Source organism: Oryzias latipes, chromosome 6, assembly GCF_002234675.1.
Source record: "Oryzias latipes chromosome 6, ASM223467v1".
NCBI lineage: Eukaryota > Metazoa > Chordata > Actinopteri > Beloniformes > Adrianichthyidae > Oryzias > Oryzias latipes.
The window spans coordinates 6,356,248-6,500,426 of NC_019864.2; the positions used below are offsets into that span (position 1 = coordinate 6,356,248).

The window sequence follows — 144,179 nt, forward strand, 5'->3', positions numbered from 1 at the left end:
GTACGCTTACAACCAGATCTTATGCAGAACAAGGGAAAGGTACTTCTCTGAAATCATTGGAAGTTGCAGCAGCAACTCTCGTGTCCTGTTCACAACAGTAAACAGATTAACTAACCCTCCAACCCAGCTACCAATAGAACTGGTTTGCACACCTAAATGTAATGAGTTTGCTGTATTTTTTAATGACAAGGTTCAGGGCATTAAAAAAGCCATCAACTCCACAACACATATAACTATCGAACGGCCACCTACTCACTCTAAGCTGACTCACTTTGTACCTGTCACTGACCAAACTGTCCAAGAGACCATCACCCGTCTGAGCTCGTCTACATGCTGCCTTGATGTGTTACCCACTAGATTTCTAAAGTCTGTCCTGAACAGTGTGTTGCCATCAATTACTCAAATAGTTAACATGTCTCTTCAATCTGGAATATTTCCAGAGGCATTAAAAACTGCAGTCATTAAACCTCTCCTGAAGAAAAACGGTCTTGATCCCACTGTACTGAATAATTACAGACCTATCTCTAATCTGCCATTTTTAGGAAAAGTCCTTGAAAAAGTTGTCTACCAACAGCTCACTGATTTTCTCTTATTAAACAATTCATTTGATGTTTTCCAGTCAGGTTTTAGACCCCATCATAGCACAGAAACTGCTCTTATCAAGGTAACCAACGACATCCGCCTGAACACTGATGATGGCAAAGTCTCTGTCTTAATCCTGCTAGACCTGAGTGCTGCCTTTGATACTGTTGATCATGGGATCCTTTTGCACAGACTCCAAGACTGGGTTGGCATCTCTGGATCTGCCCTAAGTTGGCTCAAGTCTTATCTAGAAGACAGGAAATATTTTGTTGAAATTGGGAGTTGTGTCTCAGACTACATGGCCTTGACTTGTGGTGTGCCCCAGGGATCGATCCTGGGACCCCTTCTGTTCAACCTCTACATGCTGCCACTAGGGCAGTTAATACGCAGTAATAACATATCTTATCACAACTATGCAGATGATACTCAGATCTATGTGTCACTGACAACAGGTGAATATGGGCCGGTGGATTCACTCAGCCACTGCCTCCAACAGATCAGTGCGTGGATGCAGAACAACTTTCTCCAGCTAAACTCAAACAAGACCGAAGTTGTTATTTTTGGCCCACAGAAACAAAGAGAAAGTCTCAGCAGCTACCTTCATTCTCTGTCTCTTAAACCCTCAAATCAAGTCAGAAATCTAGGGGTAATCATGGACTCTGACCTGAACTTTAACAGCCATATCAAGTCAGTAACATCAGCGGCATTTTACCATCTGAAAAACATTGCCAAAATCAAAAACATAGTGTCAAAGCCAGACCTGGAGATACTTATTCATGCATTTGTCTCCAGTAGGTTAGACTACTGTAACGGCCTGCTCACCGGCCTCTCCAAACGAGCTGTAAAACAGCTTCAGTACATCCAGAATGCTGCTGCTCGAGTCCTGACCAGAACCAGGAAGTATGATCACATTAGTCCTGTGCTCAGGTCTCTGCACTGGCTCCCTGTACCTGAAAGAATAGACTTCAAAGCAGCTCTGCTTGTGTACAAGTCTCTCCATGGCCGAGCACCAAAGTACATCTCTGACATGTTAGTGCCATATGAACCATCTCGTACTCTGAGGACCTCAGGGGCCGGCCTCCTGTTGATTCCCAGAGTCAGAACTAAACAAGGGGAATCAGCGTTTCAATATTCTGCAGCTAAAATCTGGAACAGCCTCCCTGAAGTCGTAAGACAGGCCTCTTCTGTGTTCATGTTCAAATCTAGACTTAAAACATTTTTGTTTAGCCGTGTATATGACTGAAAGGTCCTATCTGCACTTTTCTTTCCTTTCCTTCCTTTATTTTTAAATCAGTTTTCAAAATTTTTTTTTTCTTTTCTTTTAAAGTAAATTTTATGTTGATTATTTCTATGATGTATTGTGATTTTAATGCATTTTTCTGTTTTGTGAAGCACCTTGAATTACTTTGTGTATGAATTGTGCTATACAAATAAACTTGCCTTGCCTTGCCTTTAGATCCAGAAATGGATAGGCTAAGTAACACAGGAAATCTTAGAACCTGGCAGTCACAAACACTGCTAAACAGTACATGGAGGATTTTGGTCTTTGTGATATTTGGCGATTATTCCACCCTTCAACGAGAGCCTGCACTTTTTGTTACACAGTTCCTCAATCATACTCCAGGATAGATTATCTCCTGATCAATGGCTCCTTGATGAGTATAACTACGGAAGCACAGATCCACCCCATTACTGTTAGTGATCACGCACCGGTATCCCTGACTCTAAAAAACAAAACATCACCATCTTCATTAAGGAGCTGGAGGTTCAATACATCGTTGCTCAGAGACCCTGACTTTATTGACTACTTTGATAAGAATGGTCCTTATATTTACAAAGTAGCGACCACCCAGGAATTTTCCTATGCCTTCTATGGTAAGCAGTCACGAGAGACAAAATAATCGCCACTAATCAATTTTAACAAGGAAACACAAACAAGTTACTTCATATTTTTAATAAATAACACTATGATTCTTTCAAAACAGCTAAATATAGGTAATTAAATTCATCATAACTAGGTTATTTTAAAAGCATCGGTTCAAGAACAATAGGCTTGTTATACTGCCAACTTTGCACATGTTCAGTGTAGAAATATTTTCTCCTGCCTTTCAGATAGGTTAGAAAGAAGTATGACTTCCTTTCTCGTCAGGGGAATGGATTGAATCTGTTTCCATCCACTCATAATGTGTTTTTAAAATGTCTGGTAAATGTTATACTAGCTTACTGTAAGTCACACATGGTAGAAAGTGTAAAACATTTAACACATGAACAATATTATTACATCATGAAATACCATTGGGACCACTTACAATTTATTTTAAGATGACAAAATATTTTATGTCTTTTAAAGTGGGCAAATGTTGGCCTTATTGTAGCATCCCTTTCCACACTGAGACATAATCTCTCAGCCGCGTACACCATGTGGGTCCAGTAAAAATTACCCCAGGTGACCCAGAGGCATCAGGAGGAATGGGGCATGTCGCTCCCGTGGGGGAATTTTGCACAATGGGTCTGTTTGAATGTTTCAATGACACTTTGGCACTTGTTGTAGTCTCCTGCGTCTCCACTGCGGGTGTTTCCAACCTTGCAGCACCTCTGTATAGAGCAGGGCTGCTCATCCCTGGTCCTGGAGATCTACCTCCCTGCTTGTTTTCCAGCTCTCCCTGCACTGCTTGCTGCTGATTACCTGGACCAGGTGTGCTCATTCAGTCAGAATGTGGAGACATCTGATTGAGCTCATCAGCAGCTAGCAGGACCTGGAGATCTGGAAAACAGTTAGGGTATAGATCTCCAGGACCAGGAATGAGCAGCCCTGGTATAGAGCCAGCCTATCTCAATGTAGTGCCACTTTCCAGCCCCTAGGGGGTAGTTGAACCCGGTAAACCACCTCACCAAGCCTCTCCAATATCTCATAAGGGCTTACACAGTCACTGTCCTGTTTTGGACACCTGGTTTTCATCCTTTGGGGGACTGTAGAGACACAACAACTCTCCCACCTGAAAGTGGCGCCCCCTAGTGTGCACATCTTAATTCCTTTTTTGTCTCTGTTCAGCACTCAACAGCTTGTTCCTTGTAAAGTTGTGAGCAAACTTCAGCAGGTCCTGCAGCTTGGTGGCATAGTCTCACCCCAGGGGGTCCCTGGGCACGTCTGGGGGCCTCCCAATTTCCATCTCTGGCTGTGTATGCATCTCCCCGTCCAGCATCAGTAAGGCAGGAGAACAGGAAGTTGAGTCTTGGACTGCTGACCTGTAAGCCATGAGCAGCAGGGGAAAATGGCATCCCAGTCCCGCTGATGTTTATCTGCCACGATGACCAGCCGTTTAGCCAATGTGTGGATGTGTGTGTGTGTAGGGGGGGGGGTACGGTGTAGGTACCAAAAGTATTCGGCTTGCAATAACTGTTCAGGGTCCTGTTGGTGGTCCTGCTACTAATGATGACGTCATACTACGGTAACACTGCTTGGACAAACTACATAGCTACGTAGTGTTGAGCTGTTCTTTTCCCTCATAACTAATAATGCCTTCCCCCAGTACTAACAAAAAAGCAATTAAAACGTGTCATTTTGCTCAGCTTTATAATTTAATATAAGTTTATTTGTGTTTGTATCCCTCATGGCGTTTACATGGAACTTTGTTTATTGTTTTTTTTTTTTTTTTTTTGCTGTATGTCACCAGTGTTCTAAAATAAAATAAAAATGTAATAGCTACTAATCCCATTTTGAATTTTAATTGTCATAATTGTTTGTTACACCAAATGTAGGGAGACACATTGGCAATATAAACTTATTTTTCCGACTTGAATAAATGAATGACTGTATGAGTAACAAAGTTTATTTATGGTGCGCAGTCTGGTATTGGGCTTAATGGCAATTTTTAACAGTTATTATTGCAAAGTTTTTATTTCCTTCTTAAAACACGTTGAAAGCATTAATATACTAATTACAAAAAAATAAACACACACCTTATTTTTTGTTCAATTTTTATGTATTATTCTAACATTGAAACAAAAACCAACCCAAAAAAACAAGAAATTAGCACTAAAACAAATGCCGAATGTCTTGAATCCAATTTTCTGCTCTTTTCCACAGCTGGCCACAGATGATTTGCTGAAAGGGGAGTTAAAATAAGTCCCTTGTGATATATAGTGGGAAATTTCGATGTACAAGACATCCATGTTTCTCACAAAGCACTGTATTCGCTCTCACGAAGAACGGTGTTGGCATGTAAACTTGCGGACCAATCACTATCTTAAACGTCATCAGACCAACGTACAGCCAATCACATAATGTGACGTCATCATTAGTCGCAGAACCCCAAAGGACCCCGAACAGTTATTGCAGGCGGAATACTTTTGGTACCTACACCGGATTTGGTGGGCGCCCAGTTTTGCACACATAGCTGCAAAAACTTTGGACTCAAAGTTTCTTCCGTGATCTGTGTGAACTACCGCCAGCATCCGAAGCCTACTAATGTGCATGTATATATGCATGTACAAACCAGTTATCATGCATCCAAAGCCCCTCCGAGTATTCTCTCTTTTACTTAATTTAATTTAATTTTACGCATAAAATATGTTATGTCGTAACAGTGTATCTAAGTGTAGATTCTGCTTGTTGTTAAATGTCATTACTTTTGCATTTTTGCACATTTAAAAATACCCTTTCGCTCTTTTTGCACCTTGCTGTTGTTCTTCTTTTTTCTCTATTTTGCACTGAACTGCTGTAACAATTGAATTTCCCCAATGTGGGATCAATATAGAATATCTTATCTTATCTTATCTTAAAAGCCCATCCAACAGAGCATCCACCAAAGTTTTTGCTTCTTAGTCAGGAAGGCAGTATGCCTCAGGCCACTTGGTGAAATAGAACATCAATCGCCACTCTCTCCATGGGACAGCCTGCAGGAAACATGGAGGGGAACATGTGACTGACCCACTGGGCTCTTGCTTGCTGTGCAGGAGTCACACTTTCTGCAGAATCCGAGCCTGGATCCGAGCCCACTAAGGGAGCAGGGCCCACTGTTCTATCAGTCAGGGTTAAGCCAGCCGCGCTTTAGAAATGTTATGTCCCCCTTTAACCCTTGTTCTATCCTATGACCCCACCCCTTACATTGACGTGTTCTTCCTACCATGACAAAGGTGGATAAAGGTGGAAAGATTTCATGTAATCCATGGACACCAGTGAAGATCACAAATCATTGAAGAAAAAAGGTTCAGAGAACTGTCTAGTGGGTCTAGATGACCCAACTTCCAATGTTAAAGTGCCTAGGACAGCACAAGGGTTACCATGGTTCACAGCAGGGCATGAAACTCGATTGTCGCAGTTTTCAGAATAGAATAGAATAGAATAGAATAGAATATCTTTATTTATTAAGTTCTTGTCCCAGAAGTTCCTCGTGTGGGCTGCATGTTGGCGCAGTGCTTAGCGCTCTTGCCTCACAGCAAGAAGGCCCCTGGTTCAAGTTCCAGCTGGGGGACAGGAACCAGAATATCAATGGGGGGCCTTTCTGTGTGGAGTTAGCATGTTCTCCCCATGCAGGCATGGGTTTACTCCTGGGTCTCCAGCTTCCTCCCACCGTCCAAAGACATGCTTCAGGTTAATTGGTTAATCTAAATTGTCCCTAGGTGTGAATGTGAGTATGTGATTGTGGACACGCTACCCTGTGACAGAGTGCCCCCCCCCCTTCGCCCATAAGTGGCTGGGATAGGCTCCAGCAGCCCTGTGACCCCGAAAGGGATCAAACGGAAAAAGAAGATGAATGAATGAACTTTTCCCAGAATGAATCACTAAGTGCTTTACAAAAGCAGCATAAAATCGTATCAAACACCAAGAAGTAATAAAATACACTATCTATAATAAAACAAAACACAGTAAAAAGTAGTAAAGCAAGGAATAAAATCAACTAAAGCTCATCTGAATAAAAACGCTTTGACCTGAGATATAATACAACACCTAATCTCTTCTAATTACGTGTTACTTCAAAATAATATAAATACACACGAAAAAGATTTGTGTAATAGGTTTGAGTTATTATTATAGTACACATTCTTTACATATTATTGACTGAATTTGTCAACTTTGAAGTTCAATAAAGTGACTTTGGTGCATTATTCCAGGCCATGACTTGGGTTAGTATTTTATTTTCTAAAAATACTCTATAAGTTGTTACCTTGAAGTTGAATTTAAAGTGACCTTGTGGCACATATTGGGCGGCAGTGGTTGAGCAGGTTGTCCAATGATCAAAGGGTTGCCAGTTTGATCCCCGCTCCTCCCCAGTAAACTGTCGTTGTGTCCTTTGGTAAGACAGTTCATGCTGCCTGCCTCCAGTGTGGCTCCACTGGTCTGTGAATGTGTATGAATGTCCTGGTGATGGTCAGAGGGGCCGTAGGCACATATATGTGTGTATATCCCTTGTGCTGTCCTATGAACCCACCCTTACATTGACGTGTTCTCCCTACCATGACAAAGGAGGATAAAGGTGGAGAGATTTCATGTAATCCATGGACACCAGTGAAGATCACAAATCATTGAAGAAAAAAGGTTCAGAGCACTGTCTTGTGGGGTCTAAATGACCCCACTACCAATATTTAAGTGCCTAGGATAGCACAAGGGTTACACAGTACAGACCAAAAGTTTGTACACACCTTCTCATTCAAAGAGTTTTCTTTAAGTTCATGACTATGAAAATTGTAGAGTCACACTGAATGCATCAAAACCGTGAATTAACACATGTGAAATTATATTAATAACAAAAAAGTGTGAAACAACTGAAAACATGTCATATTGTAGGTTCTTCATAGAAGCCACCTCTTGATTACTGCTTTGCACACTCTTGGCATTCTCTTGATGAGCCTCAAGAGGTAGTCACCTGAAATGGTCTTCCAACAGTCTTCCCAGAGATGCTTAGCACTTGTTGGCCCAAACCATCTCCATTGGGTTCAGGTCCGGTGACTGTGGAGGCCAGGTCATCTGGCGCAGCACCCCATCACTCTTCGTCTTGGTCAAATAGCCCTTACACAGCCTGGAGGTGTGTTTGGGGTCATTGTCCTGTTGAAAAATAAATGATGGTCCAGTTATACCCAAACAAGATGGAATAGCATGCTGCTGCAAGATGCTGTGGTAGCCATGCTGGTTCAGTATGCCTTCCATTTTGAATAAATCCCCAACAGTGCCACCAGCAAAACACCCCCACACCTCCTCCTTGCTTCACGTGGTACATATATCAGCGCTGGTGGCTACCTGGGAAGCGCGTGCTACAGGAAAACATTGCTTCCCTTAGTGGGCTGGGATCTATCGGGCGGGAACTGTGGAGGCACACGGGGCGATCCGGGCCTCAATAAACACTCCAGTTGTCTGGAGTGGTCTTCTGCAGGGGACTTGACGTGCCGCGGGGCAAGTAGCGACTTTCTGATGACAGACAGAGTTTGCCCTCAGTGTATTTAAACACGCATGTGCAGTGATGTATGTACCAGAGGATCCTCGATTGGCCGTTCTGCATGTCAATCAAGTCCCGTACTTCTCGGTGAGGATTTTGATTCGCTGACGGATTTTTTAGAAAAATATTTTTATTTTTTTGGTCATTTATCTTTGCTAGCCTGCAATCTACCCTCATGTCCTTGAAGATTGACTGGTCAATCGCAATCGACGTAATGCGCATCCCTGATGTAGATGATAACGTATTACCTTTGGCACACAAAAGAATCATTTTTTAAATAAAATATTGGTTATTTTCCTGAGATCTTAAGATGACTCGATCTCTGACATACCGCCCCTTCACTCCTTGTGGGTGCCGGCCATTTCCTGGCCTTCTTTGGCAGCGTGTCTGCGTTTCACTCACAAAAACAAACAGCATCCAAACTTTTGCAAAGATGGATGTGCATATTGTGCATTTACAAGGAAAGCGTTTAGCGGATCATCCCTAGCTCAGTGGATAAAGTGGATGTGTGTGTTAGCCTGGGGGCGGGACTGGCAGTGTAGACTCTTTCTGGAAGGGGCTGTTCTCACTGGTCTATGTCAGCTCGTGAGAACCCTCTTGCTTTGGTGGGTTGGGATGGGCTGGTGCTCAGAGCGCAGGTTTTTAGAGGAATCCTCAGAAATGAGTGACTGAATCAAAATACCACTTTGGGGTTTCTTTTTGTGTGAATGAACATTACAATACAGTAAACCCTTGTTTTTCGCAGGGGTTACGTTCCAAAAAGAACCCGTGATAGGCAAAATCCGTGAAGTAGAAAACTTATTTTTTTTAAATTATTATACAATTAAATACTCTTTTATACATTGAAAAGAAAGAACAAACCATTTTACAGGCTCAAGCATTTGTTTCACAAATAAAAGTACTTTAGAAACGTTTTTTTCAACAAATAACTTCTGTAGTGTAACTGTCAAATAATAATTGTAATCATCAATGTGAACAGAAGGCTTCAAATTGCGGAGATTAGCCCCGCCCACCGCGACCCGAGTAATTGGATTAAGCGAGAGAAAATTTAAAATAATCATGAAAAAAATACAAAGTACAGTCGTACAAATAGTGACTCAGGTGTATTTCACTGCTCTTCAGACTGAGCCGCTGCATCCTGACTCCGCTCTGCAGTGTTTTCTTCTTTTGAAGCCCGCGGTGCAGCTGTGTTTGTTCAGGAGAAGAACATAGTGAGTGATGGCCAGTTGTTGTCGCTCTTTTTCTATGGGTTTTAGAGAAACTCGAAATTGCAAGATGATTTGCACGTACGTGTTGTAAATTTGGCAAACTGTTTTACGTACGTGTGCATATTAAACTGCAACGTTATTGACGCACAGGTAGAGAAGACTTTTTAGCCAATCAGAATGCAGAACACAATGCACGATGCAAATCCGTGAAGTAGCAAAACCGTGAAAAGTAAACCGCGTTATAGCAAGGGATCACTGTATTACTTTTTAACGCCGATTAAAGGGATTTTCCATGATACAGTATGGGCCCTTCAATGAATGCTGCAACATTTCTGACTTAGGTAGAAGTCATTCCAACATGAGATGGGACTTAAGTCTGGCATCATGTTACCATGGCAACAGCCAAAACATCTTTCAGAGGAAAGGCCATTAGTCTCATTTGTCATCAAACAATCAGTAAGAAGTCAAGTTTGATGGAGCACCAGATGGGTCTGTACTTCAGTTAGTCACTGCCAAACAAAAGTTATTTCAAGAATACAAGTGACAGAAGAGTTGTCTTTGTTGTTGTTTGTTCTCTGAAAATTGATTACCTCTTACTGGTAGGGTAACACATTTGTACAATGGCTTCAGATAGATTAGCCACTATGAGCAGCTGAAGAAACCAATGTGTTTGGAGCTCTGCATTGTCACTGTATCAGGGATGTCTCCTTCATTCCCATCTTTTCTTTTGGTGAATGATGGGAGGAGCCCAGACCCAGTCAGAAGTAGATTTTCTTTTTCCTTTTTTTCTATTTTGAGAATAAAACATTGTCTTTTGTACCCTCCCACTATCTACAGAAACAGACGCACACACCAACACACAAGGCAGATCACATGACCAGGGATAACGAAGGAAAAACAGCAACGAAAAAAAGAAACGAGATTTGGGCCTCAGTGCTCTGAGCTCTTCAATGGAAACCACATGTAGCGCAGTGGGAGGGGGCAGAGGTGTGTGTCTGGATGTGTGTGTGTGTGGGGGGGGGAGTGCTGTGGTGACTAAAACTCCAGCCTCAGAGTGAGAGAGGAGGTAGTCCCTCCAAGCTTTGCTGACATTCCCGAGCGCTGCAGGGGATTGAACAGTGTGAAGAACAGTAGATTAACTGTGAGGGGGTTCCTTCAACCCGCGCTCTGTCACACACTTCTTTACAGCACGGCACGGCTTCTGGACAGAAAGCAAACCTCTGTGTTCACTTGGGGTGGAAGAGAAAAAGAAGAAAGCTGATCAAGAAAGCAAGAAGAGGATCTGCTAGAAGAAAGCAACAAACATGTCCAACGCTCTGCTTAGGAGAAACTCCAGCAAACAGGGTCTGCAGAACCTCATGAGGTGTGTGATCGGGTTTCTCCTCTTTCTGCTGCTGTCTCTGTTTGTTCTGTCCTGTCACCCAAAAAAGCAAATCTGGTTAATATTTAAACGGCACAGTTCAGGCTCAGACTGAGGTGCTTCAAAGCAGTTTGTTTTCCTTTTCTTAAATGACTTTTTAAAATGTGTGTGTGGAAAACTTTTTGTCTCACCGGCAGGAAACTGGGAAGGTTTTCAGTTTAGACAGTCATTGTTTGTGGCGTAAACACCGCTGTCTAAATGGGGCAAAAAGGATTACTGGAAACATTTTGGGTCATGTGAGGATTTAGGCTTTTCCAATGACCTCAGTTTATCTCTCATTGTTTCTTTATAACAAAGAAATAATCCACTGATCAGTATCTTCCTTTTGAAAGACAGAACTTACCAAATTCGAGGTGGCAAAGGTTTTTTTTTTTTTTGTCATTTTTGGTGGAGGCAGAGCAGCAGTAAAGAAAAAGGCATGGCCAATGCTGAGACTCCTCTGTTAAGCTGCAGAGGAAAGAACTGTTTTTGCCTGGTGTCAGAGGTGAAAGGCTCACTCCGTCCACCCTTTGTTTCCTGGACATCCTGGAGGGAGTCTCTTCAACACAGAACCCAGCCAACTGTTACTATTACTGCTATGAAATCATAGGATAGCATGGGACAAATGCTAATGGTGTGCATCATTTGAGCCAGTTGTCTTTGGTAATTCTTTAGCAATGTCCTCACTTCAAGCTTGCTCTCTTGTTTTTTCTTGTACTTTGCTTTTACATAGTTTTAGGACCTCTCAAGAAGTTCTTCACTGACCCCCCATTCTGGTATTTAATAAATACATTTTCAGTGCGGCTGCACATGCATAAAGATAATAAAGATGACCAATTGTGAAGTTTTTAGGATCTTGGTGGTAGAAAACATTGAAAAAAACAAAGAAAAGTTCCTGAATAAAGTTACACGGGTTCGGATAGCCAGATTGATAAATATAGAAAATTATTTGGAACTATGAATTTCAAGAGACCAATGTTTCATCAAAACAAACAGTTCTTCTCATGACTTTTCATGAAGTAATTGTTATCTGACGGTTTTAAATGCATGCACAGCAGGCAGGGCAACAGTTTGAAAAAAAGAGTATTTAAAAGGAAAGAATTTAAGCATTTTTGAGTATGTTTCTAATATTTGGAAGATATCTTTGGTTAACCTCTTAATTAATATCAAGAGGTGAGAGTTATTTGTGGTTAGTTTGACTTTGTAAGCCCTGTTAGTTTGCACTCAGCCCATGGACTTCTGGCTGGTGGTGTATTTGACTGAATCATGAACATTTCCAGGTTCATTGTGGTTTTAAAAAGTGTGACTGACCAGCAAAAACCACAGCGGTATTTAAGTTTACAAGAAGTGTAGCAGTTAAAAAATATACATTTAAAATAAAATGAAACAATTCTCTTTGGAATTTTTGTATTTCTTTTTTTATTTTCGAACAAGAACCAAAAACAAAAGCAAGATATCCCAAAATGAGAACGGTTAAAGTTAACAAAAAGCCTTTAGATGGAGCTAAAAGCTGATCAACTCCAAGCCCCCCTTTTTATTTAGCCTAAAATAAATAGACATAGAGGTCTTTAGATCTATATCCACAGTAATACAGGACAGTTAAATAAGATATTTGTACATATCCACACAAAGTACATGCAAAAGTATTTTTATCTATAACATCTTATTTTACTAGTTTCTCCATATTTATTCATTTTATCGCCCTATAAGTGCTTTTAATGTATGTATGGTTTAACAATTTTTGATGTCTTCCCTACAATTATTTCATAACTACCCCCCCCCCCCCGTGTGGAGACGCATTGGAGTTTAGTGTTTGTTCCAACAGGTGGTGTGATGAATATGTTTGCTCCTATTTGATATTTGGATCATTTGAAAGTAATCTGAAAAGTTTCACATGAGGAAATCTCGTAGCCTGTGTCTGTCTGAAGAACTCAATGAGGTAAAAATGTATTGCATAGACTTTTTCCAAGAAAGAAAACGACATTTTGTCACACGATAAGCTGCAGGTTTTTCAAAAAAGAAAAAAAAAGGAAGTGAACAGCTGGTTGGGAGAATGGAAGCATTGTATCACAAAGCATGTGGGACCATTATAAAACCTATCAGAATATCTTCCTCAATCGACTGAGTTCAGTCTATCGGGTCTATTTCAGGTGTGACAAACAATGATGCTTCTTGTGCTTAACATAATGCTACCAGGAGACCTGGTTCCCCTTTTTGAAAAATGTCTTGCGCCCCCCCTGCCAAGTACACTGGTCTGGTACAATATGTTATCAGAGTTGTCAAGTCCCCACGGTTCAGTGCAGTTTGGCCCAAATTCAGCTTAAAATTTGCTTCTCATCCATCATTGTCACTTTGTGAAAATGTTAAACTCCTTGGGTGTTCTGGAACCCCCCCCCCCCCCCCAACATTGCTGCAGTTAAGATGAAGCTCCTCCTCCTCCTCAGGACAACAGTTTGAATGCTTGTGGTCTTAGATGGACAGTGCTCTTCCTCGCAGTGTGCCTGGGGATTTTCCCTTAACATAGTGTTTCACTAAACAGTGATGCATGAATTTGTCAGAGGTGAAGGTTGCACACAGATTTATGAGCTTGGGGGGTGTTCAGGTGCCTCTGAATGTGGTTACTACACATCCTGGACCTGGATAACAGCTGGAGGAGGTGGCATGTCTCTGGGACTCAGCTCGCTCACCAGACATCTCCAGCCTGACGGGGCAGACGGCATGAATGACATCACACCAGGTGTTTACCCAAGCTGCTCCACATCTATGTCGAAATCTTGGATGCATACAAGGGTTCAGGCTCTAGCGGAAACAGCTCTTCTTCTTTTGGGGGGATTTCTCGTCTATCTTTCTGTGGACATTAAATATTTCCACGTTTCTGACCTCATTTGGAATTTTCTTGTCATGGGAGAAAGCTGCAGCAGCTGCTCTGACAGCACACACACTTTTCAGGTTCAGACTGCACTAAAACAGTTCTGGTGTTTTCTGATTTCTCGGCATTCCAGCCCTCCGCATGGATTTGGACACGTGACTGCAGACAGAAGAGACTCAACCTTTTGTTTTTGAGAGGGGGTGCAGTTGATCTGGGGGTCAGAGCAAGCATGCAACAGTTCCAATCTGTTTTTGATCACATCCATGTGGGAGACAAATACCCCCTTAAGATGGCCTGGTTGGCCCCTTGACAGGGATATCAGCCAGGAGCCAAACCTGCCCCAAGATGGCTGTGACCTCCGACCCCTGAATCCCCCACAGAGGGAGGGGTTACCCTAGTGTTTACAATACAGAAAGATAAGAGATGCAAGAATGTTTCTGGGGAGGTAGGGCAGGCTTAGCTGTTAGGTGACGAGCCTCCGACCCCCAATCCTTCACTCAAGAGATCGCCGTCATCTATAAGATGGAGAGAAGGTAAACAATTGGGGTTTCATGTTTCCAGGGGCCACATTTCTAATATCTTTGATCTCTCTGACCAACATGTGAAGTTCTAAGCAGTCAAGCAGAGCATCAGGAAGGTTCTTTTGAAGGAAACACCAGACGCTTCAAGCCTTGAAAAGGCTGCATCCCTCTGGTTGAACCCCCCCACCTGCACCCTAAGGTGGTTGGGATAAGCTCCAGCAACTGTGACCTTGGAATAGGCAGGAAGAGAAGATGAATGGAAAAATGATCAAACTGCAGTGACTGAAAGCAGTGTGACGAGTAGATGTGGGTGCTGCGAGAAACAATCTTCTTTCTCTTTCGGCTTTTCCCATCAGGGGTCGCCACAGCGAATCATCCTTTTCCACCTCACTCTATCATGAACATCTTCTACCCTAACGTTAGCCAACTTCATGTCCTCTGTTAAGACATCCATATATCTCCTCTTTGGCCGTCCTCTTGCCCTCCGGCCAGGCAGCTCCATCTCCAACATCCTTCTACCAATATATCCACTATCCCTCCTCTGAACATGTCCAAACCATCTCAGTCTGGCTTCTCTGACTTTGTCGCTAACACAGGCAACGTGAGCCGTCCCTCTGATGTACTCGTTCCTTATCCTGTCTAACCTGGTCACTCCTAAGGAGAACCTCAACATCTTCATCTCCGCTACCTCCATCTCAGCCTCTTGTCTCTGTCTCACTGCTACCGTCTGTAACCCATAGAGCAGAGCTGGTCTCACCACTGTCTTGTACACCTTTCCTTTGAGTCTTGCTGGCACTCTTCTGTCACACAACACTCCTGACACTTTCCTCCAACCGCTCCAACCTGCCTGCACTCGCCTCTTCACCTCTTTTCCACAATCCCCATCACACTGAACTGTTGACCCCAAGTACTTAAACTCCTGCACCTTCTTCACCTCAGTCCCCTGTAACCTAACGCTTCTACCTTGATCCCTCTCGTTCAGACACATGTATTCTGTCTTACTACGACTGACCTTCATACCTCTTCTTTCCAGAGCAAACCTCCACCTCTCTAGCTGTTCCTCCACCTGCTCTCTACTCTCACTGCAAGTTACAATGTCATCCGCAAACATCATTGTCCAGGGAGATTCCTGTCTTACCTCGTCTGTCAGCCTGTCCATCAGCATAGCAAACAAAAAAGGACTCAAAGCTGATCCTTGGTGTAGTCCCACCTCCACCTTGAACTCCTCTGTCTGACCTACAGCACATCTCACCACCGTCATACTTCTCTCATACATGTCCTGAACTACTCTGACATACTTCTCTGCCACTCCAGACGACCTCATACAGTACCACAGCTCCTCCCTCGGCACCCTGTCATACGCCTTCTCTAAATCTACGAACACACAATGCAGCTCCTTCTGACCTTCTCTGTACTTTTCCATCAACATTCTCAAAGCAAAAATGGCATCAGTGGTGCTCTTACGGGGCATGAAACCATACTGCTGCTCACAAATCTCCACCTTCTTCCTAAGCCTGGCTTCCACTACTCTTTCCCACAGCTTCATTGTGTGGCTCATCAACTTTATTCCTCTATAGTTGCTGCAGTTCTGCGTGTCACCCTTGTTCTTAAAGATCGGGACCAGAACGCTTCTCCTCCATTCCTCAGGCATCTTCTCACTCTCTAAAATCCTATTGAACAACCTTGTTAGAAATTCCACTGCTGTCTCTCCTAAGCACTTCCATACCTCCACAGGTACGTCATCAGGACCAACGGCCTTTCCGCTCTTCATCCTTTTCAGAGCCTTCCTAACCTCATCCTTTCCAATCTCTGCTACTTCCTGCTCCACAACAACCACATCTTCCTCCCTTCTTTCCCTGTCATTTTCCTCGTTCATCAGCTCCTCAAAATACTCCTTCCATCTTTTCTGTACACTCTCTTGGGTTGTTAGCACCTTTCCATCTCTGTCCTTAATCGCCCTTATCTGTTGCACGTCCTTCCCATCCCTGTCTCTCTGTCTGGCTAGCCTGTACAAGTCCTTCTCTCCTTCCTTTGTGTCTAACCTGTCATAAAGCTCATCGTAAGCTTTCTGTTTGGCCTTTGCCACCTCTCTCTTCACTCTACGCTGCGCTTCCTTGTACTCCTGTCTACCTTCCTCAGTCCTTTCTACATCCCACTTCCTTTTAGCCAACCTCTTCCTCTGGACGCATTCCTGTACTTCCTCATTCCACCACCAAGTCTCTTTACCGTCTTTCCTCTTTCCAGATGACACACCTAGCACCTTCCTACCTGTTTCCCTGATAATCTCTGCTGTAGTTTCCCAGTCATCTGGAAGTTCATCCTGACCACCCAGGACCTGCCTCAACTTCTGCCTAAATTCCTCACAAGTTTTTTTCATTCTGTAGCTTCCACCACTTGGTCTTCTTTTCTGTTTTCCCTATCTTCTTCTTCCTGACCTCCAGAGTCATCTTACACACCACCATGCGGTGCTGTCTGGCTACACTCTCTCCTACCACCACTTTGCAGTCATTAACCTCTCTCAAATGACCTCGTCTACATAGGATGTAGTCCACCTGAGTACTCCTACCTCCACTTCTGTATGTCACTCTATGTTCCTCTCTCTTCTGGAAGTAAGTGTTGACTACAGCCATTTCCATCCTCTTCGCAAAGTCCACCACCATCTGTCCCTCCAGATTCCTTTCCTTCACACCAAACCTGCCCATCACCTCCTCATCACCTCTGTTGCCCTCACCAACATGCCCATTAAAGTCTGCTCCAATAACAACTCTCTCTCCTCTGGGGATACTCTCTATGACCTCATCCAACTCATTCCAGAATCTCTCCTTCACTTCTAACTCACAGCCAACCTGTGGCGCATACCCACTGACTACATTCACCATCACCCCTTCAATTTCTAACTTTAGGCTCATCATCCTGTCTGAGACTCTTTTCACCTCTAGAACACTGTTTACAAACTCCCCCTTCAGAATCACTCCTACCCCGTTTCTCTTCCCAACACCATGATAGAATAGTTTGTATCCTCCTCCAATACTACGTGCCTTGCTGCCCTTCCACCTTGTCTCCTGCACACACAGTACATCTACCTTCCTTCTCTCCATCATGTCTGCCAGCTCTCTGCCTTTCCCTGTCATTGTGCCAACGTTAAGAGTCCCTATTCTCAAACCTATGTTCCTGCCTTTTCCCTTCTCTCTCTGGCAACGGACCCTTCTGCCTCCCCTCTTTCTTCGACCAACAGTAGTGAAATTTCCACCGACACCCTGTAGGTTAACAGCATCGGTGGCGGTCGTTGTTAACCCGGGCCTCGACCGATCCGGTATGTCTAAAGTGTTGCGAGAAACAATGTGAGTCCCATTTGTTACCAAAATAAGAGACTGAGCTTGTTTTACTTTGAACTGAGACTCGTGACGTCCGCTGAGCAGCCGCTCATGCACTGTCTGTCCTCACAGAGACCATGGAAAGCGTTCTAGCCGAAGCCTTTTCACCGGACTGTAACTGTTCTTGGCCGACATTTGTTCACACCACAGTTGGGATTCTTCTCTGTGCCGAAAGGCCCCATCAGGTTTGTGTGTGGAGTTCTGATTCAAACTGCTATATCATCCCGTCTACAATTTGATTTTCTGCCAGTATGAAGAAACAGAAGGGACATCACAATGAAAACATATTACAGTGGGACTTCCTGATCTGTGCTGGAGGGAGGTGCTGAGTGGCTCGTCACAGCGCTCAGATGATGGAATAATCACTTTCTGGGAAGTCTTGTTTTGTGTGTCAGCATGACTCAGTGCCCTTCACCGTCTTGACTTGTTCAAGCAAAACAGTGACTTCACCTCTCAAGTGTCTTCCCACCTTCCCCTTCTGCACCGCAGAGGCTGGCAGGCTTTCAGGCTGAAAATGAACCATGTTATCATTTGTCATTCAGCTCAATCACCCCTGGCTGACAGCATGTGTGCTCACCAAAGAGCAGCTGGGGATTTAGGACTTTTAACTCTTCCTCCTGATGACAAATCCTTCTCTCATTCTTGTTCCGGTTAAATATTCCAGGACAACAAACTCAAACCTGAACAAGTGGAGACAGAGAGACTAACAATATATGAGGCTCAGTGGTTCTGTTGAAAGGCGCCACAGGCTTTATTAGTGAGAGAGAGATTGATGCTGTGTTGCTGGTTGAATGCGATACTGGAGAGCACTGATATCTTTGTGTCACAGGTCTGCTAGAGACCACTTCTGACTCCAAAACAAAAACACCTAACAGACAGACCAGGGTTTGAATGCAGATACAATTTTTACCCAATGGATTACTCTGGATGAGTTTTAGGTTTTATTGTAAGAAAAAATGACTTGTTTATTCTATGTGTTGATGAAAAATTAATTAGGGCTTTGTTTCTTGACCTTCCTTCAATGATTTGTTGTAATTTTAGACAAAGCAGATTTTGTAGTAAAGGCCCTAAAAGAAGAAAAAAAATATCATGAAGTTGTAACAAATAAGTAAATATCAGAATGAGTGACAGCAGTAAAAATAATAAAACACGGATGTGAAAAAATGGCATAAAAGCGCAAGACTTTTTTAGTTCAAACAAAAAAAGCACTGTCATGTCAATCTCGCCTCTTGAACTTTTCACTTTGGCACAATCTCTTGATCAAAAGACGATAAAAAACAAAATGAAATCGCTAAAGATATGAACAAAAATATGTTTGTGAAGAAACTTTGAGGCATGTAAAGAGATTTATCAAAATATTCATAACTTCATTAGGACTTCTCAGTGCATCAGATTTTCATGGGTGTCAGAACTCCAGTGATTGACATTTTGAGATCAAAAAGTGTCTACAAAATTCAATTTTGACACTGAAAGAATTGCGCTCTGCTAAGCATCTAGCTTCACTGCAGTATCCATCATTAACTGAGTCAGAACTAAAGCAAGATTAGAGACAGAAATGAATGTCAGTCTGCAGCAGTGAAACTTTGAAGTGGGGATTTCCTGTGTCAGTCTCTTACGCAGGAATTTTGCCCCCCTCGCCTCCTCAGCAAGGCTTCAGTTTACTGATATATCTCCTTTTGCAGCTTTGGGAAAAGCTATGGTGGACACTGGAATTGGGTTGAACACTGGGTTTTGACCAGCAGAGTGTTTTTTCAGCTTCACTGCCATTGTTTGGCTGCTTTGTTTCAGCTGGTTGTCCTGCTGCAGGACTCAGTTTGGACAGAGCCTTAGCTGTAAGACATCACATCTGACTGAAAAACTGCAATCCAACAGCCCATATCATAACCCTTCCTTTACCATGCTTTTGAGCTGAGGAGTTTTGGGGTTATTAATCAATCTGCTTTATTAGGGGCCAAGATCACAAGAATATCATGCGTAATTCAAAAGGTCTCTGATGTTATTTAAATCCAACCATGAATGAGCTGGTTCTGTCCAGCCTGTAGGAGGTAAAAGCCGGAAGCAGTTCTCTGAAATAAGACCTCTGTCATTAGTCGTGGTTACATGGGCAAAATATCCTGATCGGATCAATGGTCGGATTAAAATCCAACCGTGCACATGGGCCCAGAAAACCTTTTTCCGATTAGAACAAACGTTCACACGGTCACACTTTCGGTCGGAATAAATCATTTGGCCATGCGCAGTAGTGTTGAAAATACCGGAAAAAGGAAATGAGTCCCACAGTAAACAAACCTTTGCTGTCATATAAATTTATGCAGCAGCTCGGTAATATACGAGACGATCTTCTAAACTTTTTTTTATTAATGTTATGAACATTATGAAGCGCCTGTTCGCTCATCATTTTATATTTAATCCGTGTGTTTGGTGCTTTTTTTTGTGGAAGAACGGAGCTCTCAGGAGAGGGAGGCTAACATGCGCTAACAACATTAGCCTTGTTTGATAAATCCATGCGGGAAATGCCGCAATCTGCATCTTGGCTGCACGTAAATATGTGGGAATAACATCAGCATTTATTTTGCCGGGACACGACTATAAACACAAATCCACGTGATTGTTTGAACGGTTTCTAAGGACTGAGCGGCATTCTGCTTCGAAAATTTTGCACACCGCCCCAAAGCCGCTGTGGGTGAGCTGGAAGTCTGAACTCTGCTCAGAGACACACGGTTCTCCTGACAGCAGCTAACCCAGACCGGCAGGACAGATTGGAGTCACACAAACAACAAAACGCACACGTAACAAAGCATCCTCCCCTCCCTTTGCCCCTCCGCAGAGCAGCTGGTCGGTCCGGCATGCGCTCCAAAGCTTTCTCTGGAGCGAAACACCATCTATGCTTGACGTAAAACCAGAGCAGTAGTGACACACGATTGGAATGAACAACGATCGGTATAACCCACCTATCTCGATCGGAAAGAAATTTTGATCCAAACAAGTCTGATCGGGGCAGACTATTCCGAACGGCGTGTTTACATGACATCTTCCTTCCGATCAGGCGTTCATTCCGATTACTTTTGTCCATGTAAACGCAGCTAATGTGATTGAGATGGTAAGTAGATGGCTTTTGTTCTGGGCTCTGAGTCTTTCAAACTCTTCTCCGAGTCTAAATGTGATTTTTTTTTTTTTTGGTCAAGTTCTCTAGAGCTGAATTCTCCAGTACCTTTTCTTCTGGTTACCAATGTCTTCATCATTTAACTGAAGGGAGTCTGACTATGGGAGCATTTACATGTTGAACAGCAGAGGTCAAGGAATCAAACCTTGAGGCGCTATGTGACGTTTTTTTTTAAGCATTGCTTTAATGGCAACTGAATGAATGTTTGTGTGAAAAAGAAATGACATGGTGACAACCTAAGTACTCACAAAATGTAAGTAAAGTAAAGTAAGCAAATGTTTGTTTCCATAGCACCTTCCTCAGACAAAAATCAAAAAGTGCTACACAACAGTAAAAAAAACAAAAAATTACAGCCAGGGGTGTTTAACATTTCCAGTTAATTCTTAATAAATATAAAAGCTTGTTCTTCTGTTTCGGATTTTCATTTAACATGAATGCCAGTTACAGTAGCAAAAAAAAAAAAAAAAGAAACAAAAGAGTTTAAAAGGTCCAGCAGAGTTAGTGTGGGAGTCCTGATACTGAGGTGTGTGAACCCCCACCCACACCCCCCAGCTTCTGTTACAATGGCCCATCTCTCTAAACTGGGAAACTGCATTTGTGACAGTTTCATGAGCTGCAGCTCGTCTGTGTCAACTAAATACATTTACTTTTCACACCTGAACACGTACATGTTTGCCCCTAATGTTGATTTATCACCTCATGAGACTCTTTGTGACTGCTTTTGCTCAAGGGCACTTTGTCAGCCGTTAAAAAAGGACACATTCAACTAGACAGCCTGTTCAGTCTTGAAACAAATTTCAATTTTCTGAAAAAACTTCCTTTGCTCTGCCACGAAGAGAAGAATTTGTCATTTTATCGGTAACCTTTTCTTGGCAAAGTCCAGACAGTTTCTTTGGCAAAATAAAAAAAACACGGAGGAGGAGGAGACTTGATGTAATCTCAGTTTTTCCGAATCTCTCTACTGGAGAAGAATCATTCAGCCAAAGCAGATGTTTGAGCTGCTGCCAAGTATGACGGAATCCTGCTGTGTAATGAAAGGGCAGAGCAGTTCAGCTCCGACCGTCCACACGTCAACACCTGACCAACCCACACTACGGCAACCCCAACAGCTTTTATAAACTCATACAAGGTTTGTGGTGTCAGTCATAATTACAGTTTTACTGCAACACAGGAATCCATTCCCACCTGCATTACCTCAGATGTTTTGGGTAAAAAGCCACAGCTGTAGGCATGTTTGGTTACCTGTGCACACTTAGATCTCAGTTTGGTAACTCTTAGCTGAGGGATTAGAAAATGAGGATTCGGTTGTTTGACGTCACACTCGTCAGCTGGAGTCAAGTTTGTACCAGAGCCCAGCTTTCATCTGAATGCAGACATTCGGTGACCTTTAGGGTCTCAAGGGAACATGAAGGACAACACCAGTGATCCTCCTCACAATTGCTGCCTTGGATCACATAAATATTGACTGTATGAGTTGTTCAGGTACTGCGTCTGAAATATAGAATTAGAGATGATCTCTGTTACCCTTGTAATCAGAGCTTTCTTTCTTTCTTTCTTTCTTTGTGGTGCTCACATCATTTGTTTTCTTTGGTTTGCTTCCAGTTTTTGTTCTCTGGGCCATCCAATTCCATTCTGACTGAACCAACTCTGGTGCATATGAATCAAAACAACCAGTGGAAATGCTCCCTGACCGTACAAGCGTTTCAACCCATTCAAGATCACAGAACTTTACATCGGTCAAGATCAGGAATGGTCAGGGCCTGAATACTGACCGCTGCTAATCTCCTGCTCTCACGGCTTCAGGAACAGAGTCTCCTCACCTTCAGTTCCTTTTTTTTCCAGCCTGAGTTTGGTGGCACACCGAGCAGATGTGCATCCAGGTGTGCTCAGGCTCACAACCACCATCTTTCCTCTCATTTCATTTAACTTTTTCTCTTGTGTCTCTGGCTTTGACAGAGAAATGAAACTGTGCACAAAGAGAGGATGCTGGTCAATATGAAGCAGTTTTTCTGTCGACTGGTTGCTTTCAGACCCATGACTCCTTGTTTGTAATGTACAGGTACAGGTGGATCTGTGGCTGGTGGTAGCTTCCACTTCTATGTCAGCTCACGCCTTCTGAATAAATTAACGTTTAGAGAAAGACTACAGGTCCTTGGAAAGGCAGAGACAACACTCCCTCCCTTTCTTCTTCTTGGGTGACTTTCTTCCCCTAACACAAAAACTAAAGGGCACAAGGTTTTCAGTTGAAGGAGCTAATGCTGTATGAGTGAATTTAAAGAACCCAGAATTGAAAGTTGAGAAGATAGAAGACCTTCAACCCAATAAACACTTAGAGGGTTGCTGCATCTGTCTTCTTTTTATACTGCTTTTCAAGATCAGTACAGCAGGAGGAACAGATGGAGTCTAAGCAGGGTTAGTGATAAATCTGAGGCCAAATCTTAGTAACTCAATACTTCAGTAGACCTTTGAGTTTATTGACCCGCTGGCCTATGAGATGCCCCTTTGAGACAGGAATGAGATGAGCACTAACTCAATTTAAAGAAGACAAAGAGGGGATCTGTGCTGCCTTCATAGCCGTCAGAATACTTGCTCTAGAGGAGAAGAACAGGTACACAGACCAGGTGCAGTGTTTGAATTATGAGCAGAGCAAAATTTTAGTATGTATACAACAATCTATAGAATAAGTTTAAATATAAGTAATAACAAAAAGAAAGAACCAGCATTAAGGTGAAGTGTCCAACAGACACAATTAAACTAACCTAGTTTTGAATCTATTGTTTAGAACTGACAGGAATGATGTCAGAGAACCAAATCATCTGAGTCAGCTGTTTTTCTGCTCATTCGGATTACTCCTCTGTCTAGCATTAGAGCATTCGGTGATTCATGATTCAGCACGAAGACTAGATCTGTTTGAGTGATTCAGGAGTCTGCCTGCTCCCACAGCAATTAATCAAGATCCCATAAAAGTACATGACAACGATGTCACCCATCTCATTCAACTGTCAGGAGTCTCACTTTAGAAATTCCCCATGTTCTTCGCAGCAGCAGTAGTTAGAAAAGTGCAAATATGGCTCACTTTCTGTTCTTTGGCTTCACCAAAGAGCTTTGGATCCTCAAGAAAGATACATCAACAACAGCAATGACTTGTTTTAGAAGAAAGGGGTTCCCGCATTCCACGCCCCAGTTTTATGCTCAGAGGGGTCAAAAACCCAGATCATGACAGAGGAAGCTCCCTGCAAGGATTTCCAATGGTCTGTCACAGGAAATAGTAGTAGTTTTTTGAACCCATCTGGTATATGAAAACAACATGAAACAACATTTACAGCCAGCAAAAAAACTGAGATCGCAGCCCTAAAATGAGAGATTTGAGTAATAAAGAAACCAAAAGTTTGTCTGGAGTTTGAAAGAATTAAGAAGTTACATTCTATAGTGTATATTTCACCACTGCTGTAAATAAGTCTGATCAGTCATTTTTATTCCTCCCACACAAAAACATCAAAGTTAAAATACTAATGAAGCAGTCTTTAAAAAGACGATTGGGTGAGATAACTGAAGCCTCACATTACATGGTTGATGCTCACCTGTTTCCTTCTCTCTCATTTCAATAACTGTTCAAAATCAGATGATCATGACCAAACCTTCCTGATCCACTGAGGAACAGCAGACTAAATAAGCTTTATCTTTGTTACTTCCATGCAGCTTTGACAGCTGCTGTCTCTCTGTGATCAACAGGTTTGTGCACCTCAGATCTAACGTTTGTCTTTGTCTCCTCGGTCATAACTTTGTGATTCTCACAAGAGGCCCGAGCGTGCGGCTCAACGGCTTCTCCAACAGCTGTCAGTGTTTCTCCACTGATGCTGATGTTCCTCAACATCTGTACGTCTGAGAGATGGCTGTAAGCACAGAGGATGTGTCCTCTGTGGCTGTTAGTGGATTATTGAAGCTTGTGGGATAAAGCCTGCATGATTTTCTTCTGCTTTAAGAGGGAGGTTGGATGTGAAGTCTCCTTATTTAGGCTTTTGGTCCTCTAAACTTTGTATTAGTGACAGAATAAAGTCGCAGTGAACTTTGTGCACCTGCCCTCCTTCAGTGAGATCTGTCCTGTCTTATCCAGACTGACTGCTCAGAGGAGCATCGAGGACGCTGAAGAGGTGGAGAGAGAGCGCCGTCGAAGAGCCCGGGAGGCTTTACACCGAAGAAGCAGTGGCTCCACCCCTGGAGAATCATCCCCCGACAGCGAGGTGTTAGCAGGAGAGAACAGGTGATTGATGAAAGACAGAAAAGATTGAGTTTGGTTTTTTTGTCACACTGCCAATAATTACAATTTGCGCATTGTCCAAGTAAAAAGTTTCAGTCTTTCGTGATGCATGACTGATATAAGTAAATACAGGTTTTAGCCTTCATTCATCATTGTGCTCAGATGCCCGTCTTGGCTGACGGGTCTTTACCTAAATTTGGTTTTGAGCTGTTTGGAATTTTTGGTCAGTTGAGACTCACACAGTTCATGCATTTTTATAGTTAATATGCAATTATAAAGTCTTGTGAGATGTAGATGCAAATTTGTGCTTTTCCATGACATGTCATGCATGTACCACAGATATATAACTTTTATATATAATCAGGTTAAAATTCTGTAATTGATGGATGTGTCACTAATGAATAGCATAAACTGTGCAATAATCATGCACGGTTCATGGTTGGCGTATTGTGTGATGGGTATATAAATCGGCCGATCTTTCACTCATCCAGCAATCTATACCAAGTGGGAGTCTCCTGCTTCCCCTGTATGGCTTGTCCAGGCGGTGGGGCGGTGTCCCGCACCGTGAGGAACGCGGCCGGGTTCGACTCTGGACGCACGCCGGGCCCTTCTTGCTCTCTTTTCAAATAAAAAAACAAAACAGCGCGAGGGCCCGTGGCAGGTGCTGACCATGGCGATGTGATTTCTGCTCAGTGCTCTGAATGTCAAAGTGAAGAAAATCAATGAAGCGTGGGTTTGCATGTTCTTTGCCTGGTTTATTTTTACTTCTTCCATGGTCTTAACATGGTTCATTTTTGATACATCTATGAAAATGTAATGTAAAGACCACATCTTTTTTCACTTTTTCATATGTAACCAGTATTCATCTGTGCAATAAGCACACATTGTACGTAATGGCTGTGTGACACGGCCTTTAGTCAGCATATTCACCCTCCATCTAATTTAGGACTTGAATGCCTCCATAGCTCCAGCACAGGCTGATAACCAAACACAGCAAAACAGTCGACAAATGTTCCTTAGAAAAAACGAGACTTTCTGTCAACATCTTATTTATCCTCTTGTTTGTCCCAAAATGTTACAATTTGAAGAAATTTCAGAAAAGGTCAACTCACTCCATCAGTGCTTTCTTGCTTCAACAGCAGCTTTTCTCCGCTTTACTGTTGGGTTAGATTCCTGTTTTTATCTAAACTGCTTGTGAAAGATGAATAGGGTCAGAAGCTTAGCTGCATGCGTCACAGGTCAGAACACACTGGAGGTTATCCTTCAGACATGTAGGAGTAAAATACTAAAAAAAAAAAAAACATATAGAGACCTGGAAGTTGTGCTTGTTATCTAAACAAAATCCTGATGTGAAATGCTAACTCTGCACCATTGTTGTCTAATCTCTGCTAAACAAAGAAATTGAAATGTGTGTCTGTCTGTTTTAAGACTGTAAAATAGACAGGTTGCTGTATCAAGATTAGAGGGAAAGTTCATCCTGCTGTCGTCTTGAACAATTGTGAAAATAAGGTAAAACCTTTCAGGGGACTACACAAAAAATAAATAAAACTTTTGTTGGTGGCTTAACTAGGTAACAGAAAAATGTAACCATTACAAAACAACGACCAGACCATAAACCTCATGCAGCTGTAAAAACAACACCACGCATTTTTCAAAAGCTGGGTCCAATGTCTGAGAAGCTTTTCCTGTTCTAATTATTGATATTTCAGAAACACTGACAATGAATAAAACTCTGAGGAACTGTCAACTGCTTGGTTGAAACAGCTGAAAGCAAGATCCAGGAGAGGATCTCCACCGCATGGAAGCTATTCAGCTAAACATGTGGAAATCAGTTTTGGACCCCCCCCGATCCTTAAAACCCAACACCCGAATGTGGGTAAATTCCCTCTGCATGAAACACTTGGAATGTGGATTAATCACTGTGAGAGCGATCACGTCATTGACTAAATGCTCTGAAGGTCGCTGACTTCATGTGCAGACAATCTGTTTTACTAAGGATAGCAACCATGTTTCTGGCCCCCCCACACACACCCTTCCTACCTCACCATATGCTTGTGGATTTCTGCATTTACTAACTATTTCACGAGGGGGGGGCAGCTATCCTCTGCCTCCTTATTACACAATGTTCAAAGAATGTGAAAAGGGAGACACTGGAACAAATCCAAGTCTGCTACATCTCAAATGTGTTTCACTGCACCCTTTCACTAAAACTAAAAGAAACAAAACATAAATGCCTTCTTCCTTCCTGAGCAGATGCTTAATTGCAAAGATTTCCACAGACAGAGTCACAGCTGTGACCCCAAATTCTCTCAGAATGATCATTTGAAGACAGTCCAGGCAGGGTAACCATCTAGTTAACCAGGATTGTTCCTTTTTGTTAGCTTTCAGAGAAGCCAAACTAACTTTAATTACTTTGGATCAGAGGGGCAATTGGCAGGAGAGACAGGTGGATTTGTTCGTGTGAGACAGAGAAACAGAGATGTGCAGCAGGTTAGGATGGTCAAGGACATAGATGGAAATGTGTTGACAGGTTGTACAAATGGGATGGAAAAATGGAAGGAGAACTTTGAAGATCTGATGAGTATAGAAAATGTTGGAGATAACAGATAACTGTTGAGTAGTGAGAAGTAGCAAAGATCAGTAAGGATGAAGTGAGGAAGGGTTATGGGTCTAAAGGAAGTCCAAAGAGGAGGTTCTTGGATGTAGAGAAGTAGGACATGACAGCGGTTGGTGTGAGGAGGATGCAGGAGGTGACGCTCAGAGTTGTTTTTTTGCCATTTTGTCCAACAACCGGTTGTGATTCCTATTTCACATCAGCATTATTTCCATGCACTTCCTTGCATTTTGGGCCAAGGACGAATTTAAAATGTATAGTGGTTTAGCGTGGCTCCCAGACAGACTGACACAAGAGACACAACCAACACAATGGCACATGCTTTTTTTCTTTCACACACAGTTAATTCACGCACTCTTCTCACCTTTACGTGTAAATTAACTCTGCATGTCCTATTCTAGACAAATGCTCTGTGACTTTAGTGTCAAAGTTATCTTCTTTTAGTTTTAGGCCCTAAGGTGAAAACTTTACCATGTCATCATGTTCCTAAATAGAGGAAATATAAAACTTTTGTTCAGTTACAAAGATTTCGAATCTAAAATTTTAAAGTTCTCCATTTATTATCCTGCAGTATTTTTTCAGCAGATGTTATTTGCACATACACTATATTGCCAAAAGTATTGGCTCCCCCATCCAAACAATCAGAATAAGGTGTCCTAATCACTTGGTCTGGCCCTTTAAAATCAAGCCCTCAGGCATGCAGACTGTTTTCACAAACATTTGTGAAAGAATGGGCTGCTCTCAGGAGCTCAGTGGACTGTGGATGGTTGCTGAAGGTGAGACTCTAGTTATTGCCCAGAGCCTTACACATTTCACACAACACACATGAGGTGAACTGGGGGCCACGGTCTGACACAATGTCCTCCAGAAAGCCATAGTGTCGGAACACGTGGTTGATCAGTTGATCCGCCGTTTCCTGAGCTGTGGGCAACTTAGGCAGAGGAATCAACCGGTATGACTTGGAAAAGCAATCAATAACTGAGAGGATGGTAATGTTACCTCGTGAACAAGATAGATCAGTGATGAAATCCATGTGTGACCAGGGCTGTCGTGGTATGAGCAGTGGATGCAGGAGGCGGCCGGAAGCTGTCAAGACGACTTAGCCATTTGGCAGGATGCACATCGGGTTTCGTACTGGGCTATGTCAGCCTGCAGCATGGGCCACTTGAAGGAATTTGCAATTAAGGCTTGTGTGTTGGCCATACCTGGGTGTCTGGCTGCAGGTAAGTTGTGCACAAGTTGGAGAACCCGTTGCCTGTGAGACTGGGGAATGTACACCCTATCGGCCGGACAGGATGGTGGTGGAGCCTCTGTGGCATTGATTTCAGACAACTCCGTCATTATGTACCACTATACAGGAGCTAACATCAGTGATAAGGGCACATCGGGTTCAAGTCCGAGAGCAGACGTGTTATATAAACGAGACAGCGCATCAGCCTTTCTGTTCTTGAACCCTAGGTGATATGTGATCTGGAAGTGAAAGTGTCTGCCGTGGGTTCAAGCAAACCTTATGTACTCCAGGTTCTTGTGGTCAGTTTAGAACCAGGAGGGGTTGAGCCGACCCTTTGAGCCAATAACTACACTCGGAGAAAGCCTCCTTCAGGACCAGCAGTTCCCGGACGCCCACGTCATAGTTCCGTTCCGTGTTGTTAAGTTTCCGGGAAAAGTAGGCGCATGGGAAAATCTCAGCTGGTTGACCATGATGCTGTGAGAGCACGGCTCCAACCCCTGTGTTATAGGCGTCCACTTCCATGATAAAATGCATGGCTGGGTCCAGGTGATGGAGGATGGGCGCCTGGGTAGAGCACTGTTTCAGCGTCCGGAATGCCTCACCAGCTGCCACCCTGCAGAAGAGAGATGAGAGGAGCCCCCACTGTGCTGAAGCCGTGAATGCTGGCAAAACTTGGTGAGCCAGAGGAATGGCTGCAGCTATTTCACTGCGGTCGGTTAGGATCATTGCAGCACCCCCTCCACCTTGACCTGGTCCATTGCCAAGCCCCCCGCACTGATCACAAAGCCCACAAATGCGGAAGATGTTTTAAGGAACTCACATTTCTCCCCTTTGGCATACAGATGGTGTTGAATCAGCCGCTGTAACACCTGCTGGACATGCGCAACGTGCTCCTCAAACGTGTCAGAGTAAACCAAGATGTCGTTGATGTAAACAACAACGAAGCGTTGCAGCATGTCACGGAAGATGTTGTTAACGAAAGACAGGAATACAGAGGGGATGTTACAGAGACCAAAGGCCATGACCAGGTGGTTATGGTGATGAGTTGGTCGAAAGATAATCCCCCGTCTCAACACGCCAGATCCAGCTGCAGCTCGTGTAGCGAGCACGCTGCTGCGGTCTGCCACCCCTTCTTAATAACTTAAACTGTACGGGTCTTTACCTGTACGGGTCTTTACCGTCTGCTGGATGGATCAGATCCAGGTAAAACGCTTGGTGATGCAGGCAGAGTGGCCCCAAACAATATTTCGCAATGAGTGAGGCTCAGTACAGTGTTTAGGTATGCTGCGATTGATTAAGTAAATGAAAGTCAGGTGTGTGGCATCCAGGAAGTGTGCACTGAGGTTGCTGGGAGATGTAGTGCAGTTTTGGTCAAAGTACTTAAATACTGTAGTGACAACATCATTTCAACATCATTTTTTTAGTAAATGTCTAATGTCTCTTACCTTTTTGTGTTCATTTAAAAGCAAGCAGACTCTTTGATACAGCGTTCCTTCATCTTCCATCCTCAGATTTGACATGAGCTTCAAACCAACCAGTTCCCTGGAGGAAGATGAGGGTTTCAGTGACTGGACTCAACGCAGAGAGAGACGGAGGCAGCAGTGTCTGCAGGAGCTCAATTTGGGAGGCCAGGAAGTGCAGGATGAGAAGGAAGAAGTCTTCTTCAACAAACTTCAGCCTACAAAAACCACTGACATCCATGCTGCTTCTGCAAGCCGACTCCCAAGAAAAGAAGAGGGAGAGATCCTGAATAACAGAGTTGAGACTGAGAAGAGGATGGAAGATGATGTGGAAGGGAGGATGGAGAAGAAGGAAAAGAACAGAGAAGTGCTGAGTCCAAGCAGACAGGAAGAGATTCAGAAGCCAAAATCTGAGGTACGGTTTGTACAACAATCAAATTTGAATTATTAGAAAATGTACTAACTGAAAATAAAACTAAACACAGTTTAAACATGACTGCAGCTCAACTGAACTGGGATCGACTTTGCGTGCTTAATGTTTCTTGAAATTGTTTGCTCAGTCAGCAGTGACACAAGATGTCACTACATCCCGTGCTAACCCCACAGAAAGGAAGTTTAAAAGTACAAGCTTAACAATAGCAGTTTAGCTCCACCTCAAGAACTTAATCAAAATGTGCCTGAGTCAACACTTTCATTGAAATTCAGATCATTTCAAGGTCCAACTCCACTGTTCCAACATTAACCCTTGTGCTATCTTAGATGACCCCACCCTTACTTTGACGTGTTCTCCCTGCCATGACAAAGGTGGATAAAGGTGGAAAGATTTCATGTAATCCATGGACACCAGTGAAGATCACAAATCAATGAAGAAAAAAGGTTCAGAGCACTGTCTAGTGGGTCTAGATGACCCAACTCCCAATGTTAAAGTGCCTAGGATAGCACAAGGGTTAAAAAAATGTAGAGAAATGATTGATTTGGCCAACTTTTAAGACATCAAATTAATTTCTGCTCTCTCAGCTACTCTGAGAGAGCAGAAAAGGAACTAAAGGAACAAATCCCACCTACGTTCAAGCTGATTAATCTTGATTCCCTCTGGTTCGGATTTCAGAGGGAATCATATTCTTTTCTTTTGATTTGGCAGCTAAGATAAAATGTAGGAGAAACTATCACCCTAAAACATTAAGTAATTAAATTATTTTTACCACAGTAATTCTATTCAGTTCAAAAATTGCAAATCAGAGACAACTTTCACAAGAAAGTGCTTTGTTGAATCTCTTCAGAATATCTAAAGACAGACTGAAACAACAATAATTAGATAATATATTTCCTTTAATTTGAATACACTAATGGGAGCACTAGACAGATCATAACTTCTTGGAATACTACTAGCTAATATGTTAGCAAAGTGTATGTTTACTTACTGAGGAGTTTCAAACACCGCAGAGACACTATATGGCACTGTTATTCATGTGCATCAGACGTTATGAACACTGCTTTTTGCAAATGTGGCAGAAAGAAGTGGAACAAAAATCAAACAAAATTGAAGTTGGTTGTTGACCCAACCTTTATTTTCTTATTTATTACTCAGCATTTGCCAAAAATTGCATTAACCAAAGCAACAAATTATATGAAAGGGCCTATATCATGTATAAATTAATGTTTTGAGCTTTAAAGTGTGTTGTAGTGTTCATTCCTCACCAAAAAAAAAAAACCAAAGCTGCGTTCTGATCCAGTCACGCATTTCTGAGTATTCCTGGAAAGCACCAGCCCCTCCCAACCCACCAAAACAAGCTGGTTCTCACACGCTGACATAGATATTCTCCACCGAGCGAGCGCTGATCGGCTAAACACTTTCATTTCTGTGCACAATCTGCACATCCATCTTCGCAAAAGTTTGGATGTCGTTTGATTTGGTGGGAGAAACGCAGACACACTGCCGAGGCTAGCTCTAGGTTGACGTCATGAAATGGGCGGCACCCACAAGGAGAGAAAGGGTGGGGCCTCCGAGATCAAGTCACTTCACTTCTGGGTTGAAAAAGAACTCAAGCAAATAACGAATATTTAATTTAAAAAAAAATTTTTTAGAGTGCCAAAGGTAATATTATCAATGTATGCATCTTGTTTTCTATAAAAGGCTTACAAAATATAGACCATTTATTTCCATTATTGATTCTGAGAAAGATTCAATGCAGCCCAAAATGTGACATATAATTTTTCACATCATCAAAGTAGTAGACTTCTTCACATATAAGAGATTTGAGTCAGACCATATTTATTAAATTAGACCTTGGAGAGAAAGTGTGTCAGCCAGAAGCTTAGATCCTTCCCGTTAAGATATTGAAAAGTGTTTTTTTTCAAAAGTTTCTAATTGTAGGGACCAAAAGTAAGTAAAGATGACTTTTGCTGAAAAGATCCTTTTATCTTCACTTGAATAGACAGAGAAAAGACTGCAAATGACAGACCCCTTCACCTCAAAGGCTTTCCTTCGTCAGGATTTAAAACACGGCATCTTCAACGGGCACGGCCCCACCAATGAAGTCATGTCACACCTCAAGAAAGCAAACAGATCAAGCAGGTTGGTGTTGTGCTTTTTTTCCGTTTATACCACTTACCAGTTGTTTTTTATTTTCCACCACTGTTGTCTTGGTGGATTTGCTGAAGGCACCTGATCCTTGTTAGAGTACAGCTGTCATATCGGAAAATCAGGGAGGACGATGCCCTTTGTTTGTGTTATCCCTGTTGCTGTTCAAATATAAGAAGAATCAGCTCTCTTCAGAATTGACCTTTTTCACAGAACAGCATGAAGTCATGAGGCTTTTTTCCTAGAAAGCCCAGAGCTCTAATCTGCCTGTCAGTAGGATTTCTGGCCTTTGGTGGTGACCTCAGGAGTGTTGCCGACATCTTTAAACTTGTGTGGTTGTTATTTACCTCAAGCTAATTTTAGAGAGCATTTCCTTTAAACTAAAATTCCTATCAACCTGGTCAGCTACACCAGTGGTATTATGTTCCAGTGAACAATACATTATTGTTTTTATTTTTTGCTGGAGCTGATTCTGAAGTTATAGGTCTTTCCTTGCTCCCAAAATACGTTAAATAAATTGTCTCCTCTATTGGACCAGTTTAATGTCAGATCAAATTTTCACATACTGGCCTGCACGGCAGATAGACATAACTAATGTTATGAAATCATCACAAAACTGGTATTTTTTAAAAACACAGTAACAAATGAGAATCCACCTTGTATGCAACTTTATTAGCAGCTTCCCTGTAATCTCACCGTTGGTCACCACATATTGTGCAGTTTGGGATTGGTAAGCGGGAACAACCGTTGCAAACGATCCATATTTTCAGTGCAACTCCTGGTTTTGTCTGTGAAATGCTGATTATTTTATTCAGCTGAAGTTGAAGGCTATTTTTCTGTTTCTTCATTGGCTTTTTTTCTGAACAAAGAAACTTTCCAAATACGTTTCATGGTGGGTTTCTGTGTTAAGTTTGCCTAGCTTGGGGGTTTCATTGTAGCGGTCACAGTTTTTGAAGGTAACAGACCAAGGCGAGCCACTTGACATGCATGAGTCATAGACGGATGTGGTGGAGAAAAGCTGATAGTTAAAATATAACTGTCTTCTGAATTAGATAACAAATAAAAAGGAAATTATAATAGTTGTGTTTTTTTTTCTTTGCGGTCTGGTACCAAGTGACTCATGGACCACTCCTGGTCTGCAGCCCCTGGGGTTGGGGCCCCCCTCCTTTGAAATCACTAAAGTACTTTTTTAGCTACTTCTCTCGGAAATGCTAATAGAGCACAGTCAATTAACACTGTTCTAAAGGCCACAGATTGCATGTGAACACTTGCATTATTATATAATTGGGTATGAATACAGCAGGAACGTGGAGCCAGAGGAGGCTGAGGCTATCCAGGAGGTGGAACAGCGACTGGAGAGGATCCGCCACAGCTTCCAAGAAAAAGAGAGCCAAGAACTGGAACAACTGAAACTGAGACAAGCTGAGGCTGAACAGGAGCTGGAGGAGATGAAGAAGAGGAGAGAGGAGAGGCAGAAACTCCGAAAGGTAGAGGAGCGCTTTAAAGAAGAGGAGGAACAGCAGCGGCTAGCCAAGGAAGAGGTGAGCATAGATTCTTATCTGGCCAATCAAATCCAGATTTGATAAGTTTTCCCAGATGAAACTTTACGTATGAATGACAAATGCTTTTTGAATAAACTTATAGGACGAAAGGAAACGGATGAAGGAAGAGATTGAGAAGAGGAGGATGGAGGCAGCTGAAAGGATGAAGACCCTGAGCACTTCCAGCATTGATGGGGAAGAAATATTCAGTCCAATTAGCCCCAAAGTTTCAACTCAAAGGGTACCAGCTTCTGCTGCTGTCTCATTGTGGTGCTTGCACTACAGAACACTTACACTGGACTCAGACTGTTGCCTTTTTTCTGACAAAATACAGAAAACCTTTAAGTATGGGGAGGTGATTTAGGCCGAATCTGAACTCTTCCCCTACCCCTCCGGCTTCTCTCTACCCTCTACATTTTTCCCTCTGTACGGAGAGTTATAGAAAAACAGTGTCTTCCGATTTGGATCATCTTTCCAACTCGATGACGTCATCAATTTTCGCCAGTCAGCTACGTTATAGCATGGAGCTACTAGCGTTCAGAAAATGCATAACAGCATCGGTTCATAACTTTAAAAAGGTAATGCTTAAAGAAAAAGTCCCTTCGTACTTTTACATGTAAACTTTTGTGCTTCAGAGCACATCCATGTGAAGAAATATGTTATTTCTCTGCAGCACAGCTCGACACAGAACACCTTCAACGGCGAAGGGCTTGGAGCGTTAGCCCCTAAAAAACTATTTCAGACAACCCTACCCCTCCAGATGCCCCTACAGTTGGAGGGAAAGGGAAAAACCATAGGGATAGAGGAAGAATTCAAATTCAGCTTTAGTGTGTGATTAAGATGAGAAAAAGCTGAAGTTCTTACCTTCATCTTGCTCCTGGGCCAATAGTTTTACCCAGTTATGACATCAAGATTTGCTCCCTATAGAACAAAGTTCCACAGTAACTTTCCTTTCAGTTTCCAAAGCTAAAGACTTCCGCCATTGTTGAACTGAATGGAATGACTGCTTCCAAGAGTTGAGCTGCTCTATCAGTAGAAGCACAGTATGATACTTAGAACTGTTGCTAATTGTAGTGTCTGTTGTTTTACAGCTGATGGCTTCGGTCTCTGCCTGAAAGTGTTTGAGTTTCAAGAAGCAGCTGGGTGTAGGACTGTCACGCAGGAAAACAGGGTTTGCTTTCCGGGATTTGCAATGAGCTAATTCCAGAGTGGATTGTTAGGGTTAGGGGCTGTGGGTTGTTAGGGCTAATCCTTGGGCAAGACCCTTTGCACTAATGCTGATCTGGGTCTCTCTGTGCCTTGAAAATTCAGGGTTGTGTCTGGCATGAAAACTCTCTGCCAAACCACCTGTGATGACAGCTGACAGGATAAGCCGAAAGGTGTGAGTTTGTAGCCAGCATGTCCTGGCTTCACTGTGTTTACTGTGAGTTTCTACCACAATGCATGTTCTTGCCGTGTTCTGGCTTTGGCGTGCTCTCTGCTGTAGAGCTCCTCTTCACTGTTTTCTGTGTTTGGGGTGATGACCTTACCAGAGAAACTTGAACAGGAGGTTTGCTCTGGTTCATTTTTCTGAGTGCATGACACTGCATGTGTTTTTAAACATTTGCACATTTTTGCAAATGTTCTCTGTTTTAAAGTCAAACTTATTCAGGCAGAACTAACCAGAAGAAAAAAAATCCTGACAAATCTGTAGTACAGCTTGTTGAATTGACGAAAATACAATTATATAAACTGATATGGCCTTAGTCGAAACCTTTGCGATGCTGCCTATCTGGGTATTCCTGTACCTTAAACTACAGGGTTGTTTCAGGAAGGGCATCCGGCATAAAAGTTCTCTGCCAAAATCAGTGCAAGCTGAGTCACTATGGCAACCCCTGATGGGATGTACCGCAAGGTCAACAACAACAACAACAACATAATGAATAAGCTTGAGATTATGTATTTCTTGGAAGTTTACTCTACAGTTTTACGTTGTACATTTTGGCTTTGCTATTCCAGAACAAAAACAAAATTTGTGTTGTCATTCCGTTTGCCCTGTGTTGACTGTTGACAAACCAACTGCCCACACAGGATGAACTTCTTAACATGGCTTTCACATTTGGACAGTCCTGTTCATATAGCGTGTTTCCTTTCACACACACCATTCCCAGGAAAGAACCAAAATCTGCAGTGGATCAAACGCGACATCCTTCACCCGATCAATACACTCATCAATATTTCAACTGAAACAAAAACTAAAAACACAACGTCAGTTTGTTCCACCCACACTGGGAACACTCCAAAGACCCACAAACAGTGATTGACAGGTTTGCCTTCTGACAATTAAGCTGATGCAGGCAAAGCCAAAGTTCAATGACTCAACATCATCTGTGACCTTTTTTTCAGATCACAGAGAAGACAGAATCCCTGAACCGATCGCTGAGGAAAAGGTGAACAGCACACGCCTTCAACACTTTTCCTGTCTATTCATCTGCACTAACGATAGACCTCCTGATGGTGAAAACTGTAGGACAGTTTCTCCAGACTCAAAACAAGATCATTCCAGCAGTGCTGGTCTCCAAAAAAGTTCCATCAGAAGCCCATGTTTACATCAGAGGATGAAAACATCTGACTGCAGGATCAACAGAGGGATCCAGAGATTACTTCATGCTGGCCATTTTTTTCAATATTTTGCAATGTTTCTGACTAAAACTATAAAACATTGGAGCAGTGAGTCATTCTCAGGAGTGGAATCCATTGAAAGGACTCTTAGCCAGATGTACATAATGACCCTTTTCTGCGTTAGGATGCATAATGTCATCAGAACAATATTAGAAGATAATTTCTTAAAACAATACATCTCAGTGTCAGATGACACAAACATTTCTGCTGTTCTGTAGATGTAATTCCTCGCACTGACTGACAACCATGTTGTGGTCAAATCTTCACACATTTGATGTTTGCAATGGTTATAAAGCAGCAGCATTGTGTGCCAGCATGAAACCACCTTTGTTGAACACCACAAATGTTATTTGATGATAACATATGGACCTGGTGTTATACTGTGATGAATGAGAAAAATATGAAATCTGATTTTGAATTTTGAATGCTGGTCTTGGCCAACACGCTAAAAAAAGGTCAGCATAAGGGATGGTAGTAAAGATTCAGCTGGGTGCATTTATCAAATACTGTAAAAGATGAATTCCATCCTTTCAATCCTGATCTTTGTGGGAACTGAAGCAGGGTCCCATTCATTAACAAACCATTAAAGTCTAAACTAAAAGGCAACTATAACAGAGGGACTTGGAAGAGATGTCAGAGAACTATTTGAAAAAACATGTCCAAGTGAAAGAAATCGGAAATTAACATTGGTGGTTTGAATAAACATTAACCCTGCAGATTTCATTAAGTGCTAAAGGAATTTTTTAGTCTACATCTTTGGGATGAAAACTTTAAAAACTAATATTTTCAGTTTTCATGAACTCTCCAGTACCTCTGCTTTCCTGAAGCTCGTTAGGACGCAGCCGTCTGAAGAGAAGCACAATGGAGAAGGTCATGAGAGAGCACATTTTTCTTGCGTTTCCCACTCCACAGCTGTGATTTATGGCTTTGCTTAACTCTGTCCAGATGCCAGTAGTTGTATCTCAATGAGGTAAGGAGGCTCCAGGGAGTCTGCCACAGCACCAGCTCAGCTCTGGGGAGGAGGGGTTCTGCTGTGAGGATGTCACAGACATGTTTCAAATGTCTATGATGGACAGTTTGTAGTGTAAGGACCATCATGAGCAAGTTGACTGTTGTGATGTGCTAGGTATCAATTTCATAATAATAATAATAATAAACTTTATTTGTATAGCATCTTTCAAGATAAAATCACAAAGGGCTTCACGCTAAAACATGGTAAATTGCAGTAAAACACTCCAAGACACTAAATATAAAAAGAATTATGAAAAGCAATTTTAAAAAGATAGGTTTTTAGCTGCTTTTCAAAACACTGAGTCTGCAGATCTGAGGCTGAGAGGAAGGGAGTTCCAGAGGGATGGAGCCACTGCAGCAAAGGCTCTGTCTCCTTTAGTCTTTAAACGGGTTCTCTTAACAACCAGCAGACCCTGGTCACATGACCTCAGGGACCTGCTGGGAGTGGACGGCTGCACAAGGTGTTTTCTATTGACCGGTGCCTGATTATTAGGGCTGTGTATGTTAAAACCAGGATTTTAAAATGCACTCGGTAACAGATGGGGACCCAGTGCAGCTGGATTAATAACTGGGTGACGTGTGAAAACTTGGATGAATTGGTTAAAAGCCACGCAGCAGCATTCTGGACAACCTGGAGCGGTTCTAGAGAATGTAGCTCAGATGTATGTATGCCCCGAATTGTATTTATGAGTATTTCTTTATTCCAATTGTGGTGAGGAAGAAGCAGATGAAAAAATGCAATTTAAAAAAAGCTTTCAGTTGTTACATCAAAACTGAAATAGGAGGACCAAAGTTACACTGCTTCGCTCCGCTCCTTCTCCCCCCTGCGTTCACCCTGGAACACTCACACTTTGGTGTGTGAGAAATAATTAACGTTCAACATCCATGTGCAGCAATCCATCACCAGCCCACAGCAGCATAGAGGAGGACGCTTGCCACCACAGACTGAGAAAGCATGTGTGGAAGTTTGGAGCAGAGGTAAATGAATCAGTCTATGGAAAAAATACAGCCTGGACTGGTTCTTCTTGTAAAGGTGATCTGTATTGGTGGTCCAGTTTAGCTTGTTGTCCAACACAACCCCCAACTGTACCATCTCCACGCTGTCTCCCTAAATACTGTATGAATGGGCTGAGGTGTAGCAGGGTTTCTTCTGAAGTCAAGAACAATTTCCTTGGTCTCCTGGACATTCAGCTGCAGGTGATTGTTCCTGTTGCAGGCTACAAAGTCTTCCACCAGCCGCCTGTGCAGTCAACACTTTATTGAAGAAAGAAAAAATGCACTATGCTGGCAAGCCTGATGCCTTTCATCAAGACACTGTCAAGTGTATTTCTACCGCTAATGTTGGGCTAAGGCCGAAGAGTAGCGGCAGAGCGTGATACAAATAGAGCTCTCTGTGACAAGAAGGAACGGGGGGGCGGGGTTGCTTCATGCCAACAGTCCTGCCCACAAAAAAAGGCAAATTTCTAATGAACTGTCACTGCAGTCTTTCAGGTTTTGGCTAAAAACGGCATATTTCAAATCAGCAGCTGTTTGATGGCAGGTTGGTCACGTCAAACCGAAACTTACGGTAACTTAGCAAAGATAGGAAAAAAGTGAGATGACACACAACGCATGCGAATTTCTTTTTGGCGATGACAGTGGCAGTCACATCACGCTAAGTCGCGCTCAAAGTAGTCAGCAAAATCAAAGATAAGACAAAAGCGAGATTTGACACAACGCACATAAAAAAATGTGTTTTGCAAACGCAAAAAATGTTTTTGAAAGCAAAAAAAAAAATTTTGAGCAAAAAACTTAGAAAGTTTTGTGTGTTCAACTTAGAAAGTTTTGTGTGCAACATGGTGGCAGAAATATCACTCCATATTTTAGAAATATCTCAGGGAAACAAATGCATAAAGATGGCTTTTCTTCACTTTGAAGATATTGCTGCATACTGTCTGTTCTATTCTATTCTTTACTTCCTTTGGGCCTTGTAGGGTTGGATCATAAATGAATCCTCAGAAGTATGCTACTGTATTTTTAAAACAATGACTTGAAGCAAGGAGACTGTTTTGGCACTCTGCCTGTCACATTTTAAATGGTGGCTTGGGTCACATAGAATCTCAAAGTCTTTTAAGAAATGACTGTAATTCCATTCTGTTTTTATGTGAAATAGTAACAGCTTTAAGAAGATGCAGCCTCTCATCCTTTTGCCCAAGATTGATGACAAACTGGAGCAGTATACCAGTGCTGTGGAGGTGAGCCGTCCTGTCACTTTTGTAACACATAAGACGGCAGAGCAAACATGATTTTGTCGGTCAGTTTCTGCAAGTTGTCCCAGTTTAAAAGCTGAGTTTGGTCTGTAATGTTCAACCCTTTAACTTTGAGAAACAGAGTGGAAATAAAAGAATCCAGGAAATCTCATAGTTTGATTTTTACCAACTTGCAGAATCTATGACTGCTATTTACTTTTTTGCGCCTGCATACAAAGTTGATGAATTTTTATTTAAGACATAATGGAACTCAAAGGAAAAATATATTACTTACATAAATCTTATAAAAGCCTCTATGTTCTCTTTGTGGAAACTGCACAGCATTTATTTATTCTATTGTTGAAATTGTACTGTGGAACAGTGTGATAAAACTCTTGGTGGCTTTGTGTTTCTTGTTCCTCTGGGAAGATTAGTAGCTAATCAAATTTTAAGTGTTAGGCACATTAAAGTTTTCAAATAATGCATATCATGGTATGATATCGAGGCTTTAAACTCTAACACTAATGAAACCGACCGGAGTGGAGTTGAAAAAACTGTTGTTTTGAATTTGATAGATTTATTTTCTGCTGAGAGTATATTTTAAACTTGAAAAAGTTTTACTAAGTGGTTTAAAAGGTCACTGACAGCAGAGCCAATGTTACAGTATTGAAATGTTGTCTTTTAGTGTCGCCATTGTTAAGGAATGTTTGCTTAAGTCTTTCCTCGTGTAAAAACATAAACATGACGAACCCTTTGGGCTTGTCTTCCTGCAGAACTCTCAGGACGCACGGGCAGTGAAGGCATCATTGACTGATATACCCATGTCCCCAGAAGTTGTTGCCTCCAAGAAAAGTCTTTTTGAGGCTGGGGAGGCCTGGAGCCAGAGTCCCAGCAAAGGAGCCTCCTGCAAGGTGAAATGAATCTGTTCATGACGCCGTTGTGTTTGTTTTGGAGATTTGGATTTGGAATAAGGCAATCAAAAACAAAAAGGAAGCTAAACAAGAAAACAACAGATATATAGTATCTCACCAAAGTGAAACACCTTTCACATTTCTGTGGCCATTTATGTATCTCCTGTCATGGGACAACACTGCGGGAATCACACAATGAAAAGTATTCAGTGTTCATCTTGTTCAAAAGTGAAGACACCCCCAAGTGGAAATGCTCGGTGTCATACTTTGTCTGTCCATCATGGTTGTCCAGCACTGCCTTAACTCTCCTGGGCATAGAGTTCACCAGAGGCTTACAGGTTGCTACTGGAGTCCTCTTCCATTCCTCCATGATGACATCACAGAGCTGGCGGACATTTGAGATGTTGTGTTCCTGCACCTTCCATTTTAGGATGCCCCAAAGATAGGGTTTAGGGTTTAGATCTGGATACCTGCTAGACCAGTCCATCACCTTTACACCTCAGTCTCTTAAGCAAAGGAGTAGTCATCTTGGAGGTGTCTTGAAGGTCATTATCATGCGGGAATACTGTCCTGCGGCCCAGACCGCAGGGAATCATCCTCTGCTTCAATATGTTGCAGTAAATATTAGCGTTCATGTTTCCCTCAGTGACTTGTAGCTCCCCAATGCTGGCAGCATTCATGCAGTCTCAGACCATGACTCCCCACCACCATGCTTGACTGTAGGCAAGACACACTTGTCTTTGTGCCCCTCACCTGTTTTAACACCACGCACGCGTGACACCATCTGAACCAAATAGGTTTACCTTGGTCTCATCAGACCACAGGACATGTTTCCAGCAATCCATGTCCTTAGTCTGCTTGTCTTCAGTATCTGGAGGTTTTCTTGTGCATCAACTTTAGAAAGTCTTGCTTCTGGGACGACAGACTAATTTGATCCAGTGTGTGATATGGTCTGAGCGCTGATAGACTGACCCCCCATTCCTTCAACCTCTGCAGCAAAGCTTGAAGCACTTGAATACATTTATGTTTCAAAGCCCGCTTTTGAAAGTGATGCTGAGAACATGCACCCAACTTCTTTGGTGATCATGGATGGTTGGTCTTGGTCGCTGTACCAGCAGCACAGTTTTAGGGTGTGGGCAATCTTCTAACAATGCAACAATGCAGGTCATTAAAAAAAATTGAAAATAAATCAAATCAAATGACAAATATGAAGAACATGTTACATATTTTAGAATACATTAATTGATTTCAGAAATCATTAAGTATCCAGATGAAGCATTAAAAATAACGAGTCATATTTTAAAATAATATGGAATCCCCATTGAACATTTAATTTACAATTTGGCCATGAAATGTAAAATTACATTTTGCTATTTAGAATTCAATATATTCTGTCGTACAAATTTATAATTAATATTCTAAATAAAAGCAAAATCAGTTGCATTTTAACTTGTCGTGAGTTCTTGGTGTTATAATTCAAATAAATTATAATTCAATTTGCAATTCAATGCTGACTTTGACCGTTTAAAAAAAAAATCAAGTTTGCAGGTTGCAATTCAATATTAAAAATATGACATTTCAACACATTGTTTGCTTTAAAGTAATTTTAAAGTAACTTAAAATCTATTGCATTTTAAACACCATGGAGTTTTTGTGTCAAAATTTAAACTGTTGGATCCATACAGTTCGATACCTGATCTGCATGTATCCTTCCACATATCTATTCAACATAATAAATGACGCGCAAACAAGGAAGGTGATAATGAGCATCTGACATCTAGCATTTCAATTTGACTGTTGACGCAGGTTTTGCAAATGAAAATACATGGGGGGGTCGTAATTTCAGTTGAATTTTTACACAAAGACACCATATCAAAGTAAAATACAAAAGATTTGAAGTTACTTTAAAATAAATTTAAATGTTATTTTTAATATTGTATAGGAAATTGCAAAATACATTTGCACAATGAATGGAGAAATTGCATATTAAATTAAAAATTGCAAAATGCAATGTCATTTCAATTATGACAACAAAGAACCATGACGATTTAAAATAAATTTGACTTTTTTTTATTGTCATTGAATTGTAAGTCTTTAGATTGAATTCTAAATTGAAAAATGTATTTTTATATTCCAAGGTCGAGTTACATTTGAACATCAAATTGAAAATTGCATATTACATGGTATTATGACTTAAAAGAACTTCCATAAAAAATAACTGCTTTTAGTTTATAAACCTGAGACCACCATTCCTATTAAGAGATTATAAAAATGGTGGTCTCAGGTTTATTCTTCCATCCATCTACGGCACTGTTCTGAAACCCAAACAAACCAAACCAGTTCCACCAGGGTCGTTAAGAATTGAAAGAGATGACCAGTTTGGTGAGGGAGTCAATGGCTCCCCAACCCCCAGCTGAGGACAAAGGACTCTCAACGACCCTAAACCATGTAGGTTAAGTTGACAGTACCATCCAGTTGGATTTTATTTAATTTTTTATTAATTATTTTTTATTTGGTCAAAATCTGTGTCACAGCTAAACCAAATTACAGATTTAAAAAAAAGATCCATATTCTGTCAAGAGTCCAAGGTTCTGTTCCTGCTTTTGGTGTCAGATTGACAGCTGTCCTGAGATTTTGAAGTTCTGCCGACAGGGTCCTTGTCTTTCAACAGCTGTTATCAGAGTTACTGAGTTAGTTGAGGTTGTCGTCTGCAGGTCAGACCTCAGCTGAAAAAAAATTACAGATAGTGAAGATCTTAGTTGCCACAGTGGTTTTCTTCAAATGTTATTTAACTTATTTCTGTGTTAATTAGGGCGGCCGTGGTGCAGCGGTAGGGCGGTCGACCCATGATCGTAGTATTCCAGGTTTGATTCCCGCCTTGCACACCCATTAGTCGAAGTGTCCTTGGGCAAGACACTGAACCCCACCTTGCATCTGGTGGTAGGCGGGCGTCTGTGTTTGGCAGCAGAGCCACCAGTGTGTGAATGTGTGAGTGACTGTGTGTGTGACTGGGTGAATGGGTCTGTGACTGTTCTTGTAGGAAGTAAGGCGCTATATAAGTATACGCCATTTAATTATAACTTGGATGTCTGATCAAACTCTTCTCAAAGTCTTCCATGTTGTTGACAACCAACTGGTCCGGTGGTCCAAGAGGTTTAAAGTTTTTGATGATTCTTAAGAGTCTGGGCGGTTTTCTTGGCAACTTTAGCATTCAGCCTGGTCAGATGGTCACTCTGATAAATAGTAGCTCCCTTGAGCTTTTTCCTTCATTAGAGGAAGTTTGTGTTTTTGAAACCTGAGGATGGTCGCTGGTTTTTCCGTCTCCTTTCTCGTGGGGAGCCGATGGCAGGTCTCCATGGTGTTTACATCCAGGGAAATCCCTTTAGACTTGAGAAAAACTTCAACCTGTTGCTCCACAGAGATGCCGTCCTTCTCACCGGAATCAGAAGTGTTGTGACATTTAGCATTGATAGCTTTAGCTGTGTTAGCCATTGACCGAAATTTGATCTGTGATCCAGAAAAATCACGTTGTTCATATTGGAGTGTTGTTCCAAGTTGTCCGCTCGTTTCTCCAGTATATCGATCTTGTTGTCTCGATGTTCATTCTGGGCTCAAAGACCTCTGCATGATCTCAAGCAGCCAGTTTTTAATGTGGATGACTTTCAGTTACGACATTTTCTAACATAGAAACCAACCCTTGCGAGATAAAGAGCAGGGAAATATAAACAATGTATTTCTTTGCATTATCCATGGTAAAGGAAATTTTTTTCAAGTTCAGGCAATGAACTCATCAATGTTAAACAAAATTTGTAATAAGTGAAAGATGAGTAATGTTGAAGTGTTTTCTAGACTTTCTGCTGTTTCCAATCAGGATGCTGAGGGTCTGAAGGTGGGCGTGGCCAGTCTGATCAACCAGTGGGTGAGAGGCCAGTCAGACAGCAGTGGCAGGCCGTCAGCCTGCAGAGCAGCAGTAAGTCACTGCAAACATGACATATGGTTTTCCTGCACTCACGCCAAGCACTCTCTCCAATTGTTTGTCTGAAGGATGCTTTGCTCCTGCACTCTTTTTTTGGCTCTGAATAAGCAAAAACAAATGAAATAGATTTCAATGTAAATACATTTTTTAACAGTAGTTATTTCTGTAATCACTCAAGTGACCTTTCTGTGTGGAGTTAGCATGTTCTCCCCGTGCATGCGTGGGTTTTCTCCGGGGACTCCGGCTGCCTCCCACTGTCCAAAACATGCTTCATAGGTTAATTGGTCTCTAAATTGACCCTATGGTGTGAATGTGAGAGTGCATGGGTGTGTGATTGTGACCCTGCGACAGACTGGCGACCTGTCCAGGGTTTCCCCTGCCTGGACAGGGGGATACCTGGGATAGGCTCCAGCAGCCCCGTGACCCCGAAAGGGATAAGTGAATGAATGAAAAGGGCAGACAGACAAAGTACGAAACGAGAGCCTGAGTCCATCCATGTGCAGCTGGTCAGCTCAGAGCAGCTGCAGTGCGGTGTGCAGCAGCAATCAAAACACGGTTGCAAGAGGGTTCCCTCATGTGGGCCCATCAGATACAACAGCCTTTTTTATATGGGTTGTGTTTTTGCAAAGCCAAAGGAATTATTTGCTCATTGTTGAAATCAGTTTTTTATATCGATGGCAGAGGCTGAATGATTGTGTGTCGAGTAAGCTAATAATGTTTGCCTGTTCAACCAAGTTTCCTGAATCCTATTTGGTCAGGATGTGAAGCCTGGAGATGTGATGCAGAAGAAGAACATGTGGGAGGTTATGGGAGACTCAGGGAGGCAGGAACAAAGACTAAAGGTCAGTAGTGACTGTGACAACTTTAAAGTCTTGCTATTTTTCACCTCAGGTGTTCAATTTTTGTAGCAATGATAAAAGCTTCTTAAACTGACCTCATTCAACGCAATGAAAATGTCTTTTTCAGCAGTTTACACCTACATGCTTTCAGTTATAATTTTAAAAACTGCTTTAGAATTTATTTAAGGAAATAAATAAATAAAAATAGCTAAGGCTTTGAATTGTCTCTCCTCAGGGTTCAGCAGCTGAAAAAAAGTTCAAGTTTGTTGTGACCGGCCATGGCAAATACGAGAAGATTCCAGCAAAAGACCAGAGTGGAGGACAATCCAAGTCTGGTGAGAATTGTAACAGGGACTGTGGGTTTAGTGGAGGAGCCACTTTACTCTCTCCTCTTGGGTTCCTTCTTTTGTACGTAACAAAGGTGTTTTTGCACTTCTGTAGAAAATGGGCCAAGGTTTATTCATCTGCTTTCCTCTTGTCCCAGCGGTGTTGCAGAGAGAACTTGAGGTTTTATGTGAGGTTTGCTGTTTCTTATGAGACTGAAATCTGAGAACATAAGTCTGAACTACACTAACATTTAAATGGCAATGCAGCTTCAGCAGTGGTGTGAAACTGTGCTCCAGAAAAGAAGCAACAGACCATAAGGTTGATGGATTCACACAGTAAAAGCAAAGTTTTTCAAAACAGTCATTTTTAATGACACAATTCAAAGAGCAACATCATCATGTTAAGCAAATGTACCCAAATGCAAGAAAAATCTGAATTACATTAAAAAATGAAGTATTTGAGTGTTGAGTGAACTGGAAAAAGTTAAATTTTAAATCTAGAAAATCTTACAACTGCATGTAAGGGTTTCCACAAAAACAAGAAAGAAATAACTCAACATAAGGCAGAAGGCTGCTTGATTACAGCATGTAAGCAAGCTCTGATTATCTGGAGAAATTAACCAAAGCTTCATTAGTATCACTTAACAGTAAACTAAAAAAATAAATTAAAAAACATTTGTTCTGTGTCCCAGCAATTTAACAGTGCCTGCATAACTGACTGCAGTAAAATGAAACAAAACCAATGCAACAACCCTTCTTCACAGCAGACCGCCTTCCCAGCTGATTCAGCTTCACTGACCGGCACAGTGATGTCCGGCTCTCTGTTCTGACCAACATCCTCATGCTCCCACCTCGTCTCCCCTCTAACCTGGATCAAACTTTTGATCATACCTGAGTGGACATTCACAGTGTGTATGAGATAATCTCATAAACCATTTGAACACAGTTTTATTTTATTACTGTATTGTTTTGATAGACTATTTCACAAACAATACTCTGTGTGTTCATTATTAGGATAAATGTTAGAGAAGATCTTTAGTTCAGTGTTTTTCAACCTTTTATGAGCCACGGCACATTTTAACCTTGACAAAAATCCCACGGGACACCAGCACCCAAAAATAAAATAAAAAAGGAGAAACTCATAGTCTGTATTGATCTACAGCCCCTCTGCAATCTCACATGCATTTTTGTGATAATTGTGGCAGAAAAAGCTGGAAGTTGCAGCTGTTTTTTTCTAAAAGATGTAATGAAAGTTAAGTTAGAAGATTCAAAAACTGTTTGTGTGTTCGTTGTTGTTTCAAGACGTTAAGAGGAGAGGTTCATTGTGCGCTGAGATGCTCACTTTAACCCAATGCATCATGGGAGATGTAGTGCATCAGCCGCTGAACGCAAACAGACTTGCGTCTCTGAGCTTCATTGTTTTGTTCACTAATTCCACGGTCTGATACCGGATTCTGTGGAAAGCTACACCGCTAAAGACGAGCTTTAGCTGGTATTTTTGTTGGAACTGAGAGACTTTTTGAGCTAGATAGGAACAAGGACGTTAAGACTTTAACCACTTCTGATTGGTCAGACTGATGACATGTGATTAAGCCTCCAAGAATGAGTGGTGGAGAAAGTTAAAGGGGCGGGACATTTCCGAAAACAGCTGAAGCTACGGCTAAATCGCGGTACCATCATTCTTATAAAAATGTCTTTAATTTAATCAAAGAAACACAAAGAACAAAGTTTTTAAAGATCTTTCATATTCCTAACTCCTCAGCAGCACACTGGTTGAAAAACACTGTTTTAGTTCACCTTTAACAGTTGTGCTACACCCTAGTCTGCACACTATGCACTTGGATAGCACAGGGCCCCAAGTCTTCAAAATACTCCACAAGACTTCAAATCCTTTTGTTCATACCATTTTATAGTTTGGTATTCTTAATGTTTATGCACATCTCATTGAAAGAACAAAGGGTTGTAATTACCAGCAAAATCAAGACAAAACAATTAAAACAAGACAGCACTCTGTGTATAAATACCCAGTGATCTAATAATACCTTTTTATTGAGAATGTATGATGACAAAGACAAAAGTGAACTATGTAGATTAGATAAACACTTCAACGATCATTTAAGACAGATTCAGCTCCTTTTTTTTAAGCCATCTTCAGCTACAAACCTAATATGTAATTGTCAAGTACAAAGGTCTGGTGGGATTTTCCCACAGCAATCTGACAAACAATATTTCCTTACACAGAGACTACATCTAGACCTGTACATTATTTCTGCTGATGATGGCTCTTCGTCTCTGCCAAACACATTTTCTGATTCAGAATTGGGCACTTTACACAAAGCTAAGTTGACGTAAACCCTCTTGCTGTTCTGTTAAAGTCTTTTGGTTCCTCATCTTTACTTTTCCTCCCAATCAAACCCATTTCAAACACTGTTGATATTTTTGTCACAGGCCGTGATGCTGCCTCCTTCAGCTTTTTAGCATCAAACTTTGGACTAAAAAGCAACACAGGCAGTCGGTATGCAAACGAAGGTATCTCTTTCAGCTCATTGTTTTCTTCCTCGTTTTTGTCCTCCTCACTTTGGTTCAGCTCAATCTGGTGCATGATGTTCTCTTTGGAAGAGAACATTTGGAAGAGGACAGCGTCCCACATTTTTGTTGCCATCTCCTTAGGTTGGTTCTCATCCTGGAGTCGGGGCTCATTCTTATGCGTGTCCTCTACAATTCTTTCTTGATCTTGGTCCTGCTCAGTGACCTCTTTCTGAGAACCTTTTTCTGGAAATTTGGGTTCTTCCTGTTCCACTACCATGTGTTTCTTGAGTCGAGACCAACCACTTCCTTTAGATTTTGCACTTTTAAGCTTTTGCATTACTTTTACGGGAGGCTCAGAGGGTAAGAGATTCTCAGTTTCCTTTTTCTCTTCTGATACTTTTTCTGGTGTCTCTTCTCGTTGTTTGTCTCCTCCGTCTGATTCTATGGTGGTCGTCTTCTGATCCAGTGCTTTGAGACTTGGCTTTGGACCTTCAGGTTTGATCGTGGTGACAGACGTTTGAGCCTCTTGTTCTTGCTGTGCATAAATGTTGGCTTTAGACCCAGTTTTGACTTCTGCGTCAGCTGTAAATTCTTTGTTTTTGCCAAGAAGCCTTTTCACTGCTTTTAGGGGATCTTGGCTACTTTCTTCAGGTTTGGTTTCAGCACCATTTGTCTTGGTGTGTTGAGTTAAAAATCCTTCCCCGTGGCTTTCCGAAGTGTTACATGTGGGTGTTGGATATTTTTCCACTGTTTGAACCAAAGCTACATCTTGCTTTGCCACAGAATCAACAGATACGGTTTCTGTCCCTTCTGGCAGAGTTGTTTCACAGGAATCCGCTGCTTGAGAAACTACAATGACAGGGGTTGAAGGCATAGCAGAAAGTTTATGATGAACCAAGACTAATTCTTTTAGATCTTCAGGGTTTTCTTTAGTCTTAACAACCTCACTGGTTGTTTGTTGTTTCAATTTTGGCTCTTGACTGCTCTCTCCTGGTATTTCTTTTTCAGCTTTTACTTCATCTGTCGTTGCCATCTCAAAACTTGATATCCCAAAGGCTGGGGAATATGTTTTGATTCCACCATAAGCAGCATATTCAGCTGGTGTGAGTCCACGATAGGCAGACTTTTGTTTTTGAGAAAGCGGGGCTGGGAGTTTCTGGATGGCTGTTCCAGACACATTGGGAGCTGAAATGCCGTATGTCGGTGTCTTTGGTCTTTTATAGCCAGGTGAAATAGTCATGAGTCGAGACGCTTCATAAGTTGGAGTCTTTGGCCTCTGAAAGACAGCAGCTTCTCGTATTAATGGTCCAGGTGAAGGAGTTTCAGCTTTTTGAACGCCATCTGCTGGAGTTGAGATCCTTCCTTTTGTTAGGTCATGACATGGCTTTGGCTCTGTAATACTTTGCTGTACTGTTTTAACATCAGGCTTCTCCACAGATGAAATGTCCCCGTTTGCTAATCTTTTATGGAGTTCTGCAGACTTACCACTTAAATGAGTAGACAAACTACTGACTTCAGAAAGTGTTTCATCAGTTTTTGGCCTCTCTGACTCTACTGTGATTGGTGACACCGCAAACAAAAGAGGGTTGGGTCTTGAGACTTCAAAGATGGGTGTTGTGGGCCGAGTCACATAATATGCTGGGGTCCTAGGGCGTCCCACCAAGTTTCTTGATGTTTGAAACTCATAAGTGGAGGTTTTAACTCTTTCAGCTTCAAATGACGGATGTTTGATGTCAGATGTTGGAGTTGCTCTTTGGACATCAGATGTTGGAGTTGCTCTTTGGACGTCAGATGTTGGAGTTGCTCTTTGGACGACAGATGTTGGAGTTGCTCTTTGGACGTCAGATGTTGGAGTTGCTCTTTGGACGACAGATGTTGGAGTTGCTCTTTGGACAACAGATGTTGGAGTTGCTCTTTGGACGTCAGATGTTGGAATTGCTCTTTGGACAACAGATGTTGGAGTTGCTCTTTGGACAACAGATGTTGCAGTTGCTTTTTGGACGTCAGATGTTGGAGTTGCTTTTTGGATGTCAAATGTTGGAGTTGCTTTTTGGACATCAGATGTTGGAGTTGCTCTTTGGACGACAGATGTTGGAGTTGCTCTTTGGACGTCAGATGTTGGAGTTGCTCTTTGGACAACAGATGTTGGAGTTGCTCTTTGGACGTCAGATGTTGGAATTGCTCTTTGGACAACAGATGTTGGAGTTGCTTTTTGGATGTCAAATGTTGGAGTTGCTTTTTGGACATCAGATGTTGGAGTTGCTTTTTGGACAACAGATGTTGGAGTTGCTCTTTGGACAACATATGTTGCAGTTGCTTTTTGGACGTCAGATGTTGGAGTTGCTTTTTGGATGTCAAATGTTGGAGTTGCTTTTTGGACGTCAGATGTTGGAGTTGCTCTTTGGACGTCAGATGTTGGAATTGCTCTTTGGACGTAAGATGTTGGAGTTGCTCTTTGGACAACAGATGTTGGAGTTGCTCTTTGGACAACAGATGTTGGAGTTGCTTTTTGGATGTCAAATGTTGGAGTTGCTTTTTGGACATCAGATGTTGGAGTTGCTATTTGGACAACAGATGTTGGAGTTGCTCTTTGGACAACATATGTTGCAGTTGCTTTTTGGACGTCAGATGTTGGAGTTGCTTTTTGGATGTCAAATGTTGGAGTTGCTTTTTGGACGTCAGATGTTGGAGTTGCTCTTTGGACGTCAGATGTTGGAATTGCTCTTTGGACGTAAGATGTTGGAGTTGCTCTTTGGACAACAGATGTTGGAGTTGCTCTTTGGACAACAGATGTTGGAGTTGCTCTATGGACGTCAGATGTTGGAGTTGCTCTTTGGACGTCAAATGTTGGAGTTGCTCTTTGGACGTCAAATGTTGGAGTTGCTCTTTGGATTTCAGGCACAGGGGATCTTCTTTGGAATATGGGTATTAAAGTTGATCCATTGGTTTTAAGCCCTGAAGTGGCTATTTTGCTTTCTGCTGCATCATTTTTAAAAGTGTCAACACCTAAAAATGGTGAAGAACCCATTTTGCCCGTCAAAGTTGTATGTCTCTGAGGATCTGTTTTTAATGAAGGAGTCTGAGCTGTTGGGGTCCCCCCTCCTCTGACTTCAGATGCTTCTGTGATTTTTTGTTTGATCTCTGTTGACGTTTTACTTTGAGAGACTGTGCTGCCGATGGCTGTTAATCCAGCGGAGTCATATACTGGTGGTGTCCTGGTTGTCTCATAATACGATGTGCTTGCTGTGTACATCCTAATTTGAGGGACTTCAAACATTGGCTTTGGAGATTTAGAAGGCTCTGTTGCTTTAAACGTGGGTCGTGGACTTCTTGATTTGACAATTGTGGTCAAAACAGTGAGAGGTCGAATAACAGCATGACCTTCTGATGGTATATATGACGACGGGCCTGGAGTTGGTAGAATCACATCAGGCATAATGGAATATAACTGAGATATTTTAGCTACCACTGGCTGGCTGCCATGCTCCATCAAGGTTGGTACTTCAGAATGATGAGCTGATGTAGAATGTGACAGAATTGTTGCAGCATGCTGTGAGGATGAGTATGAAGGGAGGGCCACTGTTGGAGGGGACATTTTAGCTGCTCTACCAAAAGCTGCTCGCTGTGGATAAGGGGAAGGAACATGTTGATACAGTGGCCTTACAGTGAACCGTGGAGGCTGCTGAATACCAAAGAGGCTGGGAGATGTTTCTGGTGTTCTGGGAGGGGTAAAATGGTCACTACGCTCGAGATCCGGGCTTGCTTCATTTACAGGGGATAAGCTGGAGCGGAAAGGTGCAGTTGACTGTGATGCCTGAGCAGAGGCTTTCTTCTTCGCAGTCCTCTTAAGTAGTTTCTGGAGTCGGGCATTGTCCTTTCCTGGCTTGGGAAGCAGGGGTGGACCGTATTGCTGGGAAAGCAGGCCTGGACGGCCGATGGTTCCATAAGCAACAGCCATTAATATTTTAGCACCCTGTGAAAAACAAAAAAACACTTTAAATTCATGTGGCACCAAATGTTTTGTAGTGCAGATAGTTTTTAGTTATCTTTGGTGCAGTGACAAACAGAACAACAGCCTACATGTTGTTTTTTTCTTATTTACGTACTGCAGAAACTAGTACTTGATTGCAGGCGCACAAAAAAAAAGTCTGCTGGATTACAAGCAAACCTCCAAACTGCACTTTGCTTCATTCACCAAGTAACCTGTCCATTTCCGGCTGGTTCTTGGTGAGAAGTCACAGAGAAGTGCACTGAGAAACAGTACATCACTGCAAACAAGAGATTAAAATGATCAAAAAAAGAGTCCTTTAAAATTGTGGAAGTAGTTTTTCCGCTATTGAACCTTACAAATGTCTCTCCTCAATCAAGTGGACAAAATTACATAAAAAAATAACATCTTGATGACACTAATCATAAATGATAATGTTTGCTTATCACAAACTCATGTAAAAAGTTGAAAGTGTGTTTAACGGATGGTTTTGAGGTATTAAAAAAGAATCATTTTTTAATCATCAAGATGTTTAGTCATTAAAAATATACTTATACTGGAGATCAGTGTATTGAATGTTTTACTTGGTGGTGCTTTTGCATGCAGTTCAGCTTTAACAAGGAGAGTGTGAAACTTGTTTGGCACAGACCAAAGTCTTACAGTCAGGTAGGGCTTTGTCTTTCCAGATGATAGCTGAAAATAAAGTTACATTTCAAGTAAAACAAAGATCTCCCGCCTCTAAACAGAAGCCAATCAACCGAGAGCCTGCCCATGACCCATTATAAAAAATAACCAATCAGGAAAAAGCTAAGTTTAGTGTGCTTTAAACTAATTTAAATTAAATGTGAAAATGTAAGACCACTAAACAGGGCTCTTATCAGGACCCTCTGAGCCACACACTACAATTTCTACTTTGGGGTGGTGGTGTGTTTTGGACCCTACTCCTTTCTTCAGCGTCAAATCTGTAATATCCCTTATTCTCTGTAAACTTAAATTCAGGCCTGAAGTGTACACATACAACACTTCATATTGTATTTGACATTTCTAAACATTTTTTGCCTTTCTCTTTTACAGATTCCTATCATATCAGCTGCTGAGGTGGTGCCATGTCTGCATCTGATCTCAGCACAGCCAAGCATCTCTACAGCCTCACTTCTCTCTGCCACATCCTAAGGATTGTCAGAGGGGTTGCTGGAGTTTCTCCCAGCTATTGAAAAGTGAAAGCAGGGTTCACTTTAAGGTCACTGTGATATTGTCCAGAATATTCAACAAAAGTATGTTTTTGCCTAGCTGTCAATTTTTTTATTTTTATAATAGGATTGTGTTGTCTTTTGTTTTGCATTTTCTGAATTTTTAAATATCCTATTTTTTCACCTTCACATAGTTCCAGAGTGGATTCTTGATATCAGTTTGAGCGTTATATGATTTTGGGGAAACTGTTTAGAGATGGCATAAATAAATAATGTCTGGCTTCTTGTGCATCCTGAATCTGACCAGGTTCACACGGATCTTTTGACTGCAAAACAATCTGGGAAAATTGAGCTGCATATAAAAAACCTGCAAAAGAGACAAACTGATGAAACAAGAGACAGCTAAAAGACACTTGGTGCATCTTGCCAATGCTCACTGGATGAGGTTTTTCCCCCTACATTTGATTAAAATGATTCACTTGTCAGAAGCTTTATTAGACACAGACAAATATATTCTTACAGAAATTTGTTTTAGTTAACCTGCTGATGCCTTTCTCGTTCCTTCATGGTAGACACATTTTTTATTCTTCTTTGCTAAGATTCCTGCCTGTTAATGGGTGTGACCTTTTTTTTTAAATAAAACTGGAGGAGTTTTGTTACCCCTCATTTTGTTTGTAATATCAAGCAGCACAGCATTTTGTCCATCTATCCTTTTCTAACGGGTCAAAGGGCTGGATCTTTGGTGGGACGCAGCAGTCTGAGCAGAGATGCCCAGATTCCTCCCACCACAGACTCTGTAACCCTTGTGCTATCCTAGGCACTTTAACATTGGGAGTTGGGTCATCTAGACCCACTAGACAGTGCTCTGAACCTTTTTTCTTCAGTGATTTGTGATCTTCACTGGTGTCCATGGATTACATGAAATCTTTCCACCTTTATCCACCTTTGTCAGGGTAGGGAGAACACGTCAATGTAAGGGTGGGGTCATCTAAGGTAGTAAAAGGGTTAAAACAAAAAAAATGAGTAAAACTGATCATAACAGAAACTTGTCTTGTTTATTTTTACTCCAACTCTCCTCGTAAGATTCCATGTTGACTGAGATTTATTGGTACTTCATTATACATATCAGGTCCCTCTCAGGACTGCACAAACAAGTGTGCACGCTCATGTGGTCAGTTTGAAGATCACCTGTTTTTCTGATGTCTTATGCATGGAAATGTTTTGGGACTTCCTTCTTTTAATTTGCTATCAGTTACAATTTTGCAAGCATTATAAGAATTATTAAGCTTTGACACTGTGCAGTGATTCTGAAATAAAAGTAGCCGTCGCATGAGGTTATTCACAGAATGTCCTGAAGCTTGGAGCTACACACACACGATACCTGAAATTTTGAAGTCTGTGTGTAAACAAGTGTGAGAGAATCAGTTCACACTTAAATGTCACCTCAGTGAAATGTAGGCTTGCATTGTTGTGGGGTGGGGTGGGGTGGGGTGGGGGCAGGGGGTGGTGGCTTGAGACTCATCCAACTCCTCCTTCCTGAACTCTCTGCCTGACTGACACATGAGATGCTCAGTCTTCCTTTTAAGGCTTTGCTAGGTTTGGTATTTGGAGCGCCTTCACGACCAAGTTCAAAAGAGGAAAGAGTAATAATAGCTGTGTAATGAAAACATTATGCAGATTCCAAATATTGGACTCTTTAAGTAAATGCTTCCAGCTCCAAAGTGCGTTGTACTTCTACCTTCAGTGACATTATGAGGATCTACACAAAAATGGCAGACAGTTAGCTGAATTGAGCACTTGTTGGACTTACCCGGTAAGAGCTTTTTAGCCGTTTTCCAAAGCACTCCAGGCTGGATCCCCTTAAAGAACAAGATGTAATACTCTTTAAAAAATATCAAACTAAACAACTTTTTTCTGTAAAACTATGCTACACTAAAATCGAAGTTCCAATCTATATTGGGATCTGTGTTGGGCATGCCTCATTGCAACTAGAGCATAGAAACTGCGCTGTGCTTTGAGGCCACTGAGAATTGCAAACATTGCCCGGCTAACATTTAGCTCAGCCCTGCCTGTGTTTAGGTCAGTAAACACAGCTTAAACACAGCAGACTCTGCAGCTGATTCCTCTTTAGCTCTCTGGACTATGGTTTTCAGTCTGTCTGGACTACAAAGGGTGGAATGGTATGGACTGCTTACCTGAAGGGTAGTTGCTTCAGGGGCCACCCGGCTGCTGCCTACTCGTCCCAGCCTAGAGTGTCAGGATGGCAGGTTCATTTCGAGCACAACTTGACCCCCCTTCCTACAAATGGAAGGACCCGGCGCCATGGGCATCCAAAAATAAATCCTTAGCCCTGGAGCTACTCAGTGACAGCAACGAGAGTGAAGTGACTGGGACATCTCCGGCCCAACACCAGCCCACACGTCCAAAAGTGAGGTCTGAGGGCCACCCAGGGGTTCCTAAAGGGTCTAACAAGCACCCCTCACTTACTTTTTGGAAAGTCAGGTCAGTGAAGTGAAAGACAATTGGATTGCAATATTATTTAAATCAAACGGAAAGGTTCCAGATTTCTCAGAATGACCTTAAGCTGTCAAATGTTTTTTTTTCCACATTTTTGGATGTTTCAAACTTTTTCTGACACTTTGTGCTCCATACATTAACTTTCTGCATGGTAACATAAGAGGAGTCAGGTCAAATCCTCATAATCCTCATGATTTTTTTTAAAAAATCATAGGTGCATGGGGTTCTATATATATGCTTTACGTCACTTCATGGCAAATGGTCGGCTATAGTATTTTAGTCCAGTACATCAAACACTGAAATCCTACCAACTGACTTTTCCTCTGTGATGCTGAGTGACCTCAGATCCTCAAGAGGGTGTGTGCTACAACTGATGGGTTTTTCTGTCATCAAACTATAATCTATTGATCTGCAACCGATGCTTTCCTGATTGAGGTCAGAGTAGTCAGGAAAGCATAATCCATCTGTTTTCAGACTACGACATGATGCATCATGCACAGGTCACCACTCAATCACAAGGGTCACGCACAACACACACACTTACACTCAGTTCTGACTTTGGAACCCTCTATAGCAGAAGTACAAGTACAAGACGTTTAGTCACATGTTTTTGGGTTGTCTGGGCCTGTGGAGGGTTGCAGAGAGGAGTGGCTGCATCCTAACCCTTTAACTACTGAACCAAGCCTAAATGAATTACAAAATGTTTTCTTTCTGCTTGCTTTTTGCCTTCTTTCTCTTTCGGCTTGTACCATCAGGGGTCGCCACGGTGAAACAACCTCTCATTCGAGGATGAGTTGCATGGTTAACTTGGCAATGTTTTACGCCGGATGCCCTTCCTGACGCAATCCTCTCAATTCATCCAGGCTTGGGACCGGCACAGAAGGGAATAGGGAGCAGCCCGGATTCGAACACTGGTTTCACGGACGGAAGGCGCCGCAAACCAGCACGAGCTATCTTGCCTTTTGGGAGTAATACACGCAAGTGCATAAACACACATAGATTGTCCACACAAACTAAACTCTGATTGTCTTATTTTCTCATTTCTAACAGTTAGGCTTTGCACAAGGAGCTTGCTTAACACATGAACAGTCCTCACAGGCTGGTTGCAGGATTTGGGGAGTGTTAAAAAACTGAAAACTTCGTATGACATGCCTGCAGCTAACCCACTTTAACCTCATTTTAGCCTTACATGTCGGATAACTATCACTCGCAGCATTCCCGTAGAAAAATATGTGCATGAGCATTTTTGGTCCACAGGTTGACGGAGCATTCTACAACCCTCTGTGTGCCTCTTACAAGTTTGACTTATTCATCAGTAAGGGCAGTTGGGAGTCAGGCTTTATCTGAGGAAACTACAGGAAGACTACACACAAGCACTGAACAGGCAGCCCTCAGACTGTAATGAAGACTTAACCCTTGTGCTATCTTAGATGACCCCACCCTTACATTGACGTGTTCTCCCTACCATGACAAAGTAGGATAAAGGTGGAAAGATTTCATGTAGTCCATGGACACCAGTGAAAATCACAAATCATTGAAGAAAAAAGTTCAGCGCACTGTCTAGTGGGTCTACATGACCCAACTCTCAATGTTAAAGTGCCTGGGATAGCACAAGGGTTACAGTAGAGTCTGTGCAGTTGTGTGGTGATGGTTGTCTCTGTGTGTGATGGATTGGAGACCTGTCATGCCTGTCTGCCACCTGATGACATAAGGAATAGGCTCCACTCGTGAAAACAGACTAAAGGAGCTTCATAAGAGGATCCATGGATCCATAATGCTTAGACTAGTTTGTGATAAATAGTCCTTGGATGAGTAGGCTTTTGTAGAGCATGTAAGAAAAGATGTACAGCAGTCAGACTGTATTCAACACATGGAGCTGCCTAGTGAGCGGTGGTGACTTGGATTTAGTCAGTGAACTAAGCACAGTGTGTTTCAGGTTAGGAAAAAAAGCCCCAAATAAGCAGCTGCTTAACTCTGTGATGTGTCCAGGCCCTACCAGTGAGACAACAAGCTAAAGAAATGAAAGTATAAACATTTTTAGTCATCTCTCACCCAGTCAAACCAAGCCGTGGCTTCAGTCTCATCATCTAGCAAACTGGAGCAGCTGTGAAGCTCTCTAGATGATTCATCCTGCTTTTTCTGCAAAAATACATCTGCCTGCCGTTCATGCTACATAATGAGAAAACAAACAAGACAAAGTTCTCTAGAAGCTTAAACGGTTTCATTTGCATTTTTCTGCTCCAGTGAACATGATGTGTTTGCAGACATCCTCTGTGAATGCTCAGAAACAACACCTGCCATGCTTCACTGATATCCAACTCTCAGCTAACTCTCAGAGGAAATGTGCTTGCCTAATGCAGTGGCCCCAGAATAGAATCCCGTGTCCATCTTGGCTGCAGCCTTTCCCAAACTTGAGTCTCCTTCCAAAGCACTCAGCCCTTCCATCTCCTTTTGGAGCTCCATCAGAGGGTGGGGGGGGGGGGGGTTGCAGACGTGACTCCTGCCCCATGACATGGACGACTTCACATCAGAGCCCATCTTCAGCCAATGAGGAGGTCCACTGGATTGGGTGTCACTATAACAGAAGGACATAATCAGCGTGGTAAGTTTGCAGAACCCTACAGCCTGTCTTGGCCAGCAGGGAGCTCACTTCTGTCAGCGTTTCTGAGGTAAGGAGGTGGGGAGAGAATGAAAGCATGAATAGTAGAATGTTCCCAAACATCAACAAACTTCAGCTGCTGAGACTGCATGTTTTAGAGAGGAAACAGCTGGGTTCAAACTGTGGCCAAGAAAAAAAGACAGATCATAGAGAAAACGGCCTCATATCAATATGTTAGAGTCCTGACACTGGACACAGAGAAGATGAACTCATCAGCACTGGGTTTGGCTCTTGGCCATGTTTAACTGTGGAGTTTTAGAGGCGTAGAGCAGATGAGGATGTTAGCTTGTTTTTGTTTGGTGGCCCAGGGATGTTGGAAAGGGTCATACCTGGGGGATTTACAGATGGCTTAAAGCCTTTGAAGCAGCTTTCCACCCCAGCAGACATCCAATGTCAACTGTGACATGATGAGAAGAGAAGGGACAAACCCAATGGTTGATTTTTGTCATTTAGGCATGGGCATTCAAATGTTAATGTTAGCCTGTTAGTTGGTGAGGCTGTGAACGTATGTACCCAATGCTTTCATGCTCTGACAACGACCACTTTAGAATCTGGAACACATTGAAGAAAATCTCTCAGTGTCAATTGTTTCTTCTGGAGACTTTCATTTTGGACTTTAGGAGACCCAACAAAGAAATTTGGAAGCTAGATCTGTCCCAAACTACCACCTGTTAGACTTGTACTATATTCTGAAGCAAAGACCGGCCTCCATAGACAGGCAGCCTCAGCTGGATGATTGAAAGAACCATGTGACAGCAGAACGGCCCAAAAAGGGAATGAAGGTGGATTTATGGGTTATGGTCCAGAGAATGGAACCCAATCCTCAAAATCATGGCTGCTAAAACTGGATCTGAGCTGTGAACAGCTGTTTGTTGGCAACACCTCTGACTTTGGGGCACCTTCATGAAGTCTTTTCTGATTATGAGGTTAATGTAGGATAAGCCGAAATCAGATGCAGATTCATTTCTGAGTAAATTCAGGTCAGGTTTGTTTGTCTTCAACGGCTTCCTGTGCTACATTCTATACAGTCAGATGAATTCTTGCAGGATCTTGAGTTGAGAAAAATCTGGGGTTTTGGGAAAAGCGATACCACAAATGCATCTGCAGCACCTTTGATGGAGAGGACAGGAAAAGAAGGACCTTTGACACTTGCTCATTGGTATACTGTTTTGCTCAACTGCCACATTAGTCTTCTTGTTTGGCAGCTGAATACTGACCATTGCTAGAAATCTATGTTTGGACTCCTTCTCATTTATCACAAGTGAAGCAGATTTGAGCTGAGGCTCACATTTCAGTCAGACATAACTCATAATTATAAACCGAGACAGATGGGACAAACTTCACAACAAATAGAAGCTCCTTGTAAAGGTTTTATCTAAAAAAAATTCTTCAGATGAATCTGCACTCATCCAAACTGAATTTTGTGTGTGTGCTGGGAGAAAAAGGTGTCCTGGGTAGAGACGCCTTGATCAGGGCGGGGTCGGCAGCACATGTTGAAGACATCTGAAACATAACCCGGAGCTAAAAATACAACATGGTGGCCTAAAATGCTTTCTAACAGACTTCAAGTTCATTTCTTTTCTCGGATTTTCAGGTTTCAAAGTCCACTGTCACCATGTCTGACACAGAAGAAGTGTAAGTCAACTCGCTTTTATCCAGCACTTCCAAATCTGTAACTATTGGACAACTGTCAGACACCACAGTTCTGGTCTCGCTCCTGTTTTTCAGGAGTATATTTTAATCATTCCTTGTGTGGAGATTCTGAGTTGGGGTTTTTAAGTTCAATGCATTGTTTCTCTTAAAGAGAATAAATGTGAAACTCTACCTCTAATCACTGCTTTTGTCTTCTGTCTTGCAGAGAACAGGTTGAGGGTAAGTAGCATCCCCCTCCCCTCTTTAAAAAGATCAAAACATCATTCATTTGATTTAGGCGCAGTCAGGAACTCGATGTTAAATCCCACCAAAACCTCTGAAACGTCCCTAACTACATTTTCATTTTCCATAAGTATTTGCATTGAGGAACAGAATATGTTTGCCAGTTTGGCTTGACTCCTCCAGATTTGCGCCGTGCAGCCAGCACATATTGTGGTCTTGCTGAAGCATGACTGCAGGCAGCAGCACCAACAACAGGACAGTGTCGTGTGTGTCGAAACAACATCTGTCTTCCTCAGACACAGTGTTATGCTTACCTGTTGGCAAAGAATCCTGCAGCTCTGCATGACTGTCTGAAATTTTGCAGTCCTCCAAAGCTGATCAGTGAGATGAAAAAACTGCTTTTTTTCTCCTCAATGTGAAGCTTCATTCTAAGAGCTCCAATCAGCCCAGAAGGACTGCTTAATGAATGCTTAGCATGGATCCTCAGTGTACCCACATTGTACTTGAGTATTCTGTCTGAGTGGGTATATATGGGATCTTTTGATGTTGTTCTTCTGCTCCTTTCTTTCTTCCAATGGACATGAAGAATATGATGGTAAGACAGTCGGCAGATCTGATACTAATTTGTCATTCACTCTTGAAGGTTGTGTTTCTTGCTCCACGGTTACCTTTGGTGGCATGCTGATCAACACTAACAGAACCCAAAAGTCGGAAAATACATAAATTGAAGCATCCGGTCAAAATCTGTCTCAGGCTGTCCTTGAATAGCTGTGCTGGTTTCCCAAAGGCGATCTCAGGCCATGTTCAGTGACACCTTCTTCGCCCCTGTAACTGTTTGCAACCTGGTGGCATTGCCCAAAAACGTCACCCTTCATGAACCTCCTCATTTCTCACATCTTCCTTTCCATCTACTCACCCCATCCGCCTCTTTTCCTCCACCCTCTTCCCTTCCTGCCTCCGTTAACCCTCTCACTGGCCTCCTCCTCATCCTGGCTGCATGACGTTTAGCTGTAGAAGAGGAGGTAGTAGTGGAAGTAGAGGTGGCCCCAGAGGCAGCCCCAGAGGCAGCCGCAGAGCCAGAACCAGAGCCAGAACCAGTGGTAGAGCCAGAACCAGAGCCAGAGCCAGAGCCAGAACCAGAAGCAGAGCCTGAGCCTGAGCCTGAAGGTATGTGTGCCAAGATGGGGAAGAGGTCTTTTCTATCAGGCATCAGGTGTGCTCCACTGCTTAAAGCCAGACAGGCAGACCCCACTATTCGGTTCCCTGACCCAGTCAGGCCCATAACATCCTCTGAGCTTGGGAACAGCATGAAATGATAAAAGTTAGACACATTTCACCTTCCTCTCAACTCTAGACACATGTTTTGCTTTCGCTATTAACTTATAGTGCAGAACTTTCTACTAAAGCCAAGCTGTTAAATTGATCCCCCATAAAGTTAGTCTTGTGGCTGATAAAAGAGGCCTCAAAAATCCTCCTGTGAGTGTTTGCTGATGTTAAAAAATATATTTTGTAATTTGTAAGTCATTTGTATCACAACTTTATTTTTTCAATTTTCCTGGTTTACTACTCTGGCTGGGAGGCTGAGACTTTCTTGTGGATTTTCTGTCTAAAAACCAGCAGCATAGTACTATCAAACACTATTAAAATGATCAAACTTTTAGCAGCTCATCACTTCAACTAACATATCAGCAAAAGAAGCCTAAGTCAGAATAGCTGCTAAAGGGACTCTGACTTTGTTATGCAAAGATAGGAAGAACCATTAGCTTCAGATTCAAAGTGACTTCAGCCTTTAAGTCACATCTGACTAAAGTCTAATTTAACCCATGATTCTTTTAAGTAACTGCAAGGATCAGTTTCTTCTCGTTTTACAAGCAGGTTTTTCTGCTTTGTTTATTCTTGTATTTGTTTATTAATGAACTGAAAATCTTCCGATCAGCCGCATAATCTTTAAAGGTACCAATTTCAGCAAAGAACCAAAAATGAAGGCCACCCATGCTTTTTTAAGAAACTGATGCTCATTGTGTGCTGGACTGACTGCACTTATGAAACATTCACTCTAAAGTTTGTAAGCATGCATATTTGACCTCTTTTCCATTTGAACCTCCTTGCTGTATCTCTGAATGTTAATCCCAGGACGTCATTTGACAGTAAGACTCAGGAAATGTGCGATCATCACCGTTTTTTTCCTCCTTTCATTCAGCATGCAGCTAAATCTTAGTAACTTCTTAGATGGTCACCATCACTCTTCACTGGTCTTCCTCTGCTGTTGCGCTCATTGGGCCCCTGTGGATTCTGCTACATTCAGCAGGATCTCGGGTTGAAAATGTTAGCCTTACACACTGAACAAGCTGGATCTGACACACCTTATGTTTTTAGGATCCATTTACAGCAATCAACCTACTCTCCTTTCATCTCAATAGGAAATGTAGTTTTTATCTAAAATGAAGGTGAAACCAGGAACTCAGTTTGTTTAAGAAAAAAAATGTACACATGGATAATCGGTACAACAGCAACATATATCTGTGAGATATTTTTATGGTGGTCCATAAATGCTTTAAACAATGGTTTTACTTTCCCTGATATATAACTACCTAATTCTGGTTTACTTTTTTGAATAATTATTGTGGTCAACTCATAGGAAACTTGTTTTAAAAATGTAACGTCTGCTCTGTCTCTCACACTAACACTTTGGACTTTCTTCCATGCTTGATGCATGCAGTCTTTAAAGAGGAAGTATGTCCATCTAAAATCCTCTGGTGGACCTGAAATCCGTTTCTCTTGTGGTGGAGCTGCGCCACCTTTCTGTCAAACTTGAGGAGTGCTCCCCATGTGGCACTGACCCTTTTCACTGAGTTTAGAAAGGAAATGAAGAATATGCTAACCTTGGCTTCAGTGTGCAGCAAACCTACAGTTTGAGACATGCCACCTGCATGGTGTGGAGCTGCTAGAACCAGAAGGAACAAGGACAATTAAGTGCCATGCTTGTAAAAGAATCCTCATGGGGTCAAGCCAAAAAAGACATGCAAAGGTGTTGAAAGTGACACCAATAAAACGTTCAAAAAGCAGTACAAAAGAATTGAAATTGTTAGGAAACAGCATACAACACTAACTATTCAGACTGGAGTGTAATCAAAGAAAGGTTGTTACCACATAGTGCCCTAACACACTGTTTGAACGCCTCTGTTTGAATCCCCGATGTAAATAATTTGCTCTCATTTACCTGTTCTAATCACAATTTTAAAACCTTGGATGCTTTCTTAATTAATCTTTCTTGTAACAGAATAAAAACTACAAACTTTGATTGATGTGATGCCTGTGGAAACTGAAATAATGTGTCTTGTTTCTAACCATGTACTCATCCCTTCTTTTCCTAAACTACAGAGGAGAAGCCAAAGTTCAAGTAAGTTTGCTTTTCGTGGATTTTAATTTTAATTGATTTCTGAAGAAGTTCTGGTTGGAGCCAACCAATAAATCAGCAGGTGATTTTTGACACTGATATTGAAGGGCCAAACTATCTCCCACAGGCCCACGGCCCCAAAGATCCCAGATGGTGAGAAAGTGGACTTTGATGTGAGTATATCAAAAACTGATGACGGAACGTGTGTGTCTCTCCCCCTAAGTCTGGATCTGTTCTTTCCACATGCAGGACATCCAGAAGAAACGTCAGAACAAGGATCTGGTGGAGCTGCAGGGCCTGATCGATGCTCACTTCGAGTGCAGGAAGAAGGAGGAGGAAGAGCTGATTGCACTGAAGGAGAGGATTGTGAGTTCTAACTTTAAAGATGAACTTCACCAGTTGAAATTACACACAGAGGTGCGTGTGGAAAGAGTCTGAGCTGTGACCCAGAATCTTCTGGCCTTCAGGAAAAGCGTCGCGCTGAGAGGGCGGAGCAGCAGAGGATCCGTGCTGAGAAGGACAAGGAGCGCCAGGCCAGACGTGAGGTCTGCTGTTGTCACACAGCCCTTTAGCTTTTCTGCTAACTCTGCTATCCCTGATGTTTCATTTTGATGCTCTAAGTTGTAAGATCAGTCTCATCCATGATCCAGCCTGTCAGAGTTTGACCACATGGATCACAGTCTCGGTTTGTGTTGAATGCAGGAGGAGAGGCGTATCAAGGAGGAGTCGGATGCCAAGAAGAAGGCTGAGGAGGATGCCAAGAAGAAGTCTGCTATGACCAGCTCCACCTACAGCAGCCACCTGCAGAAGGTCTGTCAAAAACACTCCCACATCAGTGTTGGGGGACATTCACCGTGAACATGATTAACCTGTCTGTGTGAAACAGGCTGACCAGAAGAGAGGAGGAAAGAAAGAGACTGAGAGAGAGAAGAAGAAGAAGATCCTCGCTGCCAGACGCAAGCAGCTCAACATCGACCATCTGAGTGAAGACAAGCTGAAGTAAAAGTCTCACACACACACACTCCTGTATTCCATTTACCCAGTTCCCCACTCATCTACTACCTGAATAAGCAGAAACGCGTTGTTAATGTTAAAGTCCCTTTCCTTCCAGTTTCCTCAGCCTTACAATGCTATGAAATCGTTTTATTTTTATTTCATGGGTTTTTATTTTACACTTACTGATGGTGTTTAAAGGTGGATCTGTAGCATCACTTCTTCTGCTCTGCAGGGATAAGATTACTGAGCTGTATGAATGGATGCGCCAGCTGGAGTCTGAGAAGTTCGAGCACATGGAGAGACTGAAGAGGCAGAAGTATGAGGTGAGAGCTCGGCTCCACACCAAAGCAACCCCCTCCAGCCCTGAGCTTCCCCGGCTCGACTCGGTCTTACTGTACTGACTCGAGTCATACAGGGAGGTCTCACAGACCACTGATCCACAGACCATGAAGGACATACCCACCAGGCTCCCTTGATTCCATTTTATTTATCTTCAAAAAATGTCAAAACAGACGGACTCAAAATTTCTCTGGGCATTGCGGAAGTATCTTCATGTATCTGGTGACGTTTAGTTTGTTCAAATAACATGTTCATCAATCTGTGTTGTGCCCACACAAAAGCACACTCTCTGAAGTGCTCTGGTGAACCAGGAAAAGAGTCATAAAGAGCCACCCATCTCAAAAAACAGACAATGACTTTGGATAAATTCTTGCTAAAGAACATTATAGAATTATCAGTGAAAGAAAACAATCTTCTTGATCACTTTCCATCACGTGAAAGATGTGAACCACCCTGAACTCTGATTCCCTTCAGGTTACAACTCTGCGTAAGAGAGTGGAGGAACTCAGTAAATTGTAAGTAGAGTAGCTGAGCACAGCTGCTGCCAGCTTCAAGCTCGCTGCATGACAGCATGAAGGAAGATTGAAAAGTCAGAGCATTGCTGCTGGTCGGGAGAGGATGCAGCAGCTTCTGAGCCCGCCTGAATCCAGAGGTGTACTGATGCTTTTTAGGGCTAAAGGAAGCTCCAGCTCAAGTAGGCTGTTTAAACTAATTAGGAATGAGTTTTTTCAGCTTTTGAAACAAAAACAAATTGTAATTTACAAATCCCAAACAAAACAGAGTGTAGGAATTTAGGACAACTTCTTTCTTTTGGCCTTTTTTTCTTTAAGCAAACAGCTACACTCTCATTTGTTTGTGGTCCAGAGGCTTTCTTCAAGTAAATCTTGGCTAATATTTAATCAAAGTAGTAATTGCTGTAGAACAGGATCACATTTTTTTAATGTCACAGAGTCTTTGTCAGGTGTGTGTGCTCAGTCAGGTAAGTTAACGGTCCGTCACTGTCTTGGTTTCCCATAATGCATCTCCTCAGACGTACCGCAGCCTGTGGTAAAGCAGGAGCAGCGGCCGTTGTCCCCTCACAGGTAAAGGTGACCTGCTGAATGTTAAAGATGCGTGTTGTTTCCAGGTGCTCACCCTCAGAAACCGCATCGATGTACTGCAGAAGCAGTAAGTACTGTAGCTGATATGTTTCGCCCACTGCTCTCTGGGTGGAAACATGCTTTAACCAGAAATAACAGAAATTATTGATTAAACAGGAAATGGTTAACAGACTAAGAATAGCAAAAATAAATAACCAAATAAAGATTGAAATCTAAAGTATGATTATGCTGAAGAGGATTAGATGATCACAACATTAGGGCTGAATTCGAATTGCGTCCTGACCTCTCTGACTTCTTCCTACCTCTACATTTAGTCCTCCAAGAGGAGTTATAGAAATTCCTACGTCACTAACACTACATGACTTCATCGGTAGTCGCCGGTGAGCTAAGTCAGCTGCCTGCGCTCGGACCTAACAACAATGGGTTTATAACTGTAAAAAGTCATGCAGAAACAAAGACACCCACATAAAGAAATGCATTTCTGGTCACGGCAAAGCGCAATGCGAAACACCCTACCAGTGGATGGCTACCCAGCCGTAAGTTTCTACGGCCACCGCTTAAAAATAACTTTCGGGCACCACTAACTTCAAATGCCCCTACAATTGGTGCCATAGGGAGGAGCCAGAGGGGTAGGGGAGAAAGTCCCATTCAGCCAAAGTCTCACCTGCGTTGGATGCTGATCCAGCTGTAGCCTCTAAGCCATGACCACAAACGGTGCTTTTTGCTGTGCTTCCACGAGCACCATGTTCATGTTTTCACTCTTCAACTCTCACTGTGAGAAGTACTACAGCAACTATGTGGTTGCTGTGTGAAAACGGAGGCTGTTGGACACCAGTAATCCAGGTACGTGCAGCATGGCGTGGTTTTTTTTGGACAAGCTTGTCAACTGCATCAGCTACATTCCTTCTCTTATCTGAATCCAAATGAAAAGGTATCATATCAAACTCCTCACAGTTCTGAAACAGACAAAGAACCTGCACTCCTTTTTAACAAAATCTGATATTATTCCTAATGACCTACAAAAGCCACGTAAAGGTGGGCTAGTCAGGTTTGTCGATTAGCAATGCCTTGCACAACTTTGTTATCAGTTATTGTAAAATATGTTACTGTACATCCAACCCATCTCATTTAAAGTGCACATGCCCATTAGTGAAGAGTTAGGGTGATTTTGAAACTATTATATGACCTAACAATTTTCTATAACATTGAATGATTTAAAATTCAAATGCATTGTGTTTGTAAAGCACCTCTCATACAAAGAAAAAGCTCAAGGTGCTGTACACATCACAAGAAATGAACAAAAACACCATTCCCCACATATGTAATATAAGAATAAGATAAATCCCTCATATGGTAATATGGTACACAAAAAACATACACAAAGGAAGGAGAAATGATTATGACAAAAGAGAAGCTAAATAAAGGAGAACCCTGCGTACAACACTAACCTGCGTCCTGTGAGGGGTTGAAAGTGATGAGAACTTTTTGCACAGCTTGGCCCTTTGCTTTTACTTTGCTACCATTGCAGACCCTGAGGCTGTCATCAAGCTCAGTTTTAACGTTCCTTCTGTTTTCCTGTTTCACATTACAGCAGCAAGAAGGGAGCTGCTGCCCGCCGCAGGAAGTAGACTGGCTCAGACTGCCTCTGCACGAAAACCAAACGATGATCAACACACGCCAGATGAAGCACAGCATGCTGTGGCGAAGATCATTGCACCAAAGAAACTATTGTCTCTGAGATCTGCGCCGCAGTTACCAAGCCAAATGGAGAAAAGCCAACCAAATGCCTTTAGCTGCTGTTCAATAGCAATTAAAAGAAGGAAAATTTTTGTCATGCTTCCTCTCCCTCCATTGCTGGTTCTCAGTATTTTTGTAAATAAAGTGTGACTCTTCAAGGCATGTCTGTAGATCTGTTGTTATTCAAAATCAATAAAATTCCGTATTTTTAGATTTGCTATTTTAAGGTCGTTTGTTCAACACAATTTTCCTTTGCAAACTAATTTAATACATTTGAAATGACAAACAGAAAAACTCAAATCAGTCTAGTAAAAAAAAAACAGAAAGAGCTTGCTTATTTTTGTGCCTTTTTTTTTAATTTGGCAAAACAAATGAATGAAAAAAAAAAATCGCTTAAAAGACTTTGATTTGTTTTGACCTTTTTTCATTAATCCAATTTTTTATTTTATGGCAAATTTTATAAAAATGCACTTTTTCTACATTCCTGCACAAAAACAAATAAAAATATGTGCACACAATAGCATAAAAATACAAAGTATGAAAGACAACTGAGGAAGCTGAAAGCATTTGATCACTTTAACTACAAGAAGTTGTTGTCTGCAGAGAAAAAAAAAGGTGAAAATTTACATGTTTAATTGGTTTTGGACTGTTTACCCTAAGAACCTCCTTCACCTTCTCTGCTCCCTAACTTTACCGTTCCTCTTAGGTTCCTCTCATTCAAAAACAGATTCTCTGTCCTGACAAAGCTGACCTTCATTCCTCTCCTTTCCAGAACAAACCTCCGCCTGCTTCCTGCTTCCTGCTCGCAGTAAAGATCAATGTCATCTGCAAACGTTCTGGTCTGCAGAGATTCCTGTATAACCTTCTCCTTCCATCTTTCCCTCACACTTTTGGAATCTGTCAACACATTTCCATCTTTGTCCTTCATCACCCCAACATGCTCAACATCCTTCCATCTCTGTATGTCTGTCTCATCTGCACAGATCCACCAACCCCCAAGATTCTTTCCCCCAACTGTCATGATTATTTTAGCTGTAGCTGTCCAGTCACATGATTTCTATGGCGACCATAAGCAGATGAAGCTAAGCCATACTACGTGAACTCTGAATGGGACCTAAAGACCATTTGCAGACAAAGAAGATCCACGCACGTCACTGTTTTTCTCATCTGAGCCAACATCTGACTGTGTGCCTGAATAGCTCCGATATAGCTTGCCATTTCTGTTGCACGGGCAGGGCCGTTTCTAGCTTTGTGGGGGCCCCAGGCAAGATTCTGTTTGTGGGCCTCCATTTTGTAAACTGTAATGGAGAAATTCCTAACCCTCTAATTCTACTGATACAGCCCAATGTAAGACACATCATGAGCACAACAGGCTACTTTCAAATTGACCCACTCAGACAAGTTAAACTGATTTAAAGTCCCCCTCCAAAAAAAAATCCATTTTTTTTTGTTTTTGACACGCAGGTTTGGCATTTTTCTTATGAGAGAGAAATAATTTAAGTAGGAAGTCTGCATTTAATGCAGAAATGTGTTTGATTGCGTAATTGCTAAAGGTGGTTGCTTTAATTGCACAACTTTTAGCAGAAGAAGCAGAGGTTTATTGAAATGAAAAACTTGGAAAAATTCCTGAAGTTGTGTGTCGAAACTTTGCTGAATTTTTAGGGCTGTAAGTGTAAAGCTGCAGAAAAGCTTTTCTATTGTAATGTTGCAATTATATTACATTGCAGAAAATCACAAGTTGCATGAAAAAATTGCAGAAGTAAGCAAAATTGTTAATTAATGGCGAAAAAGGATACTGAAAGAGGAAATGCAAGGATAGAGATTTTGTTGTTTCTTAAGAAACCATGTACAATTTGAGCTAAATGCCAAATTAGCTTAAAAAAAACCTTAGTAGATGCCAAATTAAACAAAAAAAACTATATAGCATATTACCACAATTTTAGCAAAATAAGCTTAAAGACATCAGTAGATGCCAAATTAGCTAAATGAGCTACCATAAAGTGAGCGACCTTGAGAGCATTTCAGGCAGACTACTCAAGCAGTACGTTTACTCCTCCCTAGGAAGGTTCAATTTAATCTACTCACCTGTTCAGCATCCTATTTAAGTCCAGGTGTGCAAGTTTTTCCTTCTCTTCCTTTACCGCAAGCGCTGCGTTCGTCGCCCCACCCTTCTCCCCGGCTTCCACCTATAAGCTCCGTTAGGGGTAGTTTATTACCCAAAAGTTTTACGGAGATCTTGTCTTATGTAATTGAACGGAGCCTTATGCCAAACTAAAAGAATGTGAAAATACATTTATTTACCGCATGAGTTGCCTGACTTAAGTAAATATAATGGTTACATAACAAATTAGCAATTAGCAAATTGTCCAAGTCTGTGGTGGACCGAGCAGTAGAAGGCAAGGACAGCAAACAATTTAATCAAAAATATTTAAATTTATTCTTCAAAATGTGTAAATGGGCAAAAATGGGCCCTTAAAAGAGGTCAAAGCAACAAAGTTAACTCAAGTTTTTAAATGTAACAGAGGACAACTGAACAGACAAAGCAACATAATTAAACTGACCTCCCTAATTGCAAACACAAGGGAACATATATAGTGGCTGATCAAACCAACTAGACACACAAGGGGGAACTTAAAAAGACTAAGACAAAATACAGAGAACAAACTAAACTAAAGTCCATCCTATAGTAAATTAACATACACAATGAATGAAACTAAGGACCATCAAAATGGAAACTAAAGTAAAGAAACACAAAAAGAGTTCCTTGTCCACTGGGCGATGGTTCAGTCCAATTAGCTGCCTGCTGAATATAAGGCCTCTGCTGACTGGCAAGCATTCTTGTGTCAGGCCTGACTTGATTGTTCCAGCAGCAGATGGCAGCAGCAGCAGCAGCAATAGCAATGGTTCCCTTTAGCACTGGTAACTCAAAGCATAACATCAAATTAATAAAGCAAATTATAATAAAGTAAACTGAAACATCTTAATAAATTTTATGATCAAATGTGTGTTACTTTTGAAAAAGAAATCTAAAAGTATATGCAAACAAATAAAGTGAACAGATATATGTAGGGTGTGGTGCAGGAGGTTACTGCCCTGATGGTGTGGCAGCGTAGGCAGCCATCACAAAGTCCTTCACCTATACTAGCATGATGGTAACATAAAGGTTTAATAATAATCTAGTTAAACAATACTCATACAAACTGAATATAGTCCAACCACGCGTAACAAAGTGTTTTGGTTTTGGCTTTACAGCAAACAGTGAATAAATCAAATGGAAAGCGTCAAAGGTCCCCTGGAATTCTGCAAAGCCTGTATCATCATTGTGTTTGTGTCTGAAATCCTTCACTACTCACTACATCTTTTCTACCAGGACTTGCTGGCTTGGTCTGTGGTTGTTGCCGTGGTTGTTTAGTGAAAACAGGCTGATGACCATGTAAATCAGCAGATGATGCTTTTACATAAGAGGGAGGTCCAGGTCCTGAGGTCCCTGATGGTCCTGGAGCTCATTGGTCAGGAGGCTGGGGAGATCCCTCTGGCTCAATGTCTGGATCTCCATAACATTACAGAATTGCTCTTGCAAAGACAAAGCTCATGACATCAACAAGCATGGTGGTAAGCACCACAGCACATTTATTAACACTATGAATTTTCCAGTGCAGACACCAAGTTCTTGTATGTGGACGTGAAAATGCGCAAACGGCATGCGAAGTGACACCCTTTGCGGTACCGACACATAAGGGGTGTAAGTAACACAGGAGATGGTTAAAAAAAGGACATTTTAATCCTCCTCATAAGAGAATAGGCATGTAGCTTGCAGCGGTAGCCTAGTTTGCCTGTAATAAGAAACGGCATGAGCACCGGTAATATTAGCTTGGGGTTGTGAAGGGCTGTAAGCTAGTGAAAGAGAGTATAAATAAAAAAGATGATAGGAAATTAGGGCAGGCTTACTCCACGCCAACAGTTCCACAACTCGGAGGTGAATTTCTAATGAACTCCTGCAGAAACTACAGTCTAATTTATCTTTATTTTCTTTGGAAATTACAAAAATTATGGCTTCCTTCCATGCAGGTGGCATAGTTTTCCTTTCAATTATACAATTGAATCTTTTACTGGGAGTAGCTGGGGTTGCATTATTTAAAACCATTCAGAATTATATCCAACTGCCCCTTTAGCTTTACCATTCTTCAATCTCATAATTGCTAGAATAACTTCCTCTTTAGTTATTTATAATTACATTCATTTTTGTGTTCTAATTATCTGTAATTTGAGGTAAATCTAGTGGTGGTAAAAATGTACCAGTATCTGCCCCGTTGCTACTCACTCCAGGTTGAGAAGACAGTTGTTGATAGTTTTTACAAAAACACTTGTATTTTTGTGGAATTGGTTTCTATTGTGTTTGCTACAGGGTGTTTAATTTTATGGGTAGATCTTTCTGCCAGCTGTTTTCTTAGTCTGTATCATTATTTTTTTTGGACCTCTTCTGTATTCATTGCATTTATCTCTTTTTTTACTTTTATTTTTAATTTAACTGAACAGAATTGGGGGACGGCTGGGGGCGTGACATGAGCCAGAGGCAAGGTCCACGGCCAAGTACAGGGGCACAGACCAGCCAATTGGAATCTGGAATCACTCCCGCTCTCCAGGGGGGGAAAGAGGGACCATACACTGCACCAAACAGGGGCATGTGAACTAAACAATAAATGATCGATGAGTAGATTAGATTAAGTAGAAAATGAAAAAGAATTATGAAGTATTGTTTTTTCATTTTAATTTTGAGTCATTTGATGCAGTTACATTTTGAAAATGAAAAAGCATTTCTGGTTTTGACCATTATTTTTAATAATGCTACAGAATCGCTTCCATCTTGGAGAAATAAACTTAAACAGGACAAAAACCGTGGAGAAACAAAAAGCAGATGACCTGACAATGCAGACCTGAAAACCAGACAATGAACAGAAAAGAGGAAAGCTGTGGATGAATAACATAAGATGAGATAAGATATACTTTTATTGTCACTGTCTGGACAATGAAACTGAAGGACCCGGAGTGACTGACAGAGGACAGAACATGACCAAAAACACTGAAAACCTGAACTAAACTGCAGAATCCTCGCTGCAACAGTATGATATCATTAAATTATTAGTAATGATTCCAGCATTCTGGGGGTGAAAATTGTAGGATGTTTGTGTTTAAAGCATTACTGTTTGTAGTGCACTGATTCATGCTGATTGTGCCTGCAGCACATTGCCAACATAAACAGCCTTCAGGGTTTTACTGCTTTCTATGTCTTCCAAGTCTATGATAAAGTGAACAAACTTTTTGACAATAATTTGTTTACATAAAAGAAATGACAAGTGCAATACTTTTACCTACAGTAGCCGAGAAGGTTCCTTATTTAAAACTTTTTATCAATTTCTGTATTGTTTAAAGGATGAAAAGGGGGGTGGGGGTGCTCTTTTCCGACTTTGAGCCCCTCCCCCTCTGAAATCCTGTGCATGTCCATGCTGACCACAGAGTGAACCCCCAGTGGTGGAAGAAGCGCTCAGTGATGTGAATCAGTGATGTGTGTTTTTTGCTGACTTAAGGCCCGTACACACCGGGACGAATATTCGCCAGGCGTTATTCGCCAGCGTTCTTCGCCACGTTTTTTGTGTTCACACCCAGGCGATTCTCGCTGACGATGAGTGGAGTGAACATGCAATTTCCTTCCCTGACATTAGATGGCGCTTAATGTAAAACAGAAATACTCCTGTACACAAGGTGGCGCTGCCCAACTTTACGCTTCTTAAAGTCGCTTTTCACTCAGAAGAAGAGAGCAAGTATTTACACGCTTGTCAGAATCAAACAAAGAAAACATGAATATTTCAAGCACCAGTAGCTCCAACTGGTGCTTGGTTCGGGGATATTTTAGAATGTCCGTCATTATTGCTTCGCGGCAGTGTAGACGCTACTTGGCGTCTATCTTCTTCGCTGGTATGTGTGCTCAGCAAGGCAGTTTTGTGTTTGAGCGCCCCCAATTTGTGTTTTACTGTAACTTCAGAAGCTCCAGACACGTGAGCAAAAGCGCCGTTCTCATTGGTCGAGTAGATTTCGACGCGACGCGTCGAAAAAAAAAAACGAACCCGAGGCGTTTTTTTTTTTGACGCTTTAACGCTTGGCGTTTTTTCGCGTCGGTGTGCACACTCTCGTTGGTGCCCTTTGTTTAGTCACGAGGCGTTAAACGTCGGCGAAAATCGCCGGCGAAATTCGTCCCGGTGTGAACAGGCCTTTAGTTGTGTTGGAGTTGTTTCTAATTGATCTTTTAAAGATTTTTTAAATATGAGGACAAGAATTTTTTTGCATCACTGATGAGATCCCAATGTTAACCCTTGTGCTATCTTAGATGACCCCACCCTTACATTGACGTGTTATTCCTACCATGACAAAGGTGGATAAAGGTGGAAAGATTTCACCAGTGTGGTTCACAAATCATTGAAGAAAAAAGGTTCAGCGCACTGTCGAGTGCCCCTTAGTTTACACACGCCAGCCTTTGACAGACTTGAACTTTTTACTCTGACCATAGGGTGGCGCTGTTTTCCTGTGATTAGTTTTTCCATCAGAGGGTCATGTATGAAGGTGGGGGGCGGGCGGCTGAGTTACATGAAGTGGTATTGGGTTCATCTATTTTCAAGGCACCACAAAATGAATAAAAATGAAGAAAAATGTTAATACAGACATTTTCTAAGGTCAGTAAAAATATCCGTATTTCTTGCTACATTCCAACTAACTGAACAAAAATGGGCAGTCACATCCATCGTATAAATAAGGCCATTTATTTATTGGTTTCCACACAGTTTTCAGGTGTATAAATATAAACATTTCACAACAAACAAAAGTACATGTGAGCAAAACAATAAATAGGATACATAATACTTTCAGTTGGAACAAATCAGCTCTTATTTACATTATATGTACAGAATCATGGTCCTCAGAGGCTGAAAATGAAAGACTAAAGGCTGGTGGAGGTTTCATCTTCTGAACCAGCACTCTCATTACTGGTTTTTCTTTTCTTTTATTGTGCACATGAATGCACAACAATATTGTGGTGTTGCTGCTTGATGATTTTTTTTAGAGAGAAGAAACCTGCAGGCCTGAAGGACTCTGAAGCGTCACCGGCTTCCATTTGGCCTCCATTTTCAAATGAATACAGAAAACAAGACTTAAATATTTTTGCATAACTTAAAATAAAAATTCAACAAAAACGGAAACCGCCTGTTTTCAGGTGAATTCCTCTGTATTACCAGCATTACAGTTTTTACTCTGAATTCTTTCACATGTTTTTAAGCAGGAAAACAGAAGCTCATTTCTGCTGGAAAATATGCCTGTCTGGGAATGGTAAAATCCACCTGCAATAAACTTATTTCATATTTTATCTCCAGATATTCTGGTTTAGATGATCTGTTTTCAATTATTTCATTTAAAAAAACTGAGACTTTTGTTCCCCTTTTAACTCCCTTTTTAAAATAAAGACTTCATTAAGACATTTTTCATTTTTTACAAATCCACATTTCATGTTTTTCATCAGTGCGTGTTGTTTGAAACTGATAAGATATCAATTCAGGAAAAAAGAAGACTGAACAAAAAAACGAACAAAAAACAAATACTATTTTCCTGGCAGGAATGAGCCTCTAAAGGTTAAGAAGACCACAGAAGTTTTGAAAATGTTAAAAAGAATCTGCAGAGCCAAACTAATTAAACAGTTTCCATGTCTGTGAGCTCATTTCCACACGGTGCCACAGCATTGCTGTTCATCAAGGGTGTCAGGGTCTATAGATCCTGATAGATCAGGTTCGGGTCTTGGCTGGAGGCCGGAGAAGAGGTCGGAGCGGCCCGAGGGCCGCGCTCTGTCTCACTGAGCGCAGCGGCGGCCGGGGAGGCAGGAGCATCGGCCGTGGCTGGGAGGCAGCTGCTGTCGGTGGAGATCCGCTCCACAATGCTGGACAGGCAGTCCAGACTGGAGACGACGGAGCTGCGGTCATTCCTGTGGCCTCCTACGGCAGAAAACACCGTCAGTCAAACATGATTCAAACTAGACTGTGAGGTCACTCCTCTATGTGTGAATAAAACCTGTAAACAGCTGTGTGCAGACTATTTATTGGTGTGTGTGTGTGTGGGTGTGTGTGTGTGTGTGTGAGAACCAAGTCATGCAGTTTACTTATGACACTCTTGACTCTGTATTATCCACTGCTCCCCCACCCCCCATCTCTAACATCCACTCTCTCTCTTCTTGTTTTCCGTCCGGTCCAACAAAGAATGCATATAAACATAATTATTATGAATAAAGCCTAACCTCAAATACATAAGGGGTTTACACCAATTGATACCATTGTCCAGGGAAATACTCGATTCTGATTGGCTGCTGGGTGTGGATAAAAATGTGTTAATGTACATCTAAAAAGCAGTTCCGGTCACATATCTTAAATGTTCTGTATCAGAATCTTTAGCTTCATCATCTGGACAAAAATGATCAGTGACAGGAGAACTTTCTCTCTGAACTGATGCTTTATTCAACCCATCGTGATCATCAGCATAGATATCACTTTCCTTTGCCGCACCACTCGAGGTTGGCTAAGTGGCATGTTACTGTGACAACAGGCTGCACCGCATGACAAATAGTTCGCTTTTGTGAAAAAGCAATCTAAACCGTAAAAATGACCAGAATAAAGTACTGGTTGACTATTTATTTATTTTGAAAGTCACCATGGTATAAGTGAGTAGATTTACTTCAAAGTGTTCATATTTTTAATGCACTTTGCAGTTCAACGCAGGCTTACACGGCAAGCGTTAATAATGCACCCTTTGAAGGATATTAACCCCTAAATAAATTGTGTTTGTCTAAAGATCCATAAAGTCCTGTTGTAAAAGTAAAATTTGTCCAACACAAGAGGCCTTCAGCTCTGACATACTTGCTCAGCTGTAAATATAGATATAGATATATATCTATATATATATCCTTTTTCTCATTTATAGAATTTATAGAGAATGTCATTGTTTTCTTTAACCTCATGAAAACTAAATTTATTTAGCAAAAATAAAAGCACATCTTTGGCTTCATGAACAGATTTAGTTAGATTGCAAACGCTTTATCATTTCAGATGAGCAATGCTGTCGGCTGGTTAAAGCGCAAATCGGATCTTTCCTGTGTAAAATGTTGGCGCGTGACGCGGCCCCCTCTGGCCCGCGCGCAGCTCACCGTTCAGAGCCTCGGAGAAGTAGGAGCCGCCGTCATAACTCCCCTTTTGCGTCGTCTGACACCTCGGTCCATTAAAGTCAGTCTGGAATAAAACACAATGCTTTTTTTAGAGCACGCCAAAAGAGTAAATAAAACACAATTTACACAATGTCACATTTTTGAAATATCAACACAAGGGATATTTTCCGATAGTAAACACTCGTGTATTTTTAAACTGGAATATATATATATATATATATGGGCTTTCTTTGAACAAACAAGCACAAAACAGCAGCAACAATATTATTATTTCATCTTCCTGAGTGTTTCGCACGCGTTATAAAAGGAAATTTGTCAAATAATAGAAATCCTAATGACGGGACTCGTATGTTTTATGAAGGAAATTCGTTTGAATAAATCCGGATGTTTGGTGCAAATTATAACCGATTTTTATTCAAGCAGCGAACTGCTCCAAACGACGCTGTCAGTCTATTCAAGAAATACGTAAAAAAGATTTTCACGATTAAAAAAAAAAAAGAAAAGGTTTTACGTTTAAAAATCTTATTTTCGGGAGAGGTAGTAACTGGTAATCCTCTGAATTAACTGAGTAACGCGCCTGTATAATCGAATCTAAAACGGTGAAAGTTGCCTTTCCTTTTTCTTTTCTTTTTTACTGAAGTTTTGTAAAAACTTGTGCCGTCATGAAACGACTAACTAAGTCAAGACTCCATGCGTAAAGACGCGCTGTAGCTCCAGCCTTCGCAGCTTGTCCGAACAGCGGACTCACCATTCCGTCAGAGCAGTTGGAGCGGGGGCTGGACGCGTCCGAGTCCCCGCTGTAGTGCTCCAACACCGGGTAGAAGCCATCCTCCTGGCCGGCGCGCAGCAGCGCCTGCAGGGACTCGATGTAGCTGATGGCGTTGCGCAGGATCTCCACCTTGGGCAGCCTCTGGTTGGGGTTGGCTGACGTGCAGCGCTTCAGCGTTTCGAAGGCGTCATTGACCTTGCTGAGGCGCCGGCGCTCGCGCAGCGTCGCTGCCTTGCGTCTGTCTGCGTTGGTGGTTTTCCGCTTGCAGGCTTTGCAGGCCCACAGCAGGCAGCGGCCCGCCTGGTGGTGGCCACTGGGCGCACGGACGTGCTCATCGTCCTCCACCTCCGCGCGCTGGTGCACATGGAGGACGGAGGACGGGGAGGAGGAGGACGAGCAAGGAGAGGATGAGGGGGAAGAAGAGGAGTCATCCGGCTTCAGCAGACCGCCATGGACTAGCCGTGGGTCTAGGTCCTCGAAGAAGTGCATGTCACTTGTGTTAAAACAGGGGTCATCATAGAAATCATCAGCAGCCGGGATGGGGAAAGGAATATCCGACAGCTCCATGACCCGGTCCAAAACAGGCCCGCAGAAAAGAAATACTGAGATCAACGGGCCGAGCCGAGCTATCCAGCAAACCGAAGAGAGACTCGCGATCCGCGGGTCCGGTAATGTGGGTCCTGTCAGGAGTTTTGAACTGGACTACTGCTGACCTGAAGCCTCTTATACCTGGCACATCAGCAGCAGGCAGGGGGGCCAAGGGGTCAGAGGAGTGTGACCAATCGGTGGGCAGCTGCAGGGGTGTGCGTGTGTGTAAGTGGAGGGGTTACAACTGCACGGTAATTAGAGGCCTGCAGTTAACGGAACAGCTAAAGGAAGGCCGCACACGCATTTCCGCCTTACACACCCGTGTTCAAGCGCCTCTTTGAATGCGCACACACCAGAATTTGGGGCTGTGGCGTCTGGAAGGCTAGCGGTCGCACATCACCAGCAGGTTTTTAAGTTGGGTGCGGAGCCTACAAACAAATCAAGCGTTCGTTGGTCGCGCGCTGAAAGTTCAACCGGTTGAACTTTTTCACGCTGAATCTCAGCAACGCAGCGCTGTGACCAATCAGAAATTAGGATTTGATAGTGTTTGTAGCGTCTTTTCAAGAAACAGTTATCAACCGTTGTAAACATGATCACTAAGGAGAAATGAATAATTGCGGTTTGTTTTTGGCCGGAATAAAATGACACCAAGATGGACATTTATAGGAACAGATCTGTGAAAACAAAAAGGCTGGAGCAAGATTTGAGGGAATTGAACCGCTTTGATTTTGCAGATCGAACCTCTTCCAATAAGTTGATTTAATTACAATAAATATATTGTAGGTGGCGGAGGAGCGCTGATGAAAAGAAGAACCGCCCCTGCAGGTACCTGCGTGTCTGGCGCTGGTCCGTCCGGTCTGTACACCGAATGAGTGTTCATGAAACTGCGTGGAGCGCGCTCTGGAACGCACCTTCACATGCGCACACACCACTCTTTTTTTTGTTTTCATTGTAAGTAGGAAAAATGAGGCAATTCAGAATGTCAGAGACAAATGAAATGTTTGCACTGAAAGAAAAGACTGTCAGCAGAACATTTAATGAGCAGCAAGAAATGTGTGAAAAGCTGGCAATGCAAGACGAGCTTTGGTTGTTTTTAGAGCTATTTTGAAAAACAAATGAAGTCTCTTTTTTTTTTAAAAAACACCACAAAGTTGTTGTTTTAATGGAGAAAAATGGCATGAAAAAAAGGTTTTGCTTTCCCATATTCAAAAAGTCGGTATTTATTCTAAACTACAACAATAGTTGTGAAAATAATGCTAACTGAGTGTCTCTGTGCTTTGGTTTTCATGTATTCACATCAATTCTACTCAGAAATGATCTTAATAATTTTCAAAATCTACTTTTCTTTTTGTTATTTGCACATATTTACGTAGGACCAGACAGAAAAACACTTAATATGTGCGGCCAAGAGACACATTGTGGTGTTGATCCCCCCCACACATTCGCATTGCGTCTCAGGGTAAATGTTGTCGTCAGTGGCGGACTTTAGAGTTCGGAGGCCCCTGGCGAATAACAACGGTTGTATTTTATTTTTTAAATCCTTACATTTAGGGTAAAACATAAGAGAACTTTCTAGCTCTGTTATGGAGTTCAACAACCCAGATTACAGATATCCAGCTTGACTCCTCCTCTTGACATCAATTTTTTTACCCAGAAGCGTCGCTCAGCAGGGACTCTAGTAGGCGTGGTTACGTCATCACATGTCGAGCACATTGACTGTCAGCAGTCGAGCTGTTTGTTAAGACCAGACATTGTTGCCAGTGTGGGCTCATTGTTGTGATGGGAATCCTGGATCGGCTCACTAAAAAGAGCCTCTCAGCTCCCAAAAGACTTTTTTGGTTTTTGTTGCTTTATTTCAGTCAGAATGAAGCATATAAGATGAATAAGTGTAAAAAAAAAGTTGTTATTCATACATGTGTATGATATGTATGTTATTTATTCCTTCCAGATAAAACGTGCAAAAAAACAAAAAAACAAAACCAGCTGTTTACAATTCAACTTTTAATTATTTATATTTTTATCTTGCTCTTATTAAACAAGTTTGAAGCGAATCAACACAATCCGGAATAAAAGTAAAGATGTGCAAGCCGAAGAAAAGACTAAATATTTGGCATTTAGAAATTCCAAATGTCTATCAAGTTATATTTACGCCACCACATAGCAAACAAAACTTTCTAAGCTGCAAATGAAAATATTAAATATTTGCTTTCACATACTTTTTCTTTGCTTTCAAAAAATTTTTTTGCGTGTCATAGGTTTCAGCTTAGCGTGACATAGCTGCCATATGTCACACTAAACTGAAAACGCGAGACATTTTTAAAAGCAAAAAAAAGAAAGCGAAACCAAAAAGTATTTGAAAGCAAACATTTAATATTTTCATTTGCAACTTAGAAAGCTTTGTTTGCAATAAGGTGGCATAAATATTACTTAATAAATGTTTCAGCTTTGAGGAGCTGATCTGGTTCTTTCTGCTTTGATCTGTCCGGTTCTGGAGAAGATTCTCTCAGGTGTCTGGACAGGTTGGTTGTGGAGCTGCTTTTATATGGAAACTATTTTCCTGTTCTTTGTTTACACCTTTGATCAAACATTTCATGAAAAGACAAACATCGACTGAGCTTGAAAATCTTCTTGAAGTCATGAGGTTTTGACTGCATGTGTGCTCGGATGTATTAATAAGAGGCGACCAGCAGATGTCACTGTTTCTAACTGAAATAATCCGAGCAGAGTGTCCATCTCAGCCCAGTTGTGTCAAAGTTGGTCAGTGCTTCACGAGGCGTCGATTTGGCCATCACTAACCCAGATTCAGAAAAAGGCTCGGACGCAAAAGGATAAGTTGAAGCTTGTCTATTGACAGCAACAACAAAAAAAAAAATCACTTCACAACAGGGAAAAAAGGAAAGGTCAATAAATTCAAACTAAGAGGCAGTGTGTGCAACATGAAAAGAGACCCAAACAGCCCGCAGAACGTTTCCATCACTGAGAAATGAAGCGAGGTGACTGCAATAGGCAGACAACTTCATCAACTAGCAGGGTGCAGCTGGGAACTCCTCCAGCATCCCTGGCTGCAGTGTGCAGACTGAGGCGTGGCTCAATGTGGGCGGGGTTAAATGCATCCTCCTCCGCCCACTTCTCTGTCATCGCAATAGCTTTTTTGTTTTTTTACATTTAATGTCAGTTTCCATGTGAAATATCGGATTTGTATCCTGAGATGATTAAATTAGAGCTCGCCAAGTCAGTTTTTTTTATTCAGGTAAAGATCAGTTAATTTGATTTTAGGATATGTTCACTCCTGCTTTGACAGTTTGTCTTTCTTTTTTAGAAAAAAAAACCACACAGCCCTTTTTATTTATAGCTACAGGAACAAGAAAGGCAGACTGGACAAAAAGCTCTTTTCTCACATAAATATATCTCATATTTTGCAATAGACTAAAAAATTCTATTCACTTCTTTTTTTCGCCTCTGCGTTTCCTGCTTCTGCTTATTGGATGAACACACCACCCTCCTCTTCCTCAGCGTGTTCACAGACCCAGCAAGTCAATGAGCAGGATGTCCTTCATCTTATAGATAAACCCTGGAGACGATCGCATTGTTTGAAAAGTAGAAACGCAGCTCAGAAGTTCATCTCAGTTCTGGTGAACAGTTGCAGAACATCCAAGCTAACGTGCGAATGTGGATAAACTGCTGCTATGATGACCAACCGCTTGGCTCTTTAAAGCAAACAAGAGCCGGCTTCCTCCTGGGAACCCTTTGTTCTACTTCACTCTTTCTTACTATTTTTCTCTCTATAATTGGTCAGTACTGTACTTGTTTGTGCTGAGTGGGGGGTCAGAACGTGTCAGGTCCACTTTTAGACAACGTCAATGTCAAGAATCCAAATGTTTTGATGAGAATTTAAAAACAGAAATCAGAAATGTATTTTACATTATATACATTTTTTTTTCTTAGAAAAACATTACATTTATTGAATGCATTAATTAGTTATTCCCTCACTTCTTAGGAACAAATGATGATTTCTGTCTTTTATTTCATTTGTCAGGTTTCACTACAGAAGCAGGAGAAACAGTTGTTTTTTTCAGAGTTTTTTATTCTGTTCTTGTTTTTCCTATTTTATGTCTTCCAGCTCTTTTGGAAGTTTGGCAACAAATATTTTGCTTTCTCTTTTCACAGCCCCTCAGATCACTCTGTTTCAGTTGTGGTTTTCATGCCCAAAAGTCATCTAAAGACCACAAGCCCAACAAAAACATAGATAAAAAAAAACACACACAATATTAATTAGTGATTAATCATCAGTAATTAACTATCCGTTAATTATTACTTCCTGACTGGATTGAAAGTGCAACTTTAGCACCTTCTTAATGAGATTACATCCACCATTTTTGCAGTCAGTCAGAGAAAAACATGAAAATATGGATTCCTATTGAACTTTTCTATCAATCACTGATGTTTCGCTCAGATATAAAGAACAATCAAAAAAAAGTTCGAAATTTTACAATTCAACCCTTGACCACCGTTATATAAAAATGTTGCTTTTTCTTTTAAACAAATTTGAAGCAAAGCAACACAAAACACTGCAACCTTTGCTCAAAATGTGAAACTTTGGTCTCTTTTTTTTGCTCTGCAAATAGAATTGTAAACCATCTGTTGTGTAACCCAACTTTGCTGGGTTGCTGCAACTCTGTGACTGAACAGGATGTATAGAAGAGCGGCTGCTCTTTCCTTGTTTTTGTTCAAATTTCGAGGGGCCTCAGACTCCAGGCCTCGAGGGCCTGCTAGTTGTTAAAAAAATCCTGCCTTATCAGCTGCTGATTAGCTGGATCCGCTGTGTTTAGCCAATCAGGAGCTGGCCCTGGTCCTCAAGGCCTGGAGTTTGACACCTGTGTGTTAAAATGGATCTCTGTCATTTTTGTTCTCATAGGTTTTTTGTAATATTTGGAGGCTATGCTTGCTGACTGTTTATGGTGTCATGGTGTCATGTTTCACCTGTAACTCTAGTACCTCTAAATCTACAAGCACCCTTGGTTTAAGAAACAAACCAGAAACATCTTAAAAAGAATCAGGAGGCCTCGGCATTCGGAAGGTGGAATCGGCTGATTGTGACTTACAGGGCACGAGAAGGTAAAATCAGTAAACCGCCATGTGTCTTGGCAGGGGTGGACTTACCATTAGGGAAAGGCAGGTGATTTCCTGGGCCCCTTAACACTCTGGGGCCCAGAGCTGAACACTTAAAAAAATAAAATTTTCTGTTATTATTTAACTCTGTCATAAAAAAAACAATGAAATGTTACAGTCAACAGAAAGTTAGTGAGCAGAGAATTCAGCGTTGGCAGATTGGGGGGTTTTCCACCTAATTGAGCAGTTTTGTTTCCGACTATGTGGGTAAAAACTACATTGGGTGGGTGGACATGATTTGGGGGATTTGGGATCGGTTTGGCAGCTTTTAGTTCCTTATTGAGATATAATAATAATAATAATAATAATAATAATAATAATAATAATAATAATAATGGATTGGATTTATCTGCGCTTTTCAAGACACCCAAAGCGCTTACATTGTGTCCATTATTCATTCACTCCTCATTCATACTTGGTGATGGTAAGCTACGGTTGTAGCCACAGCTGCCCTGGGGCAGACTGGGACCTGAGGTCAAGGGAGGCAGGTGAAGCAGCACTAATAATAATATGTAAGTGTGTGAACTAACCTGTTCTATGAATGCAATTTATATCTTTGATTCTAATCATTTGAATCATATTTGTCCTCAAAATAGCTGTAAATTTTGTGTATTTCCTTTTCAATTTCAGCCCAGGCTGCAAGATCTGCCTCAATCATGAGCTAGCTGGAGAGTGTGCAAACAAAGGGATGATGGGACATGAGCGGAGGGTAACTAACCTGCCAACAGTCGAGTTTCTGGTGAACTTCTGCCGCTCTGCAAAAACTTGGTTCTAGAGAACAACTCTGGTCTTTTCTAATTTTACCTTAATGGCAAAATCATAATTAAAAGGCCACTGGGAACGCTTTGAAAATAGATCAAAAAGTGATTGGAGTAGGACTTCAAAGCATATTCACATTCTAAGTGTTTAATTGCTTTGTATTTTGGGGGGGGCGAAAATATTTTCTTTTGGTTATTAAATGTGTAAACAGGCAGAACAATTCTCAGTAGGACAAAAGTTGAAACAAATGCTGGTTTGTTGGTTTTATTTCAGAGATTAGATTGACCCATAGAAGGCCTTTGAGATGGCCCTTCCTCACTAGAGAGATAATTATAGCACAGTGACAAATCAGTGTGGGGTGGGGTTGGGCGTAGGGGATGAAAAATGGATGCCAAAGTGCTACGTAAATGGCTGAAACTGAACATTGAGGACTGGTAATCCTCAGTGAACAGGGAAGTCTCCCCTCTAGGAAGGCTGAGAGCATTCTTTTATCATACGATGTGTTTGGCGTCAGTGGGAATTATGGCTATCACAATGGAGAACACTCTTGCCATATATTTGATATCATCTGCAGATCTATGAAAAAACAAACAAAACATTACAAGTGTTCAACAGCTTTGTCGACAGTTTTTCAGTGCGTTTGGAGAAGAATCTACAGGAAGACGTTCAGGAAAAAAAGTCTAAGGCTTTGTCCAAAATCGCTCACTATTCACTACTTATCACATTAGATAGGTCGTTCACTGTTTTTGTTGCCGTGTCTGAAACTACAATTCCAAATTCCGGTGGCCTGGAATTTCCCCCGAAGTCTCTGTGAAAAACCAGTGTGCCTTGATGCTCACTAGATAGGCGAATATAAATCATAACACATTTAAACAATTTCTCATTTGATTAAAATGTATGTAAATTTGATATTCACAAATCTTCCATGTTTTCATCATCAGAAAACAGTGGACTCATAGATAGTCCTTGTAAAACTCTTCCCAGGGTTTCCCCTGGGATGTGCTCCACTCCCTGTTCTGCGTCATCTCCATCCCCTCCAACTTTGGTGGGCAGTAGCAGAATCGTTATCAGTCTGACCAATCAGCCTCACTCAGTGTGAAGTATTGTTTGTGCCACTCTGCCTTCTTTACCATGTGTTGCATTTGGACCCGGTCTTTAGTCTCCTGACCCTGTTTCTGACTCTGTTTGCCTGCCGCCTGCCCCGGCTCTTGCCTGGATCCTGACTACCCTGCCTCTCCTCTGATGATCTCATGCCTGTTATTGAATCCTGCCAGTCAGACCCTGATTTAGCTTTGTGGACTTTTAGGTGAGCTCATGAACCTGCTGCAGTTGGAACCAGCCGTCTGCCTGTTCCTGTGACAGAATACTTCCCCAAACATCGATCCACATTCTGAATCATTTCATGAATCAGTCACGTGGTACAGCCGGGAAGTGAAGCTTTGGACGTCATCATTTTCAGCTCCTCTCCTAAGTGTAGCAAGCCTTGATCTGAGCTTAGCAGAAAATACTCCTCCACTACTTCTAACGCGCCTCGAAGCCTTGATGCAGAAATCAATTCACTAGTTGTGGTGCAAGTGTGCGGTGTGGGCGGGTATGGAATAATCCAATGATTTATAAAAAATATTTCTTGCGTTTCTTAAAAGAATACAAATCATAATTAAAGTTTTGCAGTCCAGAATTACCAGTACAAAACAGCTATTTTTAGAAGTGCCGTTACTGAGTACCGGCCTCAAAGCAGTGCCTGCCCTGCTCTCATCTATTACATATGGTCCAAATAGAACCTGTAACCGTAAAATGTTTGCAATGGAAACAAGCAGACATGACAATTAAAGTTATGGGCAACATAAAAAGACAAAATTCCAAAATACTAAAAGTCATTAACACCTACTGTAAATTAAAAAGAAAATGAGAAAACTGTCAACTACTAGAAGTGCCATTTAAAATATTAGCATAACTCATCTCAACACTAGTAAGTATTTCATCAACAATCTGTGTGGTGTTGAGTGAAAAAAATCTTTAAAGTTTTGAATAGAACGGAATAAAACTCTTGACTTTGTAAGAGGAGTGGAGTGGATTCACGTGAGCTCTAACGCTGTGATGCAGAGACTAAATAATCATTCTCAGACTAAAAACACTCAGATGAGACAGCAAGGTTGTGACCTGGGTAATGTTTGTAGTGTGTGTAAAGTTGCAGCTCTTTCTGTGTGGTCTGTTAGCCTTTAACCTCTTGACCTGAGAAGCAATTACTGCTGCTGCTGCTCTTCACACATTGAACACAGCAAAGCATGTTCACACAATGACTGTCACTGAAAGAGATGCAGCCATATTTATGTTCACAGCAGCTGCAGTACAACACCATAATAAAAGCTTGTGGAATATTGGAGTATTTTGGTTGGAACGTCACATTCCATAAAGATAACTTCTGATTTTGCCTGTTGAAAGCTGCTTTCTTTGTTGAAGTCGAAAGCTTTTCCCATGTTTCTTTCTACTCCAGCTCTTTGTGTACAAATACACTTTGCAAAGATGTTTACTTTTCATATCTTTACATTATGGGGGTTTAAACATACCTGTAGTGATACAAAGCAGCTGCTTTAACCATTTAACTGGCTTCTCAACCAGACAGTGGAGCACATTTACACAATATTTCATCAAAAACGTTGATTGTGTGTCTTAGTCCCCCAAGGCAATAAGCAGCAGGTTTTAATTTTTGTCATAAACGCTTGTGGTCCTCATCTCGTAAATGGTTTCAATACCCAACGGAAAATGTAATCAAGCCACAGCAAACCCTCTTGATACTTTCTGATACATATAAAAAAGTAAGGGTTTTAAAAATGCTTTCACCGTCAAAGTGATGAGATTTCAAATACAACAGGGCAGAGATTTACGATCCTCCATGTACATTACAGGATCAAAAACGTTCAGTTCTACTACAGCTTGTGATTCACATTCAGAGTTTAAGTAACAATATTGAAATTATGTGACATACTACTACTTTTTAACCTGGCTAAAAAACAAGATTACAGTGACTTGACCTTGTCAATGTATTCAGATAGAACTCTATTATGTCCATTAGGAATACCACTTCCTCACACTTTTTCCATTCTCACGCACATACCTTGATCTGGAGAACTCACTGTGGACCCTGATGGCTGCTCGTTGCAGAGAGCCTAGTCCTCCCCCCCCCCCCCCTCAGGGATGGGATAGGGGGCAGAAGATCAGAGGTCCCTCCTTCCTTGCATGCGTATGTGTGTGTGTTTGTTGGAGTGTATATTGTTGTGGGAGGACATCTCCTGATTGTCCTCTTGATATTGTTTTCTTGTTTTTCTCTTTTTCTCCATTATTATCAAGTCACGGATATTACCATTCCACCGCCGTGACGTTGCAGACACCTGCTTTAAAGACCCACTCTAATGAAAACTGTGTTTTTTAAAATGTTCTTGCAGACTTTTTCTGATCATGAATTACAATTAAAATTATGTCTCTGAGTATTACTTTTTTCAAATTGTTGTGGATCAGGAGCAGATAAAAAAATGACGTTGGAAAAAGCTTATAGTTGTTACGTAGAAACTACAATCACCACAAGCTCCCTGCTCTGCTTCTTTCTGATGCATCCAAGTTGATCCGTGTACATCTTTGCTTTCCTCGTCTGAGCTGGAATCCGTCTCTAAACTCCTTCGCTAATGTTAAGTTGGGGTTGTGAGGGGCTGTAAACTAGTGGGAGAGTGTAAACAAAGGCATGATGGGATATCAGCGGAGGATTACTTCCCCGTCAACAGTCCCGCCCACAAATCAGAGGAAAAGTTTTTTTAACTTTTTCATATTCCATTAATCGGCCATTTTAAAAATGGCAGATTAATTAAAAAATAATTAATAAACCACTGGGAAAGGCAATATTTTTATGGATTTATGGCGCCCTCTGCTGGAGCATTTACACAGTGATCTGGCTGACACTGCTCAAAGGGTTCAGTTCTTTGGAATGATATTTCTCTTATCTGACAATTTTATCTTCTTGATATGACCTTCTCCTACATCCTTATTGACCTCAGAGTAAAGAGACTAAAGGGTAGATGGTCCACGGATCAACTGAATATTTTTCAACAACCTAATACCATCTGATCCTGGTGTCTTCCTTTTGTTCTCATTAAGTAAGGTGTAGATTTTGGAGGAGGCTTTGTGGGAGAAAAAAAAAGCTTCAGGTAATTTTTCCAGCTTGACAGAAACTTTTCAGAACATCCAGAATCATTTCTAAACAACATTTTTGTGTTTTTGTTTTGGGAGGGTAGCTTTGTAGAAACACAGCAATGATCAAAAGTCTAGTCATTGCAGGGCTGTATCCACTGTGTTATGGCTGAAAGAAAGAAAAAATAGATAACTTATTAAACATCCTTCAAGTAACTATTCCAAGAATTTGATGCCTTGTTGCTATAACAACAATATAAAAAAACACCTCACATAGCAACAAATTTACAACAATCGACTTTGATGGTGATGGTCAGAGGGACTGTTGGTGCACTGGCAGCCCCAGAGATATACATTGTAAGAGCTTTGATCATCTGGAAAAGCACAGATAAATCTAATCTATTTTTATTATCATTGGCAGCAGTTGAGCAATTATATTGTTACATTTATTACATTGTGGGACTGCTCACGTGTACTGCTCCAAGAGATGTGATGGCTTCAGTGAACAATTTCCTACTACAGTCCTGCATTATTTTAAAATAAAGTTAACAGTAAACATGAGAAATGTCTCTTTGGCTTGTTGTAAACAAACCATTTGGGTAGTTTCTTCCGGCCACAAGGTGTCCATACTTAAAAATATATAGGCAAAATATATTTTATGAGTTACAAATTATAAATGACGCACTTACAAATCCAGTGATTCTATTTTTCTCCATAGTTATCAAATTAATTTATTAGTGTGGTCATTGATAGTCATTGAATGTGTGTCGAGTTTTATTTATTTATTTATTTTGTCCTATCTTTTCCTGTCCAACAGCTGAGCAAACAGATGAGAGCTGAAGGCCTCTTGTCTTGGACATATTTTACTTTAACAACAGGGGTTATGAATCTTCTGACAAACCAGAGGTATGTCTGAATAAACCCCTTTTGTGATTTAGGCCAAACTTTATTCATCTTACTAATTTCTGTAACAGTTTTTTTTTTTGTTTTTGTTGGAAAGGAAGAGGAGGGAAGAGGAGAGAGGGATGTTAGAGAGGGGGGGGGGGGGTAGAAGGGTGATCATAGAATAGGGGGTAAAACCATGAAACAGCATTAGGCAACAAGTTCCTGGATGGTCATAATCATACGGGTAGGTTCAGATGTAATACAAGTCTGTAAGGGCGGGGCCTGTCCACACACACTCAAATGTTATAAACATACCTGTTGGCTCCAAAAATGTTCACATGTCAACATGTACACAATACAACTAATGTTCAAACACCCATACTTATGCCTTCTGACTGACTAGTGTGAAACATTTTATTCAAACGCACTAACTATTTATGCAAAGGTGAGTTAACACCTTGAGTGATTGTTTATGTTCTTCTAAAATGGATGATGGAATGTAAAAAGAATGAGGGAGAGTGTCCAGCCATCCCCAGACAAAGACCCCCGCCGCAGCAGCAGCATCAGCTAGAACCCCCCAACACCCGCATGGTAGCAGATAGAGAACAGCCGCCCGCCGGGCAGTCAGTTCTGCCACCCAGGCCAGGGCCAGCAGGACTGCCATGGGGCCCCCCAAAGCCAGAGAGCAGGAAGGCATAAGGGGAGAGAGAGTGCAGGCCCCAGCCCAGCCAGGAGGGCAGCCGCCCGCCACGCTAGGAGTTCTGAGAATCCCCTAACCCCAGGCACGGGCCAGGGCCCCCCAAGGGAGACCTGCCCCATGCTCCAGGCAGCCAACCACCCAGCGCCCAGGTGGTCCAGTAGAGAGTGAGGCAGGGGCCAGCCACCCCTACCCAGGAGGAGGACACCAAAGACTGGTGGGGGTCCACCATGAGTGTTGTAAACATGGCCCGACCAGGCTAACCAATAGTTGGAATTTTGGAGAAGGCCGGCGCACAAGGGCAAGGACTAGAACCCACATCACAGGGACACAGACATCCCCAGGCTCAGATATTATGTGATCCCCGGCTCTTAGTCTTGCCAGAGAACTCAGGAATTCCTCAGGGGCCGCCGGGCCCAGGAAGCCAGCACCTCAGGGACACGGCCGCCGTTGCCAAGGGCCCATACCCCCTGCCAGGGATGGGGTAGGGGACAGATGGTGAGAGGTCCCACATTCCTTGTAATATGTGTGTGCGTGTGTGTGTGTAAACCAAGGGAGAGGGGTCTGTTTTGTGTATTGTTGTGTAAATCTGTTTTGTTCATTGTAGAAGAATTTTGCAAATTGTGCAGAAATTTTTATTTTAGTGTGTGTATGATATTATGAATATGCCATTTTTAGCCAGAATCCAAAAACCTGTGTAGTTTTGTAGGACATAGTTTCTGCAGAGTGACAGGACTTCATCAGATATACACCTCTGAGTTATGAGTGAGACTGTTGGTAGGGATATAAGGCTCTGCTGATGTTCTATCAACCGTTTGTTTACACTTTCTCCGGCTAGTTTTCAGTTTCTCACAACCCCAGCCTAACAGCATTGCAATAAAAATGGTGACCAATATTGGAGCTATCCAGTCGTACAGTCTAGATCAGTGTTTTTCAACCAGTGTGCCGCGGCACACTAGTGTGCTGTGGGAGATGGTCAGGTGTGCCGTGGGAAATTGCCCTCATTAACTGATCTAAAAGCATTTACCATATCCAGGATATGGTAGTTAGGAATATGAATATGGAATATGAAAGATCATAACATACTTTTTTCTTTGTGTTTATTCGATTCTATTAAAGACATTTTGATAAGAATGAAGGTACCACGATTTAGCTTCAGCTACAAGTGTTTTCTGAAAGTCCCGCCCCTTTAACTGTCTCCACCAATCATTCTTGGAGGCTTGATCATACGTCATCAGTCTGACCAATCAGAAGTGGTTAAAGTCTTCACTTCCTTGTTCTGATTCTGCTCATAAAGTCTCTCAGTTCCAACAAAAATAACAGCTAAAGCTCATCTTTAGCGGTGTAGCTTTCCACAGAATCCGGTATCAGACCGTGGAACAAGTGAACAAAACAATGAAGCTCAGAGACGCGAGTCTATGCGTTCGGAGGCAGATGGCATTACATCTCCCATGATGCATTGGGTTAAAGTGACAGCGTCACAGCGCACAATGAGGCTTTCTTTGTTAAACGTCTTGAAACCACAATGAACACACATCAAAGCGTTTTCAAATCTTTTAACTAACTTTTATTACATCTTTTAGAAAAAACAGCTAGAACTTCCAGCTTTTTCTGCCATAATTATCACAAACATGCATGTGAGATTGTAAATCAATGCAGACTATGAGTTTTTATTTTATTTTTGGATGCTGGTGTGCCGCGGGATTTTTGTGAAGGTTAAAGTGTGCCATCGCTCAAAAAAGGTTGAAAAACACTGGTCTAGAGTTAGATGTCAGCTTAGGCAAGGAAAATTAAAATGTTACAGTAAAGTGTTGTGTTTTGAGTTATTGTGTTGTGCTGTGAGTTAAAGTGTTGTGTTACGAGTTATTGTGTTGTCAGTTGTTGTGTTGTGCTGTGAGTTAAAGTGATGTGTTGTGAGTTATTGTGTTGTGATGTGAGTTAAAGTGTTTTGTTGTGTCGTGAGTTATTGTTTCATGTGAGTTATTGTTTCGTGTTGTGAGTTAATTTTTCTAGTGTTGTAACAGAATTGTATTGTGTTATTTTGTGTTGTGCACAATAAATATTGCTGGAAACCATGCACGTTTTAACAGAAAGGCACCTGTAACACAAAGACCAACCAACATATGCACGTTTATTAGAACTCCAGTTCTGCCTTTTACTCGACAATTCGTCCAGAACTCCAAAAGGTGAAACAGTGCTCTTGCAAGCAGGAATAGGAAGGAGAACTGCCACTCTTGCAGATGATGCTGACAATGCAGAGGTGAAGTAACTATTATAACCTTACATAGAATTTTTGGAAAGTGTTCAAATCTAATTCACCATTTATTGGCTAGACCTTTGGGTTTTTCAGTTTTATGTAATTTCTAGATTTCTGGTTTTATTTTTTAGTTTTACATCTCTGGTTAATTTGCATAGAGACAGGACTTCATCCAATGTTTCATGACAAGCTTTTGGATTACAAATTTTTTTACACTAATTAGTTTTGCTCAGTGAAGAAATCCAGAAAATGTAATTCACATGTGAATTGTGATCTGTTCATGGACTGTGGTATCAATATTAATACGGATTTCCTTTTTTCCCGTGAACCGCCACCTTAACATGGTGGGGGAGTTTGAGAGCCTGAGTGATCCCAGGAACTAAGCTGTTTGGGCCTTAAGCCCCTGGTAGGGTCTCCCATGGCAGACAGGTCGTTGGTGACGAGTCACACAAAGAGCGGTTCAGAAACCTCTGATGACAAGAAAAATCAAGGACACAATTATGTGGCCCGGATATTTGTCACCAGAGCCCCGCTCTGGAGCCAGCGGATTGGATTGGGGTTGGGGCTTGCAGGAGAGTGCCTGGTGACCGGGGCTCTTCCCACGGACCCCGGTCGGGCTCAGCCCAAAGGAGCGACGTGGGACCACTCTTCCATGGGCCCACCAACTGTAGGAGACCTCAAAAGAGGCCGTTGCAAAATGGTTTGGGTGGCAGTCGAAGGCGGGTGCCTCGGCGGCCTAAATCCTGGTCATGGAACTTGCCTTTTGGGACATGGAACGTCACCTCTCTGGGAGGGAAGGAGCCTGAGCTTGTGCGATAAGTTGAGAGATACCGTCTAAATTTAGTTGAGCTCACCTGGATACATTGTCTAGGCTCTGAAAATCAGTCCTTAGGGGTTGGACTCTGTATCACTATGGAGTTGCTCATGGTGAGAGGCAGCGGGCTGGTGTGAGCTTACTAGTGAGCCCCCATCTCAACCGGCAAGTGTTGGAGTTCACCCCGGTGGACGACTGGGTCATGTCCCACCGTCTACAGGTGGGGGACAGGTCTCTCACTGTGGTTACGGCTTACGGGCCGAACAGCAATTTGGAGTACCCAGACTTCTTGGTGTCTCTTGAAGGGGTACTGGAAAGTGCACCAATGGGGGACTCTACTGTCCTCCTGGGGGACATCAATGCCCATGTGGGCACCTGGAGGGGCGTGATTAGTAGGAATGGCCTCCCTGATCGGAACCTGAGCGGTGTTTTGTTATTGGACTTCTGTGCACGAACACCATGTTCGAGCACAGAAGGTATTAATACAGGTGACATCAGGACGCCTTAGGCAGGAGGTCAATGATCGACTTTGTAGTTGTTTCAGGCACACTTCGGCCTTGTGTCGTGGACACTTAGGTAAAGAGAGGGGCAGAGCTGTCCACCAATCATTACCTGGTGGTGAGTGGGATTCGCTGGCGGGCAAGGAGGCCGGAAAGACATAGGAAACCTAAACGCACTATGAGGGTCTGCTGGGAATGTCTGGCTGAGGCCTCCGTTGGGAAGTCTTTAACTCCCACATCCGGGAGAACTTCAGACAGGTACCGAGGGAGGTCTGGGACATTGAGTCCGAGTGGACCATATTTTCTACTTCCATTGTCTCTGCTGCTGCTCTAAGCTGTGGTCGCAAGATCTCTGGAGCCTGTCGCGGTAGTCTAAGCGAGATGCGGCCCGGACTGTTGCTGAGACAAAAACCTGGTCCTAGGAGGAGTTTGGTGAGGTCATGGAGAAGGACTATCGGTTGGCCTTGAAGAGATTCTGGCAAACCCTCCGGCGCCTCAGGATGGGAAAGCAGTTCTCTACAGGCACCGTTTTCAGTGCAGGTGGGGAGCTGTTGACTTTGACTGGGGACATTGTGGTGGAAGGAATACTTAGAGGAACTCCTTAATCCCACTGACACATCTTCTTTTAGAAAGCAGATAATGAGAACTTTGGGGTGAAGCTGTCTATCACCCGAGCTGAAATCACCAAGGTAGTCAATGACCTCCTCGGTGGCAAGGCTCCGGGAGTGGACGTAGTCTGCCCTGAGTACCTCAAGTCTGTAGGAGTGTCTTGGTTGACACGTCTCTGCAGCATCGCGTGGCAATGAGGAACTGTACAACTGGATTGGCAGACGGGGATGGTGGTTCCCATTTCTAAGAAGAAGGACCGGAGGGTGTGTTCCAACTACCGGGGAATCGCACTACTCAGCCTCCCTGGGAAAGTCTATGCCAGGGTACTGGAGAGGAGAGTCTGTCCGATAGTCGAACCTCAGATCCAGGAACAACAGTGCAGTTCACTACTGCTCTGGTTTACGTCATGCATAGATGGTGTTTTGCTAAGAGAAAGCCTTGGAGCGCATATAGGACCGACCAGCTGCTCTGCGGATGCCCTGTGAAAAGCACCGCTCCGCTCTCACCCCGCTGGCTCTCCCCTCTCTTTCACCCCTCACGAGGGAGATGCAGTTGGGAAGCGTGTCCACTGAGGTCTGGACCCGGCACCCGAGCTCTGCGTTCGGGCTCCGGTGCCAGTGGACCGAGTGAACCTCTCTGAGCAGAGCAGCCGCATTTATTAATGTGTTTGAGGGGAGGGTGATTTGTTACATTGAAAGTTGTGCCCCGACAAAATAAAGGCTGATGTTATTCCCAGACATTTACATGCAGCCAAGCTGCAGATTGCAGCTTTTCCCGCATGGTCCTGGATTTTGTGTCCATCAAAAGGCTAATGATGTTAGCGCGTGTTAGCCTGTCCTAACACTGGGTTCTTCTTCCAGCTCAGTTCTTCCACAAATAAAGCACTGACCACACGGATTAAATATAAAATGATGAGCGAACAGGCACTTCATAATATTCATAGCATTAATAAAAGCCCGTTTGGAAGATCACCTCTTTTACCGAGCTGCTGCATAAATATATGTGACAGCAAAGGTTTGTTTACTGTGGGACACATTTTCCTTCCGGTATTTTCGACACTACTGCGCATGCCCAAATGATTTATTCCGATCGAAAGTGTGACCCATGTGAACGTTTCTTCTAATCGGAAAAAGGTTTTCTGATCCCATGTGCACGGTTGAATTTTAACCCGACCATTGATCCGATCAAGATATTCTGCCCATGTAACCGATGCTGCTGAAGCTCTCAACTTTCCTCTCTGGTATTGTCTACTATGGAGGGTGTTAATAATCGTCCTCAAGTTTTAAAGTGATCAGATCCTGCTACATCTCTGACTAGATCTGGGTTTTAAAGATCTGCCTTGTGATTTTTGCCTTAAGACCTTCTCAGATATTGTTTTTCCAATGTTTCATTAAATGTCTGAACCTGTTGTCTTGAACTGTGTAATTAAAGACCCGATCTTCTGTACGGAAAGTGATTTCTGTTTGCAAGGACTCAATTTTATCTAATACCTCCGATAGTACATTTCTCCTAGACAGATTACTGCATTTAAACTAGTAAAGTTTAAAGTATTTAAACTCAGTTCCTGTTGGGAAGCCACCTTCTCTTTTAAGTTATTGATATTGAAGCCATTTATCTGCTTAATTAAACTTTTCATTCGTTTCATGAATGTTTCATTCAATGTTCAGATTATTCTTTTTAAATTTATCTTTTAGTAACGCTGTACAAAGTTTTATGTCTGTCATCTCAAAACATAACATAATAAAGAAAACTGGTTTATCTAAACCACATTTTCTGCAGTCCTGATCCTCCAGACAATACATCCAACACATCATCAAATAAGAAAATTTAAGATCAGAAACACATCATCAACTGTGACCACAAAATGTGATGTCCCTCCTAAAATATGCAAGACAGTGGGTCTCAAATCTTAAAAAGAGAAGATTGTTGACAGAACAATATTCAGCATGGATAATTACTTGATAATAATAACGGATTATAACGAATTAGGCTGCATGGTGGGGCAGTGGAGAGCGCTCTTGCCTCACAGCAGGAATGCCCCTGGTTCAAGTCCCAGTTAGGGGACCTGAACCAGAACATCAATGGGGGACCATTCCATGTGGATTTGCATGTTCTCCCAGTGCATGTGTTTTTTTTTACTGGGGACTCCGGCTTCCTCCCACCGTCCAAAAACATGCTTCATAGGTTCATTGGTCTAAATTGTGCATTGGTTTCAATGTGAGTGTGCATGGGTGTGTGATTGTAGCCCTGCAAAAGACTGGCAACCTATCCAGGGGGTCCCCAGCCTTCGCCCACAAGTGGCCAGGATAGGCTCCAGCAGCCCTGTGACCCTGAAAGAGATAAAAACGGATTCGAAAATGAATGAATGAATGAATGAATGAATGAATGAATGAATAAATAAATAAATAAATAAATAAATAAATAAATGAATGAATGAATGAATGAATGAATGAATGAATGAATGAATGAATGAATGAATGAATGAATGAATGAATAGGGAAATAATTAATTAGTTCATTTGTTCCCATGAATTAATTAATTTGTTTCCACAAAATAATTTTTTGTTCCCACGGAATAATAATTTTGTGAGAACGAAATAATGATTCATGTGATAAGTCATTTATAAACACGGATGTGAACAATACTTGGACTTACAGGCTCTTTACATTTCTGTCTGTATATATTTCATTATAATGCATAGAAGACATTGAGGATGTTTAGAGATCAGATTTATTTATTTTAAAAAGCTCTAAAAAATCACGTCTTCATGTCTGGGTTCATTCACATCTCGGTCCTGCCGCAAAAGCCATTTTCTGCCGCTACATATGTGTCCAGCACTCTGATTGGTTGACTCTTTTGCCCCCTCCTAGACCTTCTAACCCCCTTCACCACTTGTTCCATTATCGGACATGGATCATTTTTGATACAAATTTCTTCCAAGGAATGTGTCAAAAGTCCAAAAACAGATGTAGCGAGCTGTGATTGGCGGCAGCAGAGTTGTGCAGTTATAATTGTCAATTTGATTTTGTAACTCTAAATGAACACATGCAAATGAGAATTTGTCAGTTGTAATTGTTTTTGTTGAAATATACATTCATACATTTGTAGAAATTGTTTGACTTTTTTACGTGTGTACCCTTACAGCAAGAGATTTTTACACACAGATGTAGGTTTTTGGTGCGCAAGTTCTCACTTTTTATTTTATAAGTTCTCACATCAAATCTACAAGCTCGTCCATATTAACACATTTTTGCCTTCATAAATATGAAGTTAAATCCGTCTGGGCATCCGTCTACACCTTGTATGTCTGCAATTCAGTATATTCTCATCATTCACAAATTTGTGAAATTCTTGGCTGCAAGCGTTTTGAATCATTTACATGGTGTCAGAAACTAGAATTCAGGCCGATCCCGGTTTTGGCATCTAACCAGGATCTTGTTGATTCATTTCCGTCTGGTGTTCTGTGTAGAGTGAGTAAAAGGGACAGAACAGGCTGTTGGCAGGAAAGAGCAGCCTTCACTGTGGTGCTGTAACTGTAGAGTTCTTGTCATAAACACCTGGTAGGAAGGGCAAGAAGCCTCAGGAACTAACAGAGATCAGGTTTCAGCCGGTTCCCCATGATGGATTCAACATCCAGCAGCTTGACAGCAAAAAATAACCCAACAGAACCTAACAGAACTATAACTACTACTAAAACTGACAGCAAGTATCAGTTTTAGAGCCTTGAATGATTCAACCTTAAAAAGGTGAAGTTTTGGCTTTTTTTAATTAAAAGTCAATTATAGCAACTTATCAGATAGTTAAACTTTTATTTATGAAGATTTTTTTGCAAATTTAAAACAAATCACAAAGTACTTAACAGATTTATGGACAAAAATAAAAAATGATCTCTGGACGTTTTGAGAGATTTTATTTAATGCAGATGAATTGAAATTGTAATTTGTGTTTCATTGCCAACTGTCATGTTTTCTTTTTTTCACAATGAAGCACAGGTTTGGAGTTCAGGCTCACCCCTTTCAAACCTCACAATATATAAGCAATCACTCTGGATACCAGGTATCCATCCATCCATTTCCTGCCTGGGCTAGGTGACGGTAAGACTTTCCTCTGCCCAGCCACTTCTTCCAGGTTCACCTGGGAAATCCTGAGGTATTTCCCAGGCCAGCTGAAAGACGTCATCTCACCAGCGTGTCCAGGGTTTTCCACCTTGTGGAACATGCATGGCACGCCAGGGAGGCGTCCAGGAGGCATCTGGACTAGATGTCCAAGTTGCCTCAACTGGCTCACTTGGTGTGAATGAACAACGGCTACACTCTGAGCTCCTTCTGGGTGCCTCCTTACTCCAAATCTCCAAAAGAACACCTAGCCACCCTAAAACCCATTAAAAGCCACTACAAGCCATAAAAAGCTGCTTGTTAACAGGACCTTCGTCTTTTGGTCGTGACCCAGACCCCATAATATCTAGTAAAAACTTGACATTTTATCAACTTTCTTAAAAAGATATGCCCCCATCATCAATTAGCAATAATTACCAATAGCATGCATATTTTTAAAACATCCATCACTTTTTAAATACATTTTTCAGGACTCTCCCCTTCCTCTCGGCAGCGCCAACCTTGGCGGCGCCTCCCCACGGAGCTTTTCCCCTGGTCCCCAATCACAGCAATAGCAGGCAGCGGCAGGTCCTTCTCCACACCCAGAGAGCAAAGAGGGTCAATCAGGTTCCTGCATCCACCTGAGAGGGAGCCGAGAGTCCTAGAAAATAAAAAGGATATTTTTGGCTGGATCAAATCGATTTGTCCAAAATGAAACAATATCAACTATGTCAACCACAAATTATGATGTGAATCAAATCATTGTTAAAATGATTGTTGTTACTCACCTATTCAATTGTATTGTAATTGTAGCTGTGATTCACGCCTCTTGTCTGATCTTTCACATTCCCACATACCTTTAGTTTTTGAACCAACAATGTCAAGCAGAATGCTTTTTTTCTTTGTATTATGGGATTTGTTCCATGTTTGTTTTAATTTGTTCCTTCTGATGTGCCAGAACCTGCTTTCAGTTTTGTTGCAGCCAGACAGAAGACTGTAAGGAGCTGAGTTTCGGCGCAGCAGAGAAGCATGAAAGCTAGAGGGGTTGGGATCGGGAACAGACCAGAAACTTGAGCTTTTGCTTTTCCCAAACAAAATCATGGAGGAGGGAAAAAATAGACACTGCATGTTGAGGTTTGACTCAGGTTCAGTGTGTGAGTGTGTTTGGGGGGGTCGTAAAGAAAGTCTAACCAGTGGGCTGTCAGCTCCATTTGGCTCCTGTCTCTCTCTCAATTTCATAGTGAGCCATAAGGAAGGGCTCAGTGTGATCAGTTCCCAGAATGCCCCTCGGTTCCCGATGACAGTCATTCATCTTTTGCACACCCAACCCCCAGCATGGGCCTCCTCCCACCCCACCCCTTCCGCACACATATCTACACACTCCTACTCACTGCTTCACCTCTCCCCAGAGCCCTCATTTAAGCCTGTTTAAACCCTCTGATATGACTTGGATCAAGTGTCCTGCGCAACTTGGAGAGAAAAGCACAGTGAGAGCTGAGGCTGAGGGTTTGATTCTGATTGGGCAAATCCTGACATTTTCAGAAGTTAAAAAGCGTATTTAGCTCACTTTTCAACATAGTATTAGCACAGACTGAAGCTCCTGATTTTTAGAAACACAGACTGCGGACAAGTATGCTGGTTATTGCTGTAAGCTGAAAGCTAGAGAAGGTAATATAATAATAACAAAAATGTTTTTTTTTAAAGACTATTGCCAATACACTCAAATTCCTATATGTAACTTAAATTTACAAAACGGCAAAAAGAAGCAGTCCCACAGTCTTCAGCCTTCGTTTAGGCTAAATTTATCTTCTCTAGTTTGTTAAGTAAAAAAGATCAGGTCAGAAGGTTTTGAGCACAAAACAGCACAGGTTCTAAAAAGTATGAGGTGCAGAATGTGTCCAACTAAGCTTGCTCCAAAGCTCCACACTTATTGTGTGTTAGTTTTTGCATTTTTTTTTTTTTTTACCAGCTTAAGAGCTGAACTCTAATTTAGTTTACACTAGCCTGCTTGACCATCTAGACTCTGTCAGGAAGCCAGCTGAATGCCTCAGATGTTCTGTAATGCTTCCTCTGCCTCTTAAACAGGCTTGAGCATTAAAAACCTCAAAGAAAATGGATTTTGTCTGTGCCAGCGAAGTTTCATGAACCACAGGGTTTGTTCTCATTTTTCACTCTCAGATGAAGCTGTGAACCTTGTGTTCTCTAAGAAGTGCAGGCGCCAACCTGGCCGCTGCCACCCGGCACTCAGCCAAAGCAGGGTGGGGGGTCTTCTGACCCACCCAGAGCAGCAGAATCTGACCCATCATGGTCGCTAAAAGTGCATGTGTGTGCTTGATCAGTGTGAGAAGGAAAGTAGTGTGGAGTCTGAATGATGAAAGAGAAGAAGAAGGTGGCAGAGTTGGTGGGAGGCAGTACCTCTGAGTGTTTGGACTGAAATGATTGCTTCACCTCAAGTTCCATCTTCTTCTTTTTTAACTGCTTCCTTCGCAAACTCAAACTCATGTCAGAAGACCATGAGAGTTAAAGTCACTGAACTGGGGTACGAGAAGCGAACTGAAGTGGAGACAGACACGTTCTGGGGCAGACGGGGCCAGACAAAGAGGTCCAAACTTCCCTCAACTCTGCCACTTTCTCCAGTTCCTCTGGGGGGGGGGACCCCAAAGCGTTCCCAGGCCAGCCAAGAGGCATAAGTCTCTCGATCGTGTCCTGGGTCTTCCCTGGGGACTCATGCCCGAAACATCTCCCCTGGGAGGCGTCCAGGAGGTATCCGATCTAGATGCCCAAGCCACCTCCACTGGTTCCTCTGAACGTAGGGGAGAAGTTTCTCCCCCCATCTTTAAGGGAGGAAGCTCATTTCAGCTGCTTGTATCTGGGACCTCATTCTTTCAGTCACGACCCAGGGATCATGACCATAATTGAGTATTGGAACAAAGATCGACCGATAAATTAAGAGCTTTGCTTTCTGGCTCAACTCTCTCTTCACCACAACGGACCGGTACAACGACCGCATAACTACGGATAGCGCACCAACTAGACTGTCAATCTCATGCTCCTATTTTCCATCACTTGTGAACAAGACCCTAAGATATTTAAACTCCTCCACCTGGGACAGGAGCACTCCACCCACCCAGAGATGGCAAACTACCTTTCTCCAGTCAAGAACCATGGCCTCAAATTTAGCCGTGCTGATCGTCATCCCAGCCACTTCACACTTTGCCACAAACTGCCCCAATGCATGCTGGAGGTCCTAGCTCGATGAAACCAACAGGACAACATCAGCTGCAAAGAGCAGAGGGGGGATCCTGCTCCCTAAACCAGACCTCCTCTAGGCCCCTGAGCCCATTCTGTCAATGAAGACCATGAGCAGAACCGGGGATTAAGGGCAGCCCTGTCGGAGTCTAACATGCACCGGGAACAGGTCAGACATACAGCTGGCTGTGCGAACAAAGATCCTGCTCCGGTTATTCAGAGACCGGACAGTCCTCAGCAAGGCTCCCCGGACCCCACACTCCCAGAATATCCTCCACGGGACTCCACGGGGAATACCGTCAAATACCTTTTCCAAATCAACAAAACACTTGTGGACTAGTTTAGAGAACTCCTATGAATCCTCTAGCACCCTGGAGGGTGTAGAGTTCAGGAATGTATAGGCTGGTTGTGAAATGACATGATATAAACATGGCTGCAGGAAAACCCAACTGATGTGGTGTGGCATGATGTGGACTGCATTGACATAAAACCCTGCCACTTCAGCAAAAGTTCTCTTCCTGAGCCCAAGGTGGTCAGGCTGGTGGTGCAGAACCCAAAATGCCAGAGACCAGACTTGTTGACAGAAACTTAAAATATTTAGTAAATAAACTGAAACATGACAAGACCATGGGAGCAACAAAAAAGGTGATAAAGCAGAACAGAGCAGAGCAGATGATCGGACTCAGAAGAAGTGAAAACCAGATGCTTATATACACTGAGGTTGAATAACTAAATGAAGATCAGTTGTGGACAACCTGAACCCGGTGTGACAGACAGGGCATCTCAGAACATGACCATATCCACGTAGAAACCAAACAAAACAACAGAATCCTTACAGTCACTCCTGGCAGCTAAAAACAGGAAACTGAAGCTACAATTCTCACAAACTCACCAAAATTGGAAAATAGAAAATTGGAAAAACATCATCTGATCTGATGAGTCTCCATCTATGCTGCCACATTCTGATAGTAGGGTCAGAATTTCGCGTCATCATGAAAGCATGGCAAAGGCATGATCCATCCTGCCTTGTATCAACGGTTCAGGCTGGTGATGGTAGTGAAATGGTGTGGGTGGCATTTTCTTGGAACACTTTGGGCCCCTTAGTACCAACTGAGTTTGGTTCAAACCCCACAGCCTACCTGAGGATTGTTGTTGACCATGTCCATCCCTTTCTGACCACAGTGAACCATCGTCTGATAGGTACTTCCAGCAGGACAAGGCACCATGTCATAACCTTTGGGAAGTGGTGGAACGGGAGAGTGACATCATGGATGTGCAGGCGACAAATCTGCAGCAACTGTGTGATGCTGTCATGTCAACATGGACCAAACTCTGTGAGGAATGTTTCCAGAACCTCGTTGTATCTCTGCCACCAAGGATTAAGGCAGTTCTGATAGAAAAAAAGGGTCCAACCCAGTACTAGTAATGTGTGTAAGGGTAGTGAGTAAGGGTGAAGTAGGTGAGACGCAGGCGTGTTGTACAGAAATTTCTTTTTTTTTCCACCTGCGTGCACTGAACAGGTTTGCCCATTTTTCGCCAGCCTGTATCTAGCCGACAGGACAGTCGCAACTAAGCCAGTTTGCTCACTTAGTTGCAGACCTCATTAATATCCTGAACACACAGTAGTTCTCTGTACACAAAGACCTCACAGACAGTGTCTTCCCTTCACAAATGTCTGCGTTCACAAGTATGTGATCGTGACCTCTGTCCTACTAACTGGGGGGTCATTTTCTGAACACAACAGGTGGCTCTCCATCCGTGAAACAAATGAAAGGTTAGGTTTACTCTGAATCAAGGTACAAGCTGTTCTCTGGTCACGGTTAAATTTTTCCTGTCATGCATGTAGAAAAGGTAAAAAAATCTCACGATTGACAAAAACCTTCAAAATTAGTGAATGTACACTTGTATGCAGAAGGGATGCAATCTTTTTTTTCACTTTATTGTTTTAACTCTGATCATTGATTAAAAATCCCCACTCAAAAACAAAAACCTTCAAACTTTTATTCCTTAAATAACTTAAAATTGTAATTATTTAAGAAAGAAACTTATAATGAAAGCCCAACTGTATGTTTGTCCTATATGTACAAATATACTGTACATGAGAAATACTTTGTACTTTAACACACTGTTAAGAGGAATATTGCTGTAGGTATTGTTAGAGATGTTAGATAAAAAATTGTGAGAAAAAGTAAACATGAATGTTGTATTTGTACCCTGGTTTAACCTCAACATGCTGTATATCTGTCAATGTTTATTGGTTTGGGCGAGGAACATTATTTTTACACTGATACTGTGCCGGGTGGAGGAGGAATCTGGATTGGGCCTAACTTCAGCATCTCTGTTAAACCAGACAGAGAAGAAGTAGAAATGGCTGCATTTTCCACAGGAGCACGCTCTGTGTTTTCAGAAGAGCTGCACAGGGCTCCTAATAACCCCTCTGCTAGAATATTCTTCGACGTGTTTTCTTGAAATTCATTCATCTTCATGTTGGAAACACTTGACAGATTCACCATAACAGTCGTCCTCTGATGATGTTTTGTCTGTACCTGCTGCTGGTGGTGCATATTGTAAAAAATACTTTCTGGTGCCTAATTAGATTCTCTTGAAGGCGTAAAAACATTCAGGTCATCTTTGGACATATTTCCCTTACAAAAACTTGATCAAATGTGTGTTTAAACACCAAACTTAAATGTTTTAAAAGCTGTAAAAACAATTCTAAAAACCCTCAAATCTCCAGATTACTTCGGTGTGACCTTGTTCAAAATTATTCCCCAGCAATAAATTTAGCCTTACTTCATTTTCTTATTTTGTTGGAAACGTATAGTCACTTTATTTCTGTGAGATGTTTCTGTGTTTCCATTTTTCTAAAGATTAAGTTTAAATCAGAGACCCACAAATATTTTCTGATTTCTGCTATTAGTAAAGAGATAGAGTTGTAAAGAGGTAAAGAGTTTAACCAACATATTGGAAATGTCGCCAGTGATCAACATAATGAAAAACTAAAACCAGGTGGGTGCCTTTAAAACAGACTTCACTGATATTTCTGAGTCTTCTTTCAATGTCTCAGTGCTATGAAAAAACAACCAATTAGCGGATGTGGAAATCCCAGCAGAACTCCGGGCCTTCAGAAGGCCTCTCCTTACCCAGGTTTCTATTTTAAGGAGGAATCCAGTCCTGGACTTTGAATGATGTTCATAGTTCACATTCCCAAAAACAGGAACTCAAGTCTCCAGGCTTAAATTTAGGACACATAGAAATCCTCTTGTTTGTCACTTGTATATAGATGTCTTTACAGACTGGAAATGAAATGTGCTAATACTGTAATTTTTTCCCAACTGTTTCTTTTTCAGTCAAAAATGTGTTCAATTAAAATCTATTATAAGAAAAGTAATACAAAAATGTACTTTTATAAAACAGGTCGAAGCCCAAGAAAAGTCAGCAAATCAAAATTATTAGTAGTAGTACAAGATTTATTTCAAATCAAATCCAAATTTCCCTTTAATGAAAAAATAAGTCTACACACGACTTTGAAAATAGGATTTGAAGGGGAATGGAAGAAGCTTATGCTTATAAAAATCCAAGCCCCCACTCAACAACATTCGTAACAACAAAATTCAAGAACAAGAATTCAGAAATCCAAATAAAATGATAACAAGGCCATGAGAAACACTATTGATGAGTTTTGGCGGTAAATAAGAATTAGACAAACAAATTAACCTGGTTTTAAAGCTGCATTCACATCGGACTCGATTCATGCATCAAATTCACGTTGGACGTTCCTCTTTCGACGTGTGTCAAATTAACAGCTCGACGGCTGACCAAAAATGCATTTGACGCCGCAGACGCGAGTGGGAGGAGCTACTGCCAGATGTTTTTGCTACACGGAGCGGTGTCTGCGTAAATCTCATTACAAAGCATTCAAGACATGGAGGATGATTAGAGATCCGATTTCTTTATTTTAAAAAGCTCACTAATCAGGTCAGCATGTCTGGGTTCATGAGATCATTCAGTCTCTGCCGAGACGGTGAGCCTCACCATCTACTGCAGGAGCTGCGTCAGAATCAAGGTCACTTTCCGTGTCTCTGTGACCAAGTTTGATGACTCATTGCTGTCCCGCATTAGTCCAAGAGGGGAGAAATAAAAATAAGAATCAAACCAGAGGGTCTTTTAATCACTGTCTCGATGAACATAAAAATAAATATCATAAAGGTCAGGAGGCCCGAGCAGGCTGCCTCCCAATCCCACTGCTGGGTCTCCTCCTGCCGGCTAGCGAGCTCTGCTGGACCCTGGGCGGCTGGTTGGCCAGCAGAAAAAGAGCAGCCAGTGTAGCTGGCGCGATCGCTCCAGCTCCATGGACCCTGAGACAGGCTGACCACTTGTCCAGGGTGTATCCCGCCTTCGCACAGCAGTTGCTGGGACAGTCTCCGGCAACTCAGCGGCCCCAGCAGCTTTAAAAAATGAAAATGAAGTTTAGGACGAAGACCCTCGCAATGATCGGCCATATTGGATTATTATTCTACCTGCTGATCAAGGCCATGAAAACGTAACGTGCCCTTCACTTCAACCTTTTTTACTTTGCGACAACATCTTGGTCATTATTGTGTCACTACTGATCTTTCTTAAATCAACGTAACAGAGGTGAGGCTCGCTGGGAACCAAACTGAATCTTACCCAGACACAGAGCTGTTAGGTTCTGCTTTTGGCATGTGCAGAGATATGATGTTTCACCTATTTTCCTTTTTCTTTGCTCCCCTTAGTGACGGAATTGCACATTTCGGTTATTTCTTATAAGAATTATAGCTCGCCACAGAAATACACTAGAAATGTGCTTTTTTTTAAGACATCCTTATAATTTTTACTCTTCATGACTGGGCTGGATTGAACCAATACCGGATGTTTGACACCCCTGTTCTAAATAGTAGATTTAGGAAGGAACCTTCAGCAAAACCAGACTAGTAGGGTCAGCCATTTGTACAATTTAGGTCTGTTTTGTAAATATAAAATGATTAGTTTCTATGATACTCATTAATGAACTAAAACTTCTGGAAATCAAATGGAAACAATTATGGGCCATTGTGTTTTGTTTTTGTGACCAGATGGTCATAAAAGATCATTTCCAAACTCAGTCTAAGGCATTCAAGATAAAAAAGGCAGAAATAAAAATGCCTAAAAAATAAAGATTCCTTTGAGCACATTTTTTCCTGTTTTAAAACAAAAGAAAACTTAGAAGTAAGGCACTGTTGATTATTTTGAAAAATCTCATTTGGGGCAAAATCTTAACAATTGATTCATGGGATAAGAAGAACAACACTAACATGTCAGCAGGTGGCTGGCCTTCCTTTGGAGTGCTTTTGGCTTCAGGAGAAAAAAGAAATGACCCCTGAGTTGATGAAAGGCTCATTTAAACGTCTGGACTATGGAACATTTTTAAGACTCTCTGTTAACACTTGGCTGAAAAGTGCAGGACAATGAGTGCTGTCACTTGGGTTGGGGTCACATTATCAACGTCTCTCGGGGGCCTGCTTTCAGCTGATGGGGCCAAAATCTGCACAGGAGGTTGATGGCCCAGTGGACAAAGTGCCTTGAGGATACCAAAGAGCAGGCCGTTGCATTCTGGCTGAAGAAGAAGTGAAACCCAAGCATCATTGAACATTTCATCATCTGTGTGGAAACTAACAATTGTTTTGGAAACTGGATAGCTTTGTGTCAAACAGTTCACTAGATACAGGCAAGGGAGCGCCAAGTTCAATGCTAAAGCAGAACAGAGAAAAAAGTTTGATCTTAGACGACTGAGCAACACACTGTTGTGAAATCTATACGACGAGTTAATCAAATACCTAAAACATCTCTGTTCATGTTCACTCAGAACAAAAACTTATTTTTTATTCCATTTATTCACCTTTCCATCCTCTATATCTGCTATCTTGTGCTGGCTCACAGGGTTGCTGACGTTTATCCCAGGTCCAGTAGGGTGAGGGTGGGGTTCACCCTGGATGGCTCACCAGACTCAGACTCAATCCTAAAAGACAGTTTAGTCACCAAGAAGCCTATGATGGATGTAAAAGGTGGGGGGTCGGAGGTGTCATGTCCTGATGTGCCCTGCGTGGAGCAAGTATCGTGCTGATGGTTTTTGAATTAAAGAAAGAACGCTCTCACCTTGGCTCCTCTGCCTTTATGTCCTGGAGGGACCCACAACAGATGTATTTAGTCTGTAAGAGAAAACCAGGGGTTGGCTCTTATCCATGTGTACAATATTTCTTTACTCTTTTATTATAGCAGCATTTGTGTGGCTCTGTTGATGTCTTATGACCTTCAAATAAAGGTAGAAAACAAAGAAAGTCAAATAGAACACTTTCAAAGATTAGAGACAAACCAATAGAATTTAATATCTCTATTTATATAGTCTTTTCCCAGAATCACAAAGTGCTTTACAAAAGGAGCATGAAATCCAATCAAAATGCAAAAAGGTAATAAAATACAAAATGATAATAAAAAAAACACAGTGAAACATAGTAAAGTAAGGACAAAAATCTACGATGGAGTATTAGGGCCACCACAAAAAAAGTAAAATTACGAGATTTTATCTTGTAAACTTGGGAGATCAAAAAATCGTAAATTTATGAGAAAAAAACACGTAAATTTACGATTGAAGTGGAAGTGAGCATGCAGAGCAGCAGGTGAAGGCCGCGCAGCAGCAGATCAGACCGACTAAACTCAGTTGAATAGGTGAGCTGAATGTTTATTGATAAGGTTCCAAATGTCTGGAAGCTCATTTGTTTGATTTACAAGTTATTAAAGTGTTATTTATTGATGGTTGGTTTGCAGGATCCCTGCAGCCCGATGAAGCCATCGGTGTCCCTGCAGCTGTCCACTTCAATCCTTTCTTCCTCCACCAAAGACCAGATCTCTACGTTTGTGTGACGTCCGAGGAGGAGCACTTTTGCCCTTTTCAACGTTGTAATGCCAATATAACAGACTATTTTCATTCCTCTTTATTGTTTTCTGTTGAAAGAGAGGTTTCTGTCATGATCTGACTAGAGTTCAGAGTGACCCAAATTCTGGAACCCAGAAGGAGACTCGGACAACGGGGTAAGTTTAGTAGATTTTATATAGAAAGGTGAGTAATGGCTTTTTCCAGAGGAGGCACGGCGGCTGGCTGGGGGAGAGCGGCAGCAGGATTCCGGAGGTGAGACAGCGTGAAGCCAGAGGACTACGACCAGGTGAGTTCCAGAGATGATTCTTCCTGAGACAGAGACGAGAGGAGCAATGACTAACATGAAGCTTGGCAACAAACAGGAGCATGAGCGGGCCAGACTATGCACCGTGGGAGGAACAACGAACTGGCGTTGAATGAAGATCCAGATGCTCCTTAAGAGGGCAATGGCGATGATGAGGTTAGTGGTGGCAGCTGGTCGCGTCCAAAAACAGAGCAGGCGAGGGAGGGGGAGAGTAGCTGGCAGAGGCACCATGACAGATTCATCTGGAGGAGGGGGCGTATGTAACACTGCTTACTTCCGCATTGGTGTTCGGATGACAGGTTTATGACGTAACGTGACAGATGAACTTCAGGTTATGTGAATGAAAAGGAGAATAAAGGCTGCAGCGATCCTCTACAACCAAACGTGACTCTGCGCTCCTTATTTTACAGATAAAAGTCCGCTTTACTGACGCCGAACCCCGGAAAGCCAGGTTCACTGAAAATAATCTGATTTTGAGTTGCCAAAAGGTTCAAAATCTCTTTGTTTTAAACCTATAATTATCCGGAAATAAAGCTTCACAAAAGGCTCCACATAATTCATTTTCAAGCTAGGCCCCGATAAACAGACAACTTCGGTGTCTCCTCCTTGTTAATCTATGACTTTTTTCTCGCAAATCTACGAGATTTTAAATCGTAAATTTAGGAGATAAAAACTCGTAAACTTACGAGTTTTTATCTCCTAAATTTACTAGATAAAATCTCGTAATTTTACTTTTTTTTTTCTTTTTTTTTTTGGGTGGCCCTTAAACTCTGTTATAAAAATCAACTAAAGCTCTCCTGAATGAAAACGTCTTGATCTGAGATTTAAAAGACTCAACAGAGTCAATCTGAATCAATGCAGAGGTCAGATGTTTAATCCTGCTGGAGTTTTGCTAGGAAATACATATTCCATGTGCTCAAGTCACTTCAAAATACGTTTAAAACAATCAAGGAATTAAAATGACACTTTCGGATACTGAATTGTAAATTGCAAAATGGATGTTCAAATTGCAAGATCAATTTCCACAATTGTCAAATTAAAACTCAATATCACTGAATTATGGGTAAAAAAGAAAAAAATTCCATTAGGTTTTAAAGGAGCCTTTGCCGTGCAAAATAATTGTTTGAACTATTAAGTGTATTCCCAACCAGCAAGTGGGCCCCATATGGTTTAAAAGTGGGCATAAAATGTGGGCCCCGAATGGGTCTGTCCTCAGTTTCCTTGATGGCCCCACCTCTATTTGCCTACATTGGCTTAAGTGGGCTTTCAGTGGGCCGGCCGTCCAGTGGACAGCGTAGCAAACCCTGCTGTTTAGGGTCCGGCAGAGCAAGCAAGCGGCACCGCCCAGGGGCCAGTAGAGGTAGCTACGCCGTCCACTGGGCGGCTGGCTGGCACAGTGAGCCAGCCCATTGAGGGCCCGCTTAAGTACAGGTAGGGCCACCACAGAAACTGCTGACAAACCCATATGGAAACTAATTTTGAGGGATCTTCTGCTCACACTCATTGGTTTGATTAATATGCAGGAGACATGAACACCAAGTCACTGTCTGCCTCTCTGCTTCCAGCCCCTACTTGTCCATCAGAGTGACGGAAATGTGAAGAGGCTCATTTATGGGTCTGTATGATATCTGAGCAGGAGAACTCAAAAGCTGCCTTTGCACAGAGGCCAGCAGCCAGCTCAGCACTGACACCTGACCCATGTTTACTCATCTGCTGCAGCCTAAGCCTAGTATCTACAGAGGCTTCCCACATGATCCACTTTAATACTGACAAGTGCCTTTTGACCAGGAAGTACCAGTAACAGAGAGCTAGGGGTTGTGGGTAATCTGTCTGTAGAGGCCAACCTAAAGATTTTGCTGCTTTCCAGTTCAGCAAAAATAGATATACAGTATACATAAAAAAGTGTTCATGAAGACTGTCTGGCTGGGATTTGCTGCAACAGCAATAAGATTTGCTGACCAGTAGCTGTGGATAAAGTTTAAGAAAAATATGGATCAGAGCATTGTATAGTGATAAATGGCTGAAGGGATAAAGTGTACGGGTTTCTTGGCTAAACATCCTGTTAAATCACCTGAAGTGATGGAGACGTTATGAAAACTTTCATTAGTCAAAATCCACTGATGCTGACATAAAATCGAAAATGTTCTTTGATTCTGATGCCTGTGTCTAAAAATTTAATTATTTGCTTTTTTAATCCCCCTTCAGCAAAATGACACCTCAGTCTGACGGCATTTAGTCAGTGAAGGAAGAGAGATAGATTCTGCAGATGAGTATTCACTCTGTGGTTGACCTGTAATAGTTCAGAAGCTGCTTTGCATTGCTAGAAAAATTAACATGGAATCAATGCAGCACATTCAGTAGCAGATCTTTTCCAATTTGATAAGAAATGTAATTAGTGGATTCTCATTAATATGTAAAGCTCAACAATGCAAGCACACCAATTTATAATCAATTTACAGCACAACTGCACAGGACAGTCAGAATACAAAAGCAGAATGCAGAATCCTGTTTCAGCAATGCGTGGGCGAGTGGGCTCTGCTCTTTTCGGAGGATTTGATGGTTGATTGTCTTCATCTCACATGTTTTTGTAGAAATTTCACTGCTAAAAAAAGCAAGCGTTTGTTTCTCAGATGAATGAAAAAAGTTACAGATCATACAAAATGCAAGAGAAGGTTCTTTTGTTCAACAGGGATGCAATAACATGAATAAAGGTTAGCCTCAAATACAAATGGGGTTTATACAAATATGTGTCAGATAATTCATTACCCCCTATTGTAACAATAAATCTGTGCAACACAAGAGGACTTAAGCTCTGATCTGTCAGCTCAGCTGTTGGACTGGACAAGCTAAAAATTAAAATAAAGCAAAATGCAATGGCTTTGATCACATTGAATAAATTAGTTTTCCTACCTTTGTATTATATTTCTCACAAAAAACGCATTATATTGATTAAAAAGTGTCCTCACAAGGCAAGCGAAAGACCCTACAGACACACACCTGACTCTTTGCCGTTGTGAGGACATATTGGTGTTTCCCAGCATCCACTCCATACATCAGCACTTTCTGGTGCATAAGAACTTGTTCAGAGGTGAGGGGTCACTTCCTAAGGAGCAAAAGTCATGACCTCTCTAAACAGCATCTGGACATTCACTCCACTTTGTTCATCTTCCACTCAGCTTACTACAGTGTTGTGGTGTACTGACAGCTGTTGAGCTAAAACATGCCAGCACTAACCGTCTTACAATACCTCAGCTTTTAAGCAGCTTTCACTCATTTAGAATGAGGATATTATTTCAAACCACATGACTTTTGTTGCTTTTCTGTGGCAACTTCCCCGAAAAAATGATTGGGTTTTCTTCTGACCTTCTTTGTTTAGTAGATGGTTTCAAAGGTTGCAAGTCCTTTGGAGTTTTCAACCTTCCTGCAATAATGTTGCCGGAATCTGATTGTTATTTTTCAGCACCGGGTTATGTGCTGTGGTTCCATCTGCTGACCTAACTTCTTTGTTTGGCCGGCTTGTTGTCAGCAGGATACTCTGCTCACAGAAGAACAGTACTTGGCTCCTCTGGAAATGTTTTTACTTTTGCACAAATAATCCCCTCTAGAACCTCATGGGCAACTTTAGCCACACTGGTTAGCACCATAGGTTAGCACTCAAGGGCATGTATGCCTTTGAGAATGGAGGCAACATCGTATCAATGGCAACAATGAACAATGTGAGTAAAGATCAAGTAAATGTTAAAATAAAAAGGTAGAACAGCTTCATCTGATGGCGTTTCTTTCATGTTTTCTAGCCTGGTTTCGCAATACTTTTTGATAGTTTCCTTTTTTTTTAGACTGCGTGGTGGTGCAGTGTTTAGGGCTCTCATCTCACAGCCAGAATGTTCTGATTCAAATCCCAGTTGGAATCTTTCTGTGTGGAGTTTGCATGTTCTCCTCGTGCATGAGTGGGTTTTCTCCGAGCACTCCAGGTTCCTCCTACAGTCTAAAAATTATTGGGTGGGGGTTCAGCCTGGCTTGGGGGATGGTTTTTTTGCCTGTGCTGGGGGGCTGGTGGGGGGTCTGCTCCCATCTGCATCTGGGGCTGGGATCACTCCCTCCCTGGCTCTGGGACGGGGCGGGGAAACTCCCTTGGGTCCCGCGGTCTCTTCGGGCGTCGCCCACTTGGCCACAGGGTCTGGGGGTGCAGGCGGCTAGGCTGGTTGGTCCTGTTGGAGGGGGGGGTGGGTCACTATCCGTTCGGGACCTTGGAGGTTTGGCGGGTTGGGGTCTTCACTGAGGCAATCAGTGGTTGCCCCGGCTGGTCGGCTGCCTCTGTCTCGTCGAGACCTGACCAAAGTTCTCCCAGGCACTTAGGGGTGGGGACCGGGGCTTGCTCCGTGGGGGCGGCGCTTTCTTGGCTCCTCTCTCCTTGTGTGGGGTCAGGGGTGTGCGGCACTTCCCTCATCTCCACTCCAGTATTTAAGATGGCCTTGCTCCAGTATTCATCGCCAGTTCGTTCAATTCAATTTCAAAATTCAATTTTATTTGTATAGCCCAAAATCACAACAACAGTCGTCTCGATGGGCCCACTATGGTGCAGTACTTGGTCCACAGTGTTTTCTTGTTTAATAAGCCAATTTCTAGTCTTGCTCTTCAAGTAACCTCGTTATCATTCTTGTCTACAGAACACAACCTTTCACAAGTGCCGACCTCGGTTCAGTCTCAAGCTCCAGACCACAAAGTTCGTCTGATCGTCGTAAATCTCCAGCTAAGCCACCAACTCCAGCCACACCACGACTTCGCCCATCGGCACGCCACGCTTCCACCAGCTGCAGATACCATCTTCACCTGCCCCGTTAATACTACGCTCCACCTCACCCAAAGAAAACTACTTATCTTCGGATCCTCGTCTCGCAGTCCTCCGCTCTGGTGACTCATCCTCGTACTCCTTGCCAAACCACCACAAACTATTATAAACACTTCTGTGTCACTCCCTGTGCATGATCTTTCTGGGTTCCAGGGCTTGTGTCTGTTCTCGTCACAGCCGATCATGACAGAATAAACTTTCCAAACTCAATACCCAGCTGACCTGGAAGATCTGCGCTTTGCTGTTTCCCAGCAAGGCGCTCTCCGGGGACGTCAAGTCGGCGATCTGGCCCGAATGTCCTCTGTTCAACAAGATCTGTTTTGTCATATTGACAATATCTCTCAAGCTTTGATGGATCTGAATAGTCATGTGACTACAACTCCCGTGAGTACCACTTCACTTCTGCCCTCAGGAAACATGGCTGTGGGTGTGGGTGGCACAGCTGTGGAAAGTCTTTTGCTCAGCCCTCGGAGCTACCATCAGTCTTTCCTCAGGATACCATCCCCAGTCTAACGGTCAAGCGGAACGGGCCAAGCAAGAGTTGGAAGTGGCACTCCGTTTCCTAGCGGCTCAAAAACACCTCTGACTGGTCTACCTACCTGGTGTGGATTTAATTCGCACAATTGAATTCTCACAATTCGCATCCTTCATCTGCTACTGGGCTTTCTCCGTTTGAGGCCTCCCTTGGGTACCTACCACCTCTGTTTCCGTCTCAGGAAGTCGATTTGGCGGTGCCCTCAGTCCAACACCATCTCCACCGCCCATCTGGAGACAAACCAGGGAACCTCTGCTCCGCACCAAGGAGAACAACTGCAAAATCGCCAATCGACACAGGGTGGTAGGGCCCACTTACCAACCTGGTCAGAGGGTGTGGCTCTCATCCAAGAACATTCCCATTCAGGCCACTTCACGGAAGCTAGCCACACATTTCATTGGCCCTTATGAAATTGACAAGATCATCAAACCCACCTGTGTCCATCTCTGACTACCTGCTGCTCTTAAGAACCTTCCATCATTTCCCAAATCAAGCCGGTCAATGAGCGTCCACTTTGCCCGCCGTCCGCAGCCCCTCCTCCTGCCCGTATCATTGACGGCGCCCCCGCCTTCACTGCAAGTCGGGTTCTGGACGTCCGGCGTCAGGGTTTCCAGTTTTTGGTGGATTGGGAGGGTTACGGGCCTCCAATATTTAAGATGGCCTTGCTCCAATATTCATCGCCAGTTCGTCGCCCACTATAGTCCAGTACTTGGTACACAGTGTTTTCTTGTTTAATAAGCCAATTTCTATTCTTGCTCTTCAAGTAACCTCGTTATCATTCTTGTCTACAGAACACAACCTTTCACAAGTGCCGACCTGGCTTCAGTCTCAAGCTCCAGACCACAAAGACCGTCTTATTGTCGTAAATCTCCAGCCAAGCCACCAACTCCAGCCACGCCGGAAACTCCAGCCATGCCACAACTTCACCCCTCGTAACGCCACGCTTCCACCAGCTACAAATACCATCTTCACTACGCTCCACCTTACCCAAAGAAAACCACCTACCTTCGGATTCTCGTCTTACAGTCCTCCGCTATGGTGACTTATCCTCGGACTCCTCATCAAACTACCATAAACTAAATTAAACACTTCTCTGTCACTCCTCGTGCGTGATCTTTCTGGGTTCCAGCGCTTGTGTCTATTTACATCACAGCCGATTGGGACACATAACCCCCATTGTAACAGTAAAAATCTGTCTGATGGACAGGACAAGTAAAAAAAAAAAAATGTGAGTACCATCAGTGTTGATTACCATGCCTGGCTCCATATTATGTCCATAAGACTTTCAGGAGCTAAAAAATTGTAAATGCAATAATTCCTCATGCAACAATCCTTGCTTTTGGCATTCCAAAATATTATCCACAGGGTGCCATCCTGCATCACTTTTGATAGACTTATATTGCATGAATATTGATCTACTCACATCTCCTCCTTGCAGTTTTTTATGCATTCTGCCAGAAACACCTATATTCCTACTTCACTACTGGCAACTGTTGGTAAGTCACTGCAGTTACACATAGTGTTTTTGCACATTATTGAGGTCACATGCATTTTTATGTATGCTAAGCTTTGCTAAACTGGGCACAGGGTTGAGCTGTTTTTATAAGAATAGCTACATGTTTAATATATGTAACTTTGGGTTGTAGACAATGCTGCCTCAATATTAAATCCCAGACTGCACTCTGGCTGTCTTCTATATTTCTCTCATCTTGGGAAACATCTTCAGTTTATTCAGCAGGAGTTTTGTCTGTGGTATCTTAATAAAAAAAAAAAGAACAGCTTTTCAAATTAAACAGGTAAAAGCTTTTAGCTGTGATTCATCAGTTTTGTCTCAAAAGTTGTGCCAGGAAATAATAGTGGGGTTGAATACTCTGCTCTTCCTTTTTTTTCAAAGGATTATTCATCATATTTTAAAGGTTGCTCACTGTGTCAGTTGGTGTTCATTAAATCTAAGAAGCAGAGAATCTTTAATCATTTTAGAAAATTTTCAAGAGCAAACACTGCATGTTTGGGGTTATGGTTATATTTGATATTACTTTCAGCATTCACAGGGATCATAATTCACTCAAGATTCAACTGTTAAGGCCCTGAAGAGCTGACACTCAAAGAGGGTGATTGTTTATTCTTTATTTGTGTTGAAATGTATGTGTAAATGTTTCAATGTTTTTAGGGAAAACACAGATCATCCCCACTGCTCACCATTACTGGCTCAGCTGTGATACATACCTTTACAATCATCCAAGGGCAAAATGTAATAACTGACTTGTATATTTGACTGTATTCTTCTCCCCAGTGGATTTCTCATCCAGAATAATTTTGGATGTAAAAGAAAGTGCCCCTTAAAGTGGTGTGTAAGCCTATACCGCCCCGTCCCAGCAGGCTTACATACATCCAGCCTTTAACTGCAGGATCACATCCAGAATTTTGTTTCCTTGTTGTTGAATGAATGTGGAGTCTTTTCCACTGCCACAGTGGGACTGAAGGAATGGTGTTTACTGCTCAGGGCCAATTGGACCACAGAACTCTCACACAAATGCACACAATCGCAAATGCACGCAGACACAGGCATGTTTTAACACACATTAAAAGAAGCAAAAAGACAGCAAACAAAGGATGTGTCCTACAAAAACCGCAAATCACTGTAGTTATTGTCAATAATAAAGGCATTTTTAACATTAAATTTTTTACTTAGTATGAGTAGCATTACACACAACCATCATTCAAACATGGGTGGACGAGCCAAGTTCACCACACCATCACCCTCCCAGCTGCTACATGATTGGCTGATTGTGTCGTCACAGAGACAACAGCTGTCTCCAGGATGAAGAAGCTACTTTGAGGGTGCCAGCCAGTCTGCAGGCCTGCAACTGGATAGTCCCTGAGGTCCCCCCCTGGCCTTCAGAACCCACGCTCACAGTCACAGACAGCAGGATTAGCGCCCTCTAGAGAGAATAAAGTTCTGGACAGATTGGTTTATCACTCAATGTGGCATTTGCCCAAGTGTGAGAAGAAACTCAGAATGATTCTTAGAACCCTTACAAAAAGACCAACTTCCATAACTACTGGTTTGTACAAAATAATACAGACGTACTTTTAGACGCAACTTTGAACAAAACAACATTTTATAAAATGATTGGGATAGGAATAAAGTTGCGTTGAACAACTTCAGTTAAAAAAATTAAATACAAATTTTATGGCAAAATGTGTCAAGGAACCATGAAATTACACTTCACAAGGAGCCTTAGTGTCTGTACCATACGGATACGGCATTAAGCTGCACAGCTGAGGTCTGTGTCCACTTTCTCATGGGGCTCTTAGACTTTTCATCAAGTCCCAACTGTTAGCATGCTAAAATAAAACCATAAAAGCCGGAAACCCTTCAGAAGGTACTCAGAATCTGAGCTGAGGTACCCAGGAACAAACAACAGACTACCATCTAATTCATTAGTACGTATAAGTTAAACCATAGAGCTCGTGTTTTAGAAGACTATTGATTGGTCAGTTGTTAGCTAAGCAGGAATCCCTGTTTAAACAATGTGCTACTAAAACCTTCTGAATCCTAATAATCTATTAAATCACTATCCAAAGACAATTTACAGGAGGTTTCAAGATAAAAGAGTGGCATTTTAAAATGATACATTACGTAAGTAGTAGAAAGTCTCTCATACAAATGCTGATGTTTTAACAGAAAGAAAAGTAAGCTTAACCTAAAAAGCCTATTTTTTTTTTTTTTTTACAAAATTTCATAAAATCAAATTCCTAGTAAATTTGTCACCAAAATTGTAATTCAGTTTTCAGTTTTTTTCTTCTTTTAAGTCTGTCATGTTGGGTAAAATGATGATATGATTGATTAAAGTCTTGCAGGTTTTGTTCATGACTGTGCTGCTTTATGTACAGAGGTCACGTTGTGCTCTGTGCTGCATGTGTTGTTGTGACTCCACTGCAACTGTCAGGACAATGACCTGTGTGATCTGCACCTGCCACTGACGCAGCAAATGTATGTGCACACTTCCACAGACACGCACATAAAAACACTCAGAGGCAGGGCTCAAAGGAGTTGGACGGAGCCAGACATCTGACTGAACAGCCATGGAGAACAGGCCACAGGACCACCAAACTCCTCTAGGGTTGATCTGCTGGCCCAGTGCAAACATGTGTGTGTGCGAGCTTATGCAAGTATGTAGAATCAAGATCAAAATATAAGATCAAATTTGTCTTTTCACTGTGCCAACACTGACTACAAAATCAAGATAAGAAAAGGTGCAGGCAACACTAAGTTTTTCCTGCTGACATTTTACAAAAGGCTGAAATGGGACACAGTCCATTTGTACCCTCTGACTCCTAAATGAAATAGAAAATGCCATTTTATGTTTCCGTGTCCCGGCTCCGTACATCTATCACGATCTGAGAAGTGAATATTTCTCTTCTTTATTTTTGTTTGATGTCAGATGAAGACAGATTGAAACATTTGTTTTTTAGTTTAATGTGTTTAAAACAGTTCATTTTTTGTTGAAAGCTTGGGAACGCCGTAAGATCTTTTATTTAAAATGATGGAAAACCTGTCTGTCTTTTGTTTGTGTCTTTGTAAGCCTATGTGGGCTGGGCACCTTTGGTGCTTGACACTAAAATAAATAAATCAATCAATCAATCAAATCATCAATCCTCGATCAAATGGTCATTAACATGTTAAAATAGGACATTCCAAAGGAAGTCCAGTGCATCTCAGGGAACTGAGCCTTATTTTAACCAGGTAGCCAGATACCAAAATCAAACAAAGTAATAAAGAAAAACACGAGTCAGGTTAAGAAAACTACAGAACAAACCTCTAAAAGGTCGATCCATACAGGTAAAAGCTCATCACACCCACTGCAAAGCTATACCGGGCTTGTTCTGCAGCTGTGTAACCTGGGCATCTAAAGCCACACAGTAGAAAAAGAGTCAAGCATGACTCTAGCTGTCTTGGTTAAAAACACAAAAAGCTAACTAGCTTCACAAATAATAAAAAGATCAAGTCTTCAAAGTTGTCTCATTAAAGGTTCCAAACTCCAGCTTATTTGAAATAGTTTGGCAAAGCTGTACAAAGGGTTAAGAAAATATGTGTGTTTATTTTGAGAGTATTTGGAAAAAACTGACAGTTCTAAGTAAATACAATACTTTTTAATACAATATATAATTTCATTTTCTTTGAAATTGCCTCATCTTTTAAAAGTCTTCAAGTACATTGTTACTAAAAAATAAATTTTGCTACCTATTTCTCGTGTATCTTTCTTGCCTGCTCTGCACATGCTCGCCATAAACAACATGGGAGTGACAGCAGTTTTTATGAGTATTTGATTTTAGAAAGCTGGGCTGCTTCCTGGATGTTTTCATTTGAAATGTAATGGAGCAAACCACACGTTGGCCAAAACTCAGACCGTTCTGAGCGACTAAAGCCACTGAAGAAGTCAGATTTGTATTTGCTGCTGCTTCATCATGGCAGGGCTTGCCATCGTCTTCATCATTGTTTGTATTTCTGTTTTTGTAATCCAGTATTTGTATGTAGCACGCACATCGTCACACATGCTCAAACCGTCTGTGAGCACACATTTATGGTAAATGACAGACATGGCAGGTGTGGCCCCACTGTGGTCCCCACCTGTTGATCTGACCACCTCTGTGCCTCCCCCTCTGCCCCACCCTCGCACACACCCCCACAGACACCCACAGACCTCTGACCCAAAGAATAGCTTCCAATCCCACTGGGCAAGCTAACAACCCCATGTCGCTCCAAGTAACCATGACCCCAGCCCTGGGGTTTCATAAATAAAGCTTAAGTCATATCTGCCTCACCATGCTGTTTTTACCCCTCCTCACCCATAACCCTCTAATTCCTGAACCCACCTACTCCTCCATTCTAGAACTTTTGAAACACCATGTACTAATGTACACTGTGACATACTCTTCATCCTGAAATGACCACAATCCATGTTATTATTATTGTTTTCTCTGAAAAGGTTTATGCCAGGGCATTTTCTCAAATTATCTTAGAATAACTTCAAAACCATTTAAAAGTTAGGTTGTTGCCTTATCTGCGGCAGAAAACAAAAAAATGCTAAGGCAGAGAAGGATATCTGCTGCAGTTAGTCTCTGAAAGCACTCTGAGGACGTGTTTGTGTCAAAGGTGGTGCACAGCTGACTTCTCCCCCCTTACCGCTGAATATTACCTGTTTTAACTTCAGATTGATTTTGTTGAGATGTTTGCTCAGGTCACTGTGGGACATATGATCAGAAGATTCAAAGGGGTTACAAGCAAAGAGATGGAAACAATTTAACATCAACGAATCTATATTAACATCACAGTAAATAATAGAAACCCCTTTTTTTAATCCTAACCAGCTAGTAAACACATAAATACTGTAAGGACTGAGACATATCAGTGATTTTTCCTGTTCAGTTATCCATCTGTACCTTCATCTTTACTTCTGCTTTGTTTAAATGTCACGGTTTTGGGTTCTTTGCCATTATGTTCTAGTTGTTTTATGTTTGGGCCTGTTTGAGTTACTTCCTGTTTTATTTTGTAGCATTTCCTGTTTTGTTGTTGTTTCAAGTTTTACCTTTCCCCATCAGTCCTGAGTGTTTCCACCTGTGTCTTGTTGCCTTCTATGTATTTAAGTCTTGTCTTTCCCTTCCTCCTGTGCTGGTCCATATTATGTCATACCACGAGTTCCTGTGTGGTTCTTGTTTCAAGTTTAGAGTTTTGCCTGCCTGTTGCAGTGGATTTGTTTTGTAGTTTTTGGTTTGTTTAGTAAAGCTCCGTCTTCCCTGGAATTCCTGCCTCCCCTCCTCTCTGCGTCTGGGTGCTCCTCCCTTTCACCTTCCGTAACATTAAAACTAATTCATCTTGGAGCTACATTTAGCAGGGAGTAGCATCGGGGGAGCCTGCTTCTGGTTCATGAATGAATATATATATATATATATATATATATATATATATATATATATATATATATATATATATATATATATATATATATATATATATATTTCAGTTTTTGACTCTTAGCCTTCTTCATATACACCTTTGCTGTGGGTTTTTGGGTTGTCCTAACCCAAAAACCCGAAGGGCTGTAGAGAGGAGCGTCTGCATTTTAAGGGGATCGCATCCATCATGGACAATCCTCGTCACCCTCTGCATGACACCATGGGTGCACTGAGCAGCTTCTTCAGTCTGAGACTGAAACCCTTCGCTGCATGAAGGACCTCTTTTGCACATCAGCCATTAGACCATGCCCCATAGACACTTCATTGTATATATTGTATTATACTGGGTTTTTTTTCTTAGTTTTTTTAGCTATTGCAACAAATAAATTCCCCCATTGTGGGATGAATTAAAGTCCTAGCCCTATCTCTATACCTAATCCTAGTCCTAGTCCTGTGCTCATGCTTATGGTAAAAGCATTAAGTAATTGTAAGCCACAATTACTGACCATGCACAAATGTCGAGGTGTGCAAAAGTGTCTGTAGGTCCCCTGTTGGATGTCCATACAAACTACACTCTGTCTAATTTCTTCATTTCTAACAGTCAGGCTGCACGCAAGGAGCACAGATTTATGACATAATGGCACTAATGTGCTCCATGCGCAGTGTGCAAAATTTTGGGGGGTGAAAAAAATGAAAAATCCTTCTCCCCTACTCCAGCCTTTCTTACTCTTACAGGTTGGATAAGTGTTCGCAACCACCTGTCGTCCGCAGCATGCCCATCATCATCATCATCATCAGCCTGTCACGCCACTGCTGGCGGGTGGCCTCCACATCTTACTCCACTCATCACGGTTTTGGGCACTCTGGGTCCACGTGCTGCCTGCCTTCTGCTCGATGTCATCTCTCCATCTTTTCTTCGGTCTTCCCCTTCCTCTCTTCCTGTCCCACAGAGTCCATTCTGTTGTTTTCTTAGCCCATTCGTGGTTCTTCATTCGGGCTACATGTCCTGCCCACTTGCCTTTGGCTTCAATCACTTTCTGGATGACATCCTTCACCCCTGTTCTTGATCTTAAGTCTTCGTTCCTGACCTTATCTCTCCTCGTAACACCCAGCATTGATCGTTCCATGCTCCTCTGGGTGATTGCCAGTTTCTCTCTTTGGCGGTTGGTTAGTTACCATGTCTCAGCTCCATACGTCATTGATGGCGGTATGACAGTGTTCATGATCTTCCTCTTGAGACACATGGGCATTTTTTGATCTCTCAGAAACGTGCTGTACTGTCCAAATCTCTTCCAAGCGGATGATACTCTCTCGTCTATTTCTTTCGCCATCTCATTTCCGGGTGTTAGCAGTCTTCCCAAATACTTATACTCATCCACCTCCTCCAGTTGTTCTCCATCCACAATTATTCCTTTCCTTCTCCTTTTCCTTGCTATTTCATTGCACATGATTTTGGTTTTCTTTTTGTTCATTTTCATGCCATCTTTTCTCCCTTCCTTGTTCTGAGATCCTCTTCCTTTTCTGCAAATAAGATGATATCATCTGCAAATCTCAGGTTGTTCATCCTCTCTCCATTGATGTTAATTCCCGCTTCAGCTTCCATTCTCCTGAATATTTCTTCCAACGCTGCTGTGAACATCACTGGTGACAAGGTGTGTCCTTGTCGCACTCCCTTCATGATCTTAATCTTTCGGCTAAGTAATTCATTCCGAACCTGAGCAGTGCCTCCACCATATGTCTCTTTCAGGATGTTGATGTACCTATCCTCTACGCTGTGTTGTTTTAGCGCCTCAAAAACAGCCTTGTGCAGGATAGAATCAAAGGCTTTTTCATAGTCTACAAACGCCATATAAATGGGTATTTTATACTCATTGGTTTTCTCAAATATTTACATGACTGACTCCAGATGGTCGATAGTTGAATGACCTCTTCTGTAGGCAGCTTGTTCTGGCAGCTGGTGGTCTCTCAGATTGTCATTCATCCTATTCTTCAAGATGTTCATGAAGAGTTTGTAGACTTGGGAGAGTAAGCTGATTGGTCTATAATTAGCAAGGTCTTTCTTGTCTCCCTTCTTAAATATGAGTGTTATAATGGCATTTTTCCACGTCGCTGTCTGGAAGCAGCATGATAATCATAATGGGTATGCTGCTTTTACACAATAAAAGAGAATACATATCATGATCATCGTGAAAAAATAAGTAATTCTGAAAACAGCAATGGGAAATAAAAACAAAGCTACTTTGGAAAATTTAATTTTGAAATCTGAGTTTCTAAAAAAAGCCATAAAATTATAATCTTATTCAACCTGATCAAAAATGAACATTTTAAAATGTTTTTAAATAATGAAACAGGTTTTTAAAGCAAAAGGAAATATATTTAATAATTTAATGGCTAATTAAAATCTGTGTGCAGGTTTTCACAATTTTATGACTTTTTATGACTTAGTTTTAGTGTGTTCGACGAAAGTTTATCCTGTTCGACCCATGACCCTCGTTTTAGATTTTGGCTCCCTGAGTAATTGAGTTGGACAGCCCTGACTGTGGGTTTACTTTGGTCCAGATTGAGCTAGGTAGACTAAGGTAGACTGATAAGCGTTTATGACATATAGATTATGGGGAAATTTGAGAAGCAATGTGGATCACTCTAAAAGTTGTTTCAATGAGCCTGCATTCATTCAATCACATTTCAAAGAGTTGCTGTGTCTCAACATTGTGGTGTTTTGAGAGAATTCTGAAACTACAAGGTAGCTTTTAGGATGACGTCACAGCAGTAAATGCTGCGTAACGAGACACAGAAAAGCATGTTAAGTTGTGTTATACTTTTCTTCTCTTTGATGACACAACAATTGTTGCTCTACATTTGTCCTACAGTGGCCGTTTTAGTCCAGTTGTGCCGCTCCGAGGACGGATTATATTCAGACAACAAAATGTCAGAGCCAGCCGAAGCCGAATGAATGAGACAACTTCAAAAGATGGGTCCAAGAGCGGTTCCTGGTCCCGGACCAGGGTCCACTTGGGTGTATTCAGATTAAAAATGTGTTCCAGATTTTCGAGGGAAAGGAACTCTGGTTCACTCAAAGCGGGCCAAATGTCTGAATAAAGCCTTACAGAGTCATTTGTACTGTTACTGGAAATGCTGCCACATCGGACCATTCTCTTGTGAATTGAGAGATGATGAGCTAGTGTGTGTGGTTATCGAAGCAATTTCTGATATTTGGTGCACTGTTTTGTCTTTTCTTATTGTTTTCCCTTTTTTCCTGGTAAAGTTTGTAACATTATCATGAAACCACTGAGCTGGAGTCCTGTGCTCTGTGTGTGTGGTTGAATTTAGGAGACTGTTTAAATAGCTTTGATGACTTCAACTTGAATAGATGCATCTTGTTAAATTAAACATAACTGTCTCATGTTTCTTTATAAGAATAATCGTTTGTGCTGTGTTTTAGGAGATTTTTAGGTAGAATTCCTACAGGTGGTCTGGTTGTAGCGTGGCACCCGACATTATGATTTGCTCTGGTCAACAAATTCCGACTATACCTATTGAGTTCTCTCAGGTATACATGAGTCAATTGTTGTCCCATAATTCTCAACTCTATTCTAAATTAATTTAGGGTTACTAGAAATTAGTACAGGGTCAGTTTAGTATAGCAATGACTTTGACCTTTTAGCTGGGATTCATGGGCAATCTGGTGTTACTTATTCTTGTGTTTCATTCGTAATCAATTTAAAAGATACAAAGGTACAATTTTGTGCAGTAAATTGTGCTCTTTGCTTGATGTATTTACATAAAATCTAACAAATTATGTCATACATTTATTTAATACTATAGGTTATATTAAAAAAAATCTATGTGCAAGATTCTAGTGTGTTTTAGGTGTTTTGCTTTGACCTGATAACTTGTGATTTGTCAGGTGCAGTGGGTTGACAGTCACTACACCTCAAAGAGGAACTTTGGTCTTTAATGTCCAAAGCTTGGCCCTCGATCCAGCTCAAGCAGTAAACTGGAAGGAATGTCTCCGTCTTGGCATTCACCAAGCACCACTGCTGAGGTAATCCCCGTTTTTTACAAGCCCTGACACAACACTGGAAGCAAGAGGAGCTTTAACAGCTGTGACTAACTCGCAGATGAAACAAACCACATTATTTGGCAAAGTCCCACACACTGTAAGCTTTCTTTGGGGGTTCATTCCCCTCTTCATCCTGAGCACACAGCCCATCCTATGCTCCTCTGAAGAAGAACTTTTGCAAGGACCTATATTACCTAAAGTTTTGAAGGAAAATTGTTTTTGCTTCATTTTCTTGAGTTTAAATATTACATTCATTTTAACAACAAATCAGAGTCCTTGTTGCACAAATGCAAATAATGTATAGTTGAACCCTCTGACCAATCAGGTTGAAGGTAGAAAAAACCTTAACTAGTGGACTGACAAAACCTCAACATTGAAAAAAGGGATGCGAGCATAATTTTTTATGCATGAAGTTTAAATGCCTTGTAAATCAATCTTTCCAGTGATGCATGTGTTTGGGTTAGCTGAAGGGACGGATAGATCGATCCAAGTACAAGTCCTATTGATACCGAGGTGGGTATTGATATAAGCATGATGGGATTGATACTACTGATACTTTTGATACTTTCATCCCAGTTTTATTTTTCAATATGTACAGTAAAGTACTTGCAATTACTCACAGAGTTCATGCAAGGGACAGGGATTCGTAGGCTTTGGAAAATGAATGAATAAATAAATGCACTGTCAAGCTGTTTGTTTTTATTTTAACATAAGCGTTTCTCTCTTTATGGAGGACAGCAGACACACTTAAGCATTTCACAAGATTAATGTTTAGGCAGCCAAAGTCAATGAAGACTGCATTGCTGTCCTGTGGCCTGCTGGATACATTGACCCTCCAGAAGAAACATCCCCTAAAAAAATTATTTTACAAGGTGGTGGCAGGATAACTCTTGCCATGTTCAGATTTTGATCTTTTGGTGTCCCGTAATTACATAACATGACGGTAAAATGTAGCTTAAAAAAAGCAGACATTTATTGCTGGTCTCCAGTCATTTTCTAATTGTTCACATGACGTTAGTGATTAGTTCTGATTGTTATAGTTTGTCATAGCATTGGTTTATCACATCACAGGTTTGTTGAATTTTTCTCAGATCGTTCTTGATATATTGTGGTGATTGACTTGGTCTTTGGTGCGGGGAGTCCTCTAGTCAAAAGACTTGTAGAAGCTGTTGTTGGTTGTTGTTGGTAGAAGTGTCATCACAGAAACATGAAATCTTGCTGTGCGCTCAACACTCGTGACACCTTCAGCCCGGCATGCTGTGGCCCAGCTGGCCCCCCGCGAGGGATTAGTCAACCACGCCGGGAAAAGACGTGTGAAATTGTGGCAGGCACGAAAATAAAATGACGGCGTTTGTGAGGCTGTGCGTGGAGGAGAGTGTTGGCACGCACGCCGCTCTGTAAGCTGATCTGTACCCATGTGAGTGCCGTCTAAGTACTCCAGCCAACTGTGAGTCAGGGGCGGTGATCACGACTGACAGCAGGTGCTCTGAACAAGAAACACTATCACCTCGACACACTGCAGCTGTATTCTGTAATTGATTAGAGCAAGTTTTATGACAGAGAGGCCTGAGGCATCCAGCCACACTCATGCCTGACCAAGACTTCTCTTAAAATAATTAGGACCAACCATATGCATCAGGAAAATTTACTTCTACAAAGTATTGGCTGAGGAGATTCATGCGTGAAGGCTGCAACATCAACTAAAAGAAATTGATCTTGAAGAAAGAAACGTTTTGTGATTTTCCGTTTCATCTTAAAGTTTCATCTTAAAGTATGACACGTGTGGATCAGCCTCAACTTAAGCTGCAACCCAAACTTTTTGCTGCCACATTAACAACCGTAGGTGTCAGCATGTTAAAATGGGAGGTGCAGCATCGCTGTCTTCTTTGATGACAAGCTTCCATCTTAGAAACTGATGTTTTCTGCAAATTCTGTTTTTTTCCTTAAGATGTATATATCAAATAAAAAGGCATATTATTTCAGTCAAATCACTCCCTCTATTTTCTTGTTGTTCTGGTTGGTATTCAAATTTTATGAGCTAAAGTTGGTCATGTATTGAGGACTTTTTGTTTTTTCCTTAACGGTCAAAGATTTGTTCCAGTGAACCTTGCTGAATCCCTTCCCTTGTAAATAAACAAGGTGGTAGAAGTCGTGGTAGAAAACCTAGCTGTTTATAATTTTTTAATTTACTTATTTTGCCTTTTAAAATCTGCACACATTTTGGGAATACAAAACATTTGTCAGAAAATGACAGAAACTTAAATATAACAATGAAAACACTTGTCCATTTGAGTTCTGTGCTAATTTATTCATCATGTCTCAGACATCACTGTTATCTTTTGTGTTAGAAAAAGGCTCATGAATTATAAATACTGACATGATAGTAATGAGGCAGAGTTCTCCGTGCATATTATGATTTTCATTTAAGTGTTCAGAGGCAGCACAACCGCACCAGCCACAGGATAACCTTGTTTGTTCAGTTTTATTTGCAAATATAACCAGGTGTAACTATTGGGGCACTAGGACCCAGAGAGGGCTTTGCACCAGGTGATAGGTTCTGTTCGGTGATGGGGGACTAGTGCACTTTATAGGCTGCGTCCAAATTACTTCACTTCTCACTACTTATATGGAATGATATTTCTGCCACCACGTTGCACAAAAAACTTTCTAAATTTCAAATAAAAATATTAAATATTTGCTTTTCAATTATCTTTTATTTTGCTTTTAATTTTTTTTGCCTTTAAATGTTTTTTCCTTTAGAAACGTATTTTTTGCTTTCGAAAACTTTCAAAAACACATGTTTTCGCATGCTTTGTGTCACATCTCGCTTTTTTCCTATCTTTGATTTTGTTAAAGTTAAAGTGCCTAGGATAACACAAGGTTTACGGAAAATCAAACTTTTTAACAATAATTTGCTCTGCAGGATTCACATATTTCACACAGGCCGGTTGATTTAATGTCAGCAAATAAATTTTATAGTTTCAGGAGATCCTCAGCCATAAATTCACAAATCTGACTTAATAAAAAAAAATAATCAAAGCTAAAAAAGAAAGAAAGCATGAATTATTGCTAAAATTATAAAAAATGAAAACGTCTTCATCCAAAGAGAAAACATTGAGGGTAAGAAGAGCTGGTTCGGTTTCTGAGCCTTGGTAGCATGCACCATGTTAGATAAATGTGGCGATTTAATTGGTTAGATTCTGGACCAATCAGCAGCTGTTTGATGGCAGTTTTGTCACGCTAAACAGAAACTTAACTCAGCAAAATCAAAAATAGGAAAAAAGCGAGATTTGACACAACGCATGCGAAAAGTGTTTTGCAAAAGCAAAAAAAGTTTTTAAAAGCAAAATAAAAAATAATTAAAAAGCAAATATTTAACATTTTCACTTGCAACTTAGAAAGTTTTGTGTGCAACGTTGTGGCAGAAATATCACTCATACTTAGTGATTTTTATAGTGGTTTTCGCCATTTTGTAGTGCTGTCCGAAACTGCAATTCCAAAATCGATGCTTGCTATATTGGCAAATACAGACACAATTTTAGGGTGATGGGGGGGGGGGGGGGGGGGGGGTCATCCTTGCAGTGCACCTCAGGGGGAGTAGCTACTTGCCAGTGGTCCCCCTTGGGAGCTTGGACATCACTGTGAGCAATCAGGAGATGTCCTCTCAATGCCCTACCTGCTAATTTTAACTCCCCCCTTTAGTACACACACACTTTTCCCCATAATAATATACACTTCAACACACACACACATACAGAAACATGCATACAAGGAAGGTGGGACCTCTGATTTTCTGTCCCATACCCCATCCCTGGCGGAAGAACCAGGCCATCTGTAGCGGCGGCCGTGTTCCCTGGGTGCCGGCTTCCTCTCCATTCAGGGAGAGGGATCCCTGAGTTCCCTGGAAAGACCAAGAGCCGGGGATCACATCACATCTGAGCCTGGGGGAGTCTTGTCGCTGTGGTGAAGGTTCTGGTACTTGCCCTCAAGCACTGGGTCTTGCCAAAATTCCAACAGTGGGTAAACCTGTTCAAGCCATATTTACAACACTCTTTGGGGATTCTTATCTTCTGGTTGGGCTGGAGCTTTCCCTCTCCGTGTCCCTGTACCTCCCTGGTTGGGGGCCCCTGTGGCAGTCCTGCCCTGGCCTGGGATTGCCCGGTGGGCGGTTGTTCTCTCCTCGCTGCTGCGGTGGGGGTCTTGGTGTGGGGATTGCGCTCCCTCATTCTTTGAGATTCTGAAATGTATGCGTGTGAAGGGTATTTGTGACATGTACATGTTTACTTGTTTTACGTGAACATTTTTGGAGCGAGCAGGTATGTTTGTAACATTTGAGTGTGCGTGTGGATAGGCCCCGCCCATTTTAGATTTATTATACATCTACAGCTGACAGTAATGATTATAAACTTCCAGCAACTTGTTGCTTCTTGATTTATGATTTTACTCCCCCCTCTCTAACACCCCTTTCTCTTCCTCCCTTCTCATTTTTTCAGTCTGGTCCCACAAAAACAGTTACAAATGGTCATTGATTCATCTTCTTAACAGTTTTGTCCCATTCAGGGTCAAAACGGTTTCCCAGCCACTTGTGGGCGAAGACAGGGGGCATCCTGTACAGGGCCCCAAATCACACACAGCTAGGGACAATTTAGACTAACCAATTAACCTATGAAGGATTTTGGACGGTAGGACTTTACATAGAAATTGGCGTTATGTTCTGGATCCCCCAGCTGGGACTTGAACCAGGGGCGTTCTTGCTGTGAGGTAAGAGTGCCAACCACTGCACCACCGTGCGGTTACAAATATATATATATATATTTTTTTTTAATAAACCATCAATGGTTTCATCATCTGAACACAGTGGATTCACAAATAGTCATAGTAAAACGCTCATATTGATCAGACTATCTCTTTGTGAAATCAGTGATGTCATATTTGCCGTTTTAAAAAAAAAGTAGTGAGTAAGTTGTTCCAATTGCTGTTAAATTCCAGGGCACCACATAATCCAACACTATGTTGTTTTTTAGTAGTTATGGATTAGGTGGGGAATTCAGACACAGCCCAAACAAACTGATGTTTGTGCAGCGTGTTGAGTCCCAAAACTTGTTTTATGCACTGTGATAAGCTCCAGTCCTCCGGAAGGCTGCAGCGGGTGGGGTACCAGATCTAAAATAGGTTTTATGGGCTGCAACAAGCCTCAATCTTACGGAACACAGCGGTGTGCAAAATGTCGGGTTTGAACATAAACTGAACTTGGTCAGAATGCCGATCATGTCCACATTGTATTTTAATGTTAATTATGTCCTAGTTTGTTTATGTACTGAAGCACATTGATTTAAGTTTTATTTGATTTTCATCCATCAAATTCTTTTTAAATCTGCCACTAAACTATTCCACTACATATGCCTTTAACTTTTTTTGTATTTTAGTACTGTCACTAGTTTAATGAACAGGCTTTTAAATCATTTTAATCATGGGACCTCTAGACCCAACTGTTGTAAACAGACAGGGGGGGTTTGTTTAATAGTGGGAGCTGTTCTTCAGTGTGTGGTTTTATTTGCAGTGTTGCCTCCCCCATGTTTTGTTATAATTTGGTTTTTTTGCAGGGCAGTTGCATCTTAAGTGGTGTGTTTGTCTACAGCTCTGAGTTTGTTTGTTTTTACAAGAAACTACTGTCGTGTTGTGTGGTTTATGCAATATCAAATACACTTTCTTTACTTGCTATTGCCTCTTCCAGTTAAGTCTGGACACCTGCTTTTTCACTGTGCAAAGACATAAATATCAAGATATGAACATAAAATCTGCAATCTGTCTATTCATTTGCTGGACAAGACAAAAAAAGACATAAAAAACAGAAATAGAAAGAAAAAGATAAAATTACTCACAATTGCAGCTATACACATATGTATTGTACGTTTTGAAAAACATTGGTCAAACTTTTAAAGCACAGATGTTTATGTTGAGCCCCTGATGTCAAGTGAAACCTATCAAATGGTTTTGCTTTGCCAGACTCTTCTCCAGATGCATCAAATTGACATTCTGTGCAGTCAATGTCCCCCTGAACTCCACCGCTTTACTCTGCAGGTGTTCAGGCCTTTAAATGTCATGTTTGACCTCTGACCCATCCCCACTTTGTTTATTCCCTCTTAATGAAGCTGTACGTTCACATGGAAAACACTCAGCAGCAGTCAGAGGAGTCTGTGTGACAGCCCTTTTCCTCTGCTTGTCTTTCCTGAGGAGATTTCTTCCTCAGTGCATCAATCCCAAGAACACAAACTGCCCTGGGACTCAGTTGGACGTGTCAACAGGTCTGTTGTGATCAGGGGATAAGAAGATCTTGGCTGCTGAGCTTAAAGGATTGTTGAAGAATGTAAATTCAGGCGCGGTTAGGGTAGAGGTCAGACATGTCATAGGGGGAACAGGGGTCGTCTGGATTCCTGGCGCAAAAACCAAAGTCAAGGCTAATATCAAGAAATCAAGTCATGTTTTTGCGCTTTTTACCAGTTTTTCCAGTTTTCTGTTATTTTCCTTTACAATATCTTCATCCTGTTTTTGCCGTTACTAAACTATTTTTTTTTTGTCCTGTCCAGCAAATGATTGCAGTGATTGAGATTGAGTGCCTCTTGTGATGGACATGTTAAGCTTTTACCATCAGGGTTGTTTGTTACTCTTCAAGTGCGTTAAAGGAGCCCCTCTCCAAACTGAACACGCCAGGTCAAGGGGGCAGCACAGCAAGGGCGCCATTGATCTCACCAGTTACCATCTCCAGCCACTCAAAACCACGTGGCCGGGGAGGAGCTAGGCCAGACGCCAGACCCCCAACTCCACCAGAAGACCCCCACCAAGCACCCCCCACCCCCCAGGAGACCGACGACCCCGCCCCCACCACCCTGACAGAAAGCACCTGGGCTACAGGTAGGCTGCTCTAACCCTACCACCAGGGTCCGAAGCAAAGGGACTCAGCCCCTGGGAAGTCCCCTCCCCAAGGCCCGCTGCAGCCCCGGGTGAGTGGAAAACCACCAATCCCCGGAAGCAAAGGGGGCCATTCTTTGTCCTGTGTAGTGAGTCCTATGAAGAGTTTTATATTGTATGAGCTGCAGATTGAGATGTTTGGTTAGTCTTAAGGGAAAAGTGCAGAAAAAAAATTTGTCTGCTCTTTCTACACCCAGGTCTGGTTCCCATTTTTTAGTTGGCATTGTAACTTCATTTCCAATGTTATTTAGAAATAAATATACTTTGGACAGAAGTTTATATGATGATAAATTCAAAAACATATTCACTGATTCCGGTGGCGTCAAATTCATCTGATTCAATTTAAACCTTGTGCTTGTAACTGTCTTCAATTGTTGATATTTAAAGAGGTTGGTATTACTTATTCCATATATTTCCTTCAAATTTTCAAAAGATACAAAAGTTTTTTCTTGAATTATATCTTCTATATGTTTCAATATGCCTGCCAGGTTGAGAAGTTAAGTATTTTCTCATTCATTGGGATGTCAGGATTGGTCCAAATTGGAGTCAGTTTCCTCAATTTAGAATCAGAATTAGTTATTTTAAGGGATTCTCAGCATGCTGTTAATGTAGCTTTAGTATTAATACATTTAAAGAAAACATATCTGTCACAAAACGGACAGATGGCTGGTTTGCAGCTGGTTTTATTAGTACAGCTTAAAGTCCACAAAGCTAAATCAAGGTCAGGCAGGCAGGAGCCAATAATAGACATGAGATTATCAGAGGAGAGACGAGGTAGTCAGGATCCAGGTGAGAGCCGGGGCAGGCAGCAGGCAAACAAGTCAGAAACAGGGTCAGGAGACTGAAGATTGGGTCTAAATACAACGCACGGTAAAGAAGGCAGAGTGGCACAAACAATCTCAGTGCAGTGCTTTAGTATGCTGTGGTTGATTGAGTCAATGAGAGTCAGATGCGCTCATCCAGGAAATTTGCGCTGGTTGCTGGGAGCTGTAGTGTGGTTAGAACTCAGGAGACGGCTCCCACCGGTGACAAGAGGGGGAGACAGAACTCAGACTCCTGACAGAGCCCTCCTCCTGCAAGCAGCTCCGGAGGTGAGGGGACCTCCGACGCCGAAGTCGACCATGAGGTGGAAGGCGCTGATCAGGAAGGGGTCAAGGATCTCAGCGGCGACCAAGGAGCATTTCTCTGGGCTGTACCCCTCCCAATCCACCAGATAGAAAAGCCAACCCCCTCAGCGCCAGGAGTATAGGATTCCCCTGACCAGATAGGCTGAATTGCCATCCACCATCAAGGGGGGCATGCCGCCGTCAGCGGGTTCAGACCGTGACCCCCCATCCGGAGGTCCACTGGCGGGTTTCAACAGAGAGACGTGAAAGGTGGGTGAGGTGCGGTATTCAGGAGGCAACTAGAGACAATAAGACAAAGGGTGATCTGTTTGTGTTGTTGTTCATATTTGGGACTGAAACACACACTGAAAGGGCTAGAGCCTTCTTTAAGGAATTCTGGGCATATTCAGCCCAAACTAGGAATCGACTCCGGTCCTCCTAATGTTAATTACAGTTGGTACGGAAGAACCGGGTGATCTCCTGGTTCAGGCGTTCCACTTGGCCATTAGACTGAGGGTGGTAGTCGGAGGTGAGACTCACGTTGATGCCCAGACCCTTGCACATTTGCTTCTCCTCCAATTGCATTCCTTTCGCTCCGCTGTCTGGCCCTTCCTGGGCAGCCATTAGCACAACCAGAAGTTGAGAGGAAGCACGCTGCCATGTCCTTGCTTTAGAGCAAGCTTCTCTCATGTCCCACTGTTCCTTAAAACAAGTCTCTCATCTGCACGCCCCTCTAGTGCACACCTGTGTCCAATCCAGCAGCAATGAGATGGGAGCCACTTGAAGAATGCCTCCTTCATGGCCAGCAGGTCCCGGTTGCCCACGTCATAGTTCCATTCCACAGTGTTACGTTTTCAAGAAAAGCAGGCGCACAGGACCATCTTGACTGGCTGACCATGACGCTGTGAAAACACGGCTCCAGCCTCTGTGTTAGAAGCGTCCACCTCCACAATAAATTGCATGACTGGGCCTGGGTGATGAAGGATGGTCGCCTATGTAAAGCATTGTTTCAGTGTCCGGAATGTCTCAGTGGCAGCCGGAGTCCAGAACAGGCCTTTGGTAGCGCCCTTAAGTAGAAAGGTGAGAGGAGTGGCCATCGTGCTAAAGCGGTGAAATGAAGTGCTGGTAGAAATTTGCAAACCCAAGTAACCGCTGCAGCTCCTTCACTGAGGTCGGCTGGGACCATTGCAGCACTGCCTCCACCTTGTCCTGGCCCATTGGCACGCCCCCCGCACTGATCACATAGCCTAGAAATGTGACTGAGGTTTTACGGAACTCACATTTCTTCCCTTTGGCTAAAGATTACATTTGATCAGCCACTGTAACACCTGTCAAACGTGCGCAACGTGCTCCTCCAATGTGTCCGAGTAGATCAGGATGTTGTCAGTGTAGACGACAGCAAAGTGTTGCAACATTTCCTGGAAGACATCATTGACAACTGCCTGGAAAACAGAGGGGGCGTTACAGAGACCAAAGGGCATTACCAGGTACTCATAGTGTCCAGTGGTGGTTGAATAGGCAGTCTTCCATTCATCCCCTGCTCTAATGCGGATGAGGTCATCTCAAATCCAGTTTCGTAAAGAAGGGAGCTGTGCGGAGCTGCTCAAGAGCTGCAGGAACCAGAGGCAGGGGCTAACGGTACTTATCAGACACGTCATTAAGGCAGCAGTAGTCAACACACGGCCTCAGAAAACCATTTTTCGTCTTGAAAAAGATAACATTGGCGGAGGCTGGGGATGCTGACAGTCAGCTGAAGTCCTTTGCTAACTCCTCTAGGATGTAAGTTTGCATGGCCTCTGACTCAGGCTGTGAAAGCTGGTACACCCGTCCTCAGTGGGCATTGCTCCGGGCAGAAGGTCGATGGCACAGTCATAGGACCGGTGTGGAGGGAGCTGTGTGACATGCTGCTTGTGGAAGGAATCACAAAATATTATTGATGATTTCAGCATTCTGGGGATGAAAGTTGTTTGATGTCTGTGTTTAAAATATTACCGTGTTTAACTTGATTCATATTGATTATGCCAGCAGCACATTCTGCCAACATAAAACAGCCTCCAGTGTTTTATTGCTTTGATGTCTTCCAAGTCTATGATGAAGTAAAAGACCTCATGGTGACTGGTAGCTGAGTAGTAACCTATTATTACTTTGCTTTAAATATTTAATTTCCATGTCCTTTAAAGAACAAAAATAATGTGTTTCTGCTGCCCTTTTACAACTTTGAGCCACTGCTATCCTATGATCCTGTGCACATCCCTGACTGAGGACGTCTCAATCCATCACTGGCTGGGGTCAATACCAATCATGGTACGTGGATGAAGTCCCACACCCGTAGAACCCACATTGACCACAGGGACATGTGCTGTCAGTCACTGCACTTCTACCAAATCTGGTGAGACCAGAAGCCCAGCATGGAGCTCTGACTCTGATGGCTCGAACAAAGCAAACGTGTCAGACCCCTGGTCAGAGCACGCAAAAGAGATAGTTTTCATGTCATTTGATAAAAATCAAATTCCAAAAATGTCTGATCGGGATACCAGCCAGTGGTATTACTTAGCCCTGGCTGCTGTTTTGCAGATCTAACACCAGTGCCAAGGTACCACAGCAGATTTCAAGGCTCTCCTCCTCATCTTCTCAGTATCCCATGTAGATGTTTAGTTCATGGCCCATTAAGTATCAGGTGACACAGATCTAATAGAAATCAAAACTCTAGTTGGAGAAGCCTAAGCCCATTTGCTCTCAGGTTACAGGCTGTTATATATGCCGTCGGACTTCTGACAGCTACTTTGAGCATGAAGCACAGACTGTCTTCACTTTAAAGTAGACAACGGGGCGAAAAAGAAACCACAACTGAGGAAGTGTCCCACTCAAGCCCCATACTGTTTGATTTCACAGTATTTTTGGCTCATTTGAGTTGAAATTAAACGAACGCACCTACTTTTATCTGCCTGAATAAAGCAAAACAAAGGCATTAAAGGGTCTTGGGTAAACAGGGACTTTATATGGAAAAATGATCCGTAGTGAGGCATTACAATACGCTGAGAGGGGAATTGAGAGCTTAAGGAGAGGATGTGTTTGTAATGACCTTAAGGCGGCATAATCCTCCCCATCTGGACCCAGCGATTGTTTGATATTTATGGTCGCTGATCAGCACTGGTAGGTTTGTTGTTTTCTTATGGAATGATAATGAAGACATGCAGCATGGGAAAAAGGTCGGGATTTGTTTGGTTTTCATTTTGTTTTAGATTCGGGCAGCAGATCAGTTTCAGAGTCTGTTCTGTGCCTGTACAGGAACTCAGGAAAGACGTTTCTCAGACTAAAAGGTCTTTCAGACTAAAAGCTTTGACCTTCTGACAAAAGCTTTAACTGGATGCTTGAACTCCGCCGTTCATGAAGCAGAATGTTACGGTTAACTTTTTTTTTTTTTTTCATCATGGGCGGGAACAGTTAGATCCATATAAAAAATGAATTTGTCTCTCCAGGTCTTCCAAATCCATGAAAGGTTACGGGATTCAAAACAGAGAGGATGAGGAGGTTTCAGACCCTCCATAGCTTTATGTATTGCCGGTCTCCGATTTTCTCACGAGTCAAGACGTGCTGCAAAACTCCGTAGCTGGTTTTCAAACAAAGTTCTCCGCCGCTGCCACCATGTTATACTCTGATCTCTACTCAAGAAGTAGAACACAAAATACTTTAACTCTATACCAGGGGTGGGCAACTATTTTGACTGGCGGGCCACATAGGGTTCAAAAATTGGATAGAAGTGGACCAGGAGCAGATGTGTGGAGTAAGAAAAAAAAATAACAAGGAAGCTGGATGAAAACATTTGGATTAAAATTTATATTTTACAGAGAATTTTAGAGTTTTAAGGGTTAAAACTTTTGTTCTCATTTTAGAGCCAATTGCACCAATTGTACCTCATGTAAAACTTAGAGAAATGCTGCGTTCATGTGGTGTTAGCATAATCGTAAGAATGAAAAACAACAAATCTTCCAACACCACATGGATGCTAGAGTCCCCAAACCTTTTCTTGTGAGGCCACAATAACTCTTTTTCTTTAAAACTTTAAACTTCTGTGATCTTTCTTTTATTGTAAAGCCCTATAATAAAGTTTAAATAATTCATGATCCTTTAATGAAATAAATAACACTATTTATGAAATAAAAAAATGACCAAATAACTATGTGATTTTTAAAAGACAAACAGTCAGGAAAAACAATACTGATACATTAAAAAAAAAAAAAAAAATCAATCCTCTCCCGTCATTTTCCCGCTGAGACTTTGAGGCCAGCTGCTCCTCACACGTCTCATAGTTTGCACTAAAACTGATTAGCTGTGTCCTGCACGTCTGTTTCTCATCCAGTAATAATGAAACAAGCATTTCTACATCTTCTGCTGCAGCTACTCATATATCTGCGTTACCTTTTCATCAGGACAGATCTCCTCGTTTATTGCAGGAGTTACATTCTAAAAGCAATCGTGATCGGTGAAATCCACGGAGTCTGATTACAGAAGTTCATGGCAGTAAAACTCCTCACTGCACACTTTCTACACTCTTTTCAGACAGACATGAACATTTTCACCCTTCTCTCTTGTTTAAATTCTCAAACCGTCATAGAAATTAGGTCCAGGATCTTGGACCTGGACAGGGTCTCCAGCCAATCGGGACACAGAACAGGGTGCGCTGTTTAAAAAAAAGCAGCATAATCGCTCTAAAAGAATGAGCTAAACCGGGAAAGATGAACTGCGACATAGAAAGGGAAGACTGTCTTCTGTTCTGTTTGACAGAAATTTAAGAGGGTTTCAGGTTGGAGAACGGACTGCAGAAGGCGGGAATAAAATGTCACGTTCTATGCAGGTCTTGATCGTGTGGCCAGATAAATAAATAACGGGTCTCTGACATTGTTCAGTGGGCCAGACCAAACATGGAGGCGGGCCAGATCCATCCCGCGGGCGGTAGTTTGCCCACCCCTGCACTATACCAACAGGGCAGTAATTTTAATTAACTCAGGCAGGTTCAAGTCTTAACCTATGTCTGACTTCCCACCCTAACCCCTAACCACTAAAACACTATATGGTGTAGGACTATCTAGCGCCCTGGATTTTAAAAGCAATTCGGACACAAATGGACGAAAATAAATGCTTTTTTCATTTTCACAATGTAACTGCATCAATTGACTCAAAAATAAATAAATAAAGCAGTTTGGCAGATTGCTTTTTCTTTTTAATTTTGAGTCAACTAATGCAGTTACATTGCGAAAATGAAAAAGCATTCACTTGTGAAATTAGATATTTCTAATCGAATTTTGCAACACATTTACTAGAGAACTTCTTGAAAATGAAATGTCAAATACCATTTTCTTTATCATTTTAATTAAGTGACAAAATTAGCGGTGTTGAAGAAGAAAAAAGCGGTTTGGCGGATTTATTTTTATTTTTGAGTCAACAAATGCAGCTTCATTTTGAAAAACATTTCTGGTATTGACTTTTATTTTTAATTATGCTACAGAAATGCTTCCATACAAACACAGCTTTATTTTGAAAATTAAAAAGCGTTTCCCGCATAGACTTTTATTTTGAATTCTGAGACACAAATGCTTCCATAATTCCGAGCCTTCCTCTAAAAACCTGCTATCTGAGCACCAACCCCTCCTAATCCACAAAAACGAGTGGGTTTCCCGAGCTGGCATAGACCAGTGAGAACAGCCCCTTCCAGGAAGAGTCTGCCCTGCCAGCACCGCCTCCAGACTAAAACAAACACCCACTTTCTCCATGGAGTGAGCTTTTACAGCGGAGAAAATAAGTATTGAACACGTCAACATTTCTCTCAAAAAACATATTTCTAATCGAGCTATTGACATGAAATTTTCACTAGATGTTGGCATCAACCCAAGTAATGCACACATAGAAAGAAATCCAAACATTTATGTCCATAAATGAAGTTATGTGTAATAAAGTGAAATGGCACAGGGAATAAGTATTGAACACGCTTACTGAAATTTATTTAATACTTAGTGCAAAATACTTAGGCATCAATCAGGTCTATACCAGCATATATTACTTTGCACTAATAGGGGGCAGGTTAACCTTCTGAATACTGACAAACTCCAGCTGCTTTCTTGGCTTGCCAGACCTTTTTACCCCTCCTTTTCTTTATGTGTTCAATACGCACTTCGTTCCTGCGCGCTCGCTGGGTTGCGTGCAGTGTTAAGGGGGCGTTTTTGTAACTTGGGGGCAGTGTTCAGGGGTGTGTTTGTCACTTGGGGGCAGGAACCTTTCTGGTTGATCTGCCACCCCTGTGATAGTCAAAATTCTCTGCAGCAGCTCGATTCTCATGTTCCTTTCACTTCATGGCAACACAGACTCCAACATGGAAAGACTGCAAAGGAAACTGATCTCAAGCTTCCAAAGTCAACCTCTTGGATTGACTCCTGAAAGATATTAAAGCTTGTCAACATGTTAAAGCAATTTACATTTTGGGCCACCATGAGCAATGTTTGCGAAAAGGTTCTTGCCTAAAGACACTTTGCCACGCATAAGAACCAGTGATCCAGCCATTGTAATTCTGCTTGGCTGAAGTGAGAGACATCTGGAAAGAAAAGCCATCATGTGGACAACCCGGTCTTTGCAGAAGCTTGGCACAATGTGTATTCTGCCCCGTTACAGGATTTGAGAAAAGCTGGTTTATCAAAGAATCATTTGGTTCTGAAGAGCTCCAAAGTTCTCCGGGACTATTTTCCTGCCATGCTATATTATATCAGTCATTTCAGCTGCCAGTTTTTGTTGACCTTTGGCTCACTTGTTTGATTGATGACTTTTAACACTATTTTGGTCTTGAGCTTCAATGAGTGAATGAACGGAGAATGTGACCTTCTCCTGAGTTTAACTTGTCAGTAAAGACGTGTGACGATGGATCCTTTTTAAATCATCAAGATAATGATGAGCATGCAGAGTTTTCAGCAGAGGAGGGGCAACATGCAGATACTGATACACCTCCACTAGTCCTCCTCCACATCATCTGGAAAGCTGAGTTGGGAAAAACAGGAAGATACTTGCTGCCTTCGTTCCGTGGATCTATTACCGTCCCTTGTAATCATATCTTTCTGTGACGTTAGCTGAATGCTTGTTTTCATTTTGAGACATGCTCAGCACTGTGGCATGGCTTTTTAATCTTCTGCCCTCATCTGATATTTGCTCCACTCTGAGTTTGCCACAGTGAAAGGAGCTTTTATATTTATCCTGCTGGGTCATCAGTTTATTTAGGGAGCGGAAGAACATTGCATGCATTTATTTGTAAAGAAAAATGTCCAAGCAGTTTTCCAGTTTTATTTTGTGCTATGGTGTTTTGAACCTTCTGTGTTAATCAACGATAACAGGCAGAGAACCTTTTGCTCGTAATACTTGTCAAAATGAGGTCAACTTGTTTTGTCTGTTTGTCTGTTTAAAACAGCTTTCAGCCTCATTGTTTTTACTCTAAGATTTGAAAAGGCAGTAGACATTCCTCAACAATCAATAAACTCAAAGTTGTCCTTTTATCTGAACTGTGTTTGTGTTTTTGTGTGGTGTAAATGTGTCAATAAAAAAAATTATTTTTTTGTAAAATTCACCTTAAGTTGGAAGTAAGAGATCTGACTGATTCCTCTGAGTGCCTAAAGAATTCCTTTATTAGAGAGATTTGTCACACACACTAGCTGACACAGTCTTTTAAGACACCGTTTTATGACTAAACAACAAAATGTTTACTGTTTGGCTTCTCCTGTTTTTGGGTCGCCACAGCGAATTAGCCTTCAATGATCCGCAAAGGTGGTTTGGCAGAGAGTTTTTATGCTGGAGGCCCTTCCTGACAACACAGGGAGGCACAGGGAGACCCTGATAGGCAACAGCGTAAAGGGTCTTGGCTAAAGACCCACACTAGATTTTTTTTTTTTTGTTAATCACACAAAATGATGCCTTTTATTTCAGTAATTTACTGCACACACACACAAACAATCTTGTCATTAACCCTTGTGCTATCTTAGATGACCACACCCTTACATTGACGTGTTCTCCCTATTAGGACAAAGGTGGATAAAGGTGGAAAGATTTCATGAAATCCATGGACACCAGTGAAGATCACAAATCATTGAAGAGGTTCAGATCTCTGTCTAGTGGGTCTAGATCAGTGTTTTTCAACCAGTGTGCCGCGGCACACTAGTGTGCCGTGGGAGATGGTCAAGTGCGCCGTGGAGAAATTGCCCTCATTCACTGATGTAAAAACATTTTCCATCTCCAGGATTTCAGCTCTGTGTTCATCCAAACAGGCCCTGATAAAACACTGAGGAGTTAGGAATATAAAAGATCTTAAAATGACTTTTTCTTTGTGTTTATTTAATTCTATTAAAGACATTTTGATAAGAATCACGGTACCGCGATTTAGCTGCAGCTTTGACTGTGTAAGGAAAAGTCCCGCCCCTTTAACTGTCTCCGCCAATCATTCTTGAAGGCTTAATCACATGTCATCAGTCTGACCAATCAGAAGTGGTTAAAGTCTTCACTTCCTTGTTCTTAATTCTGCTGATAAAGTCGCTCAGTTCTAACAAAAATACCAGCTAAAGCTCGTCTTTAGCTGGTGGTTCATCTCTTAGAAAAAAAACAGCCGCAACTTCCTGCTTTTTCTGCCACAATCATCACAAAAATCCACGTGAGATTTCGCGGGGGGGGGGGGTCGATCAATACAGACCATGAATTTCTGCTTTTTTTTTTTTTGGATGCTGGTGTGCCGCGGGATTTTTGTCAGGGTTAAAGTGTGCCGTGGCTCAAAAAAGGTTGAAAAACACTGGTCTAGATGACCCAACTCCCAATGTTAAAGTGCCTAGGATAGCACAAGGGTTACGAGAGCATAAGAAAGGTCAGTCCAGATCTGGTCCTTGGGATCTACCACCCTGCCAGTTCTTTCTGCATTGTATCATAATTAACTGTATCACGTCTCCTCATTCTGATTCACTGAACACACCCGATTCAGGTTTTCAGCAACAAAAAGTCCAGGGAAAGTTGGAAACGAGGCAGGGTGGTAGAGCTTGAGGAACAGAGTTAGCGAGCACTGTCTTTAAACAATGAACCATCACAGAGAGTGTCCAACAACAAATTTTATTTCTGCTCTGCTTTTCCTGCAACATCACCGCTGAAACTACGACACAGGAAACATGGAGCTGCTAGCAGTCAAATTAGCCCTGGAGGAATGGTCTGGCTGGAGGTGGACAAACACACATTTCTTGTGTGGACTGATCACAAGAAGTTTGAGTACATGAAGAGGACCGCTTTCCTCTGGCGCCCCACCATGTCCTCTGACATAAAGGCTTTTGTCTGCTCCTGTTCCGTGTGTGCCAGCGTTAAAGCACCTAGAGACAGCTCAATATTTTGCTAGTCACAAGTAAGTCTCAAGACTTTGTCCTCAAGTACTGAGTCAAGTCCCAAGTCAATGTAGGTTAGTCCCAACTTGAGTCCAAGTCAAGACCAACAAGTCCAAAGTCAAATCCAAGTCCCTTCAAGTCCATTTCAACAACAGAGTAATATTTACACAGACTGTGTATGCTTTTAGGAACTGTATTTATCAACATTTTGCAAACATATTTGGCAAATTCCCTCTGAGCTCATGCATTCCTACTTTAAAAATCCAAAACGATTTCTTTACAACAAAAACCCAGTTTACCACATTTGCATTTGTTGTAACCCAGAGATGGCATGCTGCAGTCTGAATATTGGTAAATGGCGTATACTTATATAGCGCTTTTCTACCTACAAGGACAAAGTGCTTTACAGTCACAGACCCATTCACCCACACACACGTTCACACACTGGTGGCTGCTCCACTGCCAAACACAGACACCAACCTCCCACCAGAGGCAAGGTGGGGTTCAGTGTCTTGCCCAAGGACACTTTGGCTCATGGGTGTGCAAGGCGTGAAAAGAAACTGCAATATTACGATCATGGGTCGACCGCCTTACCGCTGCACCACGGCCACCCATATTAAATCCCCTCACTACAGACCAGTGATGTCTATTGAGTTTGGCTGATGAAGCACTGACTCCTTCAAAGTCAGATTTAAAGACATATGAACCAAATATGTTTAACTAGCTCATGTTTGTGTTTCA

At 42.0% G+C, this 144,179-nt stretch overlaps 4 protein-coding genes and 1 long non-coding RNA gene across 12 annotated transcripts; 2 read left to right on the forward strand and 3 right to left on the reverse strand.

Moving 5' to 3' along the window:
• Positions 1 to 10,271: 10,271 nt before the first annotated feature.
• On the forward strand, positions 10,272 to 54,573 carry LOC101170922 (non-muscle caldesmon). Of its 2 annotated transcripts, none has more exons than XM_011475750.3 (13): positions 10,272 to 10,586; positions 24,664 to 24,810; positions 30,164 to 30,527; positions 32,548 to 32,687; positions 33,997 to 34,234; positions 34,338 to 34,475; positions 36,620 to 36,663; positions 40,059 to 40,140; positions 40,908 to 41,045; positions 44,917 to 45,015; positions 45,780 to 45,863; positions 46,096 to 46,195; positions 53,778 to 54,573. In XM_011475750.3, the coding sequence occupies exons 1-13, from the start codon at positions 10,528 to 10,530 to the stop codon at positions 53,798 to 53,800; spliced, it is 1,656 nt and encodes a 551-aa protein (XP_011474052.1). In that variant the 5' UTR covers positions 10,272 to 10,527; the 3' UTR covers positions 53,801 to 54,573. The 2 variants fall into 2 exon arrangements, with proteins under 2 accessions (XP_011474052.1, XP_011474051.1); XM_011475749.3 differs by having other exon boundaries at positions 10,274 to 10,586; positions 33,994 to 34,234.
• Positions 48,196 to 56,319, reverse strand: LOC105354172 (mucin-6-like). Of its 2 annotated transcripts, XM_023955561.1 has the most exons (4): positions 56,089 to 56,319; positions 55,704 to 55,752; positions 51,589 to 52,688; positions 48,196 to 51,507 (listed from the first exon to the last, which is right to left on the reverse strand). In XM_023955561.1, the coding sequence occupies exons 3-4, from the start codon at positions 52,671 to 52,673 to the stop codon at positions 48,525 to 48,527; spliced, it is 4,068 nt and encodes a 1,355-aa protein (XP_023811329.1). In that variant the 5' UTR covers positions 52,674 to 52,688; positions 55,704 to 55,752; positions 56,089 to 56,319; the 3' UTR covers positions 48,196 to 48,524. The 2 variants fall into 2 exon arrangements, with proteins under 2 accessions (XP_023811329.1, XP_023811328.1); XM_023955560.1 differs by having other exon boundaries at positions 48,196 to 52,688.
• Positions 56,320 to 58,922: 2,603 nt separating this feature from the next.
• LOC101157127 (troponin T, fast skeletal muscle isoforms) lies at positions 58,923 to 68,675 on the forward strand. 6 transcript variants are annotated; one of them, XM_004069376.4, is made up of 14 exons: positions 58,930 to 59,079; positions 60,664 to 60,704; positions 60,928 to 60,941; positions 61,531 to 61,539; positions 61,953 to 62,111; positions 64,326 to 64,344; positions 64,469 to 64,514; positions 64,591 to 64,707; positions 64,809 to 64,886; positions 65,044 to 65,151; positions 65,228 to 65,340; positions 65,570 to 65,660; positions 66,151 to 66,191; positions 68,368 to 68,675. In XM_004069376.4, the coding sequence occupies exons 2-14, from the start codon at positions 60,685 to 60,687 to the stop codon at positions 68,402 to 68,404; spliced, it is 852 nt and encodes a 283-aa protein (XP_004069424.3). In that variant the 5' UTR covers positions 58,930 to 59,079; positions 60,664 to 60,684; the 3' UTR covers positions 68,405 to 68,675. The 6 variants fall into 6 exon arrangements, with proteins under 6 accessions (XP_004069422.3, XP_004069423.3, XP_023811330.1 ...); XM_004069375.4 differs by lacking the exon at positions 61,953 to 62,111 and having other exon boundaries at positions 58,928 to 59,079; XM_023955562.1 differs by lacking the exon at positions 61,531 to 61,539 and having other exon boundaries at positions 58,928 to 59,012.
• A 6,631-nt stretch (positions 68,676 to 75,306) lies between these two features.
• On the reverse strand, positions 75,307 to 79,302 carry myod1 (myogenic differentiation 1). Its single transcript, XM_004069431.4, has 3 exons — positions 78,512 to 79,302; positions 77,746 to 77,827; positions 75,307 to 76,543 (listed from the first exon to the last, which is right to left on the reverse strand). Exons 1-3 carry the CDS (start codon positions 79,097 to 79,099, stop codon positions 76,320 to 76,322), a joined length of 894 nt encoding a protein of 297 aa, XP_004069479.1. The 5' UTR covers positions 79,100 to 79,302; the 3' UTR covers positions 75,307 to 76,319.
• Positions 79,303 to 98,883: 19,581 nt separating this feature from the next.
• Positions 98,884 to 100,191, reverse strand: LOC110015219. Its single transcript, XR_002290357.1, has 2 exons — positions 99,872 to 100,191; positions 98,884 to 99,744 (listed from the first exon to the last, which is right to left on the reverse strand). It is a non-coding gene; the product is annotated as an uncharacterized LOC110015219 (long non-coding RNA).
• Positions 100,192 to 144,179: the final 43,988 nt, after the last annotated feature.

Bases quoted from the DNA above. Each gene is read 5' to 3' on its own strand.
- LOC105354172 (XM_023955560.1), bottom strand. From the start codon at position 52,673: ATGGCTGTTGCTTATGGAACCATCGGCCGTCCAGGCCTGCTTTCCCAG.
- LOC101170922 (XM_011475749.3), top strand. From the start codon at position 10,528: ATGTCCAACGCTCTGCTTAGGAGAAACTCCAGCAAACAGGGTCTGCAG. The intron at 40,141-40,907 runs GTGAGCCGTCCT...GTCTTCCTGCAG, and splicing joins AGTATACCAGTGCTGTGGAG to AACTCTCAGGACGCACGGGC. The intron at 41,046-44,916 runs GTGAAATGAATC...GTTTCCAATCAG, and splicing joins GCAAAGGAGCCTCCTGCAAG to GATGCTGAGGGTCTGAAGGT.
- myod1 (XM_004069431.4), bottom strand. From the start codon at position 79,099: ATGGAGCTGTCGGATATTCCTTTCCCCATCCCGGCTGCTGATGATTTC. The intron at 77,828-78,511 runs GTGAGTCCGCTG...GTTTTATTCCAG, and splicing joins CCAACTGCTCTGACGGAATG to ACTGACTTTAATGGACCGAG. The intron at 76,544-77,745 runs GTGAGCTGCGCG...TTTCTGCCGTAG, and splicing joins CTTCTCCGAGGCTCTGAACG to GAGGCCACAGGAATGACCGC.
- LOC101157127 (XM_004069376.4), top strand. From the start codon at position 60,685: ATGTCTGACACAGAAGAAGT. The intron at 65,152-65,227 runs GTCTGTCAAAAA...TGTGTGAAACAG, and splicing joins ACAGCAGCCACCTGCAGAAG to GCTGACCAGAAGAGAGGAGG. The intron at 65,341-65,569 runs GTAAAAGTCTCA...TCTGCTCTGCAG, and splicing joins CTGAGTGAAGACAAGCTGAA to GGATAAGATTACTGAGCTGT.